General features: G+C 38.2%; 9 protein-coding genes and 1 pseudogene across 16 annotated transcripts; 3 read left to right on the top strand and 7 right to left on the bottom strand.

The window, feature by feature from the left end:
- Nucleotides 1–2,349: 2,349 nt before the first annotated feature.
- On the top strand, nt 2,350–10,259 carry LOC105040992 (uncharacterized). The gene is made up of 4 exons (XM_010917764.4): nt 2,350–2,632; nt 2,773–2,875; nt 8,674–8,788; nt 9,931–10,259. The coding sequence occupies exons 1-4, from the start codon at nt 2,443–2,445 to the stop codon at nt 9,988–9,990; spliced, it is 468 nt and encodes a 155-aa protein (XP_010916066.1). The 5' UTR covers nt 2,350–2,442; the 3' UTR covers nt 9,991–10,259.
- Nucleotides 10,260–12,766: 2,507 nt separating this feature from the next.
- LOC105040993 (cytochrome P450 CYP72A616-like) lies at nt 12,767–24,430 on the bottom strand (annotated as a pseudogene).
- Nucleotides 24,431–26,491: 2,061 nt separating this feature from the next.
- Nucleotides 26,492–31,943, bottom strand: LOC105041533 (cytochrome P450 CYP72A616). 3 transcript variants are annotated; one of them, XM_073254364.1, is made up of 6 exons: nt 31,606–31,943; nt 31,280–31,500; nt 30,394–30,638; nt 29,912–30,284; nt 29,369–29,805; nt 26,492–26,510 (listed from the first exon to the last, which is right to left on the bottom strand). In XM_073254364.1, exons 1-5 carry the CDS (start codon nt 31,901–31,903, stop codon nt 29,374–29,376), a joined length of 1,569 nt encoding a protein of 522 aa, XP_073110465.1. In that variant the 5' UTR covers nt 31,904–31,943; the 3' UTR covers nt 26,492–26,510; nt 29,369–29,373. The 3 variants fall into 3 exon arrangements, with proteins under 3 accessions (XP_073110465.1, XP_073110464.1, XP_073110463.1); XM_073254363.1 differs by lacking the exon at nt 26,492–26,510 and adding an exon at nt 26,625–28,633; XM_073254362.1 differs by lacking the exon at nt 26,492–26,510 and having other exon boundaries at nt 29,227–29,805.
- Nucleotides 31,944–40,821: 8,878 nt separating this feature from the next.
- Nucleotides 40,822–46,351, bottom strand: LOC105040994 (uncharacterized). Its single transcript, XM_010917765.4, has 2 exons — nt 46,121–46,351; nt 40,822–41,278 (listed from the first exon to the last, which is right to left on the bottom strand). Exons 1-2 carry the CDS (start codon nt 46,284–46,286, stop codon nt 40,995–40,997), a joined length of 450 nt encoding a protein of 149 aa, XP_010916067.1. The 5' UTR covers nt 46,287–46,351; the 3' UTR covers nt 40,822–40,994.
- A 7,197-nt stretch (nt 46,352–53,548) lies between these two features.
- LOC105040995 (uncharacterized) lies at nt 53,549–74,066 on the top strand. 3 transcript variants are annotated; one of them, XM_010917770.4, is made up of 9 exons: nt 53,551–53,703; nt 57,231–57,331; nt 57,563–57,777; nt 58,363–58,493; nt 62,077–62,170; nt 64,256–64,371; nt 64,477–64,789; nt 72,799–73,136; nt 73,575–74,066. In XM_010917770.4, the coding sequence occupies exons 3-9, from the start codon at nt 57,612–57,614 to the stop codon at nt 73,731–73,733; spliced, it is 1,317 nt and encodes a 438-aa protein (XP_010916072.1). In that variant the 5' UTR covers nt 53,551–53,703; nt 57,231–57,331; nt 57,563–57,611; the 3' UTR covers nt 73,734–74,066. The 3 variants fall into 3 exon arrangements, with proteins under 3 accessions (XP_010916071.1, XP_010916072.1, XP_010916070.1); XM_010917769.4 differs by having other exon boundaries at nt 53,549–53,703; nt 57,236–57,331; nt 64,256–64,789; XM_010917768.4 differs by having other exon boundaries at nt 53,552–53,703; nt 64,256–64,789.
- A 1,577-nt stretch (nt 74,067–75,643) lies between these two features.
- On the bottom strand, nt 75,644–77,269 carry LOC105041534 (laccase-1). Its single transcript, XM_073253427.1, has 3 exons — nt 77,077–77,269; nt 76,827–76,961; nt 75,644–76,737 (listed from the first exon to the last, which is right to left on the bottom strand). The coding sequence occupies exons 1-3, from the start codon at nt 77,267–77,269 to the stop codon at nt 75,644–75,646; spliced, it is 1,422 nt and encodes a 473-aa protein (XP_073109528.1).
- Nucleotides 77,270–81,359: 4,090 nt separating this feature from the next.
- LOC105040996 (mitogen-activated protein kinase 10) lies at nt 81,360–96,735 on the bottom strand. Its single transcript, XM_073254360.1, has 10 exons — nt 96,062–96,735; nt 94,227–94,635; nt 91,310–91,437; nt 91,091–91,150; nt 87,318–87,467; nt 87,043–87,198; nt 86,622–86,833; nt 86,421–86,522; nt 82,283–82,449; nt 81,360–82,080 (listed from the first exon to the last, which is right to left on the bottom strand). Exons 1-10 carry the CDS (start codon nt 96,083–96,085, stop codon nt 81,650–81,652), a joined length of 1,839 nt encoding a protein of 612 aa, XP_073110461.1. The 5' UTR covers nt 96,086–96,735; the 3' UTR covers nt 81,360–81,649.
- A 10,788-nt stretch (nt 96,736–107,523) lies between these two features.
- On the bottom strand, nt 107,524–108,377 carry LOC105040997 (transcription factor bHLH149). Its single transcript, XM_010917773.4, has one exon. The coding sequence runs from the start codon at nt 108,333–108,335 to the stop codon at nt 107,736–107,738; it is 600 nt and encodes a 199-aa protein (XP_010916075.3). The 5' UTR covers nt 108,336–108,377; the 3' UTR covers nt 107,524–107,735.
- A 7,246-nt stretch (nt 108,378–115,623) lies between these two features.
- Nucleotides 115,624–121,966, bottom strand: LOC105040998 (uncharacterized). Of its 4 annotated transcripts, none has more exons than XM_010917778.4 (8): nt 121,523–121,966; nt 120,135–120,269; nt 116,982–117,104; nt 116,714–116,776; nt 116,535–116,582; nt 116,362–116,421; nt 116,023–116,083; nt 115,624–115,928 (listed from the first exon to the last, which is right to left on the bottom strand). In XM_010917778.4, the coding sequence occupies exons 2-8, from the start codon at nt 120,141–120,143 to the stop codon at nt 115,894–115,896; spliced, it is 399 nt and encodes a 132-aa protein (XP_010916080.1). In that variant the 5' UTR covers nt 120,144–120,269; nt 121,523–121,966; the 3' UTR covers nt 115,624–115,893. The 4 variants fall into 4 exon arrangements, with proteins under 4 accessions (XP_010916080.1, XP_010916077.1, XP_010916079.1 ...); XM_010917775.4 differs by having other exon boundaries at nt 120,135–120,231; XM_010917777.4 differs by having other exon boundaries at nt 120,135–120,224.
- A 4,455-nt stretch (nt 121,967–126,421) lies between these two features.
- Nucleotides 126,422–129,888, top strand: LOC105041535 (pentatricopeptide repeat-containing protein At5g46460, mitochondrial). Its single transcript, XM_010918489.3, has 2 exons — nt 126,422–129,146; nt 129,650–129,888. Exon 1 carries the CDS (start codon nt 126,655–126,657, stop codon nt 128,788–128,790), a length of 2,136 nt encoding a protein of 711 aa, XP_010916791.1. The 5' UTR covers nt 126,422–126,654; the 3' UTR covers nt 128,791–129,146; nt 129,650–129,888.
- The last annotated feature ends 14,291 nt before the right edge of the window (nt 129,889–144,179 follow it).

The raw sequence follows: 144,179 nt of genomic DNA, 5'->3' as shown, positions 1-144,179 counted from the left end.
TACAACATATATATTCATTATTTTTTTCTTCTACTAAATGATAAAAAATTTTACAAGATAATATATCCAATCTAATTTTTAAATCATTGTCACAAACATGTTAGAAAAGTCATATTAAAAATGTTAAAACAATAAGATTCCAAGCTCCATAAATAAAAGATGCTTTATTAAAATTAGCAAAAGTTAGTAAAGATTCTAAAACTAAAAGTGAAGCTAATTACTTAACAACATATGAGTTTAAAAATTTTAAGTTTTTGTTGAGTATGACTATTTTGTATGATATATTATTTACTGTTAACTTAGCTAGTAAAAATTTACAATCAAAAAATATGTATATTGATGTTGCTATAGGATAACTAAAATATATATATTTTTTAAAATATAAAAAATATATTTATATCTGAAATGAAAATAGAATCTAAATTTTATGATAAATATTTCATTCATAGAAAGAAATAATTTGATGAGAATATTGACAATGAAACAACAAAATCTCTTGAAGAATCATTTAGAATTGACTATTTCTTATATATAGTAGATCAAGCAATTTTTTCACTCCAAAATAAATTTAAACAGTTTAAGATATATAAAAATATTTTTTATTTTCTATTTAGTGATAAAAAATTGAAGTCATTAGACAATGATAGTTTGAAAGAATATTATTTTAATCTTGAATGTTCCTTAAAATATAATAACTATTCTGATATTGATGGTTTAGATTTATTTTTGAGCTAAAAAATTTTAAAAAAATTATACAAGTAAAAAATAATAGTCCAATAGACATATTCAATTATATAACACGACTCGACTCTTTTTTAAAGGTATATATTATTTTTTTAGAATAATGTTAACAATTCCAACAAGTGTTGCTTCGGCAGAAAGAAGTTTTTTAAAATTAAAATTAATAAAATTTTACTTAAAGTCAATAATATCTCAAAAAAATTAAATAGATTGGCTATATTATCAATTGAAAAAAAATATTAGAAGAATTTGATTATAAAAATTTAATTAAAAATTTTGCATTCCAAAAAGCTAGAAAAATAAAATTTTAGTAAAAAATTTACATAAATTTCAATAGAAAAAAACTCATATTTTAATATTTAGATTTAGGTCTCCATATATGTTGAGCCGCCCCTGCTCATATATATCAAAAAAATCTTTAATCATTAAAGCATAGTATACAAAAATGATTTTGTTTCGTCAGGATCAAATGATCTTAAGATATGTACCACTAATGATCTAATACCATCAATCCACTTTACATAACCAAAGGCCACCTTACTATTGGAGAGAAATGACTCATGATGCATTTTAACTCATTCCGAAGCTGATGCATCTAGAACTCATTTGGTTAACGAAAAGTGAAGGGGGAAGAGACACTTCTTAAGAAGTGGAGAAAGAGCTTTTTGTTTGATTAGAATTTTAAGAGGAGAGAGAGAAAAAAGTACTTTTCATAGAAAGTCACTTTTCATATTTTATAGGAAGTAGAAATCTATGGAGAAAGTGGATTTTGGCACTTCCCGTGATATGAAAAATAGTGGTACTTTTTTTTTCTAAAATATTCTTTTAGATCCATAACTAAAATTTAGTAAAAAATCAATGGACGGTTAGAATGAAATACTGAATAGTAATATAATATTATATTAATATTATCTTAATATTTATATAAATATAATATTAATATTTATTATTTTTTATATATTAATTTAATATTTATATTAATATAATATTTTTATTAATATTAATATAATATTTATATTAATATAATATTATATTTATATCTATATTAATAAATTTATTATATTAAAATATTCATATTATATTAATATTATATTAATATATTAGTATTATATTAACATAATAAATTATTATGATCTAATATTATATTATAATATATTTATATTATATTTATATTAATATAAATATAATATTAATATTTATATAAAGTTTATGAGTAAAAATGTATGATTTTATATCTACTAATGATATAATATGTATTTTACGTAAATTTTTTTAAAAAATAAATATTTATTTAAATATAAATTATTTTATAATAAATTATTTTTTTATGATCAATTAAATATATCAAAATATTATTTTTAAAAAATTATTATCTGAAAAAAAAAAAAAAAAAGGTTCTGCTTGCCAACCAAACGAGTCCCTAAATTCGGACACCCGACAATGCGGCGTCGGAGAATCCAACGCTTCTCACGAGCCACATCGACGCGTACCAGAAGAACCGAACCGCGTCCTCGCGTAAACCCACGGGCGGTGCGGATTTCTTGACAGCGTTAGATGCGTGTTCCTCCGCTTTAACAGCGTGCAGGCAAACCGCGTCCCCGTCCCCGTCCCCGTCCCGTGATTCCCCCGCCGTTAGATCTAGAAGGGCCCAAAATCGTCCCACACCAATAATACATCGTCCTCCCTCCGAGAGAGACAGAGATGGCGACGATGGGCGGACGAAGTGGGAAGGACGATCCGACGAAGATCTCCGTCGAGCAGCCTCCTTGCTACGGCACCTTCCCGCCACCTCCGCCGCCGTCACCGTCCGCACCTCTCCCTCCTCAATCTCGATATCCTCCTCCTCTTGTCTACCATCACAACCCGCCGGCCACCTATCACGCGATCCCAGGTTCGTGCCTCCCTCCCCAATTTCTCGTCTTTCCTTGGATCTCGCATGACTCGTTCGTATTTTTTTGTCTTTGAATTCAAATATTCTATTCTGATTCTGACGTCCCTTTTATTTTGTCTCCTTGGGAATATATGTTTCAGTTGGGTATCAGACGCAGCCCTATCAGGCGTTGGTGGATGGCATCCCCATGACCATGAGGGAGCCGCCACTGCCTATCTGCGGCATTGGCATCGGCTGGGCATTGTGAGTCAGAATTCTCTAACTCTTCTCTTCAAACTTCTTTTTTTCTTAGTAATTTTGGACTTACTAGTGATCGCTGTAATGCTTCTTGTTCATCACCTGATTCAATTACCGTTCGTGAGAAGGGTCTTCGGGGAGTTGCATATGTTTGTTTTGTACTCGTTCCTAGGTACTAATGATTTAGATCCAACAATCCAACTTGTTTTTCTTATGCGAACTCTGGGTGGATGCTTTCTATGATGCAATTGTTGAGGCAAAATTCTATTCATTAGACGTTACTGTTGTGGTGTAGGAGGAAGGGTATTATTAGTCCCACATTGGTTGTGAGTTAAGAGACTCTGGCTTATGTGAGATGGGACATTCTCTCTCTTGTGAGGTGCCTTTATGCGGGAGTGGAGCCCAACCCGCCCGAGCTATGAGCCCTTGCCCGCAACAATTATCATATGATACAACCATTTAAAATGGAAAAGCTTCATCCTTGGAGTTCTATGAATCCCATGATGCCTCCAAAGCTAATAAGGAAAGAAAACAAAATAACGTTTTGTCATAGAAAACAAAAGTGTAGAACATAATTTAATGACTAAAACCTATGCCTTTTTAATGTGTATAGCATTCATGTTATGCATATTCAATTCGGATGCTATGTTCCGTATATTAGTTGTATACATGGTAACTGATGCGTCTTTTGCACTGAAGCCTCATTGCAGTCTCTAGCTCATATTCCATCAGTAGGTTTTACATCCTATGGCATTCATTTGTTTATTTGGAGTGTTTGACTTGCATCTTGTAAAATTGCTTGATCGAGCCTCTGTGCCAAAGCATTAGGTGCACCGATAATTTTTGAGAGATAAAAGGAGGCTGAGAAAGCAGCCACCTGGGCTTTATTGTCTAGGATAAAATGTACAAAGGAAATTTACAGGAGCCACAACAGAGAGTTGCGCAGAGAAGGGAACAGGCCCCCAACTATAGCCGAGGACAGAGCAACAGAAAGTCTAAAAAACCCAAATCCTGTCTTCTTATCCGGTAAAGACCCAATGCAACAAGGAAACATCAAAGATGTCCCTGATCATGGGTACACAGGAAACAAGGAAACATCTGTTGATGGGAGAAGCTGACTACTGCTGGGTTTGAAAGAGGCTGAGCATCAAGGATTCTCCAACAAATCTTGCAGCTTTCTGATCTTGTGCCAAATTTTTACATGTTCCACTAGTAGCTTGGCGCTGCAAAGATTTGACCAGAAGTTAAAGAGATGTAACTCTTCATTAGCAACCGAACAGATTGAGGCATGTCTATTCAAGAAGATGCACGAGTTTCTTCCCCTCCAGCTTGTCCAAGTAACTCCACCAATGAGCATCAAAGCAGCTGGCTGTGCTGTCTTTGTGAAGTTCCTGTTAGTCCACTTCAAGCAAAGATCTTGAAAGGAACAATGCGAGTTCAGCACTCCAAGTAGCCGACAGATGTGTCTCCAGATGTCGGTGAAGAAGCTGCATTCGGAAAACAAATGGTCCACAAATTCAATTGAATTTCTGCAGAATATACAGCCTCCCAAATCTTTCCCAAGTTTTTTGGCAATAACATCTCTAGTGTTTAGTCTCTTCCTCCAACTGAGCTAGAGAAAACAGTTCACCTCTAAAGGCATAGGTTCACCGATGATAATCACATCTTTTATTGAAGCCCTCTCCCATACCTGGCGCTTGCCCTCCGTCTCATCATCTTTGTCTTCATGTACTCAAATCACTGCAAACATAATCCAGTTATGAGATGTCACAGAAATTGGCACAATTGTTGATGTGGCCCTTCATGAGCACTTTGGAATGTCACATCAATTCGAGTCTGGATTTCTTACTCTTAATCCAAAATGACACAGAAAGGGCGCATATAAGTTATTTAGGCTATCTAGATCTTTCTTTTCTATTGACAACAAATAACAACAAATAAAAGCATTTGAAGTGTAAGGAAGTGAGATCTGATATGGGTGCTCATTCTTGCTCTATTTTCAGATCTAAGTTCTCAACCAGCTTGGTGAAAACTGAATTTTCTGTGTTTCCACCATCTATGATAAGATCACAGATGTTCTTTACCCTGTGTCTGTATCTTGAAGATGCTAAATCATTGTTCAAGTGATTAGGTTGTTGCTTTTGTACATGCATGACTCTGTGAAAGGAAGGAAATTTCCCTCGGTGTTCTTAATTGAAACCGTGGCAACTCCTTTTTCTTGCTTGGATTCTGCATCCTCAATATTTCTCTCAGTTGATGTTATCCTTTCTGAGGAAATGTTTGAGAAATATGCCCTAATCTACCACTAATATAGCATCTCACCCTCTCTTTTTTGTCTTGATCTTTGGAACTCCCTAGCTGCCTGGCTGTTTTCTGCTTCCAGCTGGCATTCTTTGGAGAGAAAACTGCAGCACTGACATGGGTTGTTAGCTTGTTGCCCTTAGCTTTAGTTTGTCTTTGACTTGGAGGGCAACATGATACCCCATTAATAGACAAGTACTTGAGACCCATCATCTCATCTTGAATAGAGTTCTGCAGTGCAGTTTTGTAGTTTGCCACAAGTGCCTATTTGTGGCAAACCTTTCCATGTTTTAGTTTTTGTACTTTTCTTACTTTAGAGAGTTTATAACAATCAAGTGATCCTTTGTAGCAATCTGTCAGGGAATCTGAATTTTAGTGTGTGGTTAGCCCACAGAAAATCATGTGAAATTCAGATGTTTTGCTGATTATGGAGAGAACCCAAAGAAAGCCTGTCACGTTTTTGTAGTTTTGAGCTTGTTTCATTCCTTTATGTGGCCCTTATAACTTCCCACAGGCTTTAGAACCCCTAATTTGCTGTTTTGCAAATCCATCCAGTGTCCTGCACAGCATACAACTTATTTCTGCTGTGGAAATCAGTATTTGCTGTCCCAGGTTTCTAAAACTAGCTGGGTGCTATCCTGCTAGTGGTTCTTCCAATCAATATAGATGAAGTTAAGGTGCATGAAGATTTTCAATGGCAATTGATATGCAGCTTATGGTGGAATTTAACTCTGATAAACATAAATTGTGGAAACCACTGGTGATAAATGAAAAATGTCACAATGACAAGAAAGGAGTTTCCCATAGAATTTAAATTCAGCCATCCTAATAGAAGATCTCCATAACTAACCATATTAACAGAGAGTTATTGCTCTTGTAAATAAAATGCAACTTAACATGTGCATTTAAAAATTTTGACATTGTTGCTGCAAAATTGATCAGCAACAGTGACTTGGTGTAAGGAGTAGAATAGAAATCCTATTGTTGAAGGTGAAAGGAAAGGCATGCTCAACTTCGAAGGAAAAGGCATTTATCTGGCTTCATCGAATGCAACAACATGATTGTGCAGTAACTCTTTGACAACGCTGTCAGGATGTGGAAAGAATCTTTTATCGCTTGAGCTAAGTATGCTACCTGGTTAATGGCAATTATTGTGTCACCCATGAGTTGAATATTCTTTGAATCTATTCTGTGATCAAAACAGAATTCACTATTCTTAGCTTGGCCTTGATGCTAACATTTTTATAGTTTGTGAAAGTAAACTAAAACATGATTTAGTATTTATTGTACAAACTACAAAGTTCTTTTGAGGTTTAAGTGGAATATTAAATCATTGTTTTCTTTGCTTGTTGATAGTCACATATAGGGCTTCGGATCACACCTAAAATGGATTACCAGTACTTTGCATTACATGTTTCTACATATAAAGGATCATAGAATTACTTGAATGATGTCAGGCTTAACTAACATATTCATGCTTTTTCCCAAGGCTTAATTGTTTGGCCATCAAAATTGATGATATGTACTGTCACCATGATTTCCATCGGTTGAAATACACAAGTTTTACAAGAAAAGAAATATGCGGAATGTTTTATCTAAGATTTTAAATCCCGTAAGACAAATATGTTCTGATTTCTCTATGGAATGGGATATCCCGCTATCCTGTACCGTCCCGACGGTAGTCTCAGTCATACATCCTAGTGGATATTCTCTATCTTTCTGTCCTTCTTGCTTCTTTTTTTCTTTTTTATTTCTTCTTTTTTTTTTTTCTTCTAATTTCTTTTCTTTCCTTTTCTTTTTCTTTCTTTTCTTCTCCCTTCCTTTCTTTTTTTTCATTTTTCTTCTTCTTTCCTTTCATTTTTTGCTTTTCTTCATTTTTCCTTCTTTTCCTTCTTTCCTCTTTCTTATTCTGTCCCTGCATGGATGGATTTTGGACTCTTAAGCCCATCTCAGTCTCGTTTTCTCATAGAAACGAGACAGGACAGTCGGGATATCCTCTGTCCCGCCAGGACATAATATCTTTTGCTTCTATCAATGTATGAGGTGATCACTAGATGAATGGTTTTAAATTAGAATTTAGAAGTCATGATTTGTTTTGTTTTGATCCATGATTTCATCATTCAAAACTACTTACACTTTGGTATCCATGTGAGTATGTGTATGCATAGACCATAAGTGTGTACTTATATAAAAAATATAGAGATACATGTACATCTTTATTCATTGTCGAGGCTCCAAGCCATTCTTGGACCAATCAAGGGTGACCTACACACTTCTTTAATTATTTAGGACCTAAAATTTAGGCCTTCACTTGAACCGGAAAGAGGTTTTTTGGTCAGTGAATGGCCTGGACCATTAGCAAGCCTGGTGGGTTGTGTTTCTGTGAGTATGCCTGTCTAACTTCAGTATTTATATTAGAGCTTATCAAATAAGTGAGGTAAAATATTTTCATTTTGAATTTGATGTCAGGCTTTGCATGAACAATCTTCAAACAATGTGTTTCCTCATTATGGAAGTCCCTATTTTGCAGCCTGCTTTGTAATATATGCTTGTAACATGTCTTTCTTTTTTTCTCCTCTGTGGTTAGATTATTTATAATGCTTGAAAGTTTGAAACTTTGAATTGATTGCTTATCCATACAAAAAGAAACCTTGGAGATAATTTTTACACTAAGCTTCTCACTAATTTTCTGGTAAAACTAGCATTCATGATGGAAGATATTCATTTTATCTTGCTTCATAGGTCATCTAAACTTCAACAGCGAATGTAATCATGATAGAGTTAAGCATAACCTTTTCTTCTGTTGATGAAAAAATTGTTGTTGTCAACACTTAGATTGCAGATGTTTTTATAGTAAAAGTAGCTGCTTGCTATCACAACTCTCCCTCCCCCCACCCCCTCCCCCTCCCCGCCTTTCCATCTTCATTCTTTTGTTGTTTTAGTAAGAATTTATAAACTGGTTGCTGGTAGATGATGCATGCTTGTGTCTTATATTGCATTTTTTCTCTCCTTCCTCTCTGTCTAGTAGTAAAGCTATATAAATAGACATAAATGTCTACATTGTACATGTACACAAATTCATATCAATACCATAAGCAACAATTACTATCATACAATTGTTTCTATATATTCAATTTAAAACTAGTCCATTTCAACCTGCTGTGGTTGCAATACACTGTTTTAATGGGATGACTTACTCATCTCAATACGACAGATGACATATCACAACTACCATTATGATGTCTTGTTTTCACTTGTTAAAGACATCTATGTTGAACCTTTGCCTTAGTATATAAGTAATTGGGTAAGGATATTGCATGTCACTCATAAAAAAAGACCAAGCATCCACATAATCGCATTATGATTTACTTCGTACCGCATGTATGGATGCATGCATTCTTATTTTGACATCCATACCTAGTACATTTAGCATGCTGTACTTTATCTTGTCAATCTCAAATTTCTAGTGAATATGCTGACAAGTTGTTCTTGTTCTATGTAAGGTTCTTGTCTGGTTTCTTTCTTGCTGCAATTCCATGGTATGTTGGCGTTTTCATTCTACTGTTTGTTGCTTTAGACTACAGAGAGAAACCAGGACTGGTTGCATGTACCGTTGCGGCAAGTATCTAGCTTACATCTGAATTTGATACTTAAGATTTATTGTCTAATGTTTTTGGTATGTTGATTTGTTCTATTCCTTGGATAATGCTCTTATTCATAAAATGGTTTCTGAAGTCAATATTCTCACTCAAGGATTTAAGTGCTGGTGGCACATGGTATGCCAATCCAGTATTAATGGGATGTGTATCGACCCATCCTGAACTGGCATGTTTGTTATCCTGTGATGCACAGGATACAAATGCGCACATACATGTGTCTTGCTGGCACCATCCCGCTCCAGTTCAGCATGATCAGCACAATGAAGCAATTAAAATCTTGCTTTTGCTTTATTTAAATGCAAATTGTTTAATCTCTATGGATTTGTAATTTTAATAACAATATATGGAGTCATCTATTTGACAGAACTTGTCATTATAATTGGTCAATCTTGCTTCCACTTTATTTAAGTGCAAACAATTGCTTAAGCGCTATGGATCTGTCATTCTAATAACAATATATCGATTCATGTTTTTGTCAGTACTGTCATATTTACTTGGTCTTGTCCCATTGTCAAGGTTATATCATGCTTTTAATACTTGCATGATCTTTATATGTATCAAATTCAGAATCTATAAGAAGAATTTAATAAGACAGCATGATATAAAGATCATATGAGTTTTTTTTTTTTTTTTTAATTTTCTTTTATGGAATCTGCTTCCAGGTACGCATTGAACTTATTCCCCTCTTTGGTCTTGACCCATCCAAAGAGGCGGCTAATTTGCTAGGTGTAACCCTTCTTATCATGCCTAGTGCCCCATCTGTTTTCCCATAAAATATTTATATGGTACAAAAGATATTCAAGTCATTTTCAGTAACATGAGCTAAACCCTTGTGCATCATGAATCCGGCTTCATGCATCGAGTTTTAATGCTTGAAAATGTCAAATATCAGAATAGTGATGCTTTCAACACTTGGGATGTGGGGCTGCATGTACTTCAATGGACATCTGTGCAGTGTGCATCAACCTCTGATTTTCCTTTTGTAACTATCTATATGTTGTGTGATAGTAATCATTTTATACTTCTCTCCACCGGTCCGTGATACTTAATTTTTGGGTACTATCTGTAATGCTTGTTGATGATTCTTTTTTCTTCTTGCAGGCGGTTCTGACATTAGTTCCTATAATTCTTCAGGCTTTTAACTTTCATATCTTCTGGTGATCTTTCAAGCCATGTGTGTGTAATGGATACTGAAATAATGTGTATTCATTCACTTGCTGTCCTGACTGCATGAAATATAAGCTGCTTCTTTGGTGTTGTTTTATAGTTGTCTGACAACTGTATGTAGGTGGAATTTAGCATGCTCTCCCCATTATGCAGCTTGTAATCTGATGTACCAGACTTATGTGGCTTACAATTATGAAATTGATGCTTGTATAAAAGATTTGTAAATTGTGAATTTAATATGTCATATTTTCTTTTAGGTGAAAGAGACGAATGTTTCAGTATCTAGAGTACTGCTTTTTCTTCTTTGATTGTAATCACCGGTCATTTTTTATTGGTCGTAAAGAGCAGCTCTTCTGAGTTTTGTTCGTTGATGGTCATATATATATATATATATATATATATATTAGAATATCTGTATGATCCTAAACGAATAAATGTAAAAAATGTTCCATGTAAGAGTTATCAGTCGTGTGATTCACGGGATTAAAAGCAAAAAAAAAAAAAAAAGTGGGGGAAAGAAAATGTAGGAACCGACAAAGGTTTTAGATTTTTTAAATCTTTAGAAAATCTACATATGTTGAGGTTCTGGATGGGAGTCCCGTCATCAAAAATTGAAATTTTATAGGCTTATAGCAGTGGAACTGGAACAACATGAAGAGAAGATGTCTATGTAAATCCAAGCCGTTCATGAGCAAACATGATATAACATTTCCCTCGACCAGTCCGTTGCGCTCCTTAAAAGAGTACCCACGTGGCCACGTCCCTCTCAGAGAAGCGTGGCTCTCCACGTTCCTTTTTCTCTGGCTTGTTCTAAGGGTGCTCTGCGCTTTGCCGTGGAGGCCTAAGGCCTAGGGGAGAGAGTTGAGGCAGCAAGGGATCAGGAGGCCGGCCCTACAGGCTCCTGCTAGGAGGCTAAGACAGATTATCAGAGGGAGGCCCATGGTTGACGCCTGGTCGAAGACCATGAATCTGACTCACAGCATGCTGCCATGTATCCTCTCCATCATTCATCAAATGGTGCAGAATTACATGATAAGATATAGCATTTGGTCCTATAGAATTATACATAAAATCCTATTGAGAAAAAAAATCTCATATAAAATAATCATATATGGTAAATTAGAATTTCTTTGATTTCTTTTTTTCCTTTTCCCTCCTTTATCTCTCTACATTTTTTTTATCAAAATAATAAATTTATCATTATCAAAATATCATATTAATAATTATAATTATATAATAATTCATATCAAAAAATGTTAGCATATCTTTATGTATTTTTAGAATTTAAAATTAAAGCCCATTTAGATTTGGGATGAATTTGAAATTTGCCCCTCGGATATACGATACCTAAATCTAATTATATATATATATATATATATATATATATAGGGGCAGACTTAGGTAAGGTCACTGAATTTGAATTCAAATCTGATCAAATCAAAATTGAATAATATGAGTCATATATTGACGATCCAAGCTGTTGGATGTGATATACTACATCAAAATTGCTTGCACACAAAAAATCATATAAGTTGAAAATTCTTAACCTATGCATCAAGCAATTAAAAAAAATCTAATTTAATTTTTTTTAAGCTGTCCAATTTTTAACTACTTGATATATAGACTAGGAGTCTCTAAATCATATAATTTCTTATGTGCAAACAGTTTTGAGATAATAGATTATATTCAATAGTTTGGATCATTGATTTGGGACTCTTATTATAGAGTTTTGATCTGACCAGATCTAAGTCTAAATCCGATCGTCTTGATTCTAGCCTGACTTTATATATATATATATATATATATATATATATATTATATATATATATATATATATATATATATATATATATATATATATATATATATATATATAATTTTTATAAGAATTTTGATTGTGAATTCGATCTGGCCCAATTTGATCCGACTAGACTCAATCTCTCTATCTAGCCAATGCGACCCGATATGGATATTGGATGGATATGAGAATAAAATTTTTAGTTGTAAGATGGGTATGGATATTAGCTGATCTGACCCATGCTTGATCCATTGGTATCCTTAACTCATTTAGTAGTACCCTATAGGATCTAGAAAAGAATCCTACATCGATGATCCAAATCGTTGGATGTGATCTACTATTTTAAAATTGCTTGTATACCAAAAATCATATGATTTGAAGATCTCTGGCCTATACATCAAGTGATCAAAAAATATATCAAATTCAGTTTTAATTAAACTGTCTAATTTTTGATTACTTAATGCATAAGATTGGATTCTTCAAATAATATAATTTTTTTTGTGTGCAAGCAGTTTTAAGATAGTAGATTACATTCAACAGCTTAATCATTAACGTAGGACCTTAATTATAGAGTTTTGACCTAATCGAATCTAAGTCCACATTCGGTCGACCTGCTTCTAGTGTGGATCTCTCTCTATAATATATAAAAAATAATTTTTTATAAAAATATATAAAAAATAGAAGGTTATGAACTCAGATTTTTAGGTGGCCTAGCAACTACCTTAACCAATAAACCATGATTTGCATTTATTTTTAAATTATTTGATAATACATTTATACCGTTTAAACTCTTATATATAAACACCCAACACAAAATCCTAGCCATCGTCTAAGCTTCCCGATTCTTATTAATGCGCAGTTGAGGGATATCATTCACCGAATACATCATCACCTTCTGTAATGAAGTCACTGTAGTATATATCAGATCAGAACAGGGGTATTGATACAAGCTCTCATCATTCATTCCATACAAATAATGATTACTCACACTTATAATAATCATAATAATGATCAAGCATCATTATTTACTGGTAGTGAATAAGATCAACTAGTAAGGACAGTACTACAAATGCCAAAACTAACACCTTTTATGCGAGAAAACCTGTAAGGCAGCACTTGCTCCAAAACATTAACATCTTTCACTATAATCTCAAAGTTGATGAAGTATGATATGAGCTCCATACTGTGGCTGAAGAGTTATAACAGTGTAAGGAGCATGAGAATATGAGGGTGACAGCTCAAAAGAAAAATGTTGGAGAATAGCAGCCAGAGCTATCTTTGCCTCTATTATTGCAAAATTTTGGCCCAAACATGTCCTTGGTCCCCAACCAAAGGGAAAGAATGCATTCTGAACTTTTGATGCCTTTGAAACCCCTTCTGAGAATCTCTCTGGCTTGAACTCTTCAGCATCTTCACCCCAAAACTCTTGATCATGGTGGATGAGGATCGTCGGTAGCAAGAGATCAACACCAGCAGGGAAGGAGAAATTTCCTAATTTTGTTTTCTTGGTGGTGTGTCGATACAGAGAGATCACAGGTGGATATAACCTCAAAACTTCATGCAGTATCATGGTTACCTGCAATCCAATTTTCCCAAGTGCAAATAGTCAGAAAGAAGTGTGATGATATCCTATTAACAGAGAAAATGCTGGTACTCACAATTTTAAGGTGGCTCAGGGATTCGAAATCAGGTGTATTCTTCCCACAGATGTTCAGAACCTCTTCTCTTGCTCTCTGTTGCCAGCTTGGATGGATGGCTAGGAGGAGTACTGTCCATGTTAACCATGCAGATGTTGTCTCCTGGCCGGCAAAGTAGAATAGCTTGCATTCCTCTATCACGTCATCTATTGTGATCGCATGGTCCTGACCTTTATTGTGACTGAATTGGAGCAACAAGCCAAGCAAGTCATCACCACTAGATTTCTCCACTTTCATGGAATTCAACTTCCTATCTGTAACGGCCCAGTTACTTGGGCCTGTAAACCTCTGGCAGCCGAATAACAAAAAAAAAAAAAAAAAAAAATTTACAGAAGAAGGAAGACTCCTAATCGGAGTCTTCTTCCTTCCCGTTTCTGACGAAATCGGACTCGAAGAGTCCGACTAGGGTAGGAAACCTTCCCTGTAAAGACTTCCCTTCCTCCCTTAGGATTTTTCAACAAAAATTTCGAAGAAATTTGAGGGATTCGTGGAATTTTCTCAAAGGAGACACCGTGAGCATTGATCGGAAGAGAAGGGCCGCCGGAGCTGTTTTTGGCTGCCGGAACAAGATACGTTCCTTCTCCCTTTCTTTCGAATTGATCCTCCGGCCATCGGGTGCTTGGAAGCCGGCGAGATGCCGGTTCGGGCTCAAACAGGGACACCCTTGTTTACACTGTTTTCTCCTTCCACCGCCGGCAGCAAAGAGGGGTGGGGCTGCCACTGAGACGGTAGCCTTGCCGTCATCGAGACGTTGCCAGGGAGGGTGGCCGGAGGTGGCTCACCTGGCCGGATGAGGGGGAGGCGCTCGGAAAGAGCTCGGGTCCCCTGTTTTTTATCGTGGGGAAGAGAAGAAGAAGCCTCTTCTCTCTTCTCTAAATAAAAAAAAAAATTAAATATATATATATACATACATATATATATATATATAATAAATAAATAAAAATTAAATTATATATATATAATAAACAAAAAAAAGGGGGGGAACATAGGTAAGAGTTCCGATAAACCTCAATATACAATTTTTTTTAAAAAATTAATTTGGTTAAATTAATTTATTTTATTTGATAGGAGAACAGTCCAACGACCAAGGGGACAATGAGTAGGGTTTTGATTTTCAGACTATAAGGCTGTGAATTTGATTTCTCATTGATCGAGGTAAGAATCCTGTATATGATCATCGCTAAATATATGTTATTTATTTGTTAGTCTTATATGTTGAATTTGCAATATCGAATTTATAATCGATGAATTTTCTATGCTCGAGACATTGATATATGGCTTATATGAATTTTTTTTAAATATGAATATGTTATGAAAAGATTTTTACGATTGATGGTATGAGTCTTATGGATATGACTTATCAATTTCATCATTCTGTAATTTGAAATAATTCGATAAAATCAAGAATTAAATGAAAAGGATATGTTTTGGACTAGTCTTGACATATGAATCAGCCGGCCAGGAGCTCATGCCTGAGACAGTCCGTCAGGAGCTTATGCCTGGGACAGCCTCTCACGGACTTTCATACATGGGACAGCCGGCCAGAAGCTTATCCTGGGACAGCCTTGAAAGGCTTATATGAAAGAATAATTGGATTGAAAAGAGATTGAGGTATGGTCTGAATTAGTCCAAAGCCAAAAAGGGATAAAAGATTGACAAACCAAAAATGTGAGAAGATACAACATATAATATGTAATTCAACAATGAATGAAGACTTCACTTGATGATATATGATGATCCATATTATTAAATGCATATTTATGACAATATTTCAGTTATTATATACATATGAGTCTTCATCAATTGTATTGATTTCAGAAATATTACTTTTATCTACTGGCTTAATGTACATGTGCAGTGATTCTTACTGAGCTGGAGAAGCTCATATTTTTCTTTTTATTTTTTTTCAGACTCACAGGATGCTTAGTTGGATGGTTTGGGCGAGAGCTAATGAGAACTGAAGCCTTTAGTAATTCAGTTAGCTTAAATTCTCTGATACCAATGAACATTTGAATAATTGTATTGAACAAGTTTACATTCGATTTGAAGTTGTGACTCGATTGATTGATTTGGTATTTACTTGGTTATTTAAAATTTTGAAGTATTAAATTATTAAGCCTTACAGGATCCTCAGGGCATTGCTCTAGGGTTGTGTGGCCGTGTCTCGTGCCCAACTCAGGTGCTGGGTTTGGGGCGTGACAGAGTGGTATCAGAGCCTAGGTTTAGGAATCCTAAGGTTCATTTCAGAGGAAGAGTATATGGGTAGACTTTTAGATGAAAATTGACTAATATAAGATATTTTTCTTAAGTTCCTGACTAAAGTGAAACTGTATAGGTTGTCATGGCACGAGGGACTGAGCGTGGGCGAAATCGGAGACTTACTCGATTTGCGGATGGCTCTAATGCTTGGGAGCCAGCTATGCAACAAGAAAATGATCCACCCTCATCGGATGATGATGCACCACAACAAGAACATCCTACTGAGCCTGCAGAGGTCACTCCCGGGGAAGAAACTCTAGGAGAACCTGAAATTCAATTTGGGGAACAAGTTACTGTAGCTCAGTTAATGCAAGTATTGGTGCAACAACAAGTAGCTGCCAGAGAAGATATGAGGAGGATATTAGAGGTGCAGCAAGGACAACAACAGCAGATCATACAATAAATATTTCAGGAGCGACAGCCCCAGCAGCAACAAGGAGCTGAAAATCAGTATGAACGTTAAGTCAATTTATTAGATTTCAAAAAGTATGCACCACCGACATTCTCAGAGACCTCAGATCCTATGAAAGCTGAAAGCTGGCTAAAAGCAATAGAGAAAGTTTTCCATGCTTTGAGATGTCCTGCTGAAGATAAGGTCACTTTTGCCATATTTATGTTACAAGGTGAGGCAGCCGATTGGTGGGAGATGAAAATTAGAAAGTTGGGGCCAAATGATGTACCTTTTATATGGGAAGAATTTAGAAAGGTCTTATATGAGAAGTATTTTTTCCAGAGTATCCGACTTCAAAAATTTCGAGAGTTCGATCGACTGGTATAGGGCCACATGGCAGTTGCTCAATATGCAGCCAAATTTGAAGAATTGTCGAGATATGCCCCTACATTGATAGCTGAGGAAAATATTCGAGTCAGAAAATTTGAGAATGGGTTAAGGGAGAGAATCCAACAACTAGTGACTGTTTTTGAGCTGCCCACCTATAAAGAAGTTGTAAACAAATGCTTAATAATAGAAAAAAGACTTAATGATGCTCAAGTAGCAAGAGAGAAAAATATGAAGAAAAGGGGTCGAGCAATTGATTCTCAAGGTCAAAGTAGCAGAGCCTTCAAACCAAAGACCCCAAAACCAAGCCAGACTGCCATTGAAAGTAAAGTACAATCTCAGGGGAGCATTATATGTTATAGATGTGGAGGATCCCATCTTAAACGAGATTGCACATGGCCTGGGGGATAATGTTACAAATGTGGATGAGATGGCCACAAAGCAGTTATATGCCGCAGTGGAGGAGAATCACAGAGACAGCAGATGCCTCAAAATTTCTAAAATACCCCCACGAATCGGGCACCCCTAGATGTACAAAGACAAGATGCGGGATAACAAAAATCAAAGACCCAAGGACGAGTCTATGCACTTACACAATAGGATGCTAATACTTCTAACTCAGTGGTGACAGGTACTGAACCGATCTCCTAAAAGTTCTTTTATATATATGTCATGAAATATTATATGCTTAGATATATATGGACATATAGCCCTGAATGATAAATGAAAATCTGACAAGTATGATTAAAATAGCATCCAATGATGTCTATGCTCTATTTGATCCTGGAGCTACCCACTCTTTTATAGCAACTAGTTTTATTAAGAAGACCAATGAGATGTCTCCTACATCTTTAGAAAATGATCTCTGTGTCTACACACCAAGTGGAGAGGTGATCTTGGTTAATTCAATTTGCAAAGATTGTATACTGAGTATTGAAGATAGGGAGATGAAAGCATACTTATTAGTCTTAGAGATGAAGAACTTTGATCTAATCTTGGGGATGGATTGGTTAGCAGCATATCATGCTACAGTTGATTGCTTCAAAAAAATAATAATGTTTCAAATTCTAGATCAGTCAGAGTTTAGTTTTAAGAGTACTAAACCCTTCTTTCACCAGAAGTTTATCTCAGCTATCCGTGCACAGAAATTTCTTAGAAAAGGATGTGAAGGATTTCTAGCCACTGTATTAGACACTCAAGATAATAAGCTCAGGTTACAGGATATTCCTATTGTGAAGGAATTTTCTGATATTTTTCTAGATGACCTGCCTGGACTACCTCCTGATCGAGAGATTGAGTTTTCTATTGACTTGATCTCTGGTACGAGTTCAGTTTCTAAAGCCCCTTATCGAATGGCTCCAGCAGAATTGAAGGAATTACAAAAGTAATTACAAGAGTTGTTGGACAAAGGATTCATTAGACCTAGTGTGTCACCTTGGGGAGCTCCGATACTTTTTGTGAAGAAGAAAGATGGTAGTCTTTGGCTTTGCATAGACTATCGAGAATTAAACAAGGTAACAGTGCGAAACAAATATCTTTTACCATGAATCGATGATTTGTTTGATCAGTTACAAGGGGCACAGGTCTTCTCAAAAATTGATCTTCGTTCTGGCTACCAACAGTTGAAGATACAACCTGGAGATATATCAAAAATAGCCTTTCGGACTAGATATGGGCATTATGAGTTTTTAGTCATGCCCTTTGGTTTGACCAATGCACCGGCAGCCTTCATGGATCTTATGAATCGGGTGTTTGCATCATACTTGGATCGATTTGTAGTTGTATTTATTGATGATATTTTGATTTACTCGAAAAGCTTACTTGAGCATGAAGAATATTTGAGGATTGTATTACAAACTCTGAGGAAAAAGAAGCTGTATGCAAAGCTACAAAAATGTGAATTTTGGATGAACAGTGTTACTTTCTTCGGGTATGTCATCTCCAAGGATGGTATTTCAGTTGACCCAAGAAAAGTGGAGGCAGTAGTCGACTGGAGCCGACCTACTAATGTATCGAAGGTACATAGTTTTTTGAGGTTGGCTGGTTACTATCGAAGGTTTGTGGAAGGTTTCTCTTGTATTGCTATGCCTCTATCTCGTCTAACACAGAAACAAGTAAAGTTTGAATGGACAGATGAATGCGAGCAAAGCTTTCAAGAGTTAAAAAGATGATTAGTGACTGCTCCAATCTTAACCATTCCATCTGGATCAGAAGGTTTCACTATCTATAGCGATGCTTCTCGTAAAGGCCTCGGTTATGTTCTGATGCAAAAGGGAAGGTGATAGCTTATGCCTCTCGACAATTGAAGTCATATGAGCGAAATTATCCTACTCATGACTTAGAATTAGCAGCTGTGATTTTTGCTTTAAAAATATAGAGGCATTATTTATATGGAGAGCATTGCAAGATTTTTACAGATCATGAAAGTTTAAAATATATTTTTACTCAGAAGGAGTTAAATTTGAGACAAAGAAGGTGGTTGGAGCTATTGAAGGACTATGACTTGACAATAAATTATCATCCCGGGAAGGTGAATGTTGTAGCCAATGCTTTAAGTAGAAAATTTTCTGGTGAATTGGCTGCTCTGATTACCTCACAAAAGCCTATATTGCTAGATTTGGAGAAATCAGGAATTAAAATATGACTACATGATTCTCAAGTTCAACTTGCAAATCTTGTACTACAGTCTACTTTGATTGAAAAGATTAAAGCAGCTCAAAAGGAGGATTCAGAGTTACAAAAGGTCATAGAAGCAGTGGAATCCGGTATACAGATAAAATTTTGGACACATGAGGATGGATCATTGAGGTTTGATAACAGACTATGTGTTCCCAAGATTCCAGGATTAAGGGACAAGATCCTGGAGGAGGCCCACTGTTCGGCTTACACCATGCATCCTGAAAGCACAAAAATGTATCAAGATTTGAAAAGAAATTTTTGGTGGTCTGATATAAAAAGGGATATTGCACAATTTGTAGCCCAATGTTTGGTATGTCAATAAGTAAAAGTCGAACATCAAAGACCAGCAGGACCATTACAGTCTCTTCTTATTCCTCAGTGGAAATGGGAGCATATTACTATGGATTTTGTGACTGGGTTACCTAAAACACTTCGAAATAATAATGCTGTATGGGTAATTGTTGACCGATTGACGAAATCAGCACATTTCTTACCCTTTCGAATTGGTCTTTCCTTAGAAAGATTGGCAGGCTTGTATATAGAACAGATAGTACGACTGCATGGAGTACCAATTACTATTGTATCAGATCGAGATAGTAGATTTGTTTCTCAGTTTTGGAAGAGTCTTCATAAAGTCCTTGGTACCAAGTTAAATTTTCGTACAGCTTTTCATCCTCAAACTGACGGACAATCAGAACGAACCATACAGATCCTAGAAGATATGTTAAGGGCTTGTGTTATGGACTTAGGTGGAGCATGGGATAATCACTTATCATTGGTTGAGTTCGCTTATAATAATAGGTACCAAGCAAGCATTCAGATGGCTCCTTTCGAGGCATTATATAGAAGGAAGTGTAGATCGCCCATTTGTTGGGATGAGGTGGGAGAAAGAAAACTGTTGGGACCAGAAATAGTGCAACAGATAGTGAAAAAAATACACATGATCCAGGAATGGCTTCGTACAGCTCAGAGCAGGCAAAAGAGTTATGCTGATAATAGAAGAAGGGAGCTAAAATTTCAAGTAGGCGATCATGTTTTTCTGAGAGTTTCTCCCACTAAAGGTGTAATGAGATTTGGAGTTCGTGGTAAGTTGAGTCCAAGGTATATTGGCCCTTTTGAAATTTTAGACAGGATTGGAGAGGTTACATATCGGTTAGCATTACTGCCGGCTTTATCTGGTGTACATAATGTGTTTCATATATCAATGTTGAGAAGGTATATTCCAGATCCAAGTCATGTGGTGAGTTATGAACCTTTGCATCTTCAGAAGGATCTGACTTATGAAGAATATCCAGTACGGATTGTTGACAAGAAGGAACAGGTGTTACGGCATCAAAGTATTCCTTATGTGAAGATCCAATAGAGCAATCATAGCGAGAGAGAGGCTACATGGAAACTCGAGACAGAAATGAAGATCAAGTATCCACAACTTTTCGAAAACTCAGGTATGAAAATTTCGAGGATGAAATTATTTTAAGGAGGGGAGATTGTAACGGCCCAGTTACTTGGGCCTGTAAACCTCTGGTAGCCCAACAACAAAAAAAAAAAAAATTACAGAAGAAGGAAGACTCCTAATCGGAGTCTTCTTCCTTCTCGTTTCCGACAAAATCGGACTCGAAGAGTCCAGCTAGGGTAGGAAACCTTCCCTATAAAGACTTCCCTTCCTCCCTTAGGATTTTTCAACAAAAATTTCGAAGAAATTTGAGGGATTTGTGGAATTTTCTCAAAGGAGGCACCGTGAGCGTTGATCGGAAGAGAAGGGCCGTCGGAGCTATTTTTGGCCGCCGGAATAAGGTACGTTCCTTCTCCCTTTCTTTCGAATCGATCCTCCGGCCATCGGGTGCTTGGAAGCCGGCGAGATATCGGTTCGGGCTCAAACAGGGACACCCCTATTTACGCTGTTTTCTCCTTCCGCCGCCGGCAGCAAAGAGGAGTGGGGCTGCCACTGAGACGATAGCCTCGCCGTCGTCGAGACGTTGCCAGGGAGGGTGGCCGGAGGTGGCTCACCTGGCCGGATGAGGGGGAGGCACTCGGAAAGAGCTCGGATCCCTGTTTTTGATCGTGGGGAAGAGAAGAAGAAGCCTCTTCTCTCTTCTCTAAATTAATATATATATATATATATATATATATATATTATATATATACATACATATATATATATAATAAATAAATAAAAATTAAATTATATATATATATAATAAACAAAAAAAGGGGGGGAACATAGGTAAGAGTTTCGATAAACCTCAATATACAATTTTTTTAAAAAATTAATTTGGTTAAATTAATTTGTTTTGTTTGATAGGAGAACAGTCTAACGATCAGGGGGACAACGAGTAGGGTTTTGATTTTCAGACTGTAAGGCTGTGAATTTGATTTCTCATTGATCGAGGTAAGAATCCTATACATGATCATCGCTAAATATATATTATTTATTTGTTAGTCTTATATGTTGAATTTGCAATATTGAATTTATAATCGATGAGTTTTCTATGCTCAAGACATTGATATATGGCTTATATGAATTTTTTTTAAATATGAGTATGTTATGAAAAGATTTTTACGATTGATGGTATGAGTCTTATGGATATGACTTATCAATTTCATCATTCTGTAATTTGAAATAATTCGATAAAATCAAGAATTAAATGAAAAGGATATGTTTTGGACTAGCCTCGACATATGAATCAGCTGGCCAGAAGCTCATGTCTGGGACAGCCCGCCAGGAGCTTATGTCTGGGACAGTCTCTCACGGACTTTCGTACGTGGGACAGCCGGTCAGGAGCTCATCCTGGGACAGCCTTGAAAGGCTTATATGAAAGAATAATTGGATTAGGAAGAGATTGAGGTATGGTCTGGGTTAGTCCAAAGCCAAAAAGGGATAAAAGATTGACAAACCAAAAATGTGTGAAGATACAACATATAATATATAATTCAACAATGAATGAAGACTTCACTTGATGATATATGATGATCCATATTATTAAATACATATTTATGACAATATTTTAGTTATTATATACATATGAGTCTTCATCAATTGTATTGATTTCAGAAATATTACTTTTATCTACTGGCTTGATGTACATGTGCAGTGATTCTTACTGAGCTGGAGAAGCTCATATTTTCCTTCTTATTTTTTTTTTCAGACTCACAAGATGCTTAGTTGGATGGTTTGGGCGAGAGCAAATGAGAACTGAAGCCTTTAGTAATTCAGTTAGCTTAAATTCTCTGATACCAATGAACATTTGAATAATTGTATTGAACAAGTTTACATTCGATTTGAAGTTGTGACTCGATTGATTGATTTGGTATTTACTTGGTTATTTAAAATTTTGAAGTGTTAAATTATTAGGCCTTACATGATCCTCAGGGCATTGCTCTAGGATTGTGTGGCCGTGTCTCGTGCCCAACTCAGGTGCTGGGTTTGGGGCGTGACACTGTCGATCATCATTTTAATCATGATTTTGATCTCTCTTCTATGTACATTCTCCTCTTATTTTTTGCACTAGGTAAGAACCTGTACCGAAAATTTAATGGTAAAGATTTAGCCCATCAAACTTCATTTCTCCTTGTATTTGTCCTTAGGGTTGTTTATCGAAGCAACATATAAAAATACATGACCTCAGTGGAATAAATCTGAATTACTTAGTTTCCCAGAAAATCTAATTCAACGAGAAGATGTGCATCAATTATGATACTCAATTTGACAGAAACGACAGACATGAATTCACCTGAGGCCCGGTATGTAAGGAGCCCAAGCAGCTTCCATCACTAGGACGGCTTGCTCCTTTTGTAGTTTAAATATTTTCTTGCCTTCTATAAAGCTGCTTCCAAATGCTGTTCGGGAGATAGCTTCCCCTGTTAGACACTCAAATTCTGGCCAAACATCTATCTCACAAAATCCTTCACTGCTTGTTAAGTTCTGCCATCTTTTTATCAAATCAATGCAACTAGTATAAAACGCAGGCATCATTCCCTGTGAATGAAAATTGTTAAACTAAAATGAAGACAAGGTCCTTCATATCTTGGCCGGAGCCTTAACACATCAGTATAATGTATCAAGTTATTTCAAACGATGCTCTGTACTCTTACCCGGATTTGCTGGTTGGAGATCTGTTCTTATTTTGCTTACCGATGTTAGCTTGTTTTAGTTATGAAAGTGATATGAATTCTGTTTGAGAAGAAATGAAACTGATGTAACTTAGGTGGCTCACACATACACAATCCCTGGAGAAGTTCTTTGCAATTGTTTGAAATTTTATAGTTAAGTTTTGAAGCAAATGTGAAGTATTAAAGTCTGTTGCATCTGTATAGTGCCGACAAAGTTAATAAGATCGAACCATTATCGTGGTTTATTGTGGGACTAATAAGTGTTTCTCCTATTTTTATTGTTTTAAATAGGAATCCATCTTAATTTGTCTAATGATCCGCTATCTGCAATTGGCTCAGCAAGTAAGACTAAAAGTTGAATAAAAACTGCATGCCGTGATTATGTTCCATCAGAAAAATAATTGGTCAGGCCTTATTTGGTGATTAATAACATCAAAAATTATATTTTGGTCGTATGGGGTGAAAAATGAGCCTATGGAGGTAGATCTGAAAACCTTTAATTTCTCAAGGTGGAAAGCAGGGGAGATCACCCTCCTCCGTTTAGCCCATTCCTCTCCTTCAAGACTTGAGAGCCCCATGGACAGAAGCTTTATCAGGGGGTTCACTGGTGGCTTCTGAAACTGGCCCAGCTTGTCTAACAGCACCTCCCTCATCATCTCCGGGTCACATATGATCACCCTCGGAGTTTTTCCATTCCATATAAAAGAAATCTTCCCTGTGAATAAAACTCACATGCATGACATTAAGTGATCAACAAACAAACACCAGTATCTTGTAAAGAAGCTCAAATCATGATGGCACATGCAATATGGGTACTAGTACGTACCATATCTCTGCACCGTCTGATAAGTGAATGGAACGACACGCGTCACGATCTGGTGGGTCAGATTGATGGGCTTCGACCATGCTTCCGTTACGGCCTGTATCTCCTCCTTAGTCTCCCCTCGAAGGAGCTTGCGTGGGCTGCCTCTGATGCCTTGCAGCCTCAGTTGTTTCTCCAAGGCTTTGGGTTTCCACCATAGAGAGTAGAACGCTCTCAGACCACCGAACAGTAGCACAGTGAGAAGAGAAGCTATCAGAAGAAGAGGAAAGAACTCTTCCATTATGTTTTCTCTCTTGTTCACTCTTATTATTGAGGGATAAGGATAGAAGGTCATGCCTATTTATATGCCACAAAGTCTCTACTCTCTAATCTCTTATTTGGCCCCTCAGCGGGTCCAAACAAGATTTTGTGCTTATTTTAGTAGAGAAATTAGGAGTTGTGTCTTTGGGATCAAGTTAAACAGGAGACAGGGAGGTGAAGCCGGGGCTATTGGAAGCTTCTGCTTTGACTTTTGTGATGATGCCTGTGCCCGTGAAGACCGCCAACTCCCTTCACGGCTGATGGTTTGCCGACAAGAAATGTTATAGAGCTGGGCCAGGACGCTGGCTTGTGGGGGCAAAGAAATCTAGGCGAATATGAGAGGCAAAGTTGCGAAGGTGGCGGCGGGTCGACTAATCGCCTCCATCGTTGGTGTTATGGAGATTAGTTTGTTTCTAGTTTGTGATGCCACGTGCGTGAAGTTATTTCTGATTCTATTCTTGTTCACCAAGAAAAGAAGGGAAAAAAAAAAAAAAACTCCACTATTATAAAACTAGTAACCTTATGGTGATCTGCCCTCGTGCCAAGTTATTTATTATCTATTTATATTTTAGAATTGTCTCTATCATCTCCCTCTCGCTGGATGCACAAAGAGGCAAGAGCCCAGATGAAAACATTACACCACACAAAGCCCAAAAATAAGTTCTGATAAAGTGTATCGTATGCATCCGCTGACAAAATTTGGCTAAATGCCAGTGGGATACAGTCCTGATATAATTTAACAAAATATCTTGATCTTGAGCTTGCCTGGCCACCAAGTCTAAGGCCTGATTTCCTTCATGACATATATGGGAAACTCTGAACACTCTCGCCGTCCTTCTCTATTGAAATATATCTTTCAGCGATGAGTTTGGATATTTCGCATGATTTAGATCATGGGAATCAATATCCAATTTATCACCGTAAAGGAGTCTCTTTCTAGCCATGCCTGTTGTGATTTAAAGAGAAGAATAGCATTTCCAAGACTGGCCCATGCTGCTTCAAATGCAATGCAAAGGTACTGAACAGCAAATGATCAAGTGCTTCATTAATTAGCAGGCGCCGTAAGCATCTCCAATCACATAACCATCTCCTGCTTTAGTGTCATACAGTGATCCATCAAAGTTGATTTCTAATATACACAGGGGAGAACGTGTTAGAGTGAGAATAAGATGCATTACACCAGGACCTTGAATTTGTAGTTAAATCACATTGATTTAAATATGGGTCAAGATCTCTAATTACATAACCAGTTACTCCTATCTTTTATGAATGCACCTTTTGCTCTCATAAGCATGCCACCTTGAAATAAGATACAATCTGTCACATTACAACAATTTAAAAGCTTAGGCTATTGGGAAAAAGACCGGCACATGCTAATAAGTTCCTGTGGCACGGTTCACTCCTATTCAAGAGAGACAGGCCCACCCATAGCACAAGTCCTACTCGACTCTACCCGATCTTGCTATCCTCATTAATAAAAGTTGTGGCGTATGATAGATTTAGCTCTAATACTACCTGTCACAGCCTCACTACCCAACAAGTTGAGCAATTGGGAGAATGACCAGTGTCGGCTAATTAACCGACGTGGCATCTCTTTCATTGGTTTATATAGGATCATGAAAATTTAATTGAACATCGGCCATAGGATCTGGTGCGCCCAATCCTAATAAAGTAGAGATATTTCATGGATAATGTCCATAGAAAAAGTAACATATAGCTATAGGTAAATTAAGAAATATTCGGTTCATGAGAATTAATGAACTGCAGTTTCGATGGGAGCCGACAACTATTGTTGAGCCATATCTACTTCTTTTAAGGTTGCTTGTTTGTAACCATAAACCTTTTTTCCAAGACAAAACTTGGATGAAAGCTCCAAATATTGTCAAAAATCCCAAACGTTTACCGATGCTCCAACAAACTATGAGGAGCATCTGGAAAGGGATTTAGCCCACGCTCCAATCCCAGGCTGCGGTACTGCTCTTGCTTTTTTTGTGGCCGTTTGTTGTGTCGCTTGATAGCTTCTATGCAATTTTTTTTCCCGGAAGGGAGGATGGGGGGTTTGAAATCCTCCTGGCACAAAGATAATACAGTGTTAAGACGATGGAATGAAATCATATGGTGGACACCCATTCTTTTCTCAAAGAGTTCGACCTAGCCTGGCCATGACAACTTTGTTCTTTCTTTTTTTTTTTTTTTTTTTTTTTTTGGTAATTGTATTAAAAGAAGAAAAACTCAGATAGAACAGAAGGCAACACCGAAAACAAAAAGAAGCTATACAGTCGGGGGGAGATCAGATTCACGGAGGCCGGAGATGCAGCAGGTCCTGTGCATCAGCCGCGAGGATCGACGCCAGATCGTGGGGAATTGCATCCGACCAGGAAAAGAGGAAAGAACCACCGGTTCCAGCCAGCCAATCCGCCGCAAAGTTACCCTCTCTGTAAGCATGTCGGATAGAGAAATGAGAGAAATTTGCGGAATAATGGCGAATTTCATGCACCAAGGGATAGTTGGACAAAAGGCTAAGTCGCGGATCAAGCCATTGCACCACAGTGGAAGAGTCTCCCTCAAAGATGATGCAGGACCTTGTAAACCTACTCTGGGCAACCTTCACTGCCTCCAAAGCCGCCCGAAGTTCGGTTAGAGGGACAGAGGACGGGAAAAATCTCGGAGCCCCAGCATACAAGAGCCTGCCTAGATGGTCGTGGATGATGAAACCACCACATTAGCTTCCATTCCTAACAGACCCATCGAAATTCACCTTCATCCATCCGTGGGGCGGGGGCAACCAAGACACCAATATTGGTGGCTGAATAGAGGAGCTGCTGGAGCTGCTGATGTCCCAGGGCACGTCATGGGAGAAGGTGTTGTGGAATTCAGTAGCCAGCCGGAGGGAAGAACCAATAACTGCATTGGCATTGATGGATTGCTGGTTATGAGGGCAGAAATTGCGAGCAAACCAAATATACCACCCGCAATATGCCACTAAGGTCCGGTGCAAAGTGTTGTGTGATGTAAACAGAAACTGCAGAACATCTTCAATGGGGTTCAAAGGCTGACTTAGGCTGAGGTTAGCTGCTAGTAGATCCCATGCTTGCTTGGCCATCGGGCAGAAAAATAAAATGTGGTTGATGTCTTCCTCGACGCTGCATACATCGTAGTTTGCTTGATCAGAGGGAATGATTCCTCTATGGTAAAGAGTAGCTTTGCATGGCAAGGCCCCCCCATATGACTTTCCACCAGAAGAGTTTGACCCGGGGGGCAGCAACAATGCACCAGATGGCCTTGAATTTCTTTGTATTCTCAAGTCCCTGATCATCTTGAGATAGCAGCAATTTATAAACTTGACTTGCTTTTACCTTTGAAGCACCAGATTCTGCCCAAACACATAAATCCTTATATTCCATGTGAAGAATCGGGAGAGATATGATGGTATTAAGTAAATTAGGGTGGAAGTATTCAGCCAAGGTTTCCATATTCCATCTTCCAGGTTCAATCATCAAGGAGGAAACTTTGTCATCATCCATAAGACCGGTAGAATTGAACATGGCTGGTGATAGGTGAAGAGGAGTGTTGGACAACTTTGTTCTTCAAGAAAAGAAAATTCTCAAAAATGAATCATGATTACATTCTTCATATTTCCATGTTAGTTCTCTCTATTGAACTTAAAAAAAAAAAAAGAGCCCTGTGGAACTTCATAGGCTAAACCGGATCCACTAGATTTATGAGCAGGAGTGCACAGTTCCAAGTTCCAAGAACCAATTGCTCAATTCTGCCTACTAAATCTTTCAGGAATTGAATGCCTATAACATGTTATACACAAGCAGTTGAGAGCCGTCTGCTCAACACAAGAAACTACTTAGAGGCCTTACGGTAGTTGCAGAGATTTAAAGGAAATCAGGAGCATTTGACCGGCAATGCAGAGGAAAAAAATTTCGGTTTAAACAGTGCTTCACATAAAAACCAAAAAGCTTATAATTTAGACCTCATTAACAATGAAGCACTGATATATAGATTACAACAATAAGGTTTGAAAAGTAGAATCCAGAAATAAAGTTTTAAGGATAGAATTATTTTCAACTCTTTTTTTCTGGTCAAAAGAACAGAAGGCAGTATCTTCATCTTTCCAGATACAACTGCTGTTTACTTGAATGATCTGGTAGAGACATTACAGCAGACCATGCTTGCTCCAAGCACTGCCCATTTTGTTGTAGCAAAATGTCAATAAACAATAAATTGAAAAGACAGAATAATGCAAATACATAGGATTTACGTAGAAAACCCTTAAATCAAGGGAAAAACCATGGGCAGAGAAAGACGAAGATTCTCACTATTTTTAATCGTGAAAATTTCAGAGTACAAGAGAAAAGAAAACTCTAGAAAACCACTCATGCCTCCAAGACAACATATCTCACCAAAATAAGTGCATCGAGATATAATCAAAATCAGATTGGGTTTGCCCAACAAGCTGGAAAGGCCCCTATTATTTATCTCTGTGGCCAGTGCTAATCTAAATGCAAGACATTTTTGCATATTTAAACCATTAAGGTTTTGGAAAAGAACTTTTGTTCCAGTACGATGAAAACTAAGAGGTTCTTAACATCGTTTTCCTCTTCATGAGCCTACAAGTAGTTAATTCTTGCAGGTATGCATTTTATAAAATGAGAAAACTGTGGTGGAGATGGTTATGAAGATTAGCTTCCATGTAATGCAGAACCAGAAATCAAGTATCAGCACCAGAGCTCCTATCATTTATTCAATACAAATAGGGATTGCATATACTCTCCAATAAGCAAGATTGAGTCCATCCATTTCAATATTAATGATGATGATTAAGCACTATTATATGTTGGCGTTAGACAAGATCATATAGTATTGCAAATATCAAGAACATAACTGAAACATCGCACTTGTACCGAAATTTTAACAACCTTTACTAGTATAAAAGTTGATGAAGGATGATATGAGCTCCAAATTGTGGCTGAAGAGTAATAATGGTATAAGGAGCATGAGCATAGGAAGGCGAAAGCTCAAAGGAAAAGTGTTGGAGAATAGTAGCCAAAGCCATCTTTGCTTCTATTGCTGCGAAACTCTGGCCCAAACATATCCTTGGTCCCCCTCCAAAAGGAAAGAATGCATTTTGAACTTTTGATGCCCTTGAAACCCCTTCTGAAAATCTCTGTGGATTGAACTCTTCAGCATCTTCGCCCCAAAATTCTCGATCATGGTGGATGAGGATTGCGGGTAGCCAGACATCGGTGCCAGCAGGGATAGTGAACTCTCCTAGCTTTGTTTTCTTAATTGCATGTCGAAAGAGAGAGGTCAGGGGTGGATATAATCTTAGGACCTCATAAAGTATCATGGTTACCTGTAATTGAAGTTAGCAAGTGTAAATAGACAGAAAGAAGTGTGACTCTAGCCTATTAGAAGTGAAACAGATATCTGGATAGCAACAGTGAAGGGCTGAAGCTCACAATTTTGAAGTGTCCTACTGATTCAAAATCAGGTGTATTTTTCCCACAGATTTTCATAACTTCTTCCCTTGCTCTTTGTTGCCAATCTGGATGAATGGACAGGAGAATCATAGTCCATGTTAGCCACGCCGAGGTTGTCTCTTGACCGGCAAAGTAGAAGAGCTTGCACTCTTCTATCACCTCATCGATCGTAATTCTATAGTTCTTCTGATCATTATCATTACTAAGCTGCAGCAACAAGCCAAGCAAGTCGGTGCCCAGAGATCCTCCCATTTTCATGGAATTCAACTTCTTGTCAATCATATTTTTTAGCATGGTCTTGATCTCTCTGTCTATGTTCATTCTCCTCCTATTTTTTGCAGTAGGAAGGAATCTGCACCGAATACGTAATGAATGCTAAAAGGATCTGAATTAAGTACCTAAACCAGACAATCTTCTACGGAAGAGAATAGATGTGCATCATGCAACAACAACAATATCACCTGAATCCTGGCATATAGGGGGCTCGGGCAGCTTCCATGACCAGGACAGCTTGCTCCTTTTGTAGTTCAAATATTTTCTTTCCTTCCTCATAGCTGCTTCCGAAGGCTGTTCGAGAGATTACGTCTCCTGTCAGATTCTGGAACTCAGGCCAAATGTCTAGCTCACAAGATCCTCCAGTGCTCGTTAAGTTCTGCCATCTTTTTATTAAATCAACACAGCTGGTCAGAAACGCAGGCACCATTCCCTGCATCCAAAAAATGTCACGTATGAACTACGCGCTTCAGTCTGTTTAACAGACACAAACACACACCCTCTAAGCCTGGATTTTTCCACTGCAAATCTACTGGTATCAAGATTAGTTATTAAGTCTCGTTTAATATTGATGTTATAACAGGAGATGCTCTGGAGAAGTTCTTCGCAGTAGTCAACCATGTCGATAAGGTTGTCTTGAATCAAAAATGGGTTTTTACTTTCAGGCTTAAAGTTCGTTGCATCAATCTATAATGTCAACAAGTATATTAAATATAAGAACATTGTCGGAGTTTGTGGCTGGAACAAGCACTCACACTTTGCCATCTCCCATGAATTTTTCTCTAATCTACAAGTCATTATGAGGTATCTTCCATGTTTCACTCGACAAAACAAGATTTCTACCATTCTTAATAGGTCCCAGCTATTTTATTTGCAGTTTGATTAGCAACTAATCAACAGAAAAGAAGTCAAGAAAACCTTTGTTTCGGGACAACCCTGCGAATGATTCTATCCCATCCCACACATGATTACTTGGCGTAGTCTGGCGCCTAATAGCATTAGAAAGTCAAGTAACATCTATGCCATATTTAGGTCTCTGTACTACGAGGTAGAGGCGAAGTAGGATTTCAGAACCTTTAATTTTTCCAGGTGAAAGGCCGGGGTGATGACCCTCCTTCGCTTAGTCCATTCCTCCCCTTTAAGAGTGGAGACCCCCCTGGTTAGAAGCAGCACGAGAGGGTTAAGTCTCTGCTTCTGGAACCGGCCCAGCTTATCTAACAGCACCTCCCTTATCATCTCTGGGTCCCATAAAATCACCCTCGGAGTTGTTCCGACCCACATCAGAGATGTCTTCCCTGTGTTGCCAAATTACCCGAAAAAAACATCAAATCTTCAAGTAATGTCAGTGTAAAGGGAGCTCAAAACACGATGGTATGGAAAGCAGGCAGCAGTTTTTTTACCGTATTTCTGTACCGTGTGATAAGCGAACGGTGCTACCCGTGGCACAATCTGATGGGTGAGAGTGATGGGCTTGGACCATGCTTCCTTTATGGCTCGTATCTCATCTTTCATATCCCCATAGAGGAGCCTGTAAGGATTGCCTTTGATGCCTTGCTTCTTTAGTTTCTTCTCCAGAGCTTTGGGTTTCCACCATAGGGAATAGAACGCCTTCAGCCCACAGGACAGCAGGATAGTGAGTACAGAAGCTATCAGAAGAAGAGGGAGGAACTCTCCCATGGTTCTTTCTTCTCTTGTCATCTTTTGTTGAAGCTTGGAAAGTGGGAGCGGTAAGGAAGAAGCAGCAGGTACTTATTTTTTGAGGAGAGTGAGCTCTGCACTTACGTAACTTGGACGCTCTACCTTCGCAACCGGAACCAAGTTGCCGTCTGAGTGGGGCCGGGCTAATGCATTTTTCACGTGCTAGCTTTTCTATCCATGTGACTTGGTGATTGTTACCCCTAAAAAAAAAATCGAGGAAGAAGACTTCGTGCTCCTTGGACTGGGAAGAAAACACATGCAGCTAGCGGATTCGCGATACGCGTGAATAATTTATCGCCGCCTGATGACACATTCAACTACAGGGAAAAAAAAAAAAAGGCAAAAATGGAAAAAAAAAAGGGGGTTAATTATGAAGCTTATTGGGCCCATCTTGAAGTCAATATGGAGCTAGAAAGAGATCAATATATAGACAAATCTATCAACATTTGGATTTACAAAACAACAGTTTGAGGAGGAATCTACTCCATTAAGCTCCATAGTTGGTGCAGATCTAACCAATCCGTAGTTCTTTTCCATGGTTTAAAATTAGCGGTAGGTAATGCCATTTTATTTTCCACGGCGTTGGCTTGCACATACGTAAATCGGATGTTCTGCCTTTGTGCTTTTTTCTTTTTTTTATATTGGGAGGATGTCTGGTCAGGACACCATCTTCCAAGATCTTTTCAGTACCACGCGATGCAACATGAAGAAAAAAGAAATAAAACAAAAAAAAAAATAATCAAAATACGTAGATCAGCCACAAAAGGGCTCGCCTCCATGGGGCATGCAAACTTCACTATGAAAAAGAAATTTTACAAGAGGAGACCTCACCCTCAACCCTTGTACACCCAATTCTCTCTCACCTGAAGTTCCCCTCACAAAAGCTCTCTCTCTCTTGAAGACCCTTCTGAACCCCTAAAGAGCCTGGCGACCGCTGTCCAGAAGCCTCCTGCTCCTTCTCTCTCAGCACTCTCACCTCTTTCTCTTCAATCGGGTTCGTATGGCTCCGTACGATGCGAAAAACCGAACCCTCTCCTCTCTGTTTCACGCACAGGGCTTTTATAGATCTTAATCACGACTTAGATCATGATTGGGACTCCTTAATCAACCCAAATCACGTCCCAGACTGTCGGATCAAGACCGAAAATCACCTCGATCCTCCGATCGCGCTCCGATCCACGGAATAGTGCCGTGGACTGCGAGAAATGCGTGGGAAATGCCCACGCGGTCCATAGGCCCCGCCATGGACCGCCCGGTCCATAGGCCCCGCCATGGACCGCCCGGTCCACGGTGGACCGGGGCAAAGGGTCGCGGGCCTGGGTCGCGCGTCCCGCGCGGGCTTGGGTCGCGCGTCTCGCGCGGGCCTGGGTCGCGCGTCCCGTGCGCCACCACCTGCGGCCGCGCCGCTGCCGCCCGCCGCTGATCGCCGGCAGTCCTCCACCGTCTCGATTCTCGTGCCGACTTCAAAAGCTCGTATCTCCTCCATCCGAGCTTCGTTTCAGGTGATCTTGGTTTCGTTGGACTCCGTTTTTCGCCGCGAATCTCGCTGTGGGCTCAATGTGGGCTGAATCTCGAGGCATCAAATCCTAACAATCTCCACCTCGACTCGATATTCGGCCTCCTCCAAACTCCGAGAGCTTCTGGATCTCCTCGCCCCTATGTCCTGGGGCAATCGCCTGCTGATCATGGATGGGCAAACATGGGAGTCGAGCCAGACTGCTCGATCCTATCTCCGTCGTATGCTGTGCTCCTCCTGACTTGAGACCTGCTCGGTGCATCATCCTGCAGCAATAGGAATCTCACCTTGCGACGTCGCCTCTCGTCCTCTCGAGTCTCCTGTCTTGTGCCCGATCCGCCTCCTGGAGCTCCACCTCGCTCTGGGCTCCGCCTGGCTTCCGAAGCTCCACCTCGCACTGGGCTCCCTGCCAGGTAATAATGTTCTCTACTCCTCTTCTTCCCCTCCAGCACAATCTTATCACCGCGTAGTACCCACAGAATTCCTCCACCAGCTACCATCCTGTAGCCTCTCGAATCCAGTCTGCTAAGTGAGATAAGATTCCGCCTGAAATCGGGTATATATCGGACCTCCCCCAATCTCCTCACTGCACCGTCATGTGTCCTCCAGCTGACCGTCCCAATACCTCTGATCGCACAGCTCGATCCATCCGGCAGATATACAGTGCCCTCACTGTTCTCCAGGGAGTCAAACTGCTCCTCTCTGCAACACACATGATAGGGGCATGCAGAATCTAATATCCACTGCTGGGAAGAAGTAGATACCTCGTCAGATATCTCCAGGACATCTCCATCTGAATCGCTGCCGGCCGTCGCTACAGCAGCCACCGTCTGATTTTTAAGTTGAGGGCAATCTCTGGCTAGATGCCCCAACTCCTCGCACCGGTAACACCTGGTTTTGCTCAAGTCCCTCCTGGACTTAGACCACCCTCATTGCGATCTCCTGTCGCTCCGTCTACTGCCTCCTGCTCCTCCAGAAGCCACCAAAGCTGAGCTACTGCCACCTAAGCTCGAAGCTGGGTTCTCCCTCCTGAGAACCTCGTTCTGGAGTATCGCCGCGGTGACCTCGTCCATCTTGATAGTGCTCTTCCCCACTAGAAGAGCAGTCACCAAGGACTCGTATGAAGGGGGAAGCGACGCCAGCAAAACCAGCACCCTGATCTTCTCCTCAACGTTCTCGCCAACGTTGAGAAGGTCGGTGAGGATCTTCTGGAAGTGGCTCAAATGCTCCTGCATGCTCTGTCCCTCAGTCATCCGCAGTTGGTAAAACTGCCTCCAGAGGAAAAGAGTGTTGGTGAGAGACTTCGCCATGTACAACTCCTCGAGCTTCGACCACAGCACCGTCGGGGAAGTCTCGCTCAGCACATGGATCACCACCTCATCCGCCAGGTATATGCGGATGGTACTCACCGCCTGCATCTGTAGCCGTTTCCAATCCCGCACCTCCATGGTGGTCGGCTTCTCATCGCACAAGAGAGCATCGATCAACCCCTGTTGGATGAGCACGTCCTTCACCCTTGCCTGCCACAAGGAGAAATTGCTCTTACCATCAAACTTGTTGATCTCCATCTTGATTGTTCCTGTTTTCTCCATCTTCAGTCTTGCTCACCACCACTGCAATCTGCGTTCTTGTACCGCCTTGCTCTGATACCACTTGTTGGGAGGATGTCTGGCCAGGACACCACCTCCCAAGATCTTTTCAGTACCACGCGATGCAGCAGGAAGAAAAAAAAAACAAAACAAAAAAGAAAACAATCAAAATACGTGGATCAGCCACAAAAGGGCTCGCCTCCACGGGGCATGCAAACTTTACTATGAAAAAGAAATTTTACAAGAGGAGACCTCACCCTCAACCCTTGTACACCCAATTCTCTCTCACCTGAAGTTCTCCTCACAAAAGCTCTCTCTCTCTTGAAGACCCCCCTGAACCCCTGAAGAGCCTGGCGACCGCTGTCCAAAAGCCTCCTGCTCCTTCTCTCTCAGCACTCTCACCTCTTTCTCTTCAATCGGGTTCGTACGGCTTCGTACGATGCAAAAAACCGAACCCTCTCCTCTCTGTTTCACGCACAGGGCTTTTATAGATCTTAATCACGATTTAGATCATGATTAGGACTCCTTAATCAACCCAAATCACGTCCCAAACCGTCGGATCAAGACCGGGAATCACCTGGACCCTCCAATCACGCTCCGGTCCACGAAATAGTACCGTGGACCGTAAGAAACGTGTGGGAAACATCCACGCGGTCCACAGGCCCCGCTGTGGACCGTCCGGTCCACGGTGGACCGGGGCAAAGGGTCGCGGGCCTGGATCGCGCATCCCGCGTGGCCTGGGTCGCGAGTCTCGCGTGGGCCTGGGTCGCGCGTCCTGCGCGCCGCCGCCGGTCGCCGGCGGTCCTCCACCGCCTCGATTCTCGTGCCGACTTCAAAAGCTCGTATCTCCTCCATCCGAGCTCCGTTTCAGGTGATCTTGGTCTCGTTGGACTCCGTTTTTCACCGCGAACCTCGCTGTGGGCTCAATGTGGGCTGAATCTCGAGGCGTTAAATCCTAACATTTTAAATAATCTATTTGACTGAGTGCTTGTTGCCCCTAAAAAAAAAAAAAAAACTTTGTGCCTGTTGGACTTCGAAGAAAGAAGATGCAACTAGCGGATTCGAGATATGCGTGAATAATTTATCGCCGGCCCGATGAGACAATCAGCTCCACAAAAAGAAAAAAAAAAAGTTAATTATGAAGCTTAGTGGCCCGTCTTGACCAGTAGACAAATCTATCAACATTTGGATTTATATAACAAGAATTTGAGGAGGAAACTACTCCATTAAGCTCCATAGTTGGTGCAGATCTAACCAATCCAACGTTCTTTTCCATGATTTAAAACTCAAGTGAAAAAAAAAAAATAGTAATCTTTAGCGAGAGTAATGTGAAAACTTTACTAAGCATGTAAAGATAGAGAGAAAAAAGCCATTAACCTGCACACCATCTCTAATTTAAATGGAGAAACTGTAGATTTAACATGGGGAAAATGTATTGATCAATAAAGAACAGGAACCATGATTTTAAATTCTTAACATTGTAAGAAAATTTTGTATTACAAATGAAATGATCACAACTTTTTTTTCCCTCTCTTGGTTTCATGTCTTCCTCCTGATGGTCTCTTAAGTATTAGTGCAAATGTCAACAGACTGGCTATACTATCATATTCCAGTTTTCAGGATATGCTTCGTGCTTGGGGACCACGTTTACAAGCACATCTCTTTAATTAAATGCCTCAAATTCTGACCCTTGTTACCCTGGGGTTCATGGCACTAATTATGATGACACAACAAGTTGAGGGATCATTCACTTCTTTCTTTTCTTTGCGTAACTACAATTTTTTTTTCCTTTGTAGACTATATATACCAAGTTTAACCCTTATCAGTCGAATAATCTATTGCACATGTATACAAACTTGGCACTGCACCACTTTTCATTGGCTTCTTAAGACAACTATTCAATTATATATTTACATGATTACACGTTTTAGTGGAAGAAATGCCATGGGAAGCTAGTTATATGCACCTGAAGGATTTAGATGCTAGAAATCTTACTAGTGCCGTAGAATCCTCGTGGCAAAGTCTATGGGTTGAAAATTGTAGCACCATCAGGATCCGGTATCATACGGTACCAGAGAAAAAAATAAAATAAAATAAAAAATACAATATAAATACGTGGATTGGCCTCAAATTTACCTCTACGGGATGTACAAGCTTTACTATGAGAGAATAAAATAAGATCAATACAAGAAGAACTCACCACTCAACCATTATACAAGAGTTTCTCATAAAAAAATCTCAAAATCCTCACAAAAGCTCTCTAAAACTTTTGTTGAAGCCTTTCTGCACCTTCAGAACATCACCAACTTCCCGATATAACAAACGGTTCATTAATCGGAGTTATATAGACTCCAGAATCACAAAAATATTGTTTCAGTAGGAAATAGAGTCCCAATCAAATCTGTAATCATCCATGACCGTTCAATCGTGACCGACTCGCACCAGAGCCGTCTGATCACACAAACCAGCCCCCTTGATCACCTAATCATGCTTAGATTTGCTCACAGCCATCTGATCGTGATCAGCTGCATTCTGGGCCGTCCGATCATGCAAAAATGGATTTGAACCACGCGTGGACCGTGACTTCGGTCCACGCAGCTCCCGTAGACCGCCAGCGACCCGCGGTCCATGGTGGATCGCACGAGCACTGGGCCGACCCGACCGCATGCGCTCGGTCGGCCCGCGCACTCGCCCGTGCTGGGCCAGCTCGCATCTGGGCCTGCCTGCACCTGGGCCGCACGTGGCTGCGCACTGGGCGCATCTCTATCGGGCTGGACAGCGCTCCGTCGATCCCCACCGGCCCGCCACCTCGTGCACCATGCCGCCACTCTGGATCTTCTTTTGCGTGTAACTTTTCTGTCCAGACTCCATTTGGGATGAACTTGAGCTCATTGGACTCCATTTTTCATCCTGGATCTTGCTGTAGACTCAATGTGGATCGAATCTTGAGACATATTTTCTAACAATCTTCATCTCAACTCGATATTCGACCTTCATCTATCTCTGAGAGCTTGTGATCCGTCTCACCCCCACACCTTAGAGCATACCTTCTGTCTCATGGATGGGCAAACGTGGGAGTCGAGCCAGGCCGCTCGATCCCACCTCCATCATATGCTGTGTCCACTCTGACCATAAACCTGCTCTGGGTATCATCCTGTGGTAATAGGAATCTCATCCTGCGACATCATTTTTTATCTTTCCAAATCTCTTGTCTAGTGCCCGATCCACCTCCACCTAGAGCTCCACCTCGCTCTGGGCTCCTCCTAACTCCTGAAGCTCCATCTCGCACTGGGCTCCTAATTAGATAGTAATGTCCTCTCGTCCTCTTCTTCTCCTTTAGAACAATCTTATCGCCGCACAACACATTCAGGATTTCTCCACCAGCTACCATCCTGTAGCCTCTCGAATCCAGTCTGCTCAGTGAGATAAGATTCTGCCTGAAATCGAGTATGTATCGGACCTCCCCCAATCTCCTCACTGCACCATCATGTGTCCCCCAGCTGACCGTCCCAATACCTCTAATTGCTCAACTTGATCCATCCGATAGTTAAACAGTGCCCTCACTGCTCTCCAAGGAGTCAAACTGCTCCTCTTTGCAACATACATGATAGATGCATGCAGATCTAAAATTCACTACTGGAAAGAAGTAGATACCTCATCAGATATCTCCAGAACATCTTCCTCTGAATCGCTACTGGCCGTCGCTATAGTAGCCCTCATCCGATCCCTGAGTTGAGAGCAATCTCTGGCTAGATACTCCAACTCGTCACACCGGTAACATCTGGTTTTGCTCAAGTCCCTCATCCCGAACTTGGACCGCCCTCGTCATGATCTCTTGTCACTTTGTCTGCCACCTCCTGCTCCTCCAGAAACCACCAAAGCTGAGCTACCACCTCCTGAGCTCGAAGCTGGGTTCTCCCTCCTGAGAACTTTGTTCTGGAGAATCGTCGTGGTAACCTAATCCATCTTGATGGTGCTCTTTCCCGCTAGAAGAGCAATCATCAAGAACTCATATGAATGGGGGAGAGATGCTAGCAAGACCAGCGCCTTGATCTTCTCCTCAACTTTTTCGCCAACGCTGAGGAGATCGGTAAGGATCTTCTGGAAGTGGCTAAAATGCTCCTGCATGCTCTGTCCCTCAGTCATCTGCAGCTGGCAGAACTGCCTCCAGAGGAAAAGAGTGTTAGTGAGAGACTTCGCTATGTACAACTCCTCGAGCTTCGACTATAGCCTCGTTGGAGAAGTCTCGCCAAGCACATGAATCACCATCTCATCTGCTAGGTACAAATGGATGGTACTCACCACCTGCATCTGGAGCCGTCTTCAATCCTGCATCTCCATGGTGGTTGGCTTCTTGTTGCATGAGAGAGCATCGATCAACCTTTGTTAGATGAATACGTCTTTCACTCTTCTCTGCCATAAGGAGAAATTGCTCTTTCTATCAAATCTGTTGATCTCCATCTTGATTGTGCTTATCTTTTCCATCTTCTATCTCGTTCACCACCGCTGTAACCTACGCTTTGCCACCACCTTACTCTGATACCAATTGTAGCACCACCAGAATCCGGTACCATGCGGTGCAGCAGGAAGAAAGAAGAAATAAAATAAGAAACACAATGCAAATACATGGATTGGCCTCAAGCCTACCTCCACGGGGCATGCAAGCTTCACTATGAGAAAATAAAATAAAATCAATACAAAAAAAACTCGCCACTTAACCCTTGTACAAAAGTCTTTCAACAAAAAGCCCCAAAATCCTTACAAAAACTCTCTGAAACCTCTGTTAAAGCCTTTTTGTACCTTCAGGACGTCACCAACTTTCTGATGCAACAAACGGTTCGTCAATCGGAGTTATATAGACTTCAGAATCACAAAAATACTGTTCCAGTAAGAAATAGAATCCCAATCAAACATGAAATCATCCGTGGCCGTCCGATCGTGATCGGCTCGCATCAGAGCCGTCCGATCACGCAAACCAGCCCCTCCATCACCTAATCATGCTCGGATTTGCTCATAGCCAACTGATCATGATCGGTTGCGTTCTGGGCTATCTGATCGCATAAAAATAGACCTGAACCATGCATGGACCGCGACTTGGGTCCACGCGGCTCCCGTAGACCGCCAGCGCCCCGCAGTCCATGGTGGACCGCGCGAGTGCTGGACTGGGTGCCTGCACACGCTGGGCCGACCCACACGCTTACCAGTGCTGGGCCCGCCCGCATTGGGCCGTGCGGCTGCATGCTGGGCACATCTCTACCGGGTTGGGCGGTGCTCCGCCAATCCCCGCCGGCCAGCCGCTATCTCGTGCACCGTGCCACCACTTCGAATCTTCTTTCGTGCGTAATTTCTCGGCCCAGACTCTGTTTGGAACGATCTTGAGCTCGTTGGACTCCGTTTTTCATCCTGGACCTCACTATGGGCTCAATGTGGACCGAATCTTAAAACGTATTTTCTAACAAAAATTACAGTGAGAAAAAAATTTTCAAAACGATCTGATAGTTCTAATGACTAATTGTTATTATTATTATTATTATTATTATTATTATTATTATTATTATTATTGAATAGCCCAATGACAAATCATGTTAATTTTGGAAAATAACTTATTTGTGAACGTGATTTATTTTTATCCCTATTTTTGCATGCCACAAGATGAGTAGCATCGCTGACACACAACAGCATATCGGTGTCCGCGCATCAACTTCCACGTATCTTGGTCTTGCACTAGCTTGGAGTTTTCCCGGTAGCAATGTCTCTTCGAAATCTAAAGAAACACAGAGCAGAAACTAGGGCTAATGAACACGAATAACGAGTACAGCAAATACAACCATTTCATTATAACAATTATGCACGACCAACTTAATGTTCTATAGGCTTTAGGATTAATGTTCTATAGGCTTTAGGATTCCTTCTTCCTCATCTCAACCAACATACATGAGTTTGTATTATATGTTTACAGTATGTTTCCCGACATACGGTACACCTTTCAGCTGCAATACATTGGGACAGAAACAGGTTTGTAAAGGAATGGTTTGACAGCGTGAGAGTTTCCAGATGGCAAATTGTAAGTGAACTTGACCCCAGAGTGGGCATCTCCCTTCCGAGTGCACTGCTCATGGTAGCTGTTGATGGGCCTCGCCAAGCATGACATCCACCGATCACTCTCAGGCATGGTCTCTGCCACTTTATAAATGCCTTTTGAGTTTGTGAAGGCCTGGTAATTAATAACCTCACCAGATTTGGTTATGCAAAGAACAGCTACCTCGGCACCTGCAGGGAACATGACAACACCGCATGAGACTGGACACATTCACCTAAAAGCCCTTGAACAGATGCCTAAGATAACCACAAGAGCTGAAAATTCAGCTGGACGAATCTACGGTAAAGATTACATGTAACAAGATAAGAATGAAAAATCATATAAAACTTTGATACGTATAAAACAATTTTGATGGAGAAAAATTATTGCAGGTTCTGCACAAATTCGCCTGCTCAAAAAACTTAAGAGCAACCTCTACAGAAACATGACATGCAGCCGATGGCCCCATAATATGTTTTGTCTTCAACCAGTATGGTAGTCAAACCAGATAAAGAAACATTGTATGAGCCTTCATGTTCTAAGATAAAAAAACATGCAGATCTTCATCACAATTCAGGCTTGGATTCATAATTCACTTCTGCTTACTGAAGTAGGTTTCCTCCGTGTAGGATGAGAAAATTCATGTTTGTTGATTTATATAATGCTATAACAGTTCCTCTTCTTTTTTTTTTTTTGATTTATCAAGATGAATTATGTAAACAATATAAACAAGCATTTTTTTTAATTCAGGAGTTAGAAGGAGCTACATAGGAAAATTTTCAGCATACAGGAATTAAATAGGGTATAGCTTTTTATAGAATTTATACAAGCTCATCTTTTACATATTACGCTCAACCATTTCAGTCTGTATCCATTTGTAATTTACTATTGATTTAGCAACTTAGGTAACTATTTATCATGCTTCAGACTTGCCAAGACTGGCAGTCAAAAAATTGGCCGCACTCCAAATTAACCAGTGTGCATCCTCTTTGTGAAGTTATTTGACAAACAATGGCGTAGATTTTTTTTTTTTTTTTTTAACCGGAGCACCACTTTGACAAAACTGTTTGTAGAATTACTTTACAGGAAATTCCAGGATTTTCCTGTAATCAGTAACTTTCTTTCCACCATCCACAAACACCACTTACGTTCTTCTGACTTCCATAGACTGGTTAACAGACAAGGGCAAGATGGTATTAAAGCTACAAAGTTCCTTGTGTCTCTTCTGAGTTTATGGTGCTTAAATAAGTTGAGTCCCTTAGCAACATAAGCATTCATCTTGAACAAGGAGGAGGTTTCCTCCAATGAACCACAAGCAAGATGACTAATTGGAGCTTCAAAGACCAATACTGAACAACTTGTGCATCATATGTACCATGCTGAGGCACCATGTACTCAATACACCCTCCTTCCATATGTTCAGGGTGTCTACCAACCTAGCATCAATTATTGTTGCTCTGTAACATAGCATATTGATCAATTGATTGATAGTGGATGTTACAGAGTAACAAAAACATAGACATTGATAGTTTTTCAAACCAACAATTTTCAAGTTTTACTTTATTTTGTATGAACTAATTCTTAAATAATTGTATTTGATGTCAATTTCTGGTCTGAAGACACTGATATAGTGTAGAATGTATGTTTCTAAATGCAACAACAAAGAATAAAGAGGCTTTAACTTTTGAAAATGAAGTTGCTGAAGGAAAATCAGGCCCACAATACAGATAAGAACAGAGAGCCAAAAAAATGCTTATAAATGCATCTTCCCTCTCCACTTCTGCCATTAGTATTCGCAATCCCACATTATTTACTAGAGTCAAAATGCATTCTTAAGCTTGAAAGCATATTTATCCATAAAAACAAAAATATCCAGTATAATTGTACATCCTTTCATACCAATGCATGCCAACTGCTGGCTTGACATGTATATCTAGCTAAAAGCATGATATAATAATATATTCAAGGCCATGAACAGGAATACCGGCTGATAGCCATGAAAGGTCAGATAGAGTATTCTCAGGTTCCTCATTTCACAACAAAATCACTTACCGTACATGTAATTGGAGAACCAAGAAACTCCTGATAATAAGACCAAAGGAGTAGACAAAGTACCATGGAACAATTAATGAGGTAGAACTAAAAGGCACGTTTCATCTTCTGTCTGAGTTCTGATGGCATGAAAATTCCCCATAACTGGCTATAGGGATGGGCAAGCACAGTTTATATGTTTTTCTTCTTATGTCCCAGAGTTTTCTTTCCTTTTATGCTTGCATGAGTGGCCAAAAACCCTCACGGCATGTCTCTGTAACAGATAAAGATAACTCAGACTCTGCTAAACGATGTTCTCTTGGGAATGATTCTTCTCCAGAAAACTTGTCTTTGATTGACATGAATGGTTGGAAGTGACGAATGTTGTATGTGAACTTGTGGATAGCATTCTCCAAAAATAAAACTGGTCCGTTTAGGTCAGCTACTAAAATCAAATTACATTTATGGATGTTTATAGGGAATATATGTTTCCCAAGAGAGAGAAAACAATGCTTTCTTCTTTTTTTTCTTTTTCTTTTTTTTTTTGAGAAGAGAAAACAATAAGTCAAAACATCCAAATAAGAACAAACCAGTGGTTCTCAGGATAAAATAAAACGGTATACAAGAGAATAAAACAAAATAACATAAGTAGAACTAAGGCCGTCCAAGTCTCTTGACCAAATATGACCTCAAATCATTCATTTAATTATTTGTTACCTTGGTTGACCTGCCTCCCTCTACCTATATCAGTCACTATAATGTGTTTAGCCATAACATAATGACAATGATTATTTTGGATGACAAATATATTCTTTCAACTGTCCCAACACTAAACTCTTGGCAACAACTATTCTGGGATATGAATATGAACTATGATGGGTTTGAGATCATCATGAACTACAGATGAGTTCATTATAAGATACTTAGCTTTCAATTTAAGAAGGATGATCAGATTCATATCCCATCACTGATGATGAAGCATCGGGCACTTATTCATGCATCTTTCAAAAGTCAAGAGGCCATCTCCAATTCTTAATCAAGCTGAGGAGTTTGATAATATCCACCTTAACGCATAACGCAAGATCATAAAGCATCAAACTTTAAAATCACCTAACAAACATTGTCCTTAGTTTATCTCATAATTAATTTATGCAATTTGAAGAATGGCATTTCTGGCTCTGAAACTTATTTTACAGTATCAAAAAGTCAGAAGGAACTCACCAGAACTGCAACAATTTCTCATTAATATGCAAAGTATAACATTATCTGAAGAAACTCAAAGCAGTCCTGCCAAAGACCATGAACAAGTCCTTTATTACCAATATTTTGCCAACATAAACACTGAACATGTCCATGGAAGTTCCTAGCACTTTTCTAACAAGGATGTTCATCATAACTCATCCTAAAGGTGAATTTCTTTGATATTTCCTCTAATATAATATAGTTAACCTACCGATCTGATATTGAAGGTGGAGATACCACATCCATTATTTATATCTTGTTCGAAATCTGATTTCATTTCACATTTCTGTGCAGAAATTGAGTACCATTAAGCATAGCTAACAATGCAATCAGTTCCATTATTTGGGGTGATTCCTTTAGTGCAGATAGAGTTAGAGAGAGTCACAAGCAACGAAGAGAGATATATAAGAAGAAAGAAGAAATCGTATTCATTAACTGTCACCATATATGAGTGCACCTTCTACCGTTCCTTCCTTTACGGCTAAAGACATAATAAGAATTATGAAATGTAATTTATTATCTAAAAAGTGTGTTTCTAAGCTGTCTTCCCAGAAAGAAATAAGAAAAACAGACAAATAAGGCATTTTGAAAGCATCAAACTTTCTAATGATAACAAATTTCATATTTCTACAAGACCAACAGAGAAATCCAACATAATCTCAACACACAATCATAATGAGTTCAAAAAATTTCTAGCCAACTACACTTGATAGAATTATCATATCACATATTTTTGGTGCATGATTTCTTAGATGCAAATCACTATATAGGATACCACACGTGATGTGAATCTTGCACCTACTGCCATAGTGTTCTCCTCAACGCTTTCAGCCTCTCTTGTCTCATGAAGCACCATCAAGTGCTACAATAATCATATCAAGATAAGTTCTTGGGGGGATTTCCATAGTTTCTTGCTTTGTCATTTGTTACATGCATACATCCACATGTATGCCCACCATAGAAAATGCTCTGAAGCATTTCCCTAAGTGCATCCACTTCATCTGTTTATACAGTATTTTTGTTCCCCTGCTTGTGCATGAGAATCAGTTGCTAATTCTACCATTCTTCAAGCTCCAAAAAAAGACAGTTCTCTATATTTCTTTGTTAAATACCAAATTTACTTTATGTTCTTTTGATCTCCATCTTACAACTTCGATGATTGTAATGAAAACTTCCAAATCTTGCTATAGAATTTCATACAATTACCTTTATGAAATAATCCCGTTTTTACACCTTTTACTTAGTATTCTACTTCTCCTGGCTATGTTGAATACCAAATTTACTGTATGTTCTTTTGATCTCCATCTTACAACTCCGATGATTGTAATGAAAACTTCGACTCTTGCTATAGAATTTCATAAAATTACCATTATAAATATCCCCGTTTTCCCACCTTTTACCTAGTATTCTCGTTTTCTTGACTCCGAATCATCAGTACACTGAACTGACGGATGGAATTGTTATGTACAAATCAAGATATTTAAGCAACGAAGAAAAAGAGGTCCCATGACTACTGATCATGAAGAAGACAGAAGTAGAATCAGACAACAAAACAAATGGACAATAAATTGCTGGAGAACATCAATTGCCTTACGAATCCATGAACTCGAACATGAAAAGAAAAGAAAAGAAAAGAAAAGAAATCGTGGAACTAAAATTGAGAAATTTCTCAGTTTTTTTTTTGGACAGGAAAAAAGGCAAGACAATAAGGTTGGAGAATAGAATCAGAGATCAAAAATTATGGATAAGAGCAAAATTACCTTCCAAGACGTGATCTTCTGGTCCTATTGAAGAATCCCCACACACATCGCAGACCACTCTCCCGTGGATTTCCCCCGTCCAACCCTCCACCCCGCCGCACAGCAGGACGACCAGAAGAAGCCCGCCCATCACCGCCATCGCCAGTCCTCTCGTCGGCGGCTCCATCTCCGGCGACGCTTCTGCGCTTCTCAGAGAGAGAGAGAGAGTGTGTGTATGTGAGAGAGGGGCATAAGCTCCTCAGAGACCAGTTTTTTTTTTTTTTTTTTTTTTTTTTTTGTGGCAGACAGAAGCTTCCCTTTTTGACACGAAAGACAAGACAGCGGCTATAGATTGGGCCTCTCTTGATCAACGGCCGATATCCGCTGTTTGTGTTGGAGTATTGGATCCGGCAAACTTTCTAGATATTGCAAAGCCGTAAGCTGCCCGTGCTTTATTTAGCACCCATATCATGTGGCCTGATAAGGATGGCAATAGATCATATATGAATTAAATTGATCAATATTTATATTTATTTTATAATTAAAAAATTAATCACATAAAGTAAATGATGAGAATTGAATCAGATTGGATACATAAGATAAATTAGATAGGATCACTCAAAAGTTTATCATATAAATATTTTTAAATAATTATAATTTAAAAAAATTAGATTAATATTATATTTGATCGGAGAGCATTATACCATTATTTACGTCTAATCCAAATTAATTTCAAATATTTTATCTAAAATCTAAATTTATTTTAGAATTTAAATGAATCAGATAAAACTCGTGCCATGCATGTCAGATGGGTTGGCTACAATTACTATTCTCATGCTTTGGGCCATCCTTACATATCTCTTGAATTCCATTGCCCTACTGGCACTAATTATTTGGCAACAAATCTAATTGCCCCACCTTAGATATCTGGTTATTAATCATTACCGGGTGATTTCTGCTGGTGCTCATTTCATTTACTGGCAAGATTAATTTTAATATTACAAGCATTTTATATTGTGATCATAATTAATAACATATGATTTCCCATCAATTAAAACTTAACATCATCACCATTAAAAATTATTTTCTATTATTTTCTCTTTTTTATAATAAAAATAATAATTAGAATATCAATCATTTATTTCGTTTCCAAATAAATTTGCAAAAAAAAACTAAAATAGAAAAATATGCAGTCTATTGTTTTCGCCGTTATCATCATATGTATTTTTTCTTTTGAGAGAGAGAGAGAGAGAGAGAGAGAGAGATACAGAAGTCCCATCCCAATTTAAGGAGAAAAGACGAAGGGAACGCAAGAAAGCAATTAGCGATGGCATTTTTAGAACTAGGCAGAATGCTGGAAAGTGATTTCTGCTGTGATAAGCCGTCCAATCTTTGAATGAACAAATGATTTATTGGAGAAGAAAACCATCCGAAGGGGCTTCTAATTTGAAAAATTCTTCGATTACCATCTGTTCCAGATTCGCTAGTATACAGAACTGACAAGACTATCCCAGGCTTTTAGCGGTCCGAGTTGTTGAAGGTCAGATATCCAAGTGCCGACAAGGTTCCATTGACCATTGGTAGATGGGAGAGTAGGCACCAAGAGTTGGCAAGAGATGAGCCAGATACTAACTAGTAGAATAGGTGCACTTCAGCAGTTAGTGGTCTATGGTTTACTTTAGCTAGATTCTTTGACGATACTATCTTGTTGCTGAAAGCTAGCCAGGAATCATTTTTATCTTTTCTGGGATGAGCAGCTTCCACATTATGTTCCCAATTGGAGAATCTCCATGAACAAAGAAGATGTAACAATTCTTCAATGTGAAACTGTTCTAACTACCTCCATTTCTAGTTCCAGCTCTCTGGTTCGTTAAGGATCTATTTGGATGGTTAAGCTCAAAATCTAATAAAATTTATGTGTTGGACTATTACAACATTAAAAAAAATATTGAATTGAAGGCTGGGTTAAGCTTATGTCTACAATCATCTAAGACTATCTTTTATATGGGTCAACTCAACTCCCTTAATAAATCATTTTTGATTTTTTTCTTCCTATGGAATTCAGACTGGTCCACTCTAAATATTTCTAGGTATTGGAAATATAAGCCAAGTCCAAACTTTTTTTTTTCTACTAACTCTAGTTTAAACCCATGAATCCTATGGGATTTTGAGTCTTGAACGTCCAAATAGATCCTAGATAGCCAAACAATACTAAGCAAATTGATTAGTTCTATGAACTCAGCGGAACCAGTACTGGAACTGAGAGCAAGTCTGAAGTGATCCTGTTCAGCGTCCATAGCCAAGAATTCTGTCAAAGACACGTTAGTGTCTATTAAACGGTAGAACAGGAGAGGATATTTTGTTGCTGTCCATAACCAAATTTCTTTGGTTGACAGCCGAGAGTCTAGCTAGCTAAACAGTATCCTTAGAACAAGGTTTGGATCCATGCCACTGGAATGATCTCCGAGGTCTGTCCATTCTGTTAATGATACCTGTTGGTAGAAGAGTGCTGAAGATCCAACATATGGGTATGGAGCTGAGGACAACATTCACTAATTTCAGACAAGTCTATGATGCCTAAAGTCTTTTTTTTTTTTTTTTTTCTTTTTTCAGATTGTAACAACCATGTCATTGTAATTATAACAAAGTAATGAGTTATCAAGGGATACTGAAGTTATTGAAATCTTAATCTACAGAGAATCCTAGCTTTTAATTATTATTTTTTTTTGTAAATACTAGGACTGCAAACTCTCTTAATTAGGATAATGAGTATAATTGCTTATTTTGAGCTTGACTCCATGATCAACTCATTCAAGCTGCTTTCTAAGTTTATGATAAAATTATTGCTATTTGTAAGTTTCTAAGCAAAACAAGCATGACTACAATTAAGAGCCATGTCAAGTGAGTGCTTTCCAGGCAAGTTGTAAACACATCTCTTAGAGCTCAACCTGAAACTCAATGTAGTTTGAAAGTATTGTTCTTAGTTTTGGGTTTTTTACTTCCCTGCAAATTACTGGACAACAGCAAGGTTGGAGACAGTATTTGCATGAAACTTGTATGATTCCTTACTTTTATTTTTTGTTTTTATTTTTTTGTTTTTTGAAAGTGGAAGATTCTTGCCGTCAGAAGATCTCAACGTTTGATGAATGATTTTAGAAACAAAAAAGCCTGACGGTACACGTGTTTCCGCTCTAGTGCAATTTTCTTCTTGGATTTATAAAAATAAAAACAGAAAATAAAAGAAATATTAGATGGACCCTAAAGTTTGCAAAATTAAAAAAATCGATCGGCTTGGCTTATTTTTGACTTTAACGTTACGAGTTACAAAATTTAGAAGGTGTGCACCTTCAAGGGATATAAGAGGTCGAACATTTGGTATATGGGCTGTGAATCGCTCAGCACCTGTAATATATGAGCTCGATAGAGAAGGGGAAGATTCACTGTATCAAGCAAATGTCAAATGAAAGCTTTACTTCATGTTATGATGCCTAAACGACGATTTTATTTGTAGCATCACCTTTAATTTCAACCCTTAACGAGGTTATCTGGCAGCAGAGCTACTCCAGCGAATAACAGGTCAATAAACTAGGATCAACAGTGTGTTGGATCTGCGGTCATTATATTTATATATCGCCAACAATGTTGAATATTTTTTTTTCTTTTCTTGTCTTTTCTTTCTTGCAAGGTTGTCTAAAGTCCTAGTGGTACCCTTTGTTATTGTAATAAACTTAGAGTACCATCAATGTTAACGATCTCAGAAATAAAAATGGAAAATCAGTACAGGACTCCAACCATTCCCACACATACGTGAGGACGCTTTTGGATACATTTGGCCCATAAAAAGTGGAGGAGGAAAGAGATAGTTTCCTAAAAAATCAAGAGAGGACCTCTTATTTAGTGAGAATTTAAAAAAAAAAAAATGAAAAAATTTTTTCTCATGAAAAGATATTTTTTATATTTTATAAAAAATAAAAATCTATAAAGAAGATAGATTTTGAAACTTTTCGCAATGAAAATTCATGATATCTTTTTTCTTTGTAAAAATATCCTTTTAAGATCCATGACTAACATTTTACAAAATATCAATATATGATTATGATGATGATGATTTTGTAAATATGTGATTATAGAGTATACAAATTCTTGAAAATATTATTTAAATATTATCCTTATAAACATTAGTATCATATTATATTAATATTATACTAATACTTATATAAATATAATATCAATATTATAATATCTATTATATTTTTATTATTATTTTAATATTTATATCAATAAAATATTTTTATTAATATAGTATTATATAAATTAATTTATTATACTAAAATATTAATATAATATTAATATATATTAGTATTATATTGATACAATAAATTATTATGATCTAATGTTATATTATAATATATTAATATTATATTTATATTAATATAATATATTGTTATTATTTATATAATATTTAGGAGTAAAAAAATATGGTCTTATATCTATTAAAAGTATAATAGATATTCTATATAATTTCTCTAGAAAAATAGGTGCTCAACTAAATATAAACCACTCTACAATAAATTATTTTTTCATAATCAACCAAATATATCCAAGTCCCATTTTCAGTAAATAATCTTTAAGTTCTTAGAAAGTTACTTTTTAAGAAAAAAAATTCTTTTCATAAACCAGACGAGTCCTTAAAGAATTAGAAAGGATTTTACTATGGTGCTCCAAAAAATATTTTAGTCTTTTTATCATTTATGTGTTTCTAGTCATTGGATTAAATATGGATCACTTAGATTTCAATCAATTAAAATGCTTAAGTGCATGGCTGATGCAGTAAATATTTCAAAGATTAAAGATATTTTAATATTAAATTGATCACAGATTTTATAATTAAATTAAATTTTTTTTTCAAAAAATATTTTCCGACCAACGAAGTCAAGAAGCCAAAGGTGGTGGGGGGCATGGATAGATGGTGGAGGTGTTTAGGGGGGATGACCTATGGATGGTTAGAGGGTTGGCGATAAAAAGGTTACAGGCGCTAGGAGGTGGATCATCGATGGAGGACCCACGGATATGCGGAGGGCGGACAAGTTGCGGGTGGTCAAAGGAGGGTTGGCGAGGAGAGGTTGCAGGCGCTAGGAGGGTTGATTGTTGACAGAGGACCCATGGGTATGTGGAGAGTGAACAAGCAACAGGTGATAAGGGGAAGGTGGGAGGGGGGGAACATGGGGACGCATGGGGGGGGGCATGGGGGCTATGGATCGAGGGCGAAGGACCAAGGACGTTAGAGGTTGAGAGGAGGGGACTGGGGGCAAATGAGCTGCAGGTGGGTGTGGGGCATGGAGAAGTCGCGAGTACAGAGAGATGGAGAAGTCATGAGCAAGGGGCCGACAAGAGAAGCCGTGGGTGGAGGATTGCTCAAAGCAGCTGTGGTGGCACTGGGAAGAAGGGGTGGGTACGGAGAAGCAGAAGGAGGTGGACTGGCAAGGAGCAGCAGGGAAGAAAAAAAATAAAAATAATAAAATATTATTTAAAAAAATAAAATATAAAAAATTATAATATATAATATTTAAAATATTTTTTATAATAAAATTTATAAATAAGCACCGTAGCAAAAATCAGTTATGAATCAGTGACATCCAAATTATAATAGAGTAACCATGTCTCGGTATTAGTTGTGGAAAAAATTGGAACCAGACTCTCTGGTCAACAACCAAAATTATAATATATCCTACATAGCCATCGTAAAGCAGAATCTTAGCTCTGGATTATTATTAAACATAAGTCCGATACTGACACACCGAACCCAATTAAGGGTAGCTTTTTCAAAAGACTATCTAATTTTCAAGTTTTTTTTCCCACTTTTTGCTTTTTTTTTTTAGTAAGTCCACTTTCTGATTCAGTGAATCAATTGACTCAACTCAAGGCTTGACATGTTCATACATTTTTTCATCGAATCAGTAGCTTGGCACCTTGACCCGGCTCAGACACCGGCCATCGCACAAGGACACTTGTCCGAACGTTACGTAGGGAAGGAAAATAACATATTAGATTTGAAATAGTAAACTAATATTGTTACCCAAAAAAACAGTAAATTAATATTAAGCAATTGAAATTATAAAGAAAAGCAAAGACTTATAATTTTCTTATGTTGGCTAAAACACGCTCGTACACTCTACTCATCAGAACGTAAAAGTTCCTTACTCCACGCCTGATTAATTTGGTTGGACACGGACCAGCTGCTGGTCTCAAATTTACTCCGTAAAAATCCATCGTCAAATTTAGTAGCGTATCATCCACACAAAATATATTTTTTATTTAAAAAATATATCATTTTAAAATAATATTTTTATTTATTATATAATTATTTAAAATATATTTTATTAATATATAAAATTTTTATTTTATTGATAAATATCTTTATTGGTAAAGGAAGAGGGGGAGAATGAGAGAGAAATTGGATTTTTTTTTAAAAAAAATATCTAGATGATCCAGCATGAATAAACACATGGATAATTTGACGTGAATAAGCAAGTAGATGACCACGTGTAAAAATAAATGCTAAACGATGGCGATCATTTTCTCTTAACTACAAAAGCAATAATTTACCATCCCGTGTGAAGTTAAATGATGTATCTTTCAATATGGTGAAAATTGATTAGATCGTTGAAATATCATAGAAATTAAATGATCACGAATGATGTTAAAATTATGAAATGATCCTCCTATGACCGAAATATCGGGAAAATTAAATGGTCATGGATGATGTTAAAATTATAAAAATAAATATCATAGAAATAAATGTCATGAAAATTAAATGTCCGTGAATGATGTTAAAATTATGAAACTAACCCTCATTGGCCGAAACATCGTCGAAATTAATCAGATGGCCGAAATATGATGGAAATTAAATAGCATACGGAGGTCCTACCAGTTCAGAAATTTTTATTTTAATATATATATATATATATATATATATATATATATATATATATTAGCTTCGGATCCCCTGCATGGACCAAGGGTCGTTCTTTCAATCACGGCCGTACAACAGCCGTGATTGAATGGAATCGCTCGCGAAGCAGCAAATTGCTGGGCCCCATTTAATCATGATCACGTGGCTGGTATTAGAATATAAATCCTCTATAATCCGAGTTTGGATGGATGATATAACATCGGCAATTTTTTTAAAAAAAAGAAAAAACAATTATTACAATTACCTGACTGCCAGCTCTCGTAAACCGCGTCTCCGATCACTGCATTCTGAGTTTCTAAAGCGACACGCGTCATCAGAACCCCTCACTTCCAACGCTCGCACGTGCGAGAAATGCTGATGCGGACCGAAGACTTCGACGCGTCGTCTGAAGGACGGGAAGGGCCTAACCGAACGAGATTAGATCCTGGCCGTCCGTGGGGTATACCTGCGGATCGGCAGACATGCCCGTCTTTGCGACTCATTGGCGGGCCCATTAAGTAATCCCCCATGGAGGAACTTGACTCTTCTTTCCTCCGCCTTTCTCCTTTCTCTCCCTCTCTTCTCTTTCTTCTCCCAAAGAGAGCCAGGTAGAGAGCGAGAATGGAGAGCTAAGCCGTCACTGGGCCCGCATGTATGTCTTCTCCTTCTTTTTCCTCCGTTTCTCTCTTTGACGTGTTCCTCTCTCTTCTTTCTTGGTTTCTTGGCTGGGATTTTGTGCTTCCACTATGATTTTTTGAGCGAATTTATCGGGTTTTCTTTCTTGGGAGTCCTTTTTCACATGATATTAGTTTCCTTGGAGGGATTTTTCTTTACTGCACAGAGCTGGGCATCAAAAGAATGGTGTTTCGTGATGAATAGGACTCTTGATTTTGTTTTGTTTTTTGAAATTAAATGATGAATGACATCTTTCTTGATTTCCTATATTTCATCAATTTCGTTTTTATTGTAGATGGTATTTTTTTTTGGCGATCAACTTGGCTTCTTGGTTTCACTTCTCTGCTTGATCACGAAATTAGATTTGAATTTTCCTTGTGCAGTTATTGTTACTTTTATTGGTTATTCTTGGAATTCTTTTGGGTAATTTCTTGTGAACTTGATAGCTTTGGCAGCTTTGTTTCTTTCTCAATCAATTAATCTATTGATTGATTGATTGATATTTTTTCAGGTTAATTAGTCAATTAATCTATCTGTCAAATGGGAAAGCCAAAAAAAAGCTGGGTTCATGATTTTAAATTATGTCCCCATCCATCTGAGATATGGTCCTAAAGATGTCTTTGTATCAGTCTCAATCCAAATGGTTCCCTTATATAAAGCAGAGGTGTAACGTACAAAACAAGAAGGTGGAATTTATAGAGGATAGTCAGTAAAAAATTAACACATGATTAAAAATTATAGCTTGCGTGGTGTGTTCTTTTGTTCAACATCATCCGGAATATCGTAGGATATTTGTTCTTTTATACTCTTTGGCTTTAAGCTATTTCTATGCGGATCTTGTATGACTGATGATAAATTTGTGCACTGCACCATGTCTTAATAGGCTTCGTTCTTATCGTGGAGTATTTAGGGTTTAGTTGCTTTTGAAACCCAGTATATATGTCCACAGGGATTAGGGGGTTTTGTGGTAAAAGCAGTTGACAGTAGAACATCGAAACACACTCAGAGAGAACAATATTAGAGCATAGGACTTTAAGTCCAGGGGATCATATAGTTAGATCTTAAACGAGTCAGAATTTAGAAGTCTTGAACACGGTATTTGACATAAGGCGACAAATAGACAGCTCAGGAAAAAAAAAATGCACTTTAACATTATGCATGCTATCATCATCCTTATCGCTTTCCACATCTTTAGCCCCCGCTGCAGCGATTCAAACAATGCTCGGAGTTGCAGTTGAAATGCTGATGCTGTCATTCTGATTCCTAGAAAAACATTGATGCTGTTATTCTTTTTGATGATAATATACTTTATACATTTTCTAAAGAGAGTTATGAGGTGTAGAGGTTGTATTATTGAATCAACTGTTTTAAAAACCTCGTCTAACATCATTAGTAATAAATAATGCTGGGTTGCCAATTTTAGTTAAAAGGTTAATAGAGCTCATCTAGGATGTAGAGGTAAAAAGGGCATGATTTTTTTTTTCTAGTGAAAAAAGATGCATGGCCCAACTTAGTTTTGTGAGTCTTACATATGCAGCTTTAACATGTATTCTTAGGCAAACTCCTAGTTCTGGCCTTTCTTTCATCTGTGTCCATATATCAAACTAGTTCTAAACATGTGCCATTCATGTGAGGATTTTCAATTCATTACTCTGTGCAGGTTCTCCACTCTTTCTCATGCTCCTTTCCATGCACATCTCTATCTCACATGATTGCACGTGAGATGGTTTAACGCCCAAAACTCTGCTCGATGGTCAGTTGTGCATAATTTTTTTTTTAAATAATATTAATTTAAGCTTGCCAAATAAGCTAATTATCTGAGAGCCAACTAATGTAAGTCATGAATGTTAAAAAAGAAGTTCTATTTAAGTCTTCTAATGTTTTATACCTTGAAAAAACATGGAAATGTAAGAAAGAAACTAAAATAGAAACAATTAAATGGTCTTCTAGATTGCATCTTTTTTCATGTTGTCATCATTAAGATTTTAGTTATGCGAATCAGAAGCTGGTGTAGGTCCGGGGAATGCATAGGATCTGGGTGAATAATTAGATTCTGCACCCTAGATACAAGATTGCAGCTCCTAAGGTTTGGATTTTGTTTAGTTTGCTGTCTATGAAGCACAAGATATGCTGATGTGATGATACTAAAGAATAGGGCATGATATGGTAAGTATACAAGGCAAAGAAATAGGCAAATTATTGTTAAACTATTAGACATGGTATTGTGTTGTTTGTTCAAAATTCTATAGTTCAAAGTCTCCCCTCTTCAAACGCATGACATGATGATGAAGATCGAAGAGGGTTTATTTATTTTAAATAATTGTGGATGCAGATTTATCTTTTAAACTATCTTGACATATGACATGATGGGCCATAAAAGTTTCTAAGGATGTTTTTCAAGTGCATTTACACCATATATGAGACTGTTTCTTTCAAATGGATATTCGTAGAAAGTATTTGACACATATTGGATTATCCCTCAATACAGTGTATTGATGTTTGATATGTGTTGTATACAAATGTTACTGGTGCAATAAGTACCTAAGAAAATAGAAATGAAAATCTATAGTTTGAATGTGATTTCAATTGAGATATGCCAACTTGCATTTCTTTGTCCCTATGTTAGGTCTTAACGGAGTTGAGCTTGAGTGATCTTAGCAATGCTTGAGCCTGAGGTTTTTGTGATCTAGACAAGCTTGTGATGTCTGACTTTCAAGTGCAAGTCTGGATCTATTAATTTCCACCAGACCTAAGCTGTTCATGAACAGCTTGTTTATGTGATAATTGTGTGTCATGTCAAGATCCCTTGTGGGCTTCTATTCCTTGAGCTAATCTCAGTTTAAGATCTCAGTTCAATAGCTGAATTTTTTTTGAAGAATGAATGCTTCATTCATCATATTTATATCAGTGTTCAATAGATAAATTTATGTAATAAGTTTTCATTTAATTATTGTATTTATTTTTTTATATTTATATATAATTATATATGTATCTGTGTTTTTATATAAAGTTGAGATTGATTAAGACTAACATCAGCAAGGTGTAAGCAATTCTCTAGCTTGGCTTGTGCGCTAACTAAACAAACCTCATCCACCTAAACTTGAGTTGAAAATGATACATCATGAATGACTTGCTTAATTGACAGTCATATCCGTCGCAGTGGCAAGCAAAACTAGTATCACCTGCTAACCTGCAGATCCAACAGAACAGGGAATCTTTGAGCATAACATCTTCACCATGCACTAGTACACTTATACGTTTGCATACATACCAAAATCATCCAATTTCCATATTCGGCTCCTGTTTTCCTCCAGGGGCATCCTTAAGGAAAACACATCTGGTTGTTGATACAAATACAGTCTGCAACACTGTTAATACGTACTCAGTAACAACAACTAGTGAATTTGCACTTTTCTTGTTTTCCACCTTTCTCGTCATCTGTCCTATCGATACTTTTAAAGGTGCTTTCCAATCCTTTATAATCATTGTATTCTTTGTTATTAGCGCAGGAAACTGGGCAAGAGCCCAGTTGTTGCACCTTCCTTCATTCAAGAAGAGGTTCTGTCTTCTAATCTCTGGAGGTCTTTTTGCAAGTTCTGACACAGGTAATTCCGACCAGTGCTGCTTCCTCGATTATTCTCAGGGGAAAAGAAAAAGAAAAAATTCTTATTATTATGTGTATTGCCATTTTCTTCAAAAAAGCTAAGGCACCATTTGACTATTGCAAATTCCTTAGCATTTCCTGGTTTTTAACTATAAATACTTCTTTTTGCATCAGTTGAATAGGTACCTCATTGGAAACTGATATAACTTTGCACCATTGTTTTCTTTTGCAGTTGATGATTATCAAGTAAAATTGCGGTAAACATCAAGAGAATAGCTCAAATGCCGGCTTTAAAAATGAAGAACAAAGCAAGAACAGATTGTGTAGGAGGACACAATCTCCAGACTTGTCATAAATCGATCAAAAAATCAAAAAGTTTACAATCACAAGTCAAAACATTGCAACAAGCAGCGTTACCAGACATTCCTACTCAAATTTCTCATGACGGTATGTGACTACCTGTTTGGGCTATCACCTCGTCAATGATTCCCATTGAATGTTGAATGCACAAGAGAAGCCTATCCTTCCACAAATATCATGGAGAATTTCTTATTTTTCTCCCTCCTACCCTTCAACATCTAATGAAATCATTCCCTCGAGATATTAAGCCTCCTCTCTTTCCCATTACACACATCTCAGCTACACTACTTTTATCATTCACTAATATAATGCACAAGCTTTTCTTGCTATACTGGTTTATTCTTTTATACTTCCTAGTTTATATGCCTTATTGTTCTCTAATTTCATGTATCTTTTTGAGTGTCTATTTTACAGTTTGCTTATGTTCTCTCTTCTTTTGATCATAATAGTTCTTTTTTTTTTTTTGGGAGTATGAAGTCTTAATGCAAGAGATGTCTTTATGTTATATGAATCAATTTTTTGCATGACATAAATCTTCCATGTAACAAGTTTTCCAAATATTAAATGTGTATCCTGGGAATGCGCCTCTTGCTTACGATTGTTAGTGGCTTAAAGCTATGTTCTGAAGGTAAATTGCGCCTGGTGAAATTTCTTACTGCCTGCTTAATGCAGATTCTTTAGGTGTGGAGACATTGACTCAAAACATTCGAAGAACTGAAGCCAATGACAATTTTGCTTATGCTTCTGCTCAACTTATAAACTCTCTTTCAGCATCATCTGATTCTGCATCCACTGGAACCAAGGTATAGTTTTATTTTGTGGTATGTTTTTATTATTTAGATTTGTATGTTTGCTGTATGATAATATCTGCTTCCTATTTTGTGTTATCTGTCTTAACCGTGTTGTGCTTTGTGAATTCTAAATACCATGATCAACTAGTCTGGAGATTGTATTGTTCAGCCACATCTAGGTGCAAAATTTTCCTGTTTTACGTACTGAATACTCTTGGGGACCTATTATTAATCTGTAGTTCTCATGCTTTAACTTACGGTTCTAACAATCAAGAAGAACAGTAATGAGATTCTATAAAATTAGGGCCAATACCTAGGTTCTGTCAGGCTCCAAAAGCCAAGAAAAAAGTGGTTGAGTTGCCAATTATAATATTATATTCTTATTTTTGTGATGATAGCATGATATTCTAATTGCCTTATCTGCACACGCTAAGTCTGCAAATGTGTATATGTATATAGAGTAATTCTTTGTACACCACACCCGATGTAGAAAAAATATACTGTCCAACCTGATTGGGCCACGTAGCCTCCACTTTCCAACGTGCATTTAATGCCTGCAGATATGCTTTTTTAGTTGAAATTTTGAATGATGAAAATACCCTTCTTTTAAAAAAATTATGACATCCCATGGTCATATTATAACATCCTATAGTCAAGTTATGATTTCTTGCACACAAGATGTCACAAGGAAGAGAGGGACATTTCGTCATTTAAAAATTTTATAAATTTTCAATGATGAAAATGCCCTTCTCTCTTTTGACTTCTAGAAGAAAAATTATGACATCCTGTGTGCAAGAAGTTATAATTTGACAATGAGATATCATAATATGACTACAGGATGTCATAATTTTTTCAGAAGAAGAGGAATATTTTCGTCATTCAAAATTTCAAATAAAAAGGTGAAAGTGCAAGCATTAAATACACTATTAAATGTGCGTTGAAAAGTGATGGCTACGTGCTTTAAGGTGATTAGATAGTGCACTCCACGTCAACTTTATTGCACCACATGCGGTGCACAAAGGCTTTCTTATGTATATATGCATGCATTGATGTACAAGTGTTGCATATGGTGTGCATGCATGTATGTATGTATGCACGCATGTGTGCATATATGCATGTGCTGCATATGGTGTGCATGCATATATGTATGTATGCACGCTTGTATGCATATATGCACGCATTCATGCATGTAGAGATGTACACATGCATGCATATATGTGTGAGAAACAATCCTGAATATATCGATGAACAACTCATGGTTGTAACTTTAATGTTACAATCAAGGTTAAGTACCAACATGCTGGCCATGAGACTGGTACACTGCAGGGGCTTAGTATTCCTCTGTACTGACACATGGTTCAGGTATACTGAGCTGACTCCAGCTATCTATCATGTGTTAGTACAGGGGCGTACTACTGTTACATGGCCTAGTACCCATGGTCAAGACCTTGGTTACAATCAAGACAAATCTAAAATTTACTTATTTTTCCTTTGTTGTTCTCTGGGAGGGGTGGATTATGTTTTTTCGACCTTTTTTTAATTGCCTGCTTCCTTTATATTACACTATCTCTTTGCGTCCTAAAAGTAAGGCTCCTGTTTTCCACCTTTTTTAAAATCATTCTTGATTCACTTGGTTAGGTTAACCAGATTGTCTGGTTGACCAAATGTGAGTAGTCAAGTCTTTTTTCACCCGATGCACTTGAGGATTTAAGCTACTAGCACTGCAAAATTACGTTTGTAACTAATCCAATTTGTTCTTTCAAATATTGGCCCAACCAACATTTGGACTATCAATTTATAAAGATATATTATGGTAGACTTTAACTCAAAAATGTTTGTAACAAACATTTATAAGATATTTTTTGTCTATAAGATATTATTTGTCAATATTATTTGTATGATAATGTTTGATAAGATATTATATGTTTGTTTTCTTTGTTTGCCGCCTAGATGGCTATTGGATATGGCATGGCAGGTTTTCGCATCCGGGGATTCCATTGAGCTAGGTCATATGCAGCTTTGCTGGGCTTGCACCTTTTGTGATTTATGTAATGATCTGAAAGCTTGAATCTAACTAGCCCTCTTATGGTTGCTAGGATCTAGTTAAGGGGCAGGGTCAAATTGGATTAGTTCAAATCTAGTTGCAAGGGGACCAGTATTTCAAGTTTTATGCCTAAAGAAGTTTCTAGTTTTGCTCTTGGTTCTGAACAACTCGGTATATCCTGGCTGGATACACCCAGTGTATTAGCAACCATATTTTTTTCGTCATACGGTTGCTTGGAGTTGCTTAATTATGACTGATATGGCAGTCTGAACTCTTCTGGCCATTGTGAACTGCATTTAAGCTGAAACTCCAAACACTCAAGTGCTTATCCTAGAGCATGCTAGAGTTTAGGACTCCATTGCAAATTTGCAAGTCAACTTCAAAAAATGGGCACCGAGTTCTTCAACGCTAGATTTTCTAGAGTCGTCTACTATTGACAATTAATGTTTTAAAAAGTATTTAAGTGTGCTCATTTGTGGAAGTATCAAGTTATAGTGAGATGGCTCACATCATGATGGGAGTCATAATTTATGGAAGTATCGAGTTAGAATAAGCTGGCTCACATCAATTTTCCATTTATCAGAATCAATATAAGCAGGCCATTATAAAGTGCACAGGCCGATTTTTTTTTTCTCTTCTTTTTTTTTTTGTTTTTTTGGTTTTTTTTGGAGGGGGGGGGAGGGGAGGTGTTCCTGTTGGTTGCAGTTGACATTTATCATGTCACTCTAAATTCAATGGATTGGAATTAGGGAGGAAAATACATTATTTAGTAGCAAGTGAGAAAAAAAAAAGCAGCTCCTTGGGTACTCCCATTACAGGATCCATGACAACCCACTAGATGGTACAGCTAAATGAGCAGATTCCTTGTGCCTGAGATCTTTCTATGTTGGTTGTGACACCTTGCAACACAATGACGATTGTGCTTATCTCAGTCATGCTCAACATAGAAGCTCTGACCTTAGGATGGTGACCTTTATCACCTGGGCAAGTGATAGGGTGATAGGTGCCTTTGGAATGCAACATGGAACTTGGACATGGGGTTATGCCTGTATCTTGATAAAAATTGATGGGATATTGAGTGATAGTATCTTATATGCAACATCTTCAACTGTAAGTGTCAAACATTGACATGGAATGTTAATGTCCTTAGTCTTTTTGGTCTATATGATTTGAAAGGTCGTAAATTGTCTTAAGGAAGTTTCAAATGTCAAGAATTCCGAAATCCTGAAGTCTGGTAAGCATGAAAAAATGATCACTCATGTCTTAAGAAGGACTCCACCAAAATCATTTGACAACTATCATGGTTATAATTGCTTGTACATGTGTTCATTATCTTGATTTATTTCTTCAGCTATGATGCATATTGCCAATCTCTATTTTAGTGCAACAAAGTTCTACACAATTGTTTCCTGTAATAATTTGTTGAAAGAAATGATGCTTAGTTCTTTTTCATTAAGTCATCTTAAGATTGTTCGATTGAGATGTTAATGTTATCTATTAAGAAAAGCATACTTTTTTTGTTTGTTTTTAAAATGTATAAACCATGTGCAGGCTTCTCAATTTTCCACATCTCAACCAATCTTAGAAGCCCTATTCTCCCCAGTTATTGAGGCCAATGAATCTCAGTTCAAGCCAGTGAATCATGGTAATGCGGTACATACTAAGCATGCTTTTTCCCATTCAGAAGCCTCATTCTGCCTTACATTGATCAACTTCAATATTTTATCATTTTTTCATCCAAATAGAAGTTTGTCTAAAGATTCATAGATATTTTGAGTTTGACATTTAATTATTGATATCTTCATAAAATTGAAGAAGATAGAATATAGGAGATGGGGTGGATAAACACTAAAATTCATTATCAAGTTGACAGTTGCTAGCACGGTCTCTTCTTGCAATTGAATAGATCTTATCTATTTTAGTTTTACTGGGAAGAACGAATATCTTTAATGCATATTTGAGGCTTTTGATGCCGAAAATCATTATTTGTTCATTTTTTTATTAGTGAAGTGAGAACCAATTTTATTAATTTCCTCCATCATGTGCAAAGAAGGTTCGCTGTACTAGTATCGGGGCCCGGACCAGCTGGCTTGCAACACGGTTTGGTATGCCCCTGTGCCATTTCATGTCAGGCCCAAACCGACACAACAGAGAGGGTGGGGGGGGAGGCGAATGGGAGAGAGGAAGAGAGAGAGAGAGGTCGGTGAAGGCCATTAGAGGGCCGCGGAAGCACTGGAGGGCCGGAGGATGGGCTTCAGCAGCCCTCTCTTCCCCTCCCTCTACTTCCTTCCCCCCTCCCTCTCTCTTTTCCTCTCTTTTCTTCTCCTCCTCTGTTGTTGTTGCCGGTTTCTCATTTTGATTGCCAAAACCATCCCGGTCTATCGTCACTAATGATTTGGTATGCCTTGAACTGGATGGTTCAGGATGGTTCTGCAATCCTTATATGCAAAAGTTACGGTTATGTTACAACATTAATTTCTTTAGGATGTCCAGAAGATGTCCTTCAATAGAAATAGACATATGACATGAACGAAAATATTGCTAAGATGAAATGGAAATTATGATTTACAAAATTTAGATATTTTAATTATGGTAATTTTTAGGAAAAAGAACAAACATTAACAATTTTGTCACCGTTTAATGCAAGATTACCAAGAAATGTAGGTGGTGCTTTCTACTCCTGATGGAAACCAGCCCAAACTTCATCCAACAGGAGAGTTATAGGATGTGTGGACTTTTTTTTCTTTTCTTTTTGAAGTTTATAAGCTACACTTATGAGAGATGAGATATCTAAATTCTTCTTGAAGAAGGATGTGAGCTGAAGTGAATAGAAGTTATTGTTGCTGGATCGCTTATGGAACAGTGAGTGACAATCATGGCAATATTCTTGCTGTTGAAATATTTGGACCACAACCATGGTGTTATTTTCATGTCATATAATGATAGATAAAGTGTCCCTTACATTCCCAATTTGCAGAAATTCAAAATCTATGTCATTTATGGTGGGATCAGAATTAATAATTGCTTGATTTTGGTGAATTAGTTCTTCTACATAAAGAGTGATCTCACTAATTGTTCTATGCAAAGCATGTGCTATACAAGCATTTGGAATCTGTGAATCAATGAGGTCCAAGAGAAACTAGCATTTGAGAGAAAATGCTTATGATGAAACTCTATCTTTCCTCAGTCTTAGGTTGTGCCCAGTTGCACACATAAACCCCTTGCTGGGGACTGCATATTTTTTTGTATGCATATGTATGTAAAAGGAGTTCTTAATAATTTTTGGTGACCACCATTTAGAGCAATATGGATGCAATCTAAAATGCATTTTGCAAGTTCTCTGATTTGTACTTTGTTAGTCAACTTCTATCACCTTCTACATTTCTCCCTTATAGAAACTTGTGTATTTTTACTCTTTCCATGGTATTTTATGTTTGTTAGATTTTTGATGTTCATCACTATCAGAAATTTACAGTTAACACCCATGTCTTATCTTCTTCTTCTTCTTCTTTTTGTGTGTGTGTGTGTGTGTGAGGAAATGGTGGTTATTCACCACCTCAGGTTTGAACCTGAGACCTCTCACTTTGGAGAGGAACGTACCAACCAGCTGAGCTATCAGCTGTTGGTCAACACCCTTATCTTCTCATTTTGCTATTGTCATGGAAATAACATTTTTGGATTTTTGGTTGTTTCAGTTGACCAGTTTCTCTAAGTGGTTCTGCTTTTGCAGTTAGAGATGATGAGCACGGTGAACTGCCTAGCCTGATTGCCAATGACAAAGATAATGGGAATAACGAAAGTGAAGTTCAAACTGCCAATTTTTGGGATCTCTATACTTCTGAGAAGGTTGCTGCTTCTCCTTTTAATGTTGACATAGGATTTTCTGATGTACTAACTACTGCATGTCCAGATTATGTATACATGCAACCCGACTTGATTTTTGACAAGCAGGATAGTTATGTGGTACTGCCCTTCTTCGAGAAAACTGTGGAAACTATTACTAGTCAGGATCCACTTGAAGAACCTACAGTGAGGTCAGATGGTTCATATTTATATCTAGCAATCCATCAATTGAAATCATCTGATCAGGAAACGGAATCGAGCTATAATCTGGAAGAAACAGAATGCTTTGATCCACAATATTTTTTCAAAAGTTTACCGGATTTACCTGATTTATCTGAAGCAGTTTCATCCATTTCTCCTGCTTTCCTACCAAAGGAAATAGGAAGAAAGAAGTCTGTTACCCTTGTACTAGATTTGGATGGTAGGCTGAAGCCATACTTTGCTTGCATTATTTTTCGGTAATTAAATCTGTTTGAGTTTGTCTTGCCTCTAACCCTTGCCTCTTTGCATGTGTTATCAATTTGTTTTCAATTATATATTTTCCTGCTAAGTATTGCTGGACTGTTTACATTTCCCCCCCTTTTTTAGACGAGTCTCAGAATAGTCAATGTCCACTTATTTTCTTTGAAGGTTCTTCATAAATGCCAATTTAGTTATAACCAAGGTTCATTGCACTAGTGCGTAACGCCCATACCAAGCATACCACGCCATATTGGTGCTGAATCGAGACTCAATACGGGAGCATATGGACTCTCATTACGTCAAAGCAACCCCCTACTGGGCATATTGACATGGTATTATCGTGGTACCCATATGGGTTCTTGTACCAAGCCGGCGAACCTTGTTTATAACTACGTAATCAGTTTATACTATTTTAGGAAATATTAGATTACAATTTCACATTCTTACAAATCTAGTTGTCCATGGTTTTGTACATTTATATCATTTAGTACTTCCCTTTTAATACTATTTTTCATTAGAAGAGGCAAGGTTTAAGAAAGAAAGTTTTTTAATATTTGTCTTTTTCACGGGTAACCAAAAAAAGGTTAGGATAAACTTTGGCCTTAACCAAATCCATAACTATAATCATTACTTACAATATATATTATGTAGGTTTTTACCTCCACTTTCCTGACCTAAGGTCATGTGCCGCTTGCTATAGAGACTGCTTTAAATCTTAGAATTTGCCCCTACAGCATGAAAAAATGTAATAGCTTTCTTAATTATGCAATATTCTTTTTATTATATCTACATGTGATCATGCTCGATGTTTATTGTGAAAGCCATAAATTACATAAACAAAGCCTTATTCTATAGTTCTTAGTGCTAACTAGATTTTACTAAATTATTGTTTTTATGCCCAAGACTAATATAGAAGTTTATATTTATTTTCTATACTTTTTTTAGAGAAGCAATTCGTTTTCCATACATCTCTCCAAGTGTTCTTTGGCCTTTTTCACACTTTCAGCCCTTCAACATTTGGGTATCCCTGTAATTGGGTATGTTGCACATGTAAACCATCTTAAATTGTTTCCTCTATATTATTTTGAGAAACCTTCCTATGTACTTTTGTCCAAAATCATCCAACCCATCTGATGTTGTCTTCTTTAAAATATAGTTCTCTTCTTCTCTGAGGCCTTTTTTCCATTTTGGGCACTAGATAAGTTGCTAGGGGGTCAAGTCTTGAATAGATGTATGTTGCACATGTAAACCATCTTAAATTGTTTCCTCTATATTATTTTGAGAAACCTTCCTATGTACTTTTGTCCAAAATCATCCAACCCATCTGATGTTGTCTTCTTTAAAATATAGTTCTCTTCTTCTCTGAGGCCTTTTTTCCATTTTGGGCACTAGATAAGTTGCTAGGGGGTCAAGTCTTGAATAGATTCCATGTTTAACAAACTTTAAGATTTTTGAAATTTATTAGGACCTCCTAATCCCTTCTTGAAAGAAATGGTAGACAACCTTAACTAGATTTCTTAGTTAACATCTAAGACCAGCCAAATCCCCAATTTTTAAGAGGTACAGTTACCTCATGCATTGTTGGCTCTGCTAGTGTGAAACTTGTTGCAAAGGGTGCTGAGATGGGCATGCATAATGGAATGAAGGGTTTTGTCCGTGCCAAGAGTTGGAATGCTCCTTGATACTCTGGAACCCCTAGGGTGGAGATTGGATGGATGCCTAGCTGTGATATTAAGGAGGTAGTGGTTAGCTAGGCGTAGCATGGCCACAGTATAGCATGTCAGGGGACTTGTAGTTCTTGATTTTGGCATGGCGGCAGACCACCAGAGCTTATGTAGATACTTGAGGATTCCTTATGGATTAAGGAGAGGCACAATACTATAGGCAACAAAAGGGTTTTATGTGCGCAAGAGTTACAATGCTCTTCAATATTTTGGAACTCCTACGGTCGAGATTGTGGGATCCCTAGTTGGGGTGTTAAGGAGGCAATGGTTAGCCATGATGCAACATGTAATGGGACTGCTAAGCTTGATATTTAGCTTGGTGGTGGGCCTCTAGGACTTATATGGATACTCGAGGATTTCTCATGGATCGAGGAGGGGCACGGTGCTATGGACGCGCTCCCAACTCCCTCAGGCTTATAAGACATGGTCCTACCATGGCACAACTATGGGGCAACGCAATGTCATGCGTGGTTAGTCTTGCTTGAAGGCATTCGGGGTAATGTTGGTTGGAAGAGCAGGTCGCATTACCTTGGAGAGTTGTTCAAGCTATGCTATATGTGCTGGATCTCTATAGTGGAGCATAAAGGTGATACAGGATTAGTCGAGCAAGGGTTTGTTCTTGTGGGCATTACAGAGTGTGATGTCTCTGAGGATCCATAGGAGCTGATTGGTTGTGGAGCAGAATTGTGCCTGATGAAATATCATTTAGAACATGTGTCTTTGAGTTGGGACAAGGATCAAGGGCGACCAAACAAATCATGTCGAAGAGAAGATAATGTGTTGCCAGGATTTGTCTATCAATAATATTTACTATATGGTTAGACTTGGATGCCATTATTATGGCAATGCATAATGATGTGGACAAAGAATGTTGGAAGATATATCTTGGACCAAAGTTCACCGACTTAGTATCAGATCTTGCACCGGTACCATCTCATTATAGTGTCAATATATGGTATGATACTAGACGACAAGGCATACCAAGTATTGGTACAATACAAGGCTGCGTACGGATTTGGTAGCGGTACAGTATGGTGCATCCGATGTGGCATGGTACTGACGGATACAGCAAACCTTGCCTTGGACCTTAAGGATTGTGGCAATGTGTGAATAGGCCATAACATTGTTGAGCGGTATGGTCGTGGATGGGAAAACATATCAAGGATGCAAGACCAAGATTGTGGCATGAGAGCTTGTGGGGAAGGTTGGATTATGGAACCCATGAGGACTTGGTGACGCACAGTCAATTGTGGCTTCAAGATGTAGTGGAGCATGTTGACTTGGTGGTTCATCTGAGTGATGCCAGAGGATGGTTTGACTATAATCCGCATGCATGGTGATGGCTTTGCTTGGTCATATCATGTGGGTTTCGTTTATGTATTCTCGAAGGCCGATGTGTTGGCTTGCAAATTCTAGCAACATGGATGTCATGACATATAAGCATCTTGCTTGTATATGGTTGAGCAGTCCTTGGCTTGTGGGGTAAAGCCTAGGAATTAACACAGAGGTGCCCGATTGTAGAGTACTCTTGGGAGGAGTCTATGCTATGGAATGAAGATATGCATGAGTGTTGGGGTTAACTTGAAAGGTCGGGTTGCTTGCAACTACTTGACAACATCGCATGTGTTCAATCCAATAGAGGTACTAGGTAGAGGTGTTGAGGTGCATGCTTGGCTATGTGGCAAAATTGTTGCATATTTATATGTAAGTCCTTGGGAAGCACTTAAGAGGCTGGCATTGGTGTCTGGCATGGCGGGCCACCACATGAGTGTTTGGGTATGGAAAACACCCCATGTCAGGTGCCTCCATTTTTACCAAACTGGCTTCCCTCTCCTTTTCTCTCTTCTCAGTTGGTACTTCCTTTCCTTTTCATCTAATTGTTCTATGACAAGGAATCTGAACTTTCATTAGAAAAAAAGGAAGGGCTGAAAGAGACTAGAATGGACCAAGGTTTAAATTTTGACTAAAACTAATCTATTTTGGCTTAAACTAATCTTAAATTGGCTAAGATTTTTCAATTTTTGTCAATTTCAGCCAATTGGCCAATTTCATGTAGTTTCAGTCAAACTGATCAAAACTATTATTTTTTATTTTTATTTATTTGCTTCAACTAAATGCATAATGCTTTTTGAAACTCATCAATTTAATTCATCCACATATTTACTTGAGGCTCTAATGATCTAATCTATTTATTTTCATCTAAACTTTTATTGAAGCAGGTAAGGTGCAATCTTGATTTGTGATATTAAGTTATAAACAACATGCAGTATGTAGAAGTAAAGATACTTTTATGTCTAAGATTTTTTATGTGATTTCAGTGGGTTATGTAATTAATTTTAGAAAAAATTACAGTGACATTCCTTGAGATTTCACCCATTTACACTATCCCCAAATGTTTAAAAAGTTGCAAACGGATCCCAAAATTTTAAAATCATTGTAAAGAGGCCCAGCTATCTATCTCCGCTGGGTCACGTTATGACATGAGGGTCACCTAAGAAGTTAACCTTTATGAAATACCAATAGTGTCGTTCCCAAAAGTTTCTTGATTTTGGCGCAAATTGGAGGGGGGGGGGATTGGGGGAAGAAGAGTCACATGGCACTCATGACTATCTTCTTCCATCCTGGTTTTTTTTCACCAAATCTCTGTGCCCCATCGGACATAATGAAGGGGATGGCGGAGAGTATAGAAGAGGGAAGAAGGATGATAGAATATAGGAAGAAAAAATAAGATAAGATGGAGGGTAGAAAAAAAAGATAAATTACAAGGGGGAAGAGAACTTGGAGCTGACAAATTTTTTTGGCTTCGAATTTCTTCATCCTCCATCTATATCTCACGTGCTTTCCAATCCCTAATCTCAAGTGTGGCCTTCGGGAGTTCGTGGGTGTTCCTCGAATGCTGCAGAAACCAACAAGCTTAATGGGGACTTGATCTCTACTTTTTTGCTCGAATGCCTTCGGGAGTTAGTGGTGTGATCTCTGCTTTTTTGCTCATTTTCTTGTTTATTCCTTAGGAATTGATGATATAGTTTTGGTATTGGCGGATAGGGTAGAAAATAATGTTTTTTATTTTATTTTTTCTTCCATTTATCTACTCGACTATAAATTTTAGTCTATGTATCTATTTCTTGGCTGATTTATGTTTAGTTTTGTAATTTTGTATTGAAAAATCCAATTTAAAGTCTTCTATGAACACCTAATCTATGAATCCTAATTTTATTATATTTTGAGTGCTAGGATAAGAACCCACTTGATAGAGATTATGATTTGTGGGATAAAGGAGTCTCCTTTCTCTTTTAGTTTTCCTTCTAATTATTTTGGAATTATTTGGGAAAGTACCCATTTGGGATTGTGGAGATTTAGGAGTCTTTTTTCTTTTTCTTTTTTCTTTTTGATGTGAATAGGAGGAGATGAAACATCGCCCCCCCCAATTTATTCAAGGAATAGAGCGATTATAGAAAAAGGAAAGAAAAGGCCAATGGAAATTGGTTCGGCGGAAGAGAGGGAAAAGGAAGTACTAGAAAAGCATAAAAGATCAAAAGTGGAGATCTAGAAGTTGCTCTGCCTTTTATGTACCATGAGGCACTTCCTTACTGATTCCAAAAACAAACAACACTGGATTTAAGAGAAGCATCGATGAATTCAAGAAAACAGCGATCAGTCCATTGACATCTTCTATCCTCACCAAATATACCTCGCCGCAAAGCTTTGGTTCATAGATCTACCCCCAGACCTCTAGATTGAAGCCAAAAGACTTCAGATCGCCAAATCTCCCTCAAATATCACATCAAAATCCTACAATCTATCATTAGATTGCCCTCAACGGACCAATTGAACAAAGAAACAAAACAGGAAAAGTGTTTCCTCACAATCAAGCGGGCACTAGCGGTGGTCGAGGGATGAGGAGATGCACCCAAAGGTGAAAGAGAGAGAAAAGGCGCTTCCTCACCTCTCTCTCCCCCTTCTTTACTCCGTGTCTCTCTTGTCTCCTCTGTGAGAGATGGCGGGAGCCACCAGTGGGCATCTGCCATGGCCTTTTAATGCGGAGAGGAACGAAAGCCTCAATTAATCCTCGATGTAAGAGGAGGTTACGCATGTCCTAATCCCATATTAATCGTCTTAGTATTATCCTTTCTAATTTTTTATTAGAATTTTATGACTAATTATATTCCCCTTAGTTAAACGTCGATGGGGTGTGGGGTGTGGAACATAGAGCATGGTGCAAAGTTGCGATGTGTATATGGTATGAGGACTTGATATGGACTTTTTAACAAGTTGGTCAAGCTACTTATTTGACCAACTCATTAAAAATTATTTGATATCTGTGAACTGAGGGCATTTTAGTCATTTCATCTTTTCTGTTAATGTTGTTAAGCTGGAGACAGACGGCTAGGCCTCTTTGCAACAATTTTAAAGTTTTAGGGTCTGTTTGCAACTTTTTAAACTTTTGGGGTCAAAGTGTAAATGAATGAAACTTCAAGGGGCGTTGCTGTAATTTTTCTTAATTTTATATTCTTGTAGTCTTATAAGTTTATGCATGATCAATATTTGGTATTTTACTCGATATATTAGTACATTCATGTGTGATTAGTGTGTTAAGCTCTAATGCAATTTAATTTCATCCTAAACTATCCAGATAATATAAATCATGACTCTAGATGACTTAACTAAAAATGCTATTAGATAACTTGTTTTATTATTATTATTTTTTTGCTTTCTTTCAATTTGTTATTTTTTTTATTTTTTGACCAAAGCACTGAAATTCCAAGTGAAACTGTTGAAACTGGAACTTTATCAAAACTGGGAAAACCAAAACTTTATCCTGGGGAGGGAGGGGGGCTGCAAAATGGAAACTGAAACTGGTTTTTAAAATTTTGCAATTGACTGAATTTTGGGGTTGACATTGTTGCAGTGGAAAAGGATGTCTTGTGTCACACTTACTTTGGTGATGTTGGACCCCATGCCTGATTTTTCCTGAAGGTTGTTCAATGTGATGGAAGACTGCATGATCGTGCTAGCGACTGCATCTGCTATTCTCTCATTCCATTTTTTCAAAAATCTTTCATCTTAACTTTAACTCTTATTCTCCAAATGTCCCTTTAGTTTTCTGATTTTCCAAGACCTTCTGGCTTCTTAATTACTCTTGTGCTTGCACTTTATCATATCTTATTTGCCCGTTTAGGTCAGATTGCTGCCCCTTCGGTTCTGGTGCCTGTTTTCTTCTTTTTTTGCTATCCTTAATGCTGATTGCAAAAATGTTATCTGCAGAGTGTAGAAATTAGATTTCTTGGTTAGAATGTTACATGCATGAAATTTAACTGATCATCTAAGTTCTTGATTTTTATTTTTGTGAAGACTCTAGTTATGGGCCTATGTTGTTGAACTGAGGGTTCATATTTGATTACCGATGCATAATTTATAAAAATAAACCCAAGAAAAGGTGCCTACAGATGCATAATATGTTTACCTCATCTCTATCTCTCTCTACCACACTTAACGTTATGTTCATAGGCTCGTTGTCTGCTTTTTATATGCATCTATAACTACATTTATGCATACACACATGTATATATGGAGACATGCTTTCTTACTGTACATAGATATGCACATACTTACATGCATGGATAGAGGGTGGGGAGAACAAAGGTCGGACCACTGAATCAACTTGTGCAGTATGAATCTATCTTATATCGTATGATGCCCCTCAGAATTTTGGCTGTTGGATTTGAAATTTGACAAATCAGACCAAATATTTGTCTGGTGCCTATTGGACCATCCATGATTAAAGTTGAGTTTATGTGGATCATAATCACTTTATCACTAGTTAGCTAGAGGCGATACCGAAAGTTAAAACTATTAAATGAATTTAATACATATGCATGTCTACTTAAGTATATATATATTCATCCATTTATCTATATGTGTGCATGCCCCTGTGTGTGTGTCCTTAAGTGGTTATCTTGTTTTTGGATCTCTCAGAAGGAATAAATGCATTCCCTATTAGTGTTGTTTGTGTTATAATTCTATCTTGATTTTATTATTCTCCAACTTGTGGAAATATTCTCTCCATCTTCTTTAATCTTTACTAAATCCATATAACATTTCACTTCTAATGTCCTTGATGTTCTTGACTCTGTGTTTCCAGTTTTGAAAGATCAATTTATTGTACCAAATAGTGTTGTGGTAAACTTCGATTGCATTAGCTTCAAAAAAATGCTTCTGATGTTCAATTCTCTTTACTGTGCAGAAACTCTTGTCCACTCTACCCTCGAGCATTGTGATGATGCTGACTTCACCTTTCCAGTTTTTTTTAACATGAAACAGCACACTGTATATGTAAGGAGGCGGCCTTACCTGCAGATATTCCTTGAGAAAGTTGCTCAGATGTTTGAGATTGTAATCTTCACAGCCAGCCAAAGCATCTATGCTGAACAATTACTCAATATACTGGATCCAGATAGGAAGCTAATCTCCAGGCGCATCTATCGTGAATCATGTATATTTTCTGGTGGAAGCTATACAAAAGACCTGACCATTCTGGGTGTCGACCTTGCAAAAGTTGCCATAATTGATAACTCTCCACAGGTAGCTCTCTCTTGTCATATTTGTAATAAATATTAGTTACTTTATAAAGTTACACAGAACTTTGTGCATGATGTGGAAAAAGCTGCCCATATGTATGTTATCCATTTTTTCTTGGATGGAAAGATACATCTTGTCAAATTGAAAATCTCCTTAAACAATTGGATCTTGCATTTAAAATTTAAGATGCTAGTAGAAGGGAGGAGTGACCTCCTTACCTTTCATTGGATTCTATATCATTTAGACTAGAATGTCCAAGCTTACTAAAGTGTCATTAGCAAAGTCTGCCTCCATAATGTATTACACACATAAACATGCACCTATACATTTGGATTACTAGCATCATGTAAGATGTGAAAAGCGATGTATCATCAGCAAAATTTCAAACATTGAGATTTCACTTTAGTTAGCTTATTTCTCCTTGCTGTTTTATCATTTCAGGTTTTTCAGTTGCAAGTGAATAATGGAATACCTATTAAGAGTTGGTTTGATGACCCATCCGACCATGCACTGATTTCGTTAATTCCCTTCCTTGAGACCCTGGTTGATGCAGAAGATGTTCGTCCTATCATTGCAAAGAAATTTGGCAATAAAGAGTGACATTGTTTGTTCCTTTCAGTCAATAGCATGATTTATTGACCTCCAATCACCTTCTTTAATGCAATAGTCTCTATACATGAGAAGTCCCATATTTGGTATTATCTCATAGTTTTGTTTCTACATTAATGGTGAGCCGCGTTCATAGCTTGCTTCGGTGTCATGGCTGCTGCCCATGTGCTTGAACTTGCTTCCTTTTTTATTGCACTTTTGTCATACCTACATAACTAGCTTCCGGTGATGTGTATATTATTCATCCCCTTTCAGTTGGGTACCGTCATAAAGGTGTCTCGCTTGTATACAACAGGTGTGAAATAAAGTTATTTTTCTTTGGCATGCTTCTACGTATTGACAGGAAAAGAAATTCTGTACAATGACCATGCTTCAGATATGAAGTAATCTACACTATCACTTGGTTTCAGGAAAATACCAGCAGTCATCAAACGTTAGTGCCTTGTATTCCGGAGCCCTGTTGAGGCCTGGTCCTCAGGTTCCTGACATATGTCTAGATTTTGGACCCAGAGTGGAACAATTGCAAATGTTTGTATGCTCAAGGCTTTTGTGTATCTTGGGCTAGTAAATGCCACTTTTTTCTTGTTGTTGTTGTTCAACTAGAAGCTGATTAGAATTTGTCGACTTGTGGAACCATTGGGACAATGCAAGATTTGGCCCTCTACCGGAAGCAAGAGGTGACTGTGGGTTTGTATAGTTCTATATGCAGACTGAGATGGGCTGGTTTTAGGCAAGCCTAGCAGGCATTCGACGTAGTTTGACTTGCGAGCATGCTTGTGGTTCCAAAATGCAGAAAAAAAGAACCGGGAAGATCTATAACATATTTCAACTTTCATTCAAAATTTTTAATTAGCTTACAGGTGTTTCTTTCCACAGGTGATCAGTTATATCTGATCATTTGCAGAATGGCGTCTTATCATATCCTTTATTAAAGAAAGCGGGCTGGTGTTCGGCCACTTGTGATGTGAAGGTCATTTGGTTTGTCTCATGCTGAAGAATTTTGCAGAATTAGTATTGAGCATGACTCGATCGTTAAAGTTTAAACGAGTGATTTCATTCGATAGTTAGGGAAAAAATGTTATTTTATTTTATTTTATATTTTGAAATTGCACCTGCTTAATACCCATGCTAACAATGGTCTTTAGTTGGAATTCTGGTCCCTCCATGAGCAGGAACTAAATTGCAATAGTGAATGTATTATCCTAGTATGTTAATTTCTCCCTCAGCTTGGAAATAGAAAATTTAAAGTTTTGCCTTTTCCTTTTAGACTGGTCATCGAAGATCGATTCTTTTATCAGCTGAATAGAATGTACTAGTCCATAGAGTGAATATTTTTAATTTGAATTTCGCTATAGTTCTTTTGAATATTAATTTATTAAAAGGTAGGGCCGTAGGGGATATGTTACCGTTTATTTCAGAACGGTATTTAAAAAATTTTGCTCTTAACAGATCAGTAGCAGATTAAATACAAGTTATCTGCCTTATTTTATTATTTTATAAACTTGCGTGGGGCCAAGCCACCTTCATCGCCATCATGGGGGTCCCCGTCTCTTCTCCTCCTCCTCTTCCCCATCTGTGGCGGGGAAACCCCAGCCCCTGCTCGCCGGCCTCTTCCTCATCTGTGGCCAACGCCTCCTACTTCTCCTCCTCTGCTCTCTGCGACATCCCAGACTACGGCCCCCTGCGACTACCCAACCCCTCCGGCCTCTTCAACTTTATGACCTTGTGAAACACGTTTTTTACTAGTAGGGAATGCTATTCCGTGGTAACATCCATGTAAAGAGGCAAAATCAAACCTCAGTTTTAATCTATGAGCCCGCCATGCCATTTTCCGATCTCGATCAAATTCTATTCAGAATCAAAAGCAACGCAGTGTGGTACTTGATGCACTCAAACAAGTGTCAGCATTTGGGCAGATCGTCCGGCGGGGGGAGGTTGGACTGCGACTCGTCCGCCCCACCCTCCACGACGAACCCCACCCCCAGCCCCCACATGGTGTGCACCTCGAGGTGACAGTGTACGAACCACACCCCCGGGTTGTCCGCCGTCAGCCGGATGGCCGCCCACCCCCCGCTCGGCACCGCCACCGTGTTCCTCTCCTGCGGGTCCTCTAAATTGTACCCCGTCCTGTCCCTCTCCCTCTCGAAGTTCCCGAACCCCCTCCCCACCACGAAGAAGTTGTGCCCGTGCACGTGGATCGGGTGGTTATCGGCGTTGATGAAGCTCGTGTCCTGCAGCACCACCTCCATCCTCGTCCCGTAGGCCACCGCCAGCAGCCTCGTCCCGTGCTCGGCGTTCATGTTCGTTCCCGGTGCCGTCTTCGCCGTGTAGTCGAACGGGTTCGTCGGTCTCTCCGGGAAGTCCTCGAGCAGCGTCCCGTTCTTAGAGTAGTAGGACTGGAGAATGGAGATCGGCGGCCGGACGAAGGACTGGTTGTTCAACGACGCCGCGAACCTCTTCGAGTCCGGCCCTTTGCAGGTGCAGTTACCGCAGCAGTCCTGGAGGTTGAGGCTCACCGTCAGGAAGACCTCCTTGTCGACTTCTTTCGGCACCTTGCACGGGAACTCGGCGGAGGCGAGGCTCCGGAGCTTGTTGGAGAAGTCCGTGGCGAAGGCGGTGTCTCGTAACCGGGGGAGATTGCGGGGGAGGGTGCGAGGCAGGGAGGAGACGGGCGGGATGGATTTGGAGTAGTGGATGAATCCGACCGCGGTGGAGTTGTCGAAGGGAGCTTGGGTGGCGGTGACGTAGGGGCGGGCGGCGAGGGCGAAGGATTGGCGGGCGGGAGCGGTGCAGCGGGTGGTGAGGAGGACGGTGGTGGTCTGGCCCGGGGTGATCATGATGGCAGGGGTGGAGAAGGGCTTCACGTAGGTGGCGTCGGCCTCCACGACGGTGAGGTTGTGTCCGTCGATGGCGAAGAAGAGCTCGTCATTGAGAGCCGCGTTGATCACACGGAGCATGTAGGTCTTGCCGGGCTCCACGGTTTGAATGAACGTATCTGGTGTTTGGATATATACTATTAGACTGTGAATGTTTGTAAACCAGAGCTATATATCCGTGGTTTACAATGATTGAACATAAATGTACCTCGGTTGATGGAGCAAGAAGGGTAGAGAGGACCAGGGAGGCCATTAATGGTGTAAGCGTCGGAAACAGTCGGGCCTCCACCGTACTTGATGGACTCCTCTTCCACTGCTAGCACGTCGCTGTTCCACCATTCACCTTTTTACAAGAAAATTAATGCGACTAGATCTTCTAAATTTATGCGAGAGAAAATTTGAAGGAAGAAGAAAGAGATGTAATAATGGCAAAAATTGGCTTCTGTACGGATGGGTACCTATCGGCGTGGATCGGAGTGGAGAAGGGATAGGGAGTCCGTGGGCGGATGATGAAGGCGCCGTGAACGGAAGCCCTCTGCCAGGAGATGTGGGCGTGCCAGAAAAGGGTGCCCCTCTGCCCTTCCACCGTAAATCTGTATGCGTAGGTTCCGCTGGGCGGGATGGGGCACTGGGTGATGTAGGCCGGTCCATCAGCCCACGCTGTTCTCATCTGTCGTACGCCATGCCTACAAACAAAGGCAATACGTGTCACGCTAAAAAAGAATATATGGGATGCAACAGACAACAACAGGGTATTCTAATTCAAAAGGATTCTACAATCAAAATCTCCCTGATGATCCTTTGTTGAATGAGTTACGTTTTTTTTTAAAAAAAAAAGAGAGAGAGAATGATGGACCGACTTGGTACCATCAAGTTTTTCTTGAAAAAAAGGTTAAAAAAATTCCTATGGTGAAGAGGATGGTGAAGTTTTGTGGTTGGAGATGGGTAGCCTTTGGCTATTTTGGAATCTTTTATTTTTTGATTTTTTTTTGTTATATTCATACATGAATCATCTTATCAATATATATATATATATATGACTTGATATTTTTTTTAATTTATAGAAATAGAATAGAACATGGCATGCAGTGAAAGATTCATCTCTACCTTGTCTATTGTCTATGTCTCCATTTTAGTGGCTGAGGAATTGCTGATATCATATATAGAAAATCTGAACCTTTGTTTTGTTAGCTGATATGGACCGGTATATTCCAAAATATCGATCGATGAGATACGGATATATAATCCAATACTTTCTAACATGCACATTTTCATGAGCATGTCAAACTTTTTTCTTTAATACCTAAATTAGTTAATAATTATCATATCGACCTGGTTTCATATCATGCTTTTGGAGTACCCATTGAGATCTCGAGAAAATCTTAGATTTTTTTTTTCCAAATTTTTCCACCTTTTAATTCCATCAAAATAAATCAAAATTTCATTTTATCTAGATCTTGGTCACCGGTTTAGATGATGGATGTATAATAATCATAGGTTTTCAAATTATTATCAAATGCATGATGGATGTAAAACTGCACAATGAGCCGGTAAAGAATAACCATATGAATATTTATTCAGGCCTGCAGTCGGAATAAAATTTTCGCTGCACGGAGACATAAATTGCATCTTTCCAGAAAGGCAGGAAGTTTGAGACAAAGGGTTGAACAAACCAATGAATGGTGGTGTTACGTTCCACCCTGTTGGTGACTTTGACCGCGATTTTGTCACCCTCGTGGACGTCTATGGTAGGGCCAGGGTACTGGCCGTTCACCGTCAAGAGCGGCTTGGTGCAACAGAGACGCGTGACATTCTTCCATTCCAACTGCAACAGACATCAAGATCACCTAGACAGAGTGAGAAACTTGTTCTTTCTGCATGATAGATTTTTTTTTCATATACTCAAGCTTACGTATAAAATACCAGCTAGCAATAGCATGGTAAGAATAGTCGTAATAATTGAAATAAAATTATGTACAAGTAGTAGTGGTAGTATCAAGCAAGAAACAGCAGCAGCGATGGTAATAATTTGAAAAACTAACAAGAAGCACACATTCTTGTCCCATCTAAAGCGAACGCCTGTCTCTTCTAATTCAGATCATGAATCATCAACTCCTCTCTCGACTTTTCAGAAAGCTTGCTTACATTGAAATTGAAGTGCCTTGTTGTTGAAGAAGATGTAATTATTGAAGACCGAGCCAAAGCAGGATAAGCAAACAATCCGCAGATGGTAAGCATTACTATTAAGGCATAGCACTCCAAGTACCTCTCCATGGTACTCGGGACAGTCTGAAAAACTAAATAGTTCTTGTAGTAATAATACTCGATGTTTGAGCGCAGTCATTATATAGTCACAGATGGAGGTTGTTGGTCGATAATCTATAGCTAGATTAATCCGGGGAATGGCATCAGTTGGTAGGTGAGATGAGACAGGATCAGGTGGATACTTGGGGTTATGGCTTGAGCAATTCCTAAGATGCATCCTTTTGTATCTTTAGCTTACTTCTCATAAAAAGAGTACGATGGTTGAGACAAAGGTCCTCCATGACCTTAGCTCGTCGCTTTTCTGTCGAGGCATCTTAGAAGGAATCTCAACTACGGCCATATTTGGGAACTTTCCTTCCTTCTAATGAGCCGTCTTATTGGTCTTGCTACATAGTGATGCCAAAATGTTCCAACCCCCTAATCTCTAGTCGATGCAAAATTAGTGCAATATATGCTTTGAGGAAATCAAAGGCCCAACTTGTGATTAGTTAATTTCTTTGGGAAAGCCATATATGGGTGTTTTAGTGAACAGGTGACCAAGAAATTTTCCTAGCCAATGGTAAGAACTAGTGCATTTATTCTCGTACATTTCAGAAGTCGTCCATTATAACTCCCTTGCCAAGCTCTGGTGCAACAGCGCACTGTTGCTTAATTTTTACAATTTCGTGTTCTCTCATTGCGACAGAAACTGGTGCATATGACGTGCAGCATTCTTAAACAACAAACATCTTGCAACAAAATTTCCGCATCAGTTGGCCAAACCATATTCCTCAAGAGATTGACTAATTAATAAACAACAGTACTTTTTGGCTTGGAGCGTCTGACTTGAGCTAAATCTTTTCTGATCATCATTGCTGTAGCCGGACCATCCCTTGCTGCCACTACTTGAGCCAAATGGAATATCTAAATTCGGACACCAATTTGCTAGGGTCCCAATGGTTTTGCCGGAATATTGAGAATTACGCTGTGAAGAAATGTGTGAACATATCGAGAAGGTGAGATGGTTGACATTTTGGCTGTGGCAGGAAACTGTAAGATTGTACAGTATTGCAGCCACCGGAAAAAATAGCTCATGTTATTGTAGCTAGAATGTTCCTTTTGTATTTTCTTTGATTCTTATTTCCCCTGGGAGAGTCTCAGTTTACTGACTAGGTCCTGTTTCCCGTTGGAGGCCTGATAGACCAGAAATTACATCACTCAAACGGGAATCTTTTTATATTACAACATATTATGAAAGAAAAAGCTGATGTGCATTAGGTTTCATAATAATGGTTAAATTTCAAAATCCGGTCCTAGTAACTAGTGCCATGGTCATGTTTCTCCACTTATGCTCTTTTTTAGTTAGTGGAAAGGCTGTGTGTGTGCAGTGAAGTGAGAGTTCTTGTTTGGCTCGTTCACATAATTTTGTGCTTGATCCGTCATAAAAACCGTGCTAGGCACACCTATGCCCTGTTGACAAACTTGGCATCAGAGTTGATCGATGATTACATATATTTAGTTGTCATCCAATTAGGGGACAGTCTCATTGCCCCTGGGTGAGGTTTTTGAAAAATATCAGCCATCCTGATGGATGACCAAAGTCCAAGATGGGCATGTATCTCTGCTTATCTTGGCCAAAATGGAACGTGGGGAAAGTTTTCAAGACAAGCAATACTTTGGAAAACAAAATCTCTGCAGATATACCTCTAAAACAACTGCCGTTCTTGGATATTAATTTGATATCATCTCGTTACAAAACTCACTTAAGCCTGCAATAAATAGATTGAAAACCTAGGTATTATACAAACTGACACTGGAACCAATTAATTAATAAGCTGGAGGCTGTGTATTAAGTGCCAATAAATAGTTTCGTGACAGTTAATTAGCAAGAACTGATACTTTGTTGTTATTGTGGAAGGTCAATCTAATATGCAAGCACCACAGATATCGGGCTTCTGCGGACCTAAAATACTGGACACATGCAGCAGCTAGAGCCTGAAAATTTGATTTCTTTGATGCTTATATACAAATGGATTACTATCCATGGCATGAAGATCATTATGATTTCAGTTTGGTTTGTTACATAGTATTAGGATGGGACGTACACTGCATGATGGTTGGGCCATGCGAATCTGATGCCAAAATGATAGTTGCTTGTCAACCATTGAAGGAGAAAAGACATGCTCCGTTTACAGCCACATTCATCCAATACAACAGGTCTAAGATCCGGTGTTGTACCTTAGTCCATCTATTTTTGATATTATGCAACACCCTACATGGAACTGATAAAGATTCATAGGGCCCACAGATAACTCAAGCTTAATTATTATGGTTATGATTTATGTGCATACAAATGCACATACGGCTGAAACTAATAATTATTAATTCTGAATCCTAATAGATGATCGCCACTTCACAATTCAAAATTCCTCAATGAATGCAGTTTTGTTACCAAAGAAAAAAAAAGAATGCAGTTTCTCAAGCCCATCACTACACGTGCAAGAAAAAGGAGGCTAGCATCATACGTTGTATAATACAGCAAGATTAAGCTGAAAGTACAGAACCAGAAACTTCAGCTGCAAGCGTAATGAGTCGCATATATTGCACTTACACGATGGACTATGCTCTAAATTTCTCATTCTCCCCATGCTCTTTTTTTTCGTTTATTAGCTTTTTTTCTCCTCGCATGTATCTCTCACCTCCTCTCCCATCCAGCATCTTTACATCCATCATCAAATGTCTTGATAGATTGAGACATCATTAACTACTCTCTAAATTAATCGGTGCCTAATACATTCTTGCCATGCCAAACTGAACGCTGCTCACCTTCCTGTGAGTAGCGGCAGCAATTCCATCATATGGAGGTTGGGCATGCAGCAAGTTTGCATCCATGGTGATTATATCCTTTGATGAACCAGCCTTTGGTCCTGATGATGGATGGATACGGTGGGCTTGCATGTCCACAGCTACATCTGGGGCCATCTTTCCTGGCATACCTTGGAGGGTTGGTGATTTCTGTTGTGTCTCCCTCTCTGCCTCCACAGGTTTCCTCTCTAAGCTCTCTATTTTGCCTTCTGTTCTTTGGAAACCATATGCAGGAGGAATAGCTGATTCTGGTGGAAGAAGAGCATTTCTCACCAGCCTCTGTGGATCATAGCCATCCCTTGCACTTACATGTTCATATGGCATTATAGGCCCCGCAACTCTTCCAGGTTCAGCTGAATGCCAATAATCCAATATGCTAATCATGTTAGTTGTAAGATAAAAATAGTTGATTTCAACTCCAGCTTATCACGTTATAGCAAGAAGGAATTTTTTTAACTTGCTCAGGGCTCTATCAGAGTGCAGTGAGGATTTAAATAGAAAACTGAAGTGCATCCAAAAAAAAAAAAAAAATAGAACTAGTGCCACAGGTCATACCAAGTGGAATTCTTTGAGGTAGCTGTGAAGCCCTTGATAGACTTCCAGACAGCCCCTCAGCATCTCTAGGATTTTTGCACGCCTCATCTAAAACATGCCTCCCTCTGAATGAAGCCAAATGAGGCTGCTCCTTAACGGGAATCGTAGTAGAGTGAACAAATGTAGATCTAAGAAGCCAGACAAATAGAAATAGTTATAATTTTGGGGATTATACAAAACAGAGCAGATACAAAGTAGTGGAATTGAAACCCTACAGAGATGAAATGCTCAAGCAAGACCATGTGACATGAAGCAACCATGTGCACCTAGTTTAAAGTGCGACGCATTAATCTCACGCAGCTGTAATAAATTAATGTCATTGGTGTGAATGAAGAGAAATAGCTTGGCCAAATAGCTTCATTTAAGCCACTAAGCTAGGAGAAATCATGGCCCTGACACCCGTCTCCTTTAGTGATGCTTTGTCAAAAGCTTCTGAATCTTATACTAACTACCCAATTGTACATCTTAAAACCCATAGAAGGCAATCAGACAGGATTGCTCCTCTCTTTGAGAATCCTAGAACACCTGCAAAGTTAAACAAGTTCCACCAGAGCAGATTATCTTTGATGAAAGCAAGCAAGCAAAAATTTTGCAGAAGTAGAATATGCTTCGATGGCCAAAGTTTTGGGTGACAAGATGCAAACATATATTAGGAAATAACTTCACAGTAGAGAATACCTTTCCAATTCATGAAAAACACTAAATAAATACACAGTGATGGGCCTTGTGTCTGGTTTGTGTTCAATTTGATAAGAGAGAATATAATTAACATCTGGTCAAGGTTCCAAGTGATTCCAGGGCACATACTTACACTGCAATGTTGGCACCTCAATGTTTTTAAGGCAAGGAAGATTACATCTCTTGTTTGACAAGAGGAAATGCTAGCTCTCATAGCTTCTTGAGTGGAAAAATACATCCAAAGTACCAGAGGCCTACTGAACAATCTATAAGAAATTGCACTTTAGCATGCTTGTCTCAAAGGGGATCTTAAGAAATCAATGCTAGAAGGTCCATATAAGTAGCCTTCCAATGGGAAACAGAAGAGTAATGAATGCTGAAAAGATGGTGGATAACATAAATGACAGACAAAGGAATGAAATTGCCAACACCTATGGGATAACAGACAAGAACAGCAACCTTGCCAGGACCCAGGATATGATGCCATTTGAACAACAAAGGGAAATAATAATAGTAGGGTGTAGTTTACATCTGTAGAAAGCTAGAATATTGGCTGAAGTTGTTCCAAATCAAAGGAATGGAGACTGAGAAAAGAGGAAAGGCGGCATGACACCAAGCAGTAGCTGTGAATGGCATACATAAGTGGTAGATATGTCACCAATCACATTCAGTAAACGCAAGCAGGTTCAACAACAAAATGCAAGGAAACGAGGCAGATGGATCTAGACTTATGCTTCAGGGGCAAGAAACAACAATTACGATTAAAATATGTTTAAGCCCAAGTTAACAAGAGACATCAATTCCAATATCACATCTTGTGAAAGGGCAGCAAGATATTCCTATAAGATCAACCACTACCCAACTAATCCAAAATAAACAGAAGAAACAGGAGATAGGTCGTGAAGATAGATCTAGCTGGGTATGCAACAGGGATATGGATGCTGCCAACCAAAGCCAAATCCTAATGCAATGTTAAATGCGCTGCATAAGAATTTGTGGTGAACTTAAGGGTCCAAAAATGAGGTGCTAATCCATCTATTCATATCAATTCATGACTAGGCTCTCTGAATATAAGGTGAAAGTTGAAGAGACCGTGGAGGTGAAAGTACCCATCCAGACATCTTAAGTATTGTTGAGGAGGATGCTACACTACCAGGTTTTGGCGGAAATACTAGAATATAACAACAAAAATGGGCTGCTACAATGTGAACTAAGTAGTGATGAAGAAAAGTTAAGACAGCACAAATAGGAAAAAGTTAGTCATCTATTAAATAGTACCTCTAAATGAATCTTGAGGTATGCAATTTGCTTGCGTTCGTAAAGACTTAAAATGCGGCTGTGTAGAGTTTTCAATTTCTGGCTCCATGTCCGGTAGCTAAAGGCCAATATTGTCTAAGGTGGTAATATGTTGGACCCTGTAGTATGATAAGCTGGGTCATTACTGTACTAGTCCTTTTGGTTCACTTATCTGAAAAAGCCATCAATTTTTCAAAGAAAAGGAGTATGTCTGATAGTCTATCAATCAACTTTTCAATTGATAACCATGTAGCATGCAACAGTCAGCTTTCTAAACCTCAGACTGTCAAAACTCAAAATATTTTCATTTATAGATTGGAGGTTGTGGGAAAGCACGCGTAAAAGTATAAGTAACATGCCCTCATCCATCACAGTAGAATTTATGGATAGTTTTGACTCCATAAGTACAAGAATCTCAAGAGGCCACACAGCTGATATCTTTGAAATAAAATATAAGAACACAAGAATGAGCCTGCCCACCCTTTGAGATTATGGATTAAGAGTTCAGGTTTGGTCAGAACTTCATGCACCTTTTGAGAAAAATAGTTCAGCTCATTGGCTAGAAAAAACAGCTGCCTCTATTAGGGTCAGTCAGTAGTGGAGTGCATACTTCTCAAGCAATCTTACTTTTCATACTATGGCATAAAGTTATTGGTAGTAGTACCGTAGATGATTATATTCTTTCAGGCAAAGTTCACAGTACTAGAATTGGTACCTGTGCCAATAGACCAGTAGTACGGTATGGTACGATATTGCATCATGCTATTCTAGAGCATATTGACCTAGAGAAATCAAAGAGGGAAAGGGGGAGGGAGAAGGGGGAGAGAGAGAAAGAGGGGGGGGGGTGCTCAGTTACCCTCTTCTCCTCCAATTGTCCACAAGCCTTGTAGGGTGGAGCCTTGTTGCAAACAAAACAAAAGCTCTGCCAAGAGAAAGAAAGAGAGGAGGGAGAGATGACAAGAGAGGGAGAAAGGGGGCTTGGAAGCCCTCCCAAACAAAATAGGGTCTCCACCCACCCACCCCTGTGAACGATCGGAGGAGGGCTTTCGAGCCCTTTCCCTCTTCCTCTCCCAGTGTCTCTCTATCCCACCCCCCCCCCTCCCTCCTTGCCGATTTCTCAATGTAAAGACTGAAACTATCCCAGTCTGCCACCAATGAGGCTTGGGACACCCTAAACTCGGCGGTTTGGGATGGTTCTACTAATGCTACTTTTAAGCTTCTTAGTGAAAAAAAGAGAAGGGATGGTATGATTAACGAGTTAAAGTATAAACATTCTTTTTCCTAGCCTTTGGCTTATCTTTCTTGGAAGAGAATGATGATGAATTCAAAATTTATTTTTGACACTTTGTTTTTTCATTTGGTTTTGAATTTCAAGGGAGTAGTTTCTTTACCCACAAGCCAAGATGTAAGGACACCTAAAGTCAAATGTTCAAACAATTCTAATGTATTTGCTGCACCAATAAGAGCATATTTATAAGAACTTACAAGTTTGAAGTATCTTATCCCAAAAAAGATTTACCATACCACTTTCTACCATCTGATACGAGGCATACCATACCATACACAACATCTCGTATCGTACTGATATGGCATCTCGTACCATACCAAACCATGTAACGACATTGTAATAAGATGGTACCAATATGGGGTCCGGTACCAAGACGGTAAATCTTGATCCCAAACACATACTCATACTTTTAGTTTTATTTCTCAGTCATTCCTATTAAAGCCATTCATATTATAGAGGGTGTATTGCTTTGATGAACTCTAATTTGTTGCGCTTGATTTTCAGAGAATCATCTTTAGAAGTTTGCCAACATAATCTCAATTTAGCACTGACCTGTGCTAGCTGAGAACAAACAATTTGGCAAAACATTTGACATCCCAGGTGTTTTAATCTATCAAAGACACATGGCAGCACAATGGCTAACAAATAGCAAAATATTTACCATGGAAACTGTATCCAAGGGCCTATTGCATAACCAGTGCTCAGTGAAACACTTATCTATATAAGGACCAATTCATTTTCAAAATTAAATTATCAAACCCAGACATCATGGAGATAGTTGCATGCTCACATGTTGACAAAATGAACCAAAAAACCTGATTAAGTGAACAATATTACCTCGGAAGAGAAACATGCTTCCTCTCTAGTGGAATAACTGGCCCACTTTTACCACCATTTTCCTCAAGTTGAGCAAATTGCTTCCTAAACTGATCAACAGCACTGTATATAGAGCATGCATGAAAGATGATATTGAGAATGTGAACAGATACCAATACCAGAGGTTGAAAATCTGAAAAACCAGTTTGGCAAAATCAAAACCTAGGATAAAGAAAGTTTGTTCGCTCAGTTCCATTCATGTAATCTTTGAGGAGTTGAGGATGATATTCCAAAATTTCACGGAAGATAAGATCCCTTATGTCCTCCTTTGTCACTCTCCGCCTCTCAAACTCAAACTCCATCTTTGGAATTGGTTGGCAAGATGGCTCTCTCTCAATTTTGGCCAGACCCTTGAAATAAGGATCTGCCAGTGCCTGATAAATCAGATGTATATACATCAATATCATCAGTAGAAAACCATCACACTAAGAAAATACGACTGACGAATTATTTTATGCTGAAGGAACAATGATAGCGACAAAATCCTGGGGGTGGAAAACCAAAGTGGAAAGAAAAGCAGTAACAAAATCTTGGGGGTAGAAAACAAAATGGAAAGAAGAGCATGGATATATAGTACACAAACCTCCTCCGCAGTTGGACGATCCTTTGGATCAAAAGCTAAAAGTCTTTCCAGCAATTTAAGTGCTAAAGGATCTGCATTTGGAAACTTCTGTGAAAAAGGCATTGGTTGTTTTTTCCTCATTCTGCTCAAATATTTTCTTGCCTTTTCATTTCTCACCTGCAGATGGAACCAAGTGGATGCATAGATGAGAAATATTTTCCAGCAATTTTTTTTTTTAAAAAAAAATATCTATATCCACTTATTCAGATACAAATTCACATAATGAACCACCATACCCGTGAAATAGTGTCCAAGGAAGGTGTTCCCAGAAGATCAGTAATCAGATCCAGTTGGTGGACCACATTTTTACCAGGGAATAGTGGTTTTCCAGTTAACACCTCAGCAAAAATGCAACCTATGCTCCAGATATCAATAGCAGGGGTATACTGCAAATAAAAGACTCACCACTCAATTGTGGCTCAAAAACCCAATCTCAAATTGCGAAATGAAGCAGAAACTCATCAACAGACTCAATTACCTGTAAGTTTCAGCTTGCAGGAGAGTTCAAGAGTCCTTCCTGAACAAGCATTTTTTTCTCTAATTACTAGAAATTATTAAGTTTTTGAAGGCTCATACAAAAACTCTTCAAAGAAAAGGCAGCAATTATAGTAATTTTGGGGTTCCAATTGCAAGACGTAAAGATAGTCTAGATTCTAGAATGTTTTTTTAACTTTGCCTCATTAGCATACCCAGTTACACAATCATTGTAAAGTCCAGTAGATCAAATGACAAACAAAAATATGATGTGAAAAAAAAAGGAAAAAAAAAAATCATACAGTAACATGGACAAGCTGTCTATCAACTACAAATTGATGAAAAAAGTCTATTCTCCACTGTCGAGATCTCAAGAACCTATTATTTATGTCAAAACAGAGTATTGTCATCGTTCTTGAAACTAGTTCCCAAAACATAAAAAATTAATTGCCTGAATTCCAAATGTAAGATCTACCGATCAAGCATCATCAAAGATCAATCACAACATATGATTATAGGGACTGAAATATTCTTTTGGCTCAAAAAGATACCTTTAAACCGTTAAATGTTATGGCAGCTGGGTTTCCATATAAACATCAAGAGGTTAATTACAATGTTTGTATTTCCACATTCAGTTCTAGCATCCTATACCTTTCTTGATATCAAGAAACTAAGGGGGAAAAAGGATGCTGTGATGTTCAAAAATAAAAACCAGCTGAACAATCACTCTTCTAAACAAACAAAAGTTTCAGATACTAAACTGACGTATTGAAGGGCTCCGGGTCATTAGGAGAGATTTAGTTTTTGTCGTTTTATCATGTTTTTTCTTTTACTTTGTCATTTCAGGCTGCTTGAAGGCAGAGGGGTTCTTCCAAACAGTGGCCTTAGAGTAAAAGATCTCAGGCCCTATTTGAGGGGTTAATAAGCATTGCACTGTTCCGGTACTATTCGCATTTTACAGTACTTTCCTCACAACAGTTTTCCATAGTCATGGAGGGATTCTACCAAACAGTGGGCTGAGATTCAAAGATCTCAAGTCATATTTGAAGGTTTAATAAGACATGTTACAGCATTGGCACTCTCCATGGTACCCTCATTATAGTGATGCAAAAAGGTACTGGTGCCCCATGAGGGTAATTTGGGAAATCTAGGTCTTATTTAGGGTTTGCCTACTTTTATAAATAGCGGTCTTGAGTATGCATAATGCAGTTTTTTGGTGCTCGAACAAAAGAATAGGCCCAGTGGGCTTTAGCCTCCCTTACACTTCAAAAAGGAACAAAAGAAAAAGGTTCTCTTCCTCCTCTACAACAGCCAGTGCCATCTTCTCTTCTCCTTCCCTCTCTCCTCTTACAGAACCCAGAAATCCCTTTTAAACTCTTAACAAATTATAACCTATACTAAGAGCAGGAAGGGAATCTCTTTCCCTACAGAGCCCAGAAATTCTTTCTGAACTCTAACAAATTATAACCTATACTAAAAGCAGGAACGGATTATTCCCTTCCTGATTCCTTTTTGGGCCTGGCTAAGGTGTGTTAACTTACCTAGTTTTTTCATATGCATGAACTACTGGAGTCTAGATCCTTTGAAGCACCGGAATAGAATTGACATCTGCCTGCTAGGAAAGCGACAAACCTTATAGAGCCCAAAATTTCCCCTCAAAAGCACCTTACATACATTATGCATGCAAGATAATCCAAATAAGAAAACCAATCACAACTGGCAAATGACATAACATTTTCAAGCAAATATATCTTCCTTGGGCATTTAGTGGGTATCTAACTGAATGATCATTTTTTTTTTCATTTCTATTTTTCCCTTTCTCCAAGTATTACCTGGACATAACTTAGCAGCAGACCTGGTTTTGGATTAAACAACCTCAGATCCTCAGCTGCTAGTAAATGATACAACTTCTTAAACTATGGCTAAGAATAGTCACAGATTTTATCTTAAAAGGCTCCATTATTTTGTAAAAATATATAATGGAAAATAAAGTAATGCTTATGACTTAATTATTGTACCGTTGTTATGAAGGCTGTGGATAGCCTGTTATAATAACCGTTGCATACACCCTTCATGCTTTTAGCATAAATTTTAGATTAAATGCATACTGAAATAATAACTTGACTTGATCTACTATTCCATTATTATACACGTCCACATTAACTAGTTATCCTCGTAAAACTGTCATTGTTAGATGTCAATGGTAATTACAAGGAGAGTTTTTAAGTTGGTTCCTAAGATCCGGGGATCATGATGTATGCAGCGCACGTGCAATGCCACATGCATGTATATGAACACATTATGAATGGCAGCATAATGGGCCTCTATTTCCCTAAAAGAAATTCAAAAATTCCAGCTATCCATTTATATTATTTTATAACCATGTCATGTGGTTGTTGTTAGCCATTATAATAGAGGATAATAATCAATAGCAAGAAAAGAATATCATTACATGTACTTTAAAAAAAAAAAGAGAGAAAAATAAATGATTCTTTCTATTTACAAATTTTATTATATATTACTCTTTTAATACAGATATTAATAAATTATATTTCACGAACATTGTTAAGGTAAACCGGACAATAGGCACCGTCTCTACTATGTAACACAGTTATGATTATAAAAATGCACACATAACAGTACTTAAAATCTATACTATTTGCAATTACATATGTTGCAACAAAACAGATGTGCTTGGAACTAATACAACAATTGTTATTTGACATTGCACCAATATATTTGCTCATTGTGCTTTATGTGTAATTCTTACAGTACGGGTACAGCTACTAAGAAAAATATTAGAGCATAAGATAAATACTTGAGAAACCAACAGGATATTAGTCAAGCCAGACGTCGCACAATAACCTGATAATGACAAAACCGAGCACCATTTTAAGTAAAACTTAAGAATAATACAATTAGATGTTCTATATGATGATCTCACGCTGTTGGAAATCTGTATTATGCAGTCCTTCTAATGATGTTTCGTATTATATTCATTTTGCATATTGCATGCGCTAGGCACATGGTATCTATCTAAAGGGACTTTGCCTTTGGTCTGACCAAACTCTAGAGCTGCAACAATTTTTTTTTCAAAAAACAAATTAAACAGCACACGAAGAAAGGCAGCACAAACATCAATGCACAAAAAACCATTCTACAAACCAGTTTAGCCATGTTTAGCTAGGATTTAGAAATGCTAGCCCATGGGAAAAAATCAATGTGTATTTTCATGTTTTCAAAAACCAACCAATGTGTAATATAGCACACAGATTAATAGGTAAATGCTTTAAAATTCATTAAAATCAGTTATCCTATGTTTGAAACATCAATAAAGATTAAAATATATGCATGTCCATATGCATAAATAAGCAGGCTATTGCTCAGTGAAAATGATGGAGTTTCTACTTCTAAGAGTCTATATATACATTGTTAAATTGTAACATGAAATTGGCACAAAGAGCATCATAGACCAGGAAAGCCATACCTTAGGACAAAATTTACAATGAGTATTACAGGCCAGAGAACTCCATACCTTAGAATAAAATGATCCACAGAGCTCTGGGGCTCTATACCATCTGGTTGCAACATAATCCTGCAAAAAACTTGGTTCTTCAGAAGACTGCCATGCTTATGTGACAGGATATATGACAAAATATATCATAAAGATCTGAAAACACCAATCACATAGTGCAAAAAAAAAAAACAGACAAGTGGAATATATTAAGATCATAAGCTGATTTTCTTGGCATACCGTCCAAAATATTGTCATGGGGTTGTCACTGAAAGCAACTCTTGCTAGCCCAAAGTCACATATTTTGAGTTTGCAATTTGCATTTGCAAGTATGTTCTTTGGTTTTAGATCTCGATGATAAACATTAGCTGGATCCGAGCAAATCAAACATTAGAACAGAACCAAAATACAACAAACAATCAGGATGAACCACAATACATGTTATCCATTATGAGTATCTCAGATATGGAAAGATAAGCATTTAACAAAATGACATAAAAGGATCAAAAAATGCTTTCAGAAATTTGTTGAAGGATTTCAGAAACTCAAGAAGACATAGGAGACCTATATTCAGAAAATATGCATCCCTAACACATATAAATATGAAATATAAAGTAGAAAGATATTTTAAAAGCACAGACAAACACCACCCAAATAAAGCTCAATGGCATTCTACTACATGTTCGAAATTTCTAGGAGAGACTAGATTGGTCAGATGAACTGGAATATCTGAAAAGAAGTTAACTGAAAAAAGTGGGATAGCTGAAATAAAGGTGAAGCTCGTAAAAAAAATGCACCACCACAGCCTTTAAGGCAACTAAGAAGACAGAACACAAGTAACATATTAGATGAGAGAAAAATTAGACACGATGCCAAGGAGGTCATCAACAAATATAGGTATTACATTGCACCACGTGACACCATCTAAGTCATGAATAAGATGAGGTCCTGAGAGAATCTATAGGAAGAATTAGATGACAGAAGAATCCTATACATTAGCATTTGTCAACTTAAAGAAAGCATGTGGTAGAATGACATCAGAAGGTAACATCAGCTAGAATATTTTCTAAGGATGTTATATGCTGATAGCATGAAACATATCTGTGGTTCCAATTATGCTGGCCTCATCCAGTGTTCACATCAATACTGTACCACTGTATTCATTTAAAACTAATCCTGTTACCAAATGATGTCCTCTGGCATATAAGCAAAAGATGCTATATGGCAAAGAAGGTAAATGGTTAGTTAGAAGTGTAAATGAAACCTAGAGGAATAACAGGTGAAGCCAGAACCCATGGAAGTGATTGCAGTATAATAAGTTACCATCATCAGCAATGTTTTTTTTTCCTTATCTATAACATATCATATCAAGAAATGGAGAGATAGATTTCGTACAAGCAAAAGATGCAATTATATGGCTAAGAGTAAATGTTTAGCCAGAAGCATAAATGAAAACTAAAGGAATAACAGGTGAAGCAGAGTCCATGGAAATGACTGCAGCATAATAAGTTGCCATCATCAGCATTGATTATTTTTCTTATCTGTACCACATTATATCAAGAATTGGGGGGGGGGGGGGGAGAGAGAGAGAGAGAGAGAGAGAGAGATTCTGTACACTATATACAAACTAAGCATGGTGGATGAATTAGTTCTAGTGCGAAATCATGACATCAACAAACAACAATGAGTAGGAAGGTAGCGGCCAATTCGTGCTAGATTTTCAGATGTAACAACAGGTATGAACCAAACTCAAGCTACTCAATCCAGGTTCCATCCTTTCTAATTAAATTTGATCAAAGAATACTATGAATGTTGGGCAATAATGAGAATATAGGCAAGTAAGATGAAAAATGGTAGAAATGGAACAGTCCTAAAGAAGCATATCCTGTAATACTAGGAAGAAACAAAGAACAGATACACAAGGCTTAGGTGTTGCACTAATAAAGGATAGCATGAACGCATACTCCTGGTATGTAGCTAAGGTGAATATGCAGAATTAGCATAAATATATAATGATAGAAATGAGTGGAATATTACAAAGCTGCTTTTAGCACATAAATGATCAAGCTAATAGATGAATTACCAACAACAATACCACCTTGCTGGCACTAGGTGGGCACCTAGGCTGACCGCCCAAGGTCAAAGTAGTCCGAAAGTAATAAATTTAATAAACTCATGATTATAAGGAGAAATCTACAAAAAGCCACAATAGCATTTGGTACTAGTTCATAAACTGATCTCATTCTCCAAACTCATTACTCAAAAATGATGCAAAACATCGAACTGAGAGCCTAAGCAGTTATCTAGGCAGCCATCATTTAAAACTTCATGAAATACAAGGCAGCAAAAATATTGCTAATACAATAAAAGAGCACAACCACTAAATTACTGGATCTGTTTATTTTATCAAAATACAGATTGCTTCATAAATACATTTTTTAGGTGTGAGCATCCCAATTGACAGAACCACCTGCACAATATTGCACTCACTCCAGAATTGGGCTGCATAGTTATAGATAGCAATCAAAAATTAATCTATGTTGACAATTACATCAAGAAGCTTCTAAAGCATAGAAAAGATTGAATGGTGTAGTTGTCTTACAATAACTTGTGCAAACATTTTGATCATCTTAGCTAGTGAATGATGCAAGTGCAGATGCGAATATAGCCATAGTGTACCTGGTGGCGATTTAGCCATACAGAATTCATGATACAGAAAAGTTGCAAAACCCAAATCAAGCACTAAAATAACAGCCAAAAAAGGACATGCAAAAGTGACATGTAAAAATGATGAAGGCATGGAAAATTATAAACTAGGCAAATGCACAACACTGCATGTGCTTCATTGAATATTCAAGATCCCAAACTAATTTTACTATAGTGAATCATGGACTCACTTTTCCATAATAGAATCAAGATCAGTGAGACAGATAAGACTGATCTACAGAAACAGATGTTGCACCAATTGCATCAAGTTAGATAAACTAAAATATACCATCAGCTTGTAAATGCAGCACCACAACATTTACACAAGCATGTAGACATGTGGCTTGTTTCAAAAATTGGAAAGGTTATTGCCTAAAATGTCTGTCAGTGTGATCTCACTTTATTCCACAACACTTCATTTCTTTGGAAATATCAAGAGTATATATATTACCTGTATGGATATATTTTAGGGCACGGAGCAGCTGATAAAGGAAAAATTGATAGTGTTCTTTTGTCAAGTCATCATTAGCCTTTATGACTTGGTGAAGATCTGACTCCATAAGCTCAAAAACAACATAAATATCTTTGAAATCTTTTTTTGGTGGAGGCAACATGATGTGCTTGATCTCCACTATGTCAGGATGCCTTAGAAGCCTCAGAAGCTTAATCTCGCGGAGAATCCTAGCAGCATCAGAGATGTGCTCAAAGATATCATGTATCTTTTTTATTGCTACTTTTTCTCCAGTATGTGTATCAATGGCCGAACACACGAGTCCATAGCTTCCTTTCCCTATGACCTCCTGAAGTTTGTATCTATTAACATCTCCGTACTCTGCAAAGAAGTCCATCTCTAATGTACTCTGCAAAATGAACAGAAAACTGAATATGAAACTGCAAAGTCACTTAGTGGGAAAAAAAATAAGCAAATAAATAATCAAGATTAAATCAGTTGATTCATTAGTCGTCAAAGTAAGACAAATATCATGGGCTGCAGAAATGGTCAGTCCATAATTGGCGGTTCCACTGGATTTATTTTTTGTTAGAAATTTGATATGACCAGATTTTCGTGAACTTGTCTTGAAAGAGAAATTGAGGGCAATTAGCAGACTTGTGTAATTATTTTTTTCAAAAACAAGGACAATACTCAGGTGGATATATCCGTAAAAATGATATGTATGCATTGTTACACATGTGCTGAAATAGTTCGTTAATCTATACATTCATCACAGTAAAATTGTAGCAATGCCACACAGTATAAGTATATGCTACATGATTCCATTAACATACAAGGCCATAACAGTTGTATTATACAGAGATCTACAACCTCTCGTTGGATTCCTTACATCCTCCATCATCAATGACTACAAGACACCAGATGAAAAACTGGAGTAAACAGTAAACACCTTAGCTTTCCTGGTTTGCTTCTTTGAATGCCTGTTCTGTCTTGGTACCATATTAGACCTCTTTTTTAAGTAATTTTCAGAGCAACACCTCATAAACTCTTGACAATCAAATGAATTTCAGCAAAATGTATGTTATTAACCAACTAAGGAACCTTTTAGTGGAAGAAGAATCCTAGTTTTCTTGTTTATCATCGCAAAATGGGCAGCAAAAACAGCAGGAATTTAAAGATCTAAATACAACCAGATACATAGGTAAGGGCCAAGGGGATTCGCTTGCCATAGGTATACAAATTTCAATATGAAGAGAAAGTGAAACCTTCTACAAATAACTGTTTCATTTACAAATGCTTGCTATTAAATTGTCAAATTCAGGAAATCGAACCTGGTTCTGCAGAAAGTAAATGAGTTAAAGTTGAGTCTATCATAATAACCTGTGAGCACAAGCTTTTCCTTTCCCTTCCAAAGAATTCCATCCCAATTAAAAAACATAGAAAGAAACAATGAAAGAAAAGTAAACTTGAACATAGTAGTTCCAAATTACATTCATATCCCCACAAGGTATATGCAACAGATTAGAATCAAAGGAAATTACAGCAGCAAATCAACGCCCAATTATTAATTAAAACAAACATCGAGCTATTTTAAGTCGGAAGAATGGGCAAAGAAGAGGAGGAGGAGGAAAAGATTGTACAAAAAACACAAAACTCAGCTGAATCTGGAACCAAATCAGGAAAGGAGATCATAAACACCAAAACTCCACCGCGCCAAAACATATAACTTCCCCTATTGACAAATACCTAGCCTACGGAAAATCAAATTCACTCTCAAACAATCAGAGAAATTTTAAAGAAAAAATTGAAGCAAGAAACAAGAAACTATCAACCTTATTTCGTTGATCTTGCTGCATTTCTTGGCAGATCTCTACACGAACGGTCCAAAGATTCCCTTTTTTTTCCTTTCTTTATCCTTCTTTCGCTAACTTGACTCCCTTGCACTCAAACCAAACGCAAATTCAGCATAAAATGTAGCAGATCCGCGGCGACCTCAGCCACATTTACCCCACCTACCTCTGCTCCGTATCACAAGCCTACAGTCCCGACTCGAGCCTCTCGAATCCCCGACTGCGTATAGAGAATGAAACAAAACCCTCATGCACTCCCTGGCCCTCCCCGCCCTCGCTACAAAGCCAAGAACGATCAACCCTCCGCCCACCGGCACGATCATAGAGAGCCCAAGAACCGCCTACTGTTCAGCTCCAGCATCGCCGCCCCGCGGTGCGCTCCCCCGGGCGCATGCAATTCAAGGCCCCCAAGAAGAAATAAATTAACCCACCACCAGCTTTCCCGAGGCCGCCTCGGAGGAATCGATCGAGATCCAACAAGAAAAGCTCGAAAACGAGGGGGAAGATAGAGAGGCTCTCTCACCGATCAAAATTCTAGGGTTTCCGCTGGATCTATACTCTTTCCGGAATGGGGGTTTTAATGCGAAAAGGAAGCAGACAGACTAAGAGGCAACTCGATGGGGACGGGCGAGAGGCGGGTGCCTTGAATCTAGGGGCGCTCGCTTTGTATTGCTTTGAATATATATCACATCTATACGAAGTGGCGTATTCGTAATATTTCAGGAATTGGGAGCTTTTCTTAAACGGAAACCGAGATCCAACATTGCAGACAGCATTCGCTGAAAGAATGATTCACCTTCATTCGGAGTGCTTTGAGAGTTGTGCAAGACGCGATCCAGTCGTTGAAATCGTGAAGGGAGATCCTTCATCCCCTCGTGCGAAAGTATGATTTCCGTAGCTGGTGATGGGGCCAAATTGGAAGTCGATTGCTAATACGGGGACTTTCAGAATTGTGATCAAATTTGTTTCCAAGAAGGGGGCTTCAGTGGATATGTTTTAGAAGATTATAGCAGTATCTTCTCAATTTTAATATAATTTTATTTATATTTTTATATTTTAAAAAATATTAAAATAATTTTTTTAGTTATCGATGAATTTTGATATGTTTTAATCATCTATTTTTATTCACATAATTTTATAAAATGATGAAATTATTTTTATCTTCATCTCCTTCATCCTCCTTCCTCTTCGATCGATCTCCTCCTTCATCACGAGCATCCTCTTTCTTCCTTCTTGTCTCTATTTTTTTTTTTTCTCACCCATTTCTTCTTATTCATGATGGCTTCTTTCATCTTTCTCCTTATCCTCTTCTCCTTCTTGCCCATCTCCTCCAACCTATTCCATGCGGCCAATAACCCCTCGCCCTTTTCCTTCCTCTTCATCCACTTCTCTTCCTCCTCATCATCCTTTTTTTCCTCCAAACCCATCTATAACCCCACCCTTTTACGGTGACCCCTTAACATCCACAACTTTTTATCAACAACCTATTTTTTCTCTTCCTCTTTCTCCTCGCTCATGTTTCCTCCTTCAGTATAACTCCCTCCATCTCCTTTCCTTCCTCCATCATCCTTCTCCTCCTTTAATCTGCCCATAAACCACTTCCTTAACGTGGCCCCTCCACCTTTATCTTTTTTTGTCGGCAACCCATCTTCTCTCGGCCATTCCTTCCCATTATCTTCTCCTTATCTATTTCTCTTTCTCCTCCAGATCCGTCTGTAAATGAGGAATATTTTTTTTCGTTGAGAAGGAAAGTTAATATCGTTTGTTGATAAAATAAACAAATGGACCGCATTGAAATATATCAATAACTAAAAAAATTAATTTAATATTTTTTTAAAATATAAAAATATAAATTAAATTGAGCTATAGTTAAAAATATATTTCTATATTTTTTTTTATATTTTATTATATTCTCATGCTTAATTTGATGGTATCTTATTTTTATGATCATAACCATATTTGTGCATATCTTATGTGATATTTTGGTTGAAATACATCCACCGTACTCGAGCCCATACAACTAAAATTTTCTCGGGCAACCACAATTCTTAAATATAGCCTTCTATTTTAACATTTCCGATTTTAAGCATACTCCACCTATTTCTTCTGTCTATTTATTTTGTTTATCCAATACCATTATACGGCGGTGGGAGAGTGGCGCTGTAGGAGGAGGAGTCGTGTCAAATAAGATTTACTGCAGTTTTGACTAAATTCAAACGTAGCAAAGTGGAATGGACCGGTGATTATTTTTTCTTTAAAATATTTTAAGGTTAAAGATTGTATATTTTTCAGAAAATGGTGGATTATACATAAAGTCACCTAGGTGGGGTGGGTGTGTCATTGTATCAAGGCCTACCAAGTTGGGACAAGTTGGGTGCGAGGAAAGAGAAGGGGTGGGTATGAGTGGGAGTGGAATTTGACGAGGTGGACACATGAAATAGTCGAAGGATAGCCTTTTTCCAGTATTTTAATCACTTGGTCGACCAGCGGAGCATTTAGCCTATTTGGTGGACGGTGGACCCCCCCCGCCCCCCCACCCCCCGACTTCCACCTTGAAAAGTTTCAGGTGGACGGCCGGCCTGAACTTATCCACTTTGGCTTCGCGGAAAGGAAAGAGCTACGCAAGCTCATGCGAATTTCCTTGTTTCAGTCATACGACGAAGTTTTTTTTTTTTTTTTTTGGTAAGATGTGAGGCAGTTAAGGCATGAAATAACGCAAAGAAACATAAGATGAATGCCAACCACAGAACCATGCCCGCATGCATTTTTTTGCTTTGATTTAAAAACTAGTTTGCGTGACTTGGTGACCATTAATTGGCAGCATGGAACATGGGTGTCCCCTGAGTCGCCGGTAGAAATAGGCAATGTTGGTGCATGACGAGAGACCTAGAATAATGCTCATAAACTATATTATAATTTGGTCCTATAAACTAGATTAATTAGAAAGTTGCAGATGCATGCAATTCTTTAATCTAGTGCATGAACTGTAAAGATTAAACAGATGGAAATAGTGGGACTTTTTTAATTGGTTCTTTTTAGTAAAAGCTCGCATCGCTTTGAAGAAATATGAACATTAAGGTGCACCGGAGAAAAAACTGAATTGAAGTTGAGTGCAAATTCTAGATTTAGCTAGATTTGAGGGTTAATTTTGGTAGTAGAATATGAAACATATCTAGTTAATTCAACGAAATTTGTCTCATAAATTAACTTGGACGTGGCCTGTCTCACAAATATTTTTTTGTTTGAAGCATAGTCATTGGGATATCTGCGTTACGTGCACGCAAGGTCGCAAGCAAGCATACACCTCAATACATGATGCAAATAATCAGTATAAAAGGGTGAGCGTATGACTGGTAGCAAGATGCCATTGATTGGCATCTTTTCTTTGAAAAAAGAAATTATTTTAAACAACTGAGTTGGGAAAACACTGAACTTTGTTAATGCACTTGTCATGTTCATATCTCTAACACGTACATTACATTAATAAAAAAATAAAGAGGTTAAATTTATTAATGAAGAGTTTATTCATAGAAGTTGTTTGAGACTTTGTTCTTATTTAATTATTTCATCACCCTTGTATTTGTCTCTTTCCAGCATATGGTTTAGCCATGCCAAGTAATCAAAAACTTTGAATAGAATATGCTACTCAACATTGATTAATGAATGGCTACCAAAAAATAAATCTCAAGATGTTTATAGGTGGGTGTGTCAAACAAATATATTCAAAAATAACTTTATCAATTTTGTTTTTGAAAAAAATAAAATTATCATCGGACATATGTACTAAAGTTATTGGTTGATCTGTATAATATAAATTTTATTTTTTTAAAATTTCAAACTAGATCCGACGCCAATACATCAATATCTATATGTATTTTATTTAACGACTATAAATAGAGATATAGATATTAATTAGATATAAAAATTTATATCTATATTTATTTTAAATAAATATAAATACATATCAGATAGTGTAAATATAAATATATGTCACATAATTAAACTTTAGATCATAAAATCTAAGATATTTTTATGTGGATAGTAAATTAAGTTAATAATATGTTAATATAATTAAATGTATATATATGGATAGATAATTACTGGCTAGCCCCAGACGGCTAACCAAGCCTGCACATTTAAAGATAATCTCTCACGTCTCAGCCAATCCAAGACTAGGACATACCTAGTCTGGCGGAACTTCATTTAAAAAAAACCAGGATACTTTGGTGATCAGCGACCATTTGGTCAGATCTGCGACTCAATAGGAGGCAAGAAAGGAAATTGGACACGAGTCTTCGCAAACAGGTTTAGCAAGGTTCAAATCTTATTATATAATGCCACCAACCAGATTCCTCAGGTGAGGGTACAATGGAGCACAGGTCAAGTAGATGGTTTGGACTTTTAGTCTCGGTCAGAATGCCAGGCCTCGTACCGTCTTAACACGGTGCAATTATGTGGCATTTGTAAGACGAAATTAGGCAGAATGAAATGTGGGCCGGGGACTGGAGGCTGGTAAATTATGGCGGCCGAGACCGTTGTTTTCATAGCCCACTAGTGGGAGCTGCACTTTGAAGTAGAGAACAATCCTTAGTTGGGTCCATACACGTGTCGGGTTGGAATGTAGTGCCCAACCCGTTTTCTAGACGGTTCGTGCGATAACGAAGGAAGAGCTACGGCAAACTCGCATACGAAAGAAGATAGCCTGCAAAGTTTTACCCTGGTTGACGTCGTGTTACTGGGTGTTGGATAGAAATGACTCCGATTGGGCTCCTGCTCTCATCTTGATTTTTGCTGGACTTCCTCTATAGGCCTGTTTAGGAAATCTAGCAGGATTTCCCGTTGAGTTTATGAAGTTGATAGTCTGTTTAAATAGACTCTTCTCAATCCAGTACCTCGAAAATCTAGGCTAAGAATAGGACGGACAATTAGAAGAGTGCAGACTGAACAGGCCAACAAATCCGTTCATCTAGGTATCATTTTGTGAGGCATGCCGATGCTTGCCTACCAATCCTGGAGACTTAAAGGTAGATTGCAATGGTCAGGAAGCAAAATCGTCAGGCTTGGGAGTTGGGATGGATCAAGATTTCCACAATCAGTGAAATAGGTTTCGATTGCTACTCTTAACGGCGTCGAAGCCTGGTGAAGGTTTGCTACTCCTACAGGACTAACCTCTCTTGGAAGCCCATCCCATCCTGAGAAATTGGTGAGCACATGGGTGAATTGACCGTCTGCTGGCAAGGCAATTTTCCAGCCTAACCCTAACGCCTCACAGGCCCATTAACTGTGTTCTCGCTGGCGGAAAGGCCTCCTCACCTTCTTAGTTCTTATAATGTTCTCTCCTTTTTAATTTTAAAGGGACATCGAGATCCATACACGAAAGATGTGGGGACTGCCGCGGATAACAAGATGTTACTCGCTAAAGTTTAAGATCTTCGTTGAAGCTGAGTAGAAAGGGACCAGAAAATCAAAGGGTTATATGTGCTCGTTCCGAAAGGATCCTAGGCTTGTAGTGACTGCTTATAGAGAAATAAATTACACGAGCTAGGAAGCACCATCTCAGTTATCAGGCAATAGCTTTGGGTCCATATGATCATATGCCTTACTTTGTACCACATTTCACTTGGTATAGATTGAAATTTATTACATTTAAATCAGTGGACCCTTAACTAATCAAGTATAATGGGCGTCCAGCGCTCCATAAAAAACTGTCCGTGAAAAAAAAAATGCACCATTACGTTATAGGATTCTTTAACACACACACACACACACACACACACACACACACACACACACATATATATATATATATATATATATATATATATATGTATGTATATAAGTTTTTAGATGTCACAGAAAAAGTTATAAATGCCCCTGCATTAGTACCACTGCACCATGAGAAATGCCAAGATCTAGGCCTGCATCATGGGTCCCCTTATGACAACATTCACATATTCTGCCGTGAAATCCATAACATTCAGATATTCCGAACTGATTGCGAGGTATTGGAATGGTTTAGTTCTATGTCCATATGCATGATCTATAATGTACAACCATCTACATGCAAGTTTATTGTCAGATGCGCCGACTAATCTTCCTTAATTCCACCAGTTGCAGCCCTACGTTTAGAAGAAACCATATCCTATACTGTGTGCATCATGCTAATCACCTCGTCTTATTGCTATGGGCCAAACATTGAGACAGACTAGCACGAAAGGAATGGAGCCCACGAAAATTGGCCGTGTTGGCGGTGTGTGCGCGTGTGTATGCAAAGGCTTGATAGATTGTAAAAGAGACCATCTCAACTAAATGTAAATAGTTATCACCACAAGAAATATTAAATACCACTGATGGGTCTAGCTAGCTAACATAATGCACATCCAAACAGTATTGTCCCATTTACCGTCCGAAGGCCATGCCCATGTTTTAGTCCCATAAGAAGTTAATTCCTTGAATTTAGCTTGGCCACTGAGTGGTTCTATCATCTATGAAAATTTATGAAGCCACACCATTATACCCTAATGCACATTATATTCATCAATAATCAGAAACGTAAAAGAATACCTTCGTTGCTAGTGGGGTCATCTAGGCTTCTCCATCCAGATAAGGTATCCTATGTGCATCACACCATGAATGCCACCAAGTCAACAGCACTTAACCAACTAGAGTCACAAAAATTCTAGTTCATTTTGGTGAGATTCAGGTTCATGTTCTTTAAGGAGAGAAATAAAGGTATTAAGTGTCAACCATTTGGACGTTGCCCTGATGGACAATCACCTTGACATCCTGTTAAAATGCTAGACCGAGCTCGTTCAAATACCAGTTTACTATAATACGAGAACACAAGTAAAACAGATGTCCATATATCATCGAGCAATCAGGATTGTTAGGATAGCATTGTACATCATAGTGTAAAAAGGCTGCCCTGCGCCTGAAACAAACACATTGTGACCTTGCTGAGACATAATTATGATATTCAAATTTTTCTCTCCTAAGGAGCAGTTGGGATGGAGTGCAATACATAGTAGGCTCGTAGTATTTTGTCTTCATAGGATAATGCTAGGAAAATGTTCGTTTTTTTTTTTTTTTTTTTTGGATAAGAAAGGAAGCTGCAGCCTCATTGACATAAATCTTGAAAGGTTCTACAAAGTCTTTGGAGATGCAAAACTAAACAGTTACACCCTGATCCAAAAACACAGACAAACCAACTAATTACAGCAACAAAGGTGAAGACCAAAATATAGTAGAATGCCAAATAGAGAGGGAAAAGCAGCCCACCTTGTAGCAATATGAAGCTTATATATTTAAGATTGGACATAGCACATACAGAAATAAAACAACCTTGAAAACTATTTATGTCGTCCAACGCAGATAACAAACCTGGAATAAACTTATTCCCATCAGTAGGTGGAACATCATATGGGATATTAATTGATAAAAGGGAGGAAAGAGATTATAAAATAGTACTGACAATGAAGAACTAGTTACGATAATTCCCATCTGAAACCATGATTTTTGAAACATCATTTGGGAATGAGAATGACCGGGGCCAAGGAGATATAAGATCCTTCCCAGCAACTTCCACTTTAAAAGTCGCTTCCGAAATCTGGATTCCATCAGTACCTTCCAACATTAGAACATCATACAAGATTAACAAGTGGCAACCATCTTCAGAAAAGAACTGTCTGTGATTCACATCCATTGAAATTAGGCAACCATCAATGTCCAACAACAGTAAAATATCATACTGAAACTCCCTGGTCGTAATTATCTGAAAAAAGAACATATGATCATATCCATCCTGCATTATAGCTAGGAAAATGTTGATTGGTGCATTGAAACAAACCATATTCTGAACTCTGACTGTTTGGTGAGGATAGTAATCCATTGCGGAATGACTGGAGCATGTCCCGCTGATCTTTCTTAAGAGTTTTTTTTTTCTTTTTTTTTGGTAACATCTCTTAAGCTTGTTCGCTTATTCCAAAATCATAGTGCATATTGTTCTCATATTTTGTCATGTCTGTACGTAGTACAAGGTGCGATTAAGAGGGATGAACAAGTTGATGTGATCGACCTCTGGGTGGAAAAATGTTGAAATACAAAAAATCTATACAATTTAGTTGAATCCGAAAATGACATTAGAAAGACATATGCGACGAAACAATGTAGAATATTATCAGACTGCGACACCGAAAGAAACTAGCATTCAAGCCATCCAGTCACTATGTTGCTACGATGCTTTCCCTTTTATCAGCAATCATGCACCCTCCTACAGTAATAATACAGTGGATCAGTGCTGCCGTTTAGATTCATGCAATAGCGAGAACTGCTATTCCTATCTCAGAATCGTGTAATAATTTTATAATTCTACAATTTGCATGAATTTAGCAGTTCCAAGTGGGATACATGTGGGACCCGAGATGTGTAATTGGATGGCTCCGTCTACAAGACTATTAGGCCAATGAGAGCACGACACACGTCCATCCGTTGAGCATCAAAAACTAAACTTTATTTCTAGTACAAAATATCCAATAATTTTGATAATTCTAGAGCTTGCATCCATCCATCGCGAGTCACACCAGACCACAACGGGGACGCAGGCGGGACCCAAGACGTGTCCTAGATGGCCCACCTATGAGAGTGTGACACGTCACAAAGAAAGCTAGTGGCTGACCTAGACGAAAATATGAGGGTGCCTAAATGGTGCACACGGGCGCGCTATTGAGGAACATGGAGCCACGTGGTAGGTGACAGGTGCCGATGGGAGAATCCTATCCGTCAAACCCGTAGGCATCATGCGTGTCACCCTCCAAAAGGTGGGCCCTCATGGTTGGTATCATTTGGTGAGCAGTCTCCGAGCGAGGACAACCCATCTAAATCCGCGTGTCGCATTCCGGAGCTGTAGCAAGTCCCAACCGTGGCCTCCGTTGTAGAAAATTCCATGCATGTCAATACCCGTGTACAAACAGAGCTACACGGACACTTCTAACAAAACTTTGCCAACAAGGAATGACTAATTCTTCATCCCTGATGTAGATTACTTAGGTAGGTACTACATTTGGTTTCCCCATTAATATCATGAGATTTTTTGAGTCACACGATCACCCTATTGTAATGGCACTTCTTAGCATTCATAGACTTTGTACTAGAAAATATACAAGTGTGATGATATCCTTATCTAAGGTACTTACCTCCTTGAAATTTGATCATTTTGTGATGGCACTTTTTAGATCAAATTATATTCGATGTGTGGGCTCATCATGGTGCCGCTGCTTCATAAGTTTCATGAGAGGAGTGTTTTAACAAATTTGTCCTCTCCGACAAGCATGAGAGGGCAAATTATGAGAATCATCATACACAGCGATGGATTCTTGATAATCACAGCTCCTAAAATGGATGAACATGTTTTTTACTCTCTCTCTCTTTTTTTTTTTTTTTTTTTTTTTTGGAGGAATCTTTCTTTTTTGGACATAATATTGAGGGATTTCTTTTCATCCAGATTGAAAGATCAAACAAGTTGAAAGATTGCATGTTACTTTGAGAGCTGCTTGTCATAAAATGTGTTACGTGACAGTTGAGTTGCTTCATAGCCCGCTTGAGTGTGGATAATTTGGTGCAAGACAAGGTGAGTTCAAATTAACTTTGAACCACCGAAAGCGGATGGTGCAAAGTAGCAAAGAGCCCCTACAACTGAATCAAAGTGGCTTACTGCCTTACGCCGACAAAAAAGAAAAGAATGCGTACAGCCTAGAAAACTCAGTAAAGCAAGCACTATTAATTTGCCACCCTTTACTGATGAACAGTATATAACAGATATGTACTAACTTTGTGTCCTCGAAGGTTTTTCTTTCTTTTGGCTGCTGAAGTCCCAAAGAATGTTTTAAAGGCACTGAAATAAGGGTCACTGGGGTCTGGAAGTCCAGCTATGACGCCCTCGTTAGTCTGATCAAGAGGCCGATCTTTGAGGCAAGTGTGAGGCACCCCCAATCCCATCCTCGTCCAAAGAACTATATTAAACTCCCCACTGGTAAGACCAAGTGGATTTGGATGCCAGCTATTTTCTTTGGTAGAAGGGCTTCACTGGTTGTCTCCACCGTCCCCCAGTGTATGACATTACAATCCGATGTCTTCGTTGAATGTCTGGACATGGGATGGGACCATCTACATACTTTAAGCCATTAATAGACAAACAAGTCCTGCTACACCATCGCCTAAGGTTTACCTCTTTTCACTAAATTCTTCGTCATCTCTACCGCACGCAAAAGGTTTCTTTGCTGGCTGATAGGTCCCTTAGGTACCATCTAAACCTTAAATGCAGCAAACATCGGCGGGCTAACATTGTTCTTAAAAGAAAAAAATCTAACGAAACAAAAGGAAAAATTCTTTCAAAATTCAACTAATTAAAGTCACTAATTAGTGATGGTGATTTGTTTGCTCTTTTCTCCAAATTCCATATTTTCTTTGCTCTGCATGCAAGGTTTCCTTTCTTGCCAAGGCAAAGTCTTGTTTGCATGTGATCGATAATTATGGGACTGGCTAAAAGTGTTGCATGTGGATCTACTGTCTTGTTTGGCTATGCGACTACTAGAAGCCAAACGGACGCATTCACGAGACGGCTGGCGTGGTTCACACTTTCTGATTGAACATTGATCGGCCAATAACTTCGTCCTTTCCTCACACACACACACACACACACACAAAAGGAAGAAAGAAAAAAGAATCGTCCTCTCAACTGCTGAGGTATAGATGAGTGATGATGATTTGTCAAGCTTAATTCTATCATAATTATATGCTATTTATCATCGGAAAGAAAAAAAAAAAAGATGAGCATGTCCATGGAGAAGTAGAGGGTGCATAAATCGAATCTCTCTTTTGATAAATAAGACCTTTACTATCTAAGCGATGCTCACCCTAAGGTAACAGAATTGATGCAATGGAACCTTGCGATTATGTTCATGTTTGATCATAAATGTCCGATATTAGGTATATATATATATAGTTGCAACGAAATGGATCTAAAAAAACAAATTCTATGCCCGTGGCCTTTCCATCAGTAAAGAAAAATCTGAAAAACCACAGACAAATTAGGCAAACCGAACTTTGCGCAGGCTGTACTGATTCCATTGGGACAAGAAAAGGGGGGAGAACAATGCTATGAGTTCCCATAGCTCCTTCCTGCATCATCCCTTTTCCTCTGTCTCGAAACGATATTTGAGGGCTATGGATCATGTATACAAATCTTGGGTTTGCAGCAAACTATCAAATTGCCCAAACCATACCAATCTACTACTCCAGAAAACACTGGAGGCTCACAGACTAATAATTATATGCTGCAGCTTCTAATTTTGTAACCTCCTGTCCTGCATCATATAAATCCTCACTCCAAAGAGTTTTCTTCTACAAAAATCCCACAAGAAATTGCAACCGAGATGATAGAAGAATAGTGATAAAACTAGATGAGTATAAAATATAAATTCTCATCTTCTTGTTAGAAGGAACAATCAAGGGAGCGGCAGCATTATACAAGTATCTGAGAATTTACAATGACAAACCCAACAAAAATATCTCCCATAAACTCTACTCTCCTCGCATATCTTCTTCTTCTCTTTTTTATTCATTAATAATTAGAATCCAAAGCGAACCCGCCAGGCGGCCCTCAGTTCTCCGGTTCGGGGGTGGCCGCAGCCGCCGCCGGCGGAGGCGGACGGGAGAGCGCCGCAGCCGAGAGGGCGTCGGCGAGGGCGCGCATCGCCTTCACCTGCATCTCCAACGCCGCCACGTAGTCTACCGCCTCCTCCAGCAGGCTCGGCGCCGACAGCTTCCGGCACCCCGGCACCAGCCGGGACAGAACGCGAAGGCGATCCCTCACCTTCTTCCCCTTCAGCGCCGCCGGTGGAGGTGGCGGTGCTGCGGCCTTCCTGCCCGGCCGAGTCCGCCGCCGCAGGATCTTCCCGCCGGCCTTGAGGAGGAGCTTGCGCCGGCGGCAGCGGCCGAAGAGGATGGCCCGGCTCCACCGAGACTGTCCCCGGGCGGTGAGGGCGAGGGCGGAGTCTGCCGCCTCCTTGACGGCCCGGGCGCCGCCTCCGGCGGCGGAGGCGCGGCCGGCGCGAGCGGAGCGGAGGGCCTCGAGGAGGCGGCGCCCGTAGATCCGCTCTTGAGCACCGGTCCGCCACTTGTTCTGGGGCTGGGGGTGTGGACCGGGCCGTTGTTTCTTCCGTGAGGCGGACGCCGAGGAAGAGGAGGGGGAAGAGATCATGGTGGGAAGGAGAGGAGGAGGAAATAATGAATTAATGAAACAGATGTGGGTTTGGCGGTCTATTTATATTTATAACGTTAGTTTTGTGCGTTTATTTCCTTTAATGCTTTATTTTATGGGAGGCATAAATTTAATTTGATAGTGGGTTTATATTATTGGCGCATAAACTGTTGTTAGGATGCGGACTGGGAAGGGATAAGGCCCAAGGCTAGACCCGCTCCAAATTAATCCACATGATTCCCTCGTTATAATAGTGTTAATACCTGGTATATTTTATCGACAGCACAATGGTGTTGATGCTTGCACCTACGTTATTTAATAAATCTACACCATTTTAAGATGGGATAGCTTCCAACCACCTAATAGAAATTGTTGCCTTGGTTGTGCAATATTTTGTTGTCCAAAATGTGCCCTTTTCTTTGGCATGACACTAGATGAAATGAATTCTATTGTTTCAATAGCAAGAGGCATCTAGATTGTCAAATATGATACATATGCTTGTCCAATTTTTTACATGATGGTAAGGTATGACCATGCCCCCACAACCATCAAGTGTGTTTATATGTAAGCTGTTTATATCAAAATGAAACACATGAGCTGCGCCTCCTTTTTTTTTTTTTTTTTTGAAGTGATCCATCCTTGCTTTGGTGTCTTCATCATAGAGCAAGGATAAAGTAAGAAAGAATAAAAAAAATAAAACTCATAAACTATTAGGTGTTACGATTTTAGATGCTTCTGACTCCAAGCCATTGCTACTGCGTTCCTACGTGTGCACAACGTTTGAAGCCCACGCGTAATCTTCAGAAACCTAGCATGTTTTTGTGAAAATTGTGATGTATCAATGCACCTAGAATAACTTTTTAATTGTGGAATGAGTTGGTGGAGTTATCATCCTGTTGTTAGGTCAATGATACGATACAAAATGTAATACGTAATGTAATGTATAATGTAATATACCATTCATACTGGTCAAGCATCTAGAAGGGCACGCGATATTTACAGTCGCCTTGGTGTCACTCTTATTTTTTAAATTTTATTTTTAAAAATTAATCATAAAAATTTAGACTAGAAATGTATTCAGTGTTATTATTTTTAGTTTCTATTTTAAAAATTAATTTTATTATTTCTAAAAAAATAAAAATAAAAAATTTTATATTTATTTTTTTTAAAATAAAAAATTCATAATTTTTTATACCCACAAATACCTCTCTTAACACTGCCACAATTATCTTGACACTATTGTAATCATTGCCTTCATTACTATCGTTGCTACCACCCCATTAACATCTTCACCATAATACTGCTACCATCATTATTGTATTCGATCACCATATCACTGATATTAGCACCATCACTATTATTATTGCCACTATATTACTGCTATCATCATCACCGTTTCTATTATCGCCACCACCATCATCACCATCACCTCCATCACATATTTTGCTATTTTCACCGCATCGACGGTACATCCTCCACTATCTTCACCACTATCATGGTGGCCACTATTGCCATACCATCATTTTTGCCATCAATATTTTTGATATCTTTTATTGTGTTAATCACTACTACCATTGCATCAATTATTTTTGTTATATTTTTATTTTAAAAATAATTAACTATACTAAATTTGTTCATATTTTTAAAATTTTAAAAATATATATATTTTTTATTTTTATTATAATTAAAATAAAAAATAGAAATTATGCCAAATGATGTCTCAACCATCCTGTGCATGAATAAGTAAATATTTTTTTTTTTTGAAGATGCAAATCAAGGAAGAGATATTGAGTGGAAAGGATTTGTATAAATCCAATAATAAACATTGGGAGAAGATGGTCCCTGTTTATCGACATCCCTTCCACAAAACGTACAATAAAAAATCCTTCGTCCAGCATATCATGCACCAGGTCGCGTCCAGTTGCAATATTGAAATCTTGTTCAACCCATGTGAGTAGAGACATCAATCCTCCGAAGTATAATCGACACTTTGCCTTTGTCTAATGAAGTAGACGGCAGAGAGAAAGAAAGAGGCTCGCCTCCCTCGGCTTTGGCTTTCCCACTACGGCAGTGGACGGCGGGGCCTACCATTTCCTCTCTCGTTTGTTGTCGCTTTAATTGGCTTTTTACAAATAGTTAATAAGCATATATGTTTATAGTTGTTGTGTTGCTATTGATGTTGGTGGTGGTGGTGCCTTTAGAGGTTCTCTTTTGTATTGAACATGCTAGTGGTTTTCATAAAGCAAAGGATTTGAGGAGAAAAGGTGGGGCTAATTAGGTGGGCAGAGGTGTCTCTTGCCACGCTGCTATTGGGTTAGTCTAATTTACTTCCAATGCTCATTATTCTTCTTGATTGCGGGGATTTCGTGGATTTTGTGGCTATCTTTTTCCATCATAGTTGACACCTCTCTTTCATCTACCATGAATTAACACATCTTGGACGGCAGGCCATTCATTTTATCAACATAAAATTGAACAATCTTTATTTTGGATGAGCAATGAAGATGCCTCACGGCAAATTTAATAAAATTAAATATATTTTTAATATAATCCTTCATAAAATATTATTTGCATCGTAAAATATGATACAACATTCGATGGATATCATCAGAAAATGGATGGAGATGAAACAAAATAATTTTATGTGATATATCTTGTTTGATGTTGTTTATATTCTGATGATGGCCATGGAATACTGTACAGTATTTTATGGTGCAAACAATATATGGTAGAGAATTTTGGATTTTTTTTTCCCTAAAAATTACTGGATAGCTGCTTGAATTTGTTTAATAATGGTTTCCGATGGAGCCCTCGTAGGCCCACAATGATTCCTCTGCCTGTCAACCAACAGGGATTGGTGTGTGTAATGGGCTTCCAAAAGTCTACAGCATCGGTACGTGGCAGGTGCAGATTGGGACAGTTAACATGTGGGTGACGTTAACCGCATAACACACTTTTTTTGATATCGCATGCGTCTATATATGAATTGGAAGATTGGGTTAGGTGGAAGGGTCTCGTTTGGGAAGTTTGATGTTGTTGCCTATATATTCTCGCGGGGCATACTGGTCAAATTGAGTCATTTCATTCTCCATCTAGTTTGATTAAAGCTGTAAATGGTTCCTTTTATGTCTAAATCCAGTTAGACTAAGCAAACCCTTATTTAATAAAAATTTGTGTCAGTTGCATGCACTTTCTACTCTGGGGCAGATACAAATTGAACAAATTAACCTACCAGGCGTAGTAGATGACTAGATTAGTGATGGTGGTTAATTTTCAACAGATAATTAAATCAGTTAAATTATATGCATGTCTTCCATACTGTTGTGCGCACGTGTCAAGCAGGTCGTCGGAGACCGCACACTCCACCCCACGAAGTATTGCCCGCTTTGACTAGGTCCTGACAGGGAGCGTGCCCCGTGGTCCCCACCGGGGGTTGTCCCTGGAGCTCCTGATCGGGCCCCATCGGGGGTTGTACCTCTCCGGCCCAGCGTCACGCAGACGGCCTCACGGTTTTGTCCTTCGCCCTATGGACAAAAGGCGCCTCGTGAGAGAAGATGTGCTCATATCCCTCTTAAGCACATGCACACATTAGAGTTGTCCGATGTGGGACTATTAAGGGAGGTCCCTCCACAGTCTGCCCACAACACATACCATAGAGTTGAAAGACATATTAGATGAGAATATTTACATCCTTTAACTAAAAAAGAATGTAGATTTGGACTTCTAACTATAAAATCTTTTTTTGTACAGCCTCTTCTCCTCGAGCCCCTTCAATGGTAGCTAACAAAACCGGAGATGGAGAGTAGAGAGAAAGATGTCGATTAGAGCAAACAAGGTTACTAGGTGAGAGAAAATGGAAGGGATCTTTATTGTGGTGCCAGATGTTTAGACCTTGCCGTAGCCGTATTCTTCAATCTTCTTTCCCTTCGATCATATGGTAACTTAAAGTTTGACCTCCTTCATCATTTATGGCATGTCACACCCTGCCACCTTAGAGCAAATATCTATTACCAATTTCAAGAAGATTGCCAACCTTGGCTAAAAATTATTCGACGTGTATATGTTCTACCAAAAAAAAAAAAAAGAAAACGACGGATATATTCTCTCAGCTGAGTTCGGTGAAGATGCTGGCAATGGGAATAGCCCGTGACACGAATGAGGATAAGTGGGAACCGTACGAAGCCACGTTTTTTCCCCTTTGTTTTAGTCACGAAATACCCGAGCTTGAGCATTTTAATGAGGAGATTGTCCGTGCACTAATGGTGGGGCACAGTAATTCCGGAAAGAAGGATCTTGGAGTTGGGTCATTTGTCATGGGTTTTATTCTCTATATCCATTAAGAGAGTATTTGATTCGTAATTAAGATCAAAATGAGAATAAAAATTGAAATGGTTTGGAATCGAAATCGGAATGATCAAATTTTTCAAAGTATTTGGTTCGTAATCGGAATGGGAACCAGAATTGAAATAAAAAATCGAATTCATAGAGGAGAGTAGGGATTGAATTCTATATAAATTAATCTATTTCTATTCCATATTGGAATCGAAAATCAAAATGTGATTTCTATCAATCAAATGGTTGGAATGAAAGTCATCCATTTCGATTTTGATTTCAGACTTCCATTTTCTCCAATCAAACATCTCTTAAGATTTGAACAGATCAATTTATTTAAGAGTTGGAGGCCAGTATATAAAACTCATTTATTTGATCTTTCTCATGATATAAATTTTTTCATGGTTAGCTTTCTTTCATTAAGAAGTGCTCACGATGATATTTCTTGCTATTCTACAAACTATTTTCTTTTTGGAACCTACTTTGTATATCTTGCGTAGATGAAATAGGCAATAAAGCCCTCCATGAACCACTTATCCTGTGTGACACAAATATCCAGTTTGATTCCTGTTTGAGGTATGCTATGGGTTACAAAAAGTTGTGCTCTTTCTTTTCTGATGTTTAGATCTTATCTTTTTTTTTTTTTTTTTTTTTTTAAAAAATATATATATATATAACAAAAAAATTCTGCTCGAGTAAAAGACTTTGCATTCTTATCCAGAGCGGCTTCTTTTTTCAAAGAAAAATACAATAATTCAAAAGAATTCCATATTTGCTCCGTGGCTATAATCTCATTATCCATAAAAGGTTTGAGACTATACTTCTTCCATGGGAACATCTTTATTTGTGCATTTACAAATGCATTTTCTTCCTTTTTGTTTTCCATGAGAAGTTTACTTATCTTCCTTTACCCAAAAAATAGGCCAAAATCATCTAAAATGCCGCCTCATTTTTCCTTAAGATTCTCATGGTGGTTGATGATCGAATGTTTGCAAAGTCAAAGAGTCGTACTCAAGAGCCTGCATTATAATATATATATATTGTTATAAAATATTTACAATCTACATGTATAAAATCTAAGAAATAAAAGTGAGAAAATTCTAAAAATAAGTAGGAGGATAGATAATCAAAGGAATGTGGTGAAAAAGGCATTCGTATAAATAGTACCTTACTACTTTTCTAAGTTAAGATACCAGTTGTCAAATTTGCTAGATATGCTCAAATTTTTATCATTAAAGAAGGGGTCAGACAAAGCTAAATTTAGGGGTAACTAAAATTTGACCAAGTGCCGATTCGAGTTCCATAACTGAAGAAGATTTTGCAGTTAAACTTATGTACAAACAAGCCATGCTTGAGCGGTCCTGGGCTTGCAAAAAGTAACTGCAAGCTTGGATGTCAGTGTAAGCTCGTTCAATTGGGGAAACAGTTGGAGTTCGAATATTTGCAACTCAACTTTGCTTTAAGCTTGGAGACTCCTTCTGTGTAACCAGTCAATCTTAGCATTGCTCAATGCTCCAGTTGGCTTTGCCCGCCTTTTTTTTATTTTCACGATTATTTTTGGGATAAACTTTAATATGCACATGAATTTTGGAGGTGAATATGCACCAATATGTCTTGTCTAACCTTAAGATTGTTGCTTCTTCTTTATATTTTTGGAGATAAGATTGCGCTTCTTTTTTCCCGGGGGGGGGGGGGGGGGGGAGAAAGCGAGTTTGGGATTAGAAATATCGATACTTGTATTTAATATTTATCATCTTACAACTTTTCTTGTATTCATAAAATGAACCGACCAGGCAACCTTCTTGGCAAGTGAAAAACGATAGCCTGAGAACCGACATGGAAGGCAGGGTGGTCGCATCATGGGATGGGACTTCAGAATATTTTGAAGCAATCATTTCAGTGGTGTAAAACTTGAGAAATATCTTGTTGCAGACTTTTACCCGCGTTCTTTCACTACAACTGGCCTCTCATTCTTTTGAAGAATGATGCACATAGACTAATATGGGTGCTCATAGTATTCAGATGTGCATATATGTAACAACTATTATTAATAAATCCATCTGAGTAATGTCGTGGCTCCATGATAATTACGGACAGAGGATCCTTACATTTTGAGGATCGCCAATGAAATTTCCTAGTTTAGATGATATAAATTTTCATTATGATCATATCAACTGTTCACATGATATGTTATGGTTCATGGGTGAACTTATGAGCATTTGCTATATAAATGAACAAGATGGATGATCTTGGCAATAATAATAAAAAAGAAAAAAAGCTCAAGAAAGGCAAAGGTGGAGAGCACAGCAATGGCATAAAGGCATCAACATAATGCAGATGCCTAGTTCTCCTTAATATTTTTATGATCCATTTAAAGCAAAGGGACATCATACACCCATGCGCATTGAAAGACCAAAAGTGACACGACACGAAAAGGTAACATTGTGGTCCAGACTGCTGCAGTTCAGATCAGAACAAAGACGATGTTAACCACCAAACCCAGATGCTAAGCGGCTCCCATAGTGATGAAAGACAGCAATTTATGACATAATTGGGGCAACACCTGAAACTGATTATGGTACAAGGTAAATTTTAATTCGAGAAAATGAGTCTTCTAATTGATGTTCAAGTTATAAGTCCTGTTAAATCATCAATAAAGAACAGTTTTGACATTTTCCTGGCTCTGGATCACCATGTCTAATTCAAAGATACTATTCTGATGCGCTCTGCAACTGGAATTGAAACAACGGGAAGAGAGCTTCATGGATTGTTGTAAGCTGTTCATAGAGATACAAAGTTACTTGTTTTTCACTTTCGTGCGGTTAAGAGGACCTGACCATCATTCATATAGATTATATTAACTGCATCCTATAAGTGTCTCAAACTCGATTAACAATTACTATGTCATAATTTGTCGCATTATAATCAAGAAAATCAGTAATGTAGGACATTTAACTGAAATAACAGGAAGGATGCCGGCTATGAACTATATGTCATTCCATGAGCGGATCCATTATGAATTTATAAACTTTTGTCAGTGGTAGTTCCAGTGCAGCCAGTCTCAGCTGCAGAGAGGCTGCAAAGGTTCCAACAAACAGCAGAAAATATAACACAAACTTGTGACTGCTTATTCATGGAAGCCTACAAAATGGACTCCATTCTGTTTCAATGCAGAACATGGTGCCATCGAAAGGCTCTCGGATGGGCACAGACCCGAAGCCGCTCATTACTGGTTCACCTCAGAACCTGCATTGCCTCCATCTATGGGGTAACAAAATGAAAGTTAGCATGCTTGTTATTTTTATAATGGGAAACACTAAAGAGATGTAAATGGCAATTCAATCATCAGAGATACCATCAGTATCGCAAGACGTGTAAATAGACCGCCGTGAACGCACTTGCTGGTGTGGAGTAGGCTGAACACAAGTTCAAGAAATGCAACATAAGCATATTGAAAACATATGGTGCATAGAGCACGAAAGTTGATTCATAAAGTGCAAGTATAAATGCAAGCGTAAATCAAGGCACAGTTCTATTTCCCTCTGGGAAGGAGAATAAGAAAATACCATGCATCTACCTATACGCATACATGAAGAACAAGTTATCGTGCATAAAAGGAAGTAAAAAGAACTTTCCCATTTTACACCTTTGATGAAATGTCAGTAGCATGGTGGGAAAGAGAGATATATATCACCTGCAATTTTGGGCGAAGAGCCTCAAGTGGTCCTTTGGGCTTCTCAACAGGTGCACCTTGCTGTTGGACATCAAGAATAGATTAGATGAATATCGTACACCTCGCTGGTTATGTTAGATGGAAACCACATCTGCTCTAACACACTGATTTAAATAGATTCAGATTCATAGTACCTTTCCTAAAGCCCAATCTGCAGAATCAAAGTACGCACGTTCATGATCCTGAACATAACAAATAAAGTTATTTCTTGGAAAGCATGATATTCAAAACAAGCAATATAAACCACTTTTCAGCTCAATGCAAAGCAGCATTATTGCCAGTTCTTGAGTAGAATAGGTAAAAGAGCAAACACCTTAGATATGAGTGGTGGTTTTTTGGGTAATATTCCTCCATATTTTTTCCTGATTGCTTCCTCCTGAAAAGAGACAAACATCAGTCTTATTAAAATGACTTGGAACCTTATACAGGACGCCAGAATGGCTCAAAACTGCAAACCAGTCCATCAGATGTTTTACCTATATAAAGAAATTTCAATAATTAATAAATGTAATATATCAAGAATCATTTGCAGATTATTTAAAAAAGAAAAGGAAAGCCAGGAAGGAAAGCAGAGTTATCACCTCTGCTTGGGATGATGGCATTAAGTTCTCTTCATTTAGGTCCATGAGTTCAGGACCCTCCTCAGAAGCATGACCACTGGCATCAGTGGCCTTGGTGTCTGACATGGTCAGATCAACCTGCAACTGAAAGCAAATGTTTTCCACTTTCACGATCCCATCATCCATAGAGAAGAAGAAAGCTCGATCCAATTCGTAAAACATGCCATTGAAGTCTTGGGCCACATATTGTATCCAAGTTGGCCTACTACTACTAGAAACAACTTAATGATGATAATATTGACTTACAAACAGAATTATATGTACAAAGGGTAGAGGCCATTATATGCTCAGGTCCAGAAATAAAGCAAATGCGAAAGGGAAAAAAGAAAAAAGAAAAAGAAAAAGAAAAGAAAGGAAAAAAAGGAAACTAGTTTACAGGTTATAAATATTAGCAAAATAATTAATGGAAAACAAAATGAGATTAAAAGAAAAAATTCTAGAAATTGGGTCCTTGAAGTTAGGCCTGTCAACAGATCAGATCCTGACCCACAATTCAGTCAGTTTGGCAGGTAATTTTGACTGGATAACCTGATAAGACAAACCGACTAAGAAATTAGACTAGGCTTGTGTCTGGATCAGTACAATGTAATTATAACCCAATTTGACTTATATATAATTAGACATTATATAACAACATAGATGATACACTTATGTTACAGGTTCACAGTTAGATCAAGGTCCAAGTGTGGAATCTTGTGCATCTATTTTAATCAGAGCATTGAGGAGAGAGCACCCATTCACCCTTCCCTCCTCTCACTTTCCTCAAGGTGGATGGAACATACCCTATAAACCATAAATCCAGTCACCATCACTCACCACTTATATCCCTATCCAGTGTAGTGAGGAGGGACTCGCAACCATGCATCCAGGAACCCAGCTCTGTGTGTGTGTGTGTGTGTGTGTTAGCCACTGCCATTTTCCCCTCACCCCACCCTCAAAATCTTCCCGCCTCTCCAATGCGCACACACGAACTCACACACAAAACAGAAAAAAAGAACTGCCGGTCTCATCTAACACCAAATCCTAAACTCCTTTGTCCTGTCTTTCTTTTTTTTTTTTGAACCAATTCGGTTTTCAGATTGGGTATCCAATCGGGCTCAAATCACTCGTTATGTCAAATAATTGGATCGCATGGGTTGAGCGCTATTCGGTTTTCAGATTGCATATCCAATCAGGCTCAAATCACTCCTAAGTCATTATGTCAAATAATTGGATCGCATGGGTTGAGCACCCAAAACTTCATACAGTATTCAGATCAATCCTGATCTGTCCAAACCTGAGCAATTCATTAAAATCTGAAAGAGCTTCAATTATGATTTGTTTCCAATGAGAATGAAACTATGTATAGTGTTTTTGGACAAGAAAGTTTACGCATGCTTTAAGGGTTAAATTAGAGGGCCAAATTGTAGGCAGAAGAATATAAAACTTTGCAATAGAAAAAATTGTTGATAGAGGACAAGATATATCTTCGGTGTGCATGATGTATCTGTGTTGCAAAGAAGAATGAAACAAACATAAGCTTGTTGAACCATAAAAGTCACATGATGGACCACAAAGATTCTAAAATGCTTAGCATTGCAGCCTGGAGCCTACCAGATAAATCGTGCAAACAAACATGCGCAGTTCACCAGACTGACCAGGACAAACAAGAAGCACTAAAAAGAATATCTATCATGGCTCGATGCAACAAAGTGAATCTTAGTTGTAGAAGGTCGAACAATCTTACAACAAACTAAATCCTAGAAGGATTCGACAGAACAGCAAAGTAGCATCACCAAAGAGCCCTTTTAAGAAGAAACATTTCTATACACTGGTAAAGTAGGTCTTGAATATTATGAGAAAAGGGTATCTCAAACTCTCCCAAAAAGTGAAACAGAGAGCTAAAGGCTGCTGTCAGATCCAAAATTAAGCAAATGAAAAGATCAATCACAGCATGGTGCGCATGAGAGACCTTAAACTCTCCCAAAAAGTGAAACGGAGAGCTAAAGGCTGCTGTCAGATCCAACATTAAGCAAATGAAAAGATCAATCACAGCAGGGTGCACATTAGAGACACTTGAAATATCATAAAAATCTAGATACCATACACAATACATATATCAAGTGAGTAAAGCTAAAATATTTTTTGGAGTAGCTCATCCCTGCTACTTTATGCAAAATCAATAAATTGACAACAGCCTTTTGAAATGAAAATCCACAACATTGATCATAATTTATCATGTCTGTGTTGGCCAGAAACCAAAAACCACATGCTCTAGAGGTCTCTTAAATTCTTACCTATGGTTCAAGTGGATAGAAAACTGACAATTTTAATTACATGGCCTGCAAAACAATTAAGCACACCAACTGTTGCTAGCCTCCCTCTGGTGCTTGCTCAATGCATAGGTAAAAGACCTTTGAAGCACTTGACATATTTCATTTCCAGGCAATACAAACATCATAGATCATGATTAAAGGTCTGAATTTTCATTTTCAAAGGGTTGCCATTGAATTTTGGCCAGAGGAAGTATGGGCCAATATCTCCCAAAGTATTTCTATCTTTTCTGCATTCACATATACTGACATATATGCGTATGTATGTAAGTGTAGATTATGTCTGCCACCTACTAAAAACAGAATGCATAAAAAAATACAGGCAAGAGAAAGAATTTCTACAAAGCAGTACTCAAGTCTTGTGGTGCATCTGTGGGAGATGTTTGAGTAATGAAAGCACTCATTATGACATACAGCCCAAACATATAATTTTATGCAGAACACACACCTTAGGCAAGAAAGAACATACTAGGAGTGCACGCATCAAAATGTGTTTATCCAGGGCATGCAATCCTCTTCAAACTTACAGAAGAGAAGCAAACATGACTGTTGAACACTAAATAAGTATTTGAAGCTGCATACTTGCATGTGTTTCTATGTATATATTCACACATACATGAAAAAGAGAAGACTACTAAAGACCGCTATATGTTCTCAAACAACAAAGTAAAAAAGTAAATAAGAACTCACTATAACATAAAGTTTGACATTTCACTTGAACCCCAGAGCGGAAGCTCAAGAAAGTTTCCGAGTTAGGCCTGAAACAAAGTTATGGGCCAAATTCATTGTAGATATAAGCTACCTGTGCCATTGTTCTGTCATTTCATCATTCTTTCAATGTTGGAAGCATCTTCTCTAAATTAGATTTTGACTTTGTGGGCATCAGAAAGATCTGCAATCTTGTGATTCAAACAGATTTAGTGGAGGTTTGGCTATCCTGAAACTCAAATATCATAAATATTTTGATTATCATGCAAGAGATCACCATCAAACTAGAATGATATATTCCACTATAAATATGATTAACTTTACATAATTATATTTTAATCATTTTTTTCATTTTCTCAATACAAAGCCACTAAATAATCCAAAAGTCCAGGTAACCATATAATATGAATGTCTAATTTATTTTTATGATGTTTTCCTAAATTTCCTTGGTTTTAATTAATTTGTAATTATTAATACTTTCTCAAGCAAAGATGCATAAACAAAAGCTAAACTACCAAATCATATCCTTTCTGATCCAACAAAACCAAGTTTTCGAACATTCCTACAACACAAGAACACAAAGATGAAGAATACTGCTACAGAGAAATATAGAAATGAAGCAACGCATGGCTTAGCATTCATTTTTCAATATGACATCTCTATCTATTTGAGGCAAAACCCTCAAAATGGAGAATTTCTTGTATCTCCTTCCAGTAATTTGATCAGAGCATTCTTTGATCTCCCCCTCCTCTCTCTTCAGATTACATTCAAAACAATATACCTTACTGAGGACATGCTGACTCATTTTAAGCTACTCATAAGATTTCCCGATCATAGTCATCTCCACCTTTATCCCTCCAGCTTATTACCAAACAAAAAGGGTAGAGAACAAGATGATAACAATGGAGAAAACAATTTATAAGAAGAAATATCCAGTCACACCTAACGGCAGGGTTCTGAAGGGCTCAGGTGCTCTAGTGCTAGTATGATGGGACCCAATAAATTATATAAAAAGGAATACCCGATTGATTAAAAAGAAGTATAAGCTTCTGATAGAAGGATGTTTTCCATATATAGTGTTATTGAAGGTGTTGAGAACCTTGTATGAAATAAGAACAAGAGAAAATGATTCCTAGAGCGAGTTTTACGAAACGTCACCGATAAGATGCACTAACAATCACTCACATTCTCCGAAAATCACGAAATTGGGACCATAGTAATAACACAGACACTCCAAACCTAGATATCATAACGTCATTAGCCGTCCAAGCCTCCAGATGTTGGTTTAGGGGATAATTGAAGATCCAACGACCAAATAGTGGTCAAGGGGAAAGGAAATTCTGCAATGGCGAGTGGGTTGCGGGATCCAAGGTAAGAAGAGATAACAATTGAGGAAGAACAGATAAATCTCTCAACAATCCAGAAAGAAAAAGAGAGAGAGAGAGAGGAAAAGACGGAGAGGGATGAAGGGACAGTGCGTACCGGCAGGTGGCGGTTGGCTGCCGGATCTGATGGTGGCGGTGGCGGAGGAAGGGTGGCCGGCGGGAGACCTTCGGCAGCTTGGTGTCGCCGAGGCGGATCCGAGGGAGACGGAGAGGAGAATTGGGAGTAGGATCGATCTAGGGTTTCTGCGATCAGATAGCCATAGCTCTGTCAATCTGATGATATCGTTACCCCCACCGATATCAAAACGCGTCGCTATAGCGGTCGGTGGGACTTGTCGCTAATATTAGCTTTGCACGGGGGTTAGTCTTTGATTTGAACTGGATTCGGCACTGCAAACAAAAGAACAGCTCAAAACCGCCTGCCACTGTGATTATCATTCGTGAGAGATGAGTTCCCCCCAGATAAATTCTTTTGCAATCATTAGAGGTTAGTTCCGCCAAATAAATCGAAAATTAGAAACCAGATTGGTGGAACGACTCCCAACGGGGCTTTTATTTATTAGAAGGCTCAAGATATCTGACTGAAGAACAACTGCACAGCCTTCCTATGGGATATGCAATGAGAAAATTACCGCCAAAACTTTACTTCAGGATGCGTTTGGTTAATCATTAAAAAAATATTTTTTTTATTTTTTAATTTTTAAAAAATAAAAAATAAAAAGTAATGTTTGATAACCAATGAAAAGTAAAAATTAAAAAATTAAAATAATTATTTTATATATATAATAATAATTTTTTGTTTTTCAAAATTTATTTTTTTTATTTTTTTTGCTTTCGCATATTTAAATTAAAAAATAAAGAGTCCGAACTCTTCTCTCTAGTCGAGTTCTTCACCTCCCCACCCTTTTCTCCCTCGTCGAACTCTTCACCTGCCGTCCCTAAACATTGTCTTTTATTTTATAGCAACATAGTTATCAAACATATTTTTTATTTTTTTATTTTTAATCAATAAAAAAATTTAAAAAATTTAAAAATATTTTTTAAAAAATAAAAATTAAAAATCAAAAAGTATAATCAAATGCATCCTTAGTTGTACTTGAATTACTTATAAATTTTAAATAAATTTTAAAGTTATTAATTTAGTACATGACAACAAAATAGTATATGGCCGATTATACGGTGAAAAAAAAGTATTGCTATGTCTATAATTGGATCTTTAATTATTGATAAATTCTTAAGTTTGAGGTGTACGTGGAGAGTATGAATATTTGATCATCATTATCTTAAAAATAAAAATAAAAATAAAAAAAAAAGAGAGAGATTATTTAATAACCCTTAACTATATATAAAGCATAGCAACCTTTTAATTATTTAATAGAAAAATAACAACAGATATTGTTCCTTTAATTAGAAATAACAAATATATTAGTCAAAAATCCCTTCAATTTTTCACTGGTCTGAAAGTTATAAATCTTTCCCATCTGTTTACATCATGTGTATATTCGCATAATCTTCAGGAGTCAATTTTCTATGGATGTAATCATGGCCACTTACCTGATAATTTTAAAGATCTCTGGAGACCGTGGTGATCTAATGAGACCAACTGAGAAGGGAATCAAGTTTGGGACTGTCTAATTGTCATCTATTGCTAGTGCTTATGGAACGAATGCAATAAACAAATCTTTGCATTCGAGACCACAATTTTCTTTGCTGTTGAAAAATCAATCATCGCTCTGTACAAAAATTAGACAACAGAAGCAAAAAATGATAAAATCAGACAACTATTTTGAAGATCTCATAAATTATAAAGGCCCTCCTACCCCTGTTCAGAAAAAACCAGCTAAAGCCTTTCTATAATTTTTTTCTATGCTGGGAGCAACAGTTGAAATACTGTTTTCCACAATCTGAAAAAGACAATTTGGAAAGTATCTTCACTATTTTGAATAGTATCTGATGCTGATCCACATCGCAGCGCCCTTACTATCATATCAGGTGTAACTAGAACGCTCTAGCTTCTCTAACATTCGAAGCACCGTATCCCACCTTGAAATCTTGCAATTATCCTCTACGCGAATATATTTACTTGAGTGGGAACTATTATGCTCCCTGAAAGTTAACGATGCAGAAGCACCCACCATTGATCGTCTTTTCAATGTATAACAGTGCTACTAAGAATACTTTCACAGCAGGAGAGCTTCAGAGGACAATATTGTCCTGTCTGAAAATGATCCTCAACAGGTCCGATATTGGTTTGTAATATTTCCATCGATTTGGAGAGATCACTTGCTCAGTGTAACCTATGCAGTATTGACCAATGCTGTGATGATCAGTATAAGAGCTGGGGAGTTCCACTGGTTAATGATGCTGTATTTATAAACGACCCTCTGCAGGTCTGAAATTGGATTGTAATTCTTTCATTTCAGATCTGTCTTCTCTTTCTCAGGTGTAGATTTTTCAGGAGACTATGGGAAAAATTTTTGTTGTCGGTCGAACCACATTACCCACGATGGAGACCCCATCCTAAGATGTGCACCTCTTTCTTTTTTACCATCCATTTTATTTTACTTAATATATTTTAATCGGTGAAAGCATCTTACTTTCTCTAATTTTTTTAAAAAAAAAAATACAAATCTTTCTCATCTTGCCTCCATCCTAGTTTCAACTTTGTTATTTTAATATTTTTTAGATATTAAAAGCCCACCACACACACTTCCATACTCATTTTTTGATTATGTAATTTGATATGAAGTTGTGTGTAAGGAAAAGGGACTGTCGGGTGTGTTTAATTTCTGATCCCTCTCTCATCTGTCACTATATCATGGCATTTATGCTTCAGGGGGTTGAGTGTTAAAAAATCTTACCATGTGGACCAGGTGCTAAAAAATTGGTGAATATGGGTTTTTGGTTAGAGACTTGTTTACTCAAGGACCGACCAATAATTTTCTCTTTTCGACTCCAACTCGAATTTTTTTTTTTGATACAAATGGATGGTCACACCAATCTGATGCGAGAGCAGCCCAAAAGATCAAGATACACAAAATCCCAGAATACCAGTGGATAGTCATCTTCCTGCCTCCACAATCAATCATTAGAGTGCTCAGCAACAAAAGCTGCCACCCAATCTACTGCAGTGTTTGCCTCTTGATAGACATGCCAGACTTACACTGCAGCAGATTGGTGAAGAGAGATCCAAACATCTCGGATAAGTAGATGAACCTCGAGGTGCCTGGCATCTCTCTGAATCCAAGAAATAATGGTAGCAAAATCACCCTCCAAGAAGATCCTCTCAGTACGAAGCTGCTGCCTAGCAAAAGTAACGCCAGCCCAAGTGGCATGAAGCTCCGCCACTGGAATCGAAGGCTCGAAAAGGTGAGACTCACTAGCTGCCAAAAGTCTTCCATCTGGCCCATGGATGACGAAGGCTGCTCCGCCCCTCTCGTTCGTGACACTATCATCAAAGTCAACTTTAACAAACCCCGGGGAGAGGGCTTCTAAGAAATGAATAGAATCCTGCGGGTCACTGCTGGGGTAGCTAGGAAGCTCCATAGATCGGAGATGTCAAGAAACGAAATAGCAGTATCGAACTGGTAGTATTCCTGAGCCAAATAGATCGCTCAGTCTAGTACCCAACGGACAGAAATGACCTCATCATCAAAGGCAAGGCTGTTCCTAGACAGCCAAATCTGATAAGCAATATAAGCCATCTGCTCATTGACCATAGGCGTCCTGTCAGTCACACTCTGATGAAAAAAGGCAAAAAAGGATGCCAACCATGGATCAGTGCTCGCCTCCCATAGGTAACCTTCCGCCTGTCTCCTAATCATCCTCGCCCTAGGGTACCGCAGGACTGTGTGCTCCATAGTCTCGTCCTTTTCAAATGCCATGATTAAGTTGGTTCTACTCTTTTTTCTTTTTTTTTTTTATGTTAGGCAAAATTATATGCGCCACATGGCTAGGAGCCATGCCAAGCATTGAGATGCATTCTCATAAGCCTCATTCATCATGCACTCATCTTGATGGTTGGTCGATAGGAATATATCTTGATAATTGGCATAGTGTAAAGCCATATTGATGCAAGCAGTACAAGATATGATCTCTCCCTCCAGAGTCTAAATCATATGAGAACTCAAATCATAATAAACCCCCCCCCCTCCCTTCACCCTACCCCACCCCACCCCAATGCAGTGGCGAACTTAGTAGTAAGGGAGGGGGTTCATCTACACCCCCTTTGTCCAAATATATATATATATATATATATATATATAGGAGGTGTTTGGTTGGAGAGAGTGGAGATTTATAATCGAAATCGGAATGAATGACTTCCATTTCAATTGTTTGGTTGGAAGGAGTCCTATTCCAATTCCGATTCTAGGGTGGAATGGGAATGGCTCAATCTATATAGAACTCAATCCCTACTCTCCTCTATGGATTCAAATTTTCATTACAATTCTGATTCCGATTCCAAACCATTCCGATTCTCATTCCCATTCTGATTTCGATTACGAACCAAACACTCCCTTATAGTTTGAAAAAAAAATATAGTTATGTAAAAAATGCTGCACCTCCTTGATAGAATACGTACCACTAGCTTTTTAGTTTTTTTTAATTTTTAGTTATGTAAAGAATGCTGCACCTCCTAAATTGAGATCCCTAACTCTAAAATTAACTCTCTGCCTGCAAACTTGAAATCCCCCTTCCTGATCCTGTCTTTGTCTCTCCCTGTCTCTCTCTCATCTCTCTTTCAATTCTTTAGGTATGCTGCACCCTCCGACCAAAAATCCTAGGTCCGCCACTGACAACATGCATTTCCCATGCAGGCTGTCTCATGAATTACACTTGCCTAAGTACTTGTCATCACAAAATTGTAAACCAAGACTAGCGTAACAGCAACTCAAAATTTTTACTGAAAGAAGCCAATTAAGAGTCTTGTAGAAATCTTATTGCTCCTTTGAACTGTCATCGTGAAGCATGCCACGGAATAAAGGACAAGGAAAACTACAAGCTTGCTGAGTGACGTTGTCGAGTGAGTGAGATTCTTGAGTTACCTTACTATTTGATTTGAAGGCATCCTGATCATAGTGCTTGCCTTTGTTTTGGGTCCAACTTGCAGATCGGATCAGGAGATGGAGGGTTGCGCTGGGAGCCTCCTATTGAAATATCGGACAAGCTTCGTTGGGGCGACCCGATAACAAAAAAAAAAAAAAAAAAAAAAAAAAAAAACAGGCAACCATGAAGAGGCTTCCCGCGCCAATTTCAAATCGCAGACCCTCCCTATCTCATCTCAAACGTCTTTCCCTTCATGGGCCCTCCACTACGCGCCACAAAAATTTCCCTCCCTCCGCTGCTTCGAAGAGTGACTCCAAAGAAGGCAGCTCTCATTGGAAAGCAATACTCTCCCATCTCCTTCGAAACAATGAGATCGATGAAGCCCGTCATGTTTTCTCGAAAATCTCTTCTCCTGACGCCCATCTCTACACCATGATGATCACCGGGTACGCCCGAATCAAACGCATTGACGAGGCTTTTCGGATTTTCACTGAGATGCCGACCCGAGACGTAGCATCCTGGAATTCTATGATCAAGGCCTGCCTGGACTGTGGAGATCTGCATCTTGCTGGAAAGCTCTTTGATGAAATGCCCGAGCGAAATGTGATCTCTTGGACTACTATCATGAATGGGCTTGCACAGGTTGGTCAAATTGATGCTGCGGAGGGATTGTTCTGGCGGATGCCTCAGAGGGACACCGCTGCATGGAATTCTATGATATCAGGGTACAGCAGCAATGGTAGAGTTACGGATGCTCGCTTGTTGTTTGAGAAAATGCCGTGCCCCAATGTGATTTCTTGGACTGCGATGATTGGAGGGTATGATCAGAATGGGGAGAGCGACGAAGCACTGCACCTTTTTGAACAAATGTGGGCTTTGGGGATAAAGCCCACATCAAGCACGTATGCCTGTGTACTGACGGCATGTGCCAATGTGGCAGATTTAGGACTGGGTACTCAGCTTCATGCTCATCTTTCAAAAGTGGGCTATCTTTCAGATACATTTGTTTCCACTTCTCTTCTTACCCTGTATGCCAACTGCAAGCATATTGAGAACTCTAGCAAATTATTCCATGAAAATGGGGACAGGAATTTGGTCTCATGGACGGCTCTCATAACTGCTTATGGTTTGAATGGTAGGCATGAGGATGCATTGGATGAGTTCAACAGAATGATTCTTTCTGGGATCAGGCCGAACCAATCCACATTCACCAGTGCATTGAACTCATGCTGTGGATTGGAATCCCTTGATCAAGGTAAGAAGATTCATGGGAATGTAATTAAGCTAGGATTGGATAGTGATGTGTTTGTGGGAAATTCTCTCATTGTATTGTACTCAAAATGTGGGGACATAGATAACAGCTTAATGGTATTTAACAACATGAGGAGGAGGAACCTGGTATCATGGAACTCTATCATAGTTGGTTGTGCACAAAATGGCTATGCATTGTGGGCCCTAAAGCTTTTTGATGACATGAAATCTAGCCTTGAACAGCCTGATGAGATTACATATGTTGGGCTGCTGACTGCTTGTAGCCATTCTAGGATGATTGCAAGTGGAAAGCAAATTTTCCAACAATTAAAAGAGGATCCTTTGGTTGATGTGAAGCTTGAGCACTATGCTTGCATGGTTGATGTTTTGGGTCGATGTGGGAACTTGGAAGAAGCTGAAGATTTCATAAGTAGCATGCCTATGAAACCAAATGTTGCAGTTTGGCTTGCTTTGCTTAGTGCCTGTAGAATGCATACTAACTTAAAAGTTGCTCGAAGAGCTTCACAGAAGATCTTTGATCTGGACCCATATAACAGTGCAGCTTATGTTTTACTGTCTAACATATATGCTTCTGCTGGTAAATGGAATGATGTCTCACAAACTAGAGTGATGATGAGAAGTCGAGGAATTGTGAAGATACCAGGTTATAGCTGGATTACACTAAAGGACTCGAGGCATGAGTTTGTTTGTGGAGATAGGTCTCACCCAATGACCACAGAGATATACAAAAAATTGGATTGGCTGGGAGGCAAACTAAAGGAGTATGGGTATGTTTATGATCGGAGGTTTGCACTACATGATGTGGATGATGAACAAAAGGAGGTTGTGTTGACATACCACAGTGAGAAGCTTGCAATTGCCTTTGCACTGCTTAGTACTGTACAAGGCAGCACAATTCGCATTATGAAGAACCTCCGGGTTTGTGGTGATTGTCACTCTTCCATAAAGGTCATATCGAGGATTGTGGGACGTGAGATTGTCTTGAGGGATTCAAGTCGCTTTCACCACTTCAGGGATGGTTTATGTTCATGTGGAGATTACTGGTAATTGTTTGTGTCCTGTGATTAATGGAAAAGGCGCTAAATCACATGAGTAGTGTGAAGATGCACATTGGGAAATAGCCATGACAACTATAACAGTGATAACAAGAGTTATCCCATTAAAATGCTGGTGGCAAGAAGCATAGATGTGCATGATTTGAACTAGGTACCAGGAGCAAAAAGTACCAGAAGAAGGTCCAAGATCGCTAAACTTGGAATTTGTGTGGCATAGAAAGAATAGAAAAGAGCAGCATCTAGCAACATTGCAAACCGATGACTATTACAAATTACCTGGGAATTCAATTGATTGGAAGAAACCTCCAAAACAAAGTGGTTTGTCGGTAGTGATTCTATGCAAAAGAGGTATTTTTTCCCCTTTGTTCTGCACCCTCCCCCCAATCCCAAAAAAGAAAGGCTAAAAAGATAATTAAGCACAAATTCCTGATGCATGCAAACAGTTGACCTGTATATTCTGTTATATGCAATTTTATTATATACATTAGAGGTGAGATTCAGTTTGATATCTGTCCATGTCATTATACTATAGGTATTGCCATACTGAATCCATACGCCTTACTAACTGGGTTCTTGTTTCAATATTTGATAACTGAGACTAAGTCTTAAAATCTTTCTTGGGAATGTGTGAAATAGTTTTCCCTTTTGTTGAATTCATACAACTGCTTGACCAAGTTCTTGTTTCCAAACATGTAATCCAAGTTTGATGCTTAGACATGCGTGGACCGTTAAGGATCAAATATAATGTACCAGACTTTTGGGATGGCAGTTGATAACTTAAAGTCAAGGACATTAGTTATGTCTGAACTTATACACAAGAAACTTATACGAGGAAATTGTTTTTGGTCCAGGTATCATTCTAGTGGTAGGAGTACCTATATGGCATACCTTCTGTCAGAATGGAACTCTTCTTGATTGTCTAGCTCTGATGGCAAGTCTGTGATAAGAAGAAAAGATAGCAATTGCTGGAGTTGTTAAATATTACTGCTCCCAGTTGCCAATTGTGATAATCTGCAGAATAACTGAGTTTTTTTTTTAACAATTTTTAAGACTGTATCATTTTCCATATGCAACAAAGCTCATGATGCTTGCTTAATACATTCTTGACTGGTTTCAGTGGAATATTCATCTAAGCATTCAGTCTTCCTTTTTGAAGAAAGGAGGCCATGGATCATTGAGTTTTCCTGGGTTCTATTCCACAGACTATGCTATCTTAATCAATAATTTTTTGGCTTTAACACCTAGCTATTGCCTTATTCCTATTCGATGGCTTTAAATACTTATATAAAAGTGAATCCACACTGATTAACAAAGAGATAATGCTAAAGCTAATCAACATTTCATGAAGTACATTTTATTTGGTTTGTAAGAAATGTTCATGAAGGTATGAGGATTAGCAGATAATGAACACATGGAGAATAATCAAGTGAAATACTGCTGCACTATTTTACATGGGTAGAGAAGACATGGTTAACTGGTGTTTTGGTGAAATTCATCATTTTGTAGTGTAATTCTAGTTGTACGCTTAATTTCCTCCCGTAGGTCCCAACTTTATCATTTTCCCTGGTAGATTTTACACAAAATAGATAGAAAATAAGGATGACAAGTTTGTCTAAGGTGGTTAAGAAAACTAACATTGAATATTGACCAAAGGTGGAAATTGTGGTCAAAGTATCTGCTTGAATAAAAAATTACATGTCATTTTCTTGACTTATGTAACTAAAATTGTCATAAGCTATTTTTATGCTCCATTTTGCAAACCTATACTCTATCTACTCTTTAAATTAAAAAAAAAAGTCCGCTCTTAAAAATCATATGATGTCCATGTTAACTAACTATTAGACCTCAAAAGTTTAGGGTCTAGTGGTACGTTAGCATGGAATTAGAACCAACCATCCATTTTGCTCCAGTCTCCCAACCTTGTTTTCACATTTTGCCCTTTTTCAAGCTTCATCTTGTGGGCTCTCCACATGCGAGAGACTGTTGGAGAGTGAGGTGATCCCGAAATGGATAGGCAAAGGACTTCAGGTGGCATTAAATATACATGAGCCCATTAATCTTTTTGGGGTCTAGTGGTTAGTTAACATGGTAACAAAGCCTAAGGTCATGAGCCCATTTAGATGAATTTATTTTAAGTCTTTTCTTCTCTTGACTAATTCTCAGTTAAGCCATTTTTCACTCATTCTTATTTTGAATAAAGACTTGGTTATGTCTTTATATTCATGGTATTAAGGTTTCATGCGTATTGTTGACCCACTCCTTATCATTTTAAGCTTTTGGGTTCAAATGGTTATTCAATATGGTATCGGAGCTAGCTTTCTGGTAGCCATCCATTTTGCTTATTTCTCCTCCCTTGCTTTCCATGTGTCACCCTTTTTTAGGTTTTGTCTAGTGGGTTTCTTCATGTGCGAGGAGGTCTTAAAGAGTTGGATAATCCTATATTGGATAGACAACAGACTTTATGTAGCCTTAGATGCATGAGTCCATCCTCCTCTCTGCTTAAGCTTTTGGGCTGGATTACTAACATTCCGTATATGTTAAAAATTAAAATGTCCTTTCCACATGCATAAATGGAATATACAAGAACATGTGTTGCAGACTTTAAGTGAGAAAAATTAGATAAAATCTTGGATCTAGATTTGTGATTGTAAATGTTCTTCTATTATAACAAGGAAAATGTTCCAATGGATCTTTGTTAGGATATAAATGTTCTATGGAATCTATATTTTGTCGGTAATCACCATTATGTGTTATGTAGTTGGACTTTTCGAGCTTTTTTTTTTTTTTTTTCCTCATTTTATGAGAGATACGGTCCTATGGACAAGAAATGCATTCTCTCACTAGAAAATGTTTCTTATGAGCTATGACTTCTTTTACCGCATTAGCATTTTAGAATTTCAGTCTCGGCACCTGATGCTTCCTTTCCTACATAGTGGATGATAATTTGACTTTCCATATACTGCAAAAGGGAATAAATATCATATATATATATATATATATATATATATATATATATATATATATATATATATATATATATATATATATATATATATATATTATTGGGAAAAATCGATTGGTCTCCATTTGCTGACTAATCTCTGGAAGAGTCCGATCGACATCCGATTCTGATCCACCAAATAAATGGACGATCCTGAAAGCGACTACCGACTATATGTCGATTGAGCAGGCCAACACTACTTTCAACCGACCGATCGAACCCCCTTTGTCGATCCAGATCGATAAGCGGTCGATGTTCGGTCTCTACAGATAACAGACTACTTCGACCGTCGGTACTTCAGAGTTACTAATCGACAACCGACTCCTGACGCACAGTCGGCCGACTCATTCAAATATATCATAACTGTCACGGACGGTTACTCCACTGATATCGCGGCATAATCCATGGAGACTAATAACCCATTGCGAGATTACCGTCCTGTGATTTTACGTCGTTAAATGCGGGACCATATCCGATAGTTACGACGATCTACTCTATAAAAAGGGGGTAAGGCAACAGTTTCGATAAGCTAATTTTTATATGATAAACTGTCTCCGTTCTCATTCTACTGTTGCTTAGTCTTCCTCTTTGACTTAAGCATCAGAGAGTCCCCACCGGAGATAACTTCGGTCAGTGCGGACTTCATTTTGCAGGTGTTCGTTTTTGACGAACAGACGACAATGAGATTGACAGCAACAGATTAGCGTGCCAGGTAGGAAGAAGACAGCAGCAAGAAGAAACTTGCAATGACGAGAACCAGAGCTCAACGATCAACGACAACCGGCTTGGCGAGATACTCTTCCTGCCGGAAAGAGGCCCCTCCCCTGCCTCCAGTAGCAGAGTCCAGTTCTCCACATCCCGTAGTTACTACAGACGCTCAGACTGCTGCGATTGTGCAACAAATGAACGACCTCGCGGAGGCAGTCAAAAGCCTCCAACAACAGCAAATCCAGCCACCACAACCATCGGCGGAGCAATCGATGGCGCATTCAGCGCCTTCCAAGCATAGCCGCCATCATCCGCGACGATCTCCGTCTCCTCCACCAGAGCGACGATCTTGGCTCTCTCAATGGAATAAGCAGCGGCACTCTCGACACGCCACCCACCATTAACGGCGTCGCTCTCCTTCCCAATTAGATCGAGCAAAGAAGGAGAAGCGACCGCGAACACTGTCTGCCTCTAATTCATCGGGAGGATCAACCTTCAGAGTCTCCCACCACCGATGGCTTCAAGACTACGAATGTAAGTTCAAGAAAATCGACCGCCGATTCGCTCAGCTCTAGACAGACAGTCAAAAATCATCAAATGGCTTCGATTTTCATATCGTCCAGCCTCTCTTCCGACTTATTTTGAACGAACCAATCCTGACTCGGTTCAATATACCGCGTGTGGAGCCTTATGACGGTTTCACCGACCCAATCGATCACCTCGAGAGCTACAAGGCTCTCATGACAATCCAGGAGCAATCGACGCCCTCCTGTGCATCGGCTTCTCGGTTACATTTTGGAAAGCTGCTCGGGCCTGATACTCTGGGCTTCGGTCGAAAATTATCCACTCCTTCGAGCAGCTGGAACATTCCTTCATGGTCCATTTCAGCACCAGTCGGAGGCTGCCACGAACCTCGGATAGTCTCTTTTTGATCAAACAAGGAGAGACCGAAACACTTCGAGATTTCGTAGTCCGATTCAACGCGGCCACACTTGAGGTCAGGGACTTCAATGAAGACATGGCCATATCGGCCATGAAAAGAGGTCTGAGGGGGTCCCGATTCACGTACTTACTGGATAAGACCCTCCCTCGGACGTATGCTGAATTCTTGGGGTGCGCATACAAATACATGCACGCGGATGAAGGAGCTTCTGACTAACGCCAGACAGAAGGTAAGGGTCAGAAGAAGAAGAAATAGAAGAAAGAAGAAGCTCCGACTGAATCAAGTCGGCCACTTACTGATGAACGAACTTCACCTTGACGACGGAGTCCGAGGCCGAACTACGACAGGTATGACTCATACACTCCTCTCTTTGCTCCTTGTGCGCAGATTCTTATGGAGATCGAAAGAGCAGAATACCTACGACACCTTCCACAGATGAGAGCGCCGTCGAGGGGTCACGATCGGAAGAAGTACTGTCGGTTCCATCGTGATCATTGTCATGATACCGAACAATACATCTAGCTCAGGGACGAGACAGAGATTCCGATTCGACGAGGCTACCTCAAGAAATATCGGAGGGACCCATCGACTCAACCTCCTGCCGATCGATGACTCTAGCCGACTGAGGAAGTTGTGAATAACTGGCCGACTGTGGGAGTCATCAACATGATCTCCAGACGACTGGACCGAAGGGCAACTTTCAGATGGCTGGCCGAATGCATTTTTGAGAATCCTTCGAGTGTGTCCTGTATGTCTAATTATTACTTCGTCCAACGGACCGCTCCAAATCCTGGATGACACGCCACATTACCCCTTGCATTCCACCATTTCTCGATTGCGCGTTACCCACCATACATGTGCTCCGACATTTGCCCTCGTCCACTTGGACCCCTAGTCCATGCGATAATTTCTCGTCCCGTATAGGTTGGATTGCATTCCACTCCATTTTCTGGTTGTTAAGGTGAGTCAAATACGATCGTTGTCGTAATACTGGGAATGACTACGTTGCCATTCCAACCGACGAGGCTGGTAGGTGAAATAAACCTGACTGAACCTGCTGACGAGTGGGTTTGGTATCGGACCGACATCAAACATGCACATTGAAAATTGCAGGTTGGGTGCAGGTCTCGCAAAGATATATTTGACCCAGACCAAAACTGCTTGGTAATAGAATATAAGATATGGATTTGAGGTTTCAAGACTTGACCTGATTTCAATTAGTCGCTGAGGGTGATTTTGATCCAGTTAGGTAGCTTTCTACTCAAATCCGGTGGATCATGATTGGATAATGGGACTTTAGTAGTGATGATCTGAGCCGTTTTATGTGGTTTATTTTTTCTCAATTATTTTCACATAAAAAATCTTATGATTTAGAGATTATTCATATATACATCAAGTGATTAAAATTAAATTATTTAATTAAATATAAAATAATATATATTTTTTGATTACTTGATGCATAAATTAGAAGTTTATAAATTACATATTTTATGGTATGTAAATAATTTAAAAATAATAGATATATTCACCAGTTTAAATTATTGATGGTGGACAACTGTTATCCAATCATAAATTGATCTGATTTGAGAGAATCTCCGTGACTGCTATATCAAAAGAAAAAATAGACGTAACCATATATTAAAACATCTTTAGATTTTTGTAATTGATCTTATTTTTTGAGAAAATTGCAGGCTTAGTGTATAAGCTATAAGTACTTGTTATTCATGATTTAATTTTTAAAGCATGAATTGTGTGTCTAGTTGATAAATTTATTAAAACATGGATGATTCAGCCTAATTAATTATTCAAGATATGTTATTTAATGGGATCTTGTGCTCAATTTATGAAACTTTAGCATGATGCATATATGCAGGCTACACGGTCTTAACATTTGTAAATCCAATCTGAATATTAAGTGAATCTTACCTTATGATATTTTAACATCTATATGTGGACCTAACTAGATCCTTGAATTATTGCTAGGGCTTGGAACAAGATTTAGACATGGACCTTGATAGCTTTGATTTATTCTATGTTTGGTATGAAAGATAGGTAAAAAGAAAATGTTGCTCTTTGAATTGATTTTGATGATTATAAAGCATTTGAGGGAGTTACTAATGATTTTGACTTGAAAAAGATCTATTATTTTTCAGGGGCAAAATCATAATTTCACCAAGTCCTAACTCGAAAGCCTCAAGAGCAAGAACAGAAGATTTGTGATCTATTGGAGACAGTTTCAATATTTTTGGATGTGTATTTTAAAAGAAAATAATATTTATAAAATTGAATCGACCCCATGAGTCGACTCATGTCACATGGGGCTGAATGGCACGCTATTTTTTGGCTGGCACACCCAATTGAGTCGACCCCATGAGTCGATCCCTGTGCATGAGTCGACCCTATGAGTCGACCTCTGTTGCTGTACACGCCAAAATTACAGAACAATCATTTTCTGTTCTGTGCCACGGAAGTCGACCCCATGAGTCGACTTATGTATATGAGTCGACCCTATGAATCGACCCCTGCGATGGAAAAATTTCATAACGGCTAGTTTTTCAGCTCGTTTTGGTGTATTTAATGCTCATTTAATGATTTTCAATGGCTCAAAAACTATTCAGATCACTCTCCACCATCATTTGAAGCTATAAAAGGCACTTAAAGGAGGGAATAAACAAGGTTTCAAAAAGAAGTTTTTCAAGCATTCATTTCAGCCGTAAGAAAGAGCCTTCTTGAAGTTAAAGAAGCTTTCATTTCAAGTTCACCAACTTCTCAAGAGCTCATTCAAGTCTTCAACTACCTTGAGAAAAATCAGAAAAGCTTCTTCATTATTGTGTAAAGTATATTTAAAGCTTTATTTACTCATTAAAGAAACTACATTTGTATTTCCGTATGATTAACTGTTATACTCTATTTTTGAGTTGATCTTTAATTTTGGAAGAATTTCAAAATATGGAAAGGTTGATCCGAACCTTGAATCGAATTGTATTGGATTGGTTTGTACCCGAAAAATAAGTGTTCTAGCTTGGGATAGCTAGAGTCCGAGGTACCGACGCTGTATTCTTGTTGAATACGGTTTAGTGGATTTGAATTCCCAAGTAGAAGCTTGGGAAGTGGGTGTAGGTGCAAGGTTGGCACCGTATCACTATAAATCTTGGTTGTTTGTGGTGTGCTTACTAGTTCTCTATCTTATTTTCTTTTCTTTCTTGCACTCTTGCATCTAATATCTTTACTTTGCTTAAATCACTCACTTCAACTAATTTGCCTTTTATTACTTAATACTTATGGTTCTAGATTAATTTTAAATTTTCAAAAACCCAATTCACCCCCCTCTTGGGTTGCATAGTTGGGCAACAAATGGTATCAGAGTCCGATGCTCTATCCCTACTTTGATTTAACCATCAAAGAGCTAAAGATCTATGACAACTCAAGTTGGTGCTTCACTAGCCGAGGGGCAGTCTACAAACCGACATCCACTTTTCAATGGATCAAATTATATCTATTGAAAAGCTCGGATAAAAATTTTTATTCAAGCATTTGAATATGATATGTGGAGTATCATAGTAAATGGACCACACACACCCACTAAAATAATTGATGGTGTGAAATCAACCAAACCCGAAAAAGAATGGGATAAGGTTGACAAGAAAATGGCTCAACTTAATGCAAAAGCCATGAATATTTTATATTGTGCTCTAGATGCTAATGAATTCAATCGTATTTCAATATGTATGTCAGCTAAAAAAATATGGGATAGATTAGAAGTAACTCATGAAGGAACTAATCAAGTAAAGGAATCAAAAATTAACATGCTTGTGCATAAATATGAATTCTTTAAAATAGAGCATGATGAATCAATAACTGAAATATTTACTCGTTTTACTGATATTATTAATGGTCTAAAAAATCTTGATAAGTCTTATTCTAACAGTGATCTCGTGAGAAAGATTCTTAGGTCTTTGTCAAGGACTTGGGAGGCCAAAGTGACCGCAATTCAAGAAGCTAAAGATCTAAATATCTTATCCTTGGAGGAGCTTCTAGGATCGCTAATGACACACGAGCTAAGCAGGAAACAACATCAAGAAGAAGATGTCAAAAAGAAGAGGACAATCGCCCTCAAATCTACTGCTCAACTTGATGAGAAATCCGATAATACAGAAAATGAAGAGCAGGATGAAGAAATGACCCTCATTACTAGAAAGTTCAAAAAGTTTTTGAAGAAAAGAAGACAAAGAATGAGGAAGAGGCCACCTACAAAAGGAGAACATAGCAAAGAGAAGGATAAGGAGCAACTCCTTATTTATTATGAATGTAAGAAGCTGGGACACTTTAAGTCTGAATGTCCACAACTTAAGAAGGGTCCCAAAAAGTACAAGAAAAAGACTATGATGGCTACATAGAGCGGAAGTGATGAATCCAGCTCCGAAGAAGAAGATTCAAATGAACAAGCCAACTTGTGCCTTATGGCACATGAAAATGAGGTAAACACTGAAACTCCTAATGACTTTACCTTTAAAGAACTTCATGAAGCATTTTATGATCTAATTGATGAACTAAAGAGGCTAAGGGTAAAGAACAAAGAATTGAAATCAAAGAATCAATCTTTACTAAAAGAAAATGAGATTATTTTAAATAAAAAATCAATCTTGTCTCCAAAAAATCTGAATTTAAAAATTGAGATTGTCAAGTTAAAATCCATGGTTGAAAAGTTTACTTTAAGTTCAAATAAACTTCAAATGATTCTTGACAATCAAAAAGTCATTTATGATAAAGCCAGTCTTGGATATAACCCTTTAAAGAAACAAAAACTTCTGAAAAATATCTTTGTAAACTCATCATGTAATAAGTTTTCAAATATTACTTACTTTAAATATGGTAAAGTAGGATACAAGTTCTATACATATTTTTCTAACAAATATGAAAAATCTAATGTAAAGAAAGTATGGATTCTAAAAGGAACCACTGTAACTAACCAAAAAGGATCCAAAAAAGCTTGGGTACCTAAAGTGAAAACTTGATTTTTGCATACAGGTGTGTCTTGCATCCCAAGGAACAAATTGAAAATGATATCTTGATAGTGAGTGCTCAAAATACATGATCGATGATGAATTTCAATTCATCATACTTGATGCAAAAGATGGAGGGATGATCATCTTTGGAGACAATAGCAAAGAAAAAATCATCGGTATAGGTAACATTGGTATCACTCCCTCCAAATACATTGAAAATATTTTGTTAGTAGATGGTTTGAAACATAATCTATTAAGCATCAGTTAATTTTGTGATAAAGGATACAAAGTCATTTTTGAATCTTCATTTTGCATAGTAACTAGTCCTATTGACGAAGGTATTAAATTTGTTGGGCATAGACATGGTAATATTTATATGGTAGATTTGAATGATCTTTCCAAAATAAACATAAAATGTCTAGTAGCCTTGAATGTCAAGATTAATGAGACTAGTTGGCTTTGGCATCGTAGACTTGCACATATTAGTATGCATTCACTTTCAAAATTTATTAAAAAGAAATTGATTACCGGCTTATCCAAATTGAATTTTGAAAAGGATAGAATTTGTGATGCATGCCAACTGGATAAACAAACAAGAGTCTCATTCAAATCTAAAAATATTTTTTCAACTTCTAGACTATTAGAACTATTGCACATGGATTTATTTGGACCCACTAGAACTACTAGTCTAAGTGAAAAATGATATGGCTTTATAATTATTGATGATTTCTCTCGTTTTACATAGGTCTTCTTTTTGGCACATAAGGATGAAACTTTTCATGTGTTCTCAAAATTTTATCGAAAAGTCACTAATAAATTTTTTTTTTTAATTCAAAATATTCAAAGTGATAATAAAATTGAATTTGAAAATCAAGATTTTAAAAAATTTTATAATGAAAAAGGTATTGACCATAACTTCTCAGCATCTAGGACACCTCAACAAAATGAGATAGTAGAGAGAAAAAATATAATCCTCGAAGAAATGGCTCATATCATGCTATGTGAAAGCAACCTCTCAAGATATTTTTGGACGGAAGTAATTAACACGGCATGTTACATATTAAACCATGCTTTAATTATACCAATTTTAAAGAAAACTCCCTATGAGCTTTGGAAAAGAAGAAAATCAAACATTGTATATTTTCATGTTTTTGGTTGTCACTGTTTTGTTTTGAACAATGGTAAAGAAAGACTAAAAAAATTTGATACAAAATCCGATGAAGCTATTTTTCTAGGTTACTCCTCTTCTAGCAAAGCTTTTAGAGTTTTCAACAAAAGAACTTTAGTAGTAGAGGAGTTAATATATGTTGTTTTTGATGAAACTAACGATCATCCTTCAAGGAAGAATGAAGGTATTGATGATGCGATCCTCTTCTAGAAGGGATAAAGGAGATCACCCTAAAAGACTCAACAATTCAAAATGAAGAAGAACATGAAAACAAACAAGAGGATGAAGGTGAAGAACAATAAAAACAACTTCAAGGCTCAAATAATCTACTTAAAGAATGGAGGTATGATCACAATCATCCCAAAGATATGATCATTGGTGATCCTACACATGGAGTAAGAACTCGTTCCTCTCTTAGAGATGCATACAATCATTTTGCATTTGTTTCTCATTTTGACCCTAAAATCATAGATGAAGCTGAAAAAGATTACAATTGGATAAATGCAATGTAAGAAGAACTTAATCAATTCGAAAGAAATAATATATGGACTTTAGTATCAAGACCTAAAAATTATCCAGTAATTGATACAAAATGGGTATATAGAAATAAACTGGATGAACATAAAAATGTAATTAGGAATAAAGCAAGATTGGTTGCAAAGGGTTATAATCAAGAAGAGAAAATTAATTTTGATGAGATCTTTGTACCTGTTGCTAGATTAGAAGCAATTAGACTTTTACTTGCATGTGCTTGCTTTATGAATTTTAAGTTATTCCAAATGGATGTCAAAAGTGCTTTTCTAAATGGATATATTGCTGAAGAAGTTTATGTAGAACAACCTCCTAATTTTGAAAATCATGCTTTTCCTAATCATGTTTTTAAATTAAACAAAGTATTATATGGTTTGAAACAAGTACCTAGGGCTTGGTATGAAAGGTTAAGTAAATTTCTGCTTAATAATGATTTTTCAAGAGGAAATGTAGACACAATCCTTTTCATTAAAAGAAATCAATATGATATCTTAGTTATACAAATATACATTGATGACATTATTTTTGGATCTACTAATGAAACTCTTTGTCAAGATTTTGCTAAGCTCATGCAGGGAGAGTTCGAGATGAGCATGATGGGAGAACTTACATTCTTCCTCGGACTTCAAATCAAACAAACAAAAGATGGAATCTCCATCACTCAAAGCAAATATACAAAAGAACTACTCAAAAGATTTGGAATGGAGGGTTCCAAAGCAATTGGTACACCTATGAGCCAATCATGTAAGCTTGACAAAGATGAAGGAGATAAAAATGTAGACTTAAAATTTTATAGAGGTATGATTGGTTCTCTATTGTATTTAACTGCTAGTAGACTAGATATTATGTTTAGTGTATGTCTTTGTGCTCGCTTTCAATCAAATCCAAAAGAATCACACTTGAATGCAGTTAAAAGAATCCTTAAATATTTAAATGGTACACAAACTCTAGGATTATGGTATTCTAAGGACTCATCAATTGACTTAATAGGATATTCAGATGCCGATTTTGCTGGATGTAGATTAGATAGAAAAAATACTAGTGAAACTTGTCAATTTTTTGGAGTTAACTTAATCTCTTGGTTTAGCAAGAAGCAAAATTTGGTGGCACTGTCTACGGTCGAGGTCGAATACATTGCAGTCGGAAGTAGTTGTACTCAAATCTTATGGATTAAGTAACAACTTGAGGACTTTGGCATCAAACTCAATAAAACTTTCATAAGATGTGATAACACTAGTGCTATAAATCTAACTAAAAATCCAATTCAGCACTCTAGATCAAAATATATTAAAATTAGACATCATTTTATAAGAGAATATATTCAAAACAATAATATAATTTTTGACTATGTATGTATTGAGAAACAATTGGTTGACATTTTTACCAAGGCCTTAAGTGAAGATAGATTTTGTGAAATTAGAAGAGAACTAAGAATCCTTGATTGATCAGCTTAAGTATCTCTCTAATTTCAAGTTCTTAATGCCAAAAATTCATTGAATCAAATTTGTTGAGCTCAATTCTTATCTCTTCCTTTTCTTTTAAAAGTTTAAAACTGTACTTCACATGATCAATCTCTTGGTAAACACTTTTCTCTCGAAGTTTCAGATTTTTTCAAATTTTTCATCATTCTTATAAATTTTTCTGTGCCATGAGTCGACCCCCAGGGTCGATCCTAGGATAAACTTGTAATTCTGTCAAAACCCTTCGGGCACTCTCTTTTTATTAAATTTTTTTTTTGAACTGACTTAGCCCTTCTTCTTCTTCTTCCCACCAAACCAAAAGCTCTCCCTCTCTTCTCCTTCAAATCGAAGATTTCTCTCAAATCTCTCTTCCCACCGATTTTCATCCTTCAAATCGTCCGTTTAGAAACCAACTTTCTCTCCTCTTTCTTCCTCGTTTGGGCGGTTCGAGCTTGCCCTAGATTCCATCTCTCTTCTCCAAATTGACGCTTCACCTCTCTAAAATCTTGACTTTTCCACTAGAATTCTTTCATCTCTACCTCATTTAGTCTCCTAAACTCCTTGCAAGTCCTTCTTGTCCAAATGGCTCCCAAAATGAAGCTCCCACAGAGAAGAAAATTTGTTTGCAGATTGGAAGAGACTGAGCACAGAAAAAGAATGGCAGCCGAGTCCTCTCCTGCTCCAATCCCAGCTCCAGGTCCTGCTTCAGTTTCTACACAGTCCCCAATCAGTCCAAGCAAGGTACCTCTCTCTGATCGAAAAGTGAAATCAGGGAAGAATATAGATTTCAAATTTTTTGAAAAAGAAGGATTCTCTATTGGAACAAAGATTAAAAATCAAGAATGGGAGTTTTACTGTCTATTGAAAAAAAACACTTATGTTGATCTGGTCAGACAATTTTATTTGAATTTAAGTTACTTCAATGGAACAGTAAAATTTACAGTAAAAGATGTTGATATTATTCTTGATCCTTTGCATTTGGGATAAATTCTGCACTTGCCTTGTGAAGGCTATACTAATATGAAGCTCCCAATTAAAGAAGAAGGAATTAATACTATCTTAGGCAGAACTTTTATTGGTAGTTTAAATAAATTAGAAGTCAAGATACTTTCAGTAGAGATGAGGCTGTTACATTACATGGTAACCAAACTGTTTGTCCCTAGAAGTGGCAGACATGACCTCCTATCTGATAGGGATATTTGCATCATGTATCATGTGATTACTGAGACCCCCTTGAACCTTCCTATTCTGATGATTGAGGCCATGAGAGAGACCCTAAATAGGTCTAAGGCTCACTTGCCTTATGGTATGGCACTCACCCTGGTCTTTAGGAGGTTCGGAGTCAGTTTTGAGAGGGAGGCAGCTGTCAGATTATCTCATTTTGACACCATCAACCGCCACACACTGCACCGCATGGATTTTTCAAAGACTGATGGCGGTTGGTCAAAGGGTGTCGAGAAAAGAGCAGAGGAGCCAGCTGAGGAGAGAGCAGAGGAGGAGAGACTGTCTTCACCTCCTTGTGATCACAGAGCATCTCCAGATATTCAGTTTGTGTCTGATCACGAGGCTGGTCCTTCAGAGTCTGTGAGGATGCATGTTTCTGTATCGCAGTCTGGGAGCATAGTAGATCATTCAGAGATCAGACTGGCAGATGATCAGATTGAGCTGATGTCCCAATGTGTTGCCTCCATTTTATCTCAGCAGTTTGTCACCTCAGATTTTGCTCAGGGGATGACTTCTCAGGCTGTTTCAGATCAGACCATGATCCCTCATATCTCTATCATCTTTCAGATGCTTACTGCTCAGTCCATACGTATTGAGCATCTTGAGGGATATATTTTGAGACTGACAGGTAGAGTTTTAGACTTGCATGGATAAGTTTTAGCCTTAGCCCATCTCCAGCCACATGAGGACATCACGGAGGTCTCAGACCTATTTGCAGAGGCGGCTAGACTTCGAGGAGTTTTAGAGAGTGGATTTGACTTTTTGAGGAGAGAGATCAGGGGCTCCAGTAAGACTGTCTCTACTCAATTTAGTACCCTGATGTAATCTGTGTCGAGAGCCTTGGATCTTTTGGACACCATCAGACTTTCTCTTCTAGCACAGTCCGTTGCTTCCTAGGCTCCAGGATCCTCTCGCCCCTCTACTCGTGTTGGTACTTCTACCCGTGGTCGAGGCAGACGTAGTCGAGGTCGTGCCTGTGGATTTGATCCTACATCTCCTTATCATATCTCTGACTCTTCAGATTCTGATCCCTCTAGCCATGATATCTATTAGATCTAGAATAATTAATCTTTTTTTTTATTTTTATCTAGGATCTATCTTATGGCCTTTGTATTTTATTGACTGATTGACTCTTGGATAGTTGTTATCCATAATTTTTGTATGATCTATGTATTTTGACTTAATATATTCAGTCATATTTTGATATATACATTTTTTATAATTTGAATTTCAATGAATATCTTTGGATTAATGTTTATGAATGGGATCAATTAAAATATTTCAATTATAATATATGAAAAATGACTCATATATGTGTGATGAAATATCATGAATAGCAA

Source organism: Elaeis guineensis, chromosome 3 (genome assembly GCF_000442705.2).
Source record: "Elaeis guineensis isolate ETL-2024a chromosome 3, EG11, whole genome shotgun sequence".
Classification (NCBI taxonomy): domain Eukaryota; kingdom Viridiplantae; phylum Streptophyta; class Magnoliopsida; order Arecales; family Arecaceae; genus Elaeis; species Elaeis guineensis.
Note: the sequence above shows the minus strand (reverse complement) of the source record. Positions and strands in the feature narration are given on the sequence as shown.

Coding starts and splice junctions, on each gene's coding strand:
- LOC105040992 (XM_010917764.4), top strand. CDS start 2,443: ATGGCGACGATGGGCGGACGAAGTGGGAAGGACGATCCGACGAAGATC. Junction 2,876..8,673: donor ATTGGCATCGGCTGGGCATT/GTGAGTCAGAAT, acceptor GTTCTATGTAAG/GTTCTTGTCTGGTTTCTTTC. Junction 8,789..9,930: donor TGGTTGCATGTACCGTTGCG/GCAAGTATCTAG, acceptor TTCTTCTTGCAG/GCGGTTCTGACATTAGTTCC.
- LOC105041533 (XM_073254364.1), bottom strand. CDS start 31,903: ATGACAAGAGAAGAAAGAACCATGGGAGAGTTCCTCCCTCTTCTTCTG. Junction 31,501..31,605: donor TCACACGGTACAGAAATACG/GTAAAAAAACTG, acceptor TTGGCAACACAG/GGAAGACATCTCTGATGTGG. Junction 30,285..30,393: donor CCCTATATGCCAGGATTCAG/GTGATATTGTTG, acceptor TATTCGGTGCAG/ATTCCTTCCTACTGCAAAAA.
- LOC105040994 (XM_010917765.4), bottom strand. CDS start 46,286: ATGGAGCCGCCGACGAGAGGACTGGCGATGGCGGTGATGGGCGGGCTT. Junction 41,279..46,120: donor AGAAGATCACGTCTTGGAAG/GTAATTTTGCTC, acceptor TGTTCCCTGCAG/GTGCCGAGGTAGCTGTTCTT.
- LOC105040995 (XM_010917769.4), top strand. CDS start 57,612: ATGCCGGCTTTAAAAATGAAGAACAAAGCAAGAACAGATTGTGTAGGA. Junction 58,494..62,076: donor CTGCATCCACTGGAACCAAG/GTATAGTTTTAT, acceptor AACCATGTGCAG/GCTTCTCAATTTTCCACATC. Junction 64,790..72,798: donor CCTTGTACTAGATTTGGATG/GTAGGCTGAAGC, acceptor TTTACTGTGCAG/AAACTCTTGTCCACTCTACC.
- LOC105041534 (XM_073253427.1), bottom strand. CDS start 77,269: ATGGACCGGCCTACATCACCCAGTGCCCCATCCCGCCCAGCGGAACCT. Junction 76,962..77,076: donor ACTCCGATCCACGCCGATAG/GTACCCATCCGT, acceptor TCTTGTAAAAAG/GTGAATGGTGGAACAGCGAC. Junction 76,738..76,826: donor TTCTTGCTCCATCAACCGAG/GTACATTTATGT, acceptor TCCAAACACCAG/ATACGTTCATTCAAACCGTG.
- LOC105040996 (XM_073254360.1), bottom strand. CDS start 96,085: ATGCAGCAAGATCAACGAAATAAG. Junction 86,834..87,042: donor ATCGTCCAACTGCGGAGGAG/GTTTGTGTACTA, acceptor CTGATTTATCAG/GCACTGGCAGATCCTTATTT. Junction 82,450..86,420: donor AAGCATGTTTCTCTTCCGAG/GTAATATTGTTC, acceptor CTGGCTTCTTAG/ATCTACATTTGTTCACTCTA.
- LOC105040997 (XM_010917773.4), bottom strand. CDS start 108,335: ATGATCTCTTCCCCCTCCTCTTCCTCGGCGTCCGCCTCACGGAAGAAA.
- LOC105040998 (XM_010917778.4), bottom strand. Junction 116,583..116,713: donor AACCACCACTCATATCTAAG/GTGTTTGCTCTT, acceptor TGTTATGTTCAG/GATCATGAACGTGCGTACTT. Junction 116,084..116,361: donor CTCTTCGCCCAAAATTGCAG/GTGATATATATC, acceptor ACTTGTGTTCAG/CCTACTCCACACCAGCAAGT.
- LOC105041535 (XM_010918489.3), top strand. CDS start 126,655: ATGAAGAGGCTTCCCGCGCCAATTTCAAATCGCAGACCCTCCCTATCT.